We start from the raw sequence: 118,416 nt of genomic DNA, 5'->3' as shown, positions 1-118,416 counted from the left end.
TAGGATTGACTGGTTTGGTCTCCTTGTAGTTCAAGGGACTCTCAAGAGTCTTCTCCAGCACCCCAGTTTGAAAGCTTCAATTCTTTGGCATTCAGCCTTCTTTATGGTCCAGCTCTCATATTCGTACATGACTACTGGAAAAACCAGTTTTGACTATACGAATCGGCAAAGAGACATCTCTGCTCTTTAATACGCTGTTGAGGTTTGACGTCGCTTTTCTTCCAAGGAGCAAGCATCTTTTAATTTTGTGACTGCAGTCACCATCCACACTGATTTTGGAGCCTAAGAATACAAAGTCTGTCACTGTTTCCACTTTTCCCCCATCTATTTGCCATAAAGTGATGGGACCAGATGCCATGATCTTAGTTTTCTGAATGTTGAGTTTTAAGCCAGTTTTTCACTCTCCTCTTTCACTTTCATCAAGAAGTTCTTTACTTCTTCTTCGCTTTCTGCCATAAGAGTGGTCTCATCTGCGTATCTGAGGTTGTTGATATTTCTCCTGGCAATCTTGATTCCAGCTTGCAAGTCATTCAGCCCGGCATTTCACATGATGGACTCTGCTTCTAAGTTAAATAAGCAAGGTGACAATATTCAGCCTTGACAATCTCAGCAGCCTCACCCACAGTCTCCCCAGAATTTAGGCCCTTTCCTTAGAAGAAGACTCTCCCAGGTGACCACCTCTTACAGATCAAGCTCAGAGAGAAGCTCAGAAACTGGTGGGGCCACCCAGCAAGAGAGGGCATTCAGACAGAGTACATGGGGAGGTTCTGGGGGATGGCCCCTCCGGATGCTACCCAGAAGGAGAGAACAACAGTTTAGCCCAAGTTTAGGCTCCCCTACCTAACCCCTGTAGGCCCCACTCCAGAAAGGCCCACTAAGGCTGTCTCTCCAGGCCGCGTCTCTGCATGGCCTGTGCTCACTTCATATATCTGCCTGACCAGGCACCACGGTGCTTGTTCTACCCGCCTTCTGTCACTAGAGGGCGACGCCCAACCAGAAACAGGCTTGCAACAGACCACCAGTGGCAACGGGATTAGTGGCATTCACACAGCTCCAGAGGATCGGATGTGAGGTCCAGAGCCCAGGCCCTTTCTCACACAGAAGGGAAACAGACTCAGCAGAGGACGCTCACCCAACATCCCATAGCCAGTCTCCATGACGGTGGCAATTCTGATCCTCCTGCCAAGACTCACAACATCCCCACCCCACCCCCAACTCCTGGAGCTTCATAGTCTCCATTTCCATTTCCACGTGTATGAAAACCATGCTATTGGTCGTTCTGGCTCAGGAAATCTGCTTTCTTATAACCAAAAAAAAAAAAAAAAGTAATAACACTCAGTTCAGTTCAGTTCAGTCACTCAGTTGTGTCCAACTTTTTGCGACCCCATGAACTGCAGCATGCCAGGCCTCCCTGTCCATCACCAACTCCCGGAGTTCACCCAAATTCATGTCCATCAAGTTGGTGATGCCATCCAGCCATCTCATCCTCTGTCATCCCCTTCTCCTCCCGCCCCCAATCCTTCCCAGCATCAAAGTCTTTTCCAATGAGTCAACTCTTCGCATGAGGTGGCCAAAGTATTGGAGTTTCAGCTTTAGCATCAGTCCTTCCAATGAACACCCAGGATTGATCTCCTTCAGAGTGGACTGGTTGGATCTCCTTGCAGTCCAAGGGACTCTCAAGAGTCTTCTCCAACACCACAGTTCAAAAGCCTCAATTCTTCGGCAATGCTAATAACAAGAATATCTTCTATGTGTTGAGCACCTACTGTGTGCCAGACACTGATAAGTGTTTTAGGGGCAGTATCTCATTTTCTTTACTTTCCTCCCCTCAGTATAGATTATATTAACTCCCATTTTTCTGCCTGCCTCTTATGCACATATATTTTCACATCCTTTATCTCCTGCCACCTTCTTGGCATCCCTGAAAACAGTTTATAGAAGAGGAAATTGAGGCTCAAGTTAAAGTCATTCAGAAGTCATTGATCTCATTTCTTTATCCACCCGGTAAATACGCATAAAGTGCCTGCTGTGTGCCTGGGACTGTGCTGGGTGTTGGTGCTAAGGACCCAGATCTTGTCCCTGGATCTTTCAGCCTGTGGACAAGTCCATACAATGGTATGATAAGGCCCCTCCACAGGGAACAGGATCTAGGAGGAGGGACAGCAAATCTGGGAGCTCCACTTCCAGGACCAGAGAGCCAAGCTGGGAACTGACGAATGAGGAGGTGTGAATGTGATGGACGGGGAGGGTCCCAGCTCAAGGAAACAGGAGGTGCAGAGAGGCCTGGAGAGGAAGCTGCTCGTGGGGGTGCCAGGCCCAGAATTCCTAAGGCTCTTAGGCTGTTAGACCTTGGAACATGGGGACACAGCCCTGGGACCTGCTGGCTCCCCACCCTGCCCCCCGTGACTCCCAGCCTCACCTTTAGCAGTGCTTTTCCATTCAGCCTGCCACCCACAAGGCAGAATGTCATCCAGCCAGACCTGCCACTAAAGAAGCCATCTCCAGAGCGGGCCCCTCAGCCCTGGCCTTTCTAGCCCCAGCTGTAGCATCTTCCCAGCCAAGGCCCTGGCAGTGGTAAGCCAGCCCTGCTCTGTTCTGTCTGGACTCCGATCCTCAGAACTCATGAGCACAGAAAAATGGTTGATGCTTTCCACCTCTCAGGTTGGGAGGTTTTGTAGCAACAGACAATGGAAACAGGGGTTGACTGTGTCACCTCTCTCCTAGGGTGGAGGGACAGACAGCAAGGCCACTAATCCCATCCCCATCACTGAGCCTTTAGGCAAGACCCTCTGGTTTTCTCACTCCAGTATTCATGCCTGGAAAATCCCGTGGACAGAGGAACCTGGTGGGCTACAGTTTATGGGGTCGCAAAGAGTTGGACACAACTGAGTGACTAACACACTCTGGTTTTCTCTGTGCCTCAGTTTCCTCATCTGCAGAAGGGGGAAATGGGTGTCCCTCCCATTGTCACTGTGAGGTTTAAATAGGTTAATATAAGAGCAAGGGTTTATATATACACAGCTAGTGCTCAATAAAAGTTTTTATTATGACATATTTGTTTATTCATTCAACAAACATTTCTTATGCACTGTGAGCCAGGAACTTGTGCCAGGCACTTAATAAAAACTTAAATCTGTGCTCTGCTAGATCTCTCTGGAGGAGATTTTATTATTATTCCTGTTTTTTTCTATAGACAAGGAATCTGAGTCTCAGAAAGTAAGCAGTGGAATGGGAGCTCAAACCGTTGCCCTCCACCAGGCTGCCTTTTCATTCATGCATGGGCATCGGAAGGCTTTGCTCTCTTATGGCAAAAACACCAATCCAGAATAAGAATTCACATGCACTAGGAAAGGCGGTCAAGCTCACTCAAATTAAGTGACAATAAAATCACACAGAGCTACTATTTTCCACCTATCTGATTGGCAAAGAGCCAGAATTTCAAACCATCGGGCTGTGGGTCAGCTTCTGGCGCTCATTCCTACCTTCCCCAGGGAACCAAACTCTACAGAGAGGGAAAGGGCAGCCTCTACAGCTGACAGGTAAGCCCAGCCCCTACCCAGAGCCCAGCCTCTGAGAGATGTGGACAACATCTATCAGAATTACATTGTGCATGTCCCCTGACCTGGCAATTCACTTCTAGTGATTTATCCTCTAATTAGACTTGTTCACATGCAAAGGGACAAGCATACATGGTACTTGGCTATTCCTTGCAGGCTATGTGTGATCACAAAAAACTGGAAACATCCTGAACATCTCTAAGAGATCTGTTTACAATCACATAGCTTGCGATGGAATGAACACCGTGCAGCTGGGAAATCTGAGGAGGCAGGAGGTATGCTGGCCCAGAGCGCTCCCGAGACCCACTGTTACCTGGGAAAGGCCAGTTGCACAGCAACGTGTGGTGTGCATGGGCTGCGGTTAAAGGGCGTGGAAAGGAGATTTGCTTTTCTCTTGTTCCTTTTAACTTTTAAGAGATAGAAATATATTACCAAATCCAAAAAGTAAAAATGAAATACTTCGGAGACATTTTGCAAACTGGTCATTAAATAATATCCTTAATAAAAATTCAAAAGGCTTTGACAGAAATTCTGAAATGAAGCATTTTTCAGACAGTGTCTTAGGGACATGTCCTTGAGTGCAGAGAGTGAGACCCCACCTTTGATCCCCAAGTGTGGGCACCCCAGTTGCCTGCCAAAGAGCAAGAGGCAGCTTCTGAGAAGAGGCCCTGCCAGCCATCCCACAGCGAGCTTCCCTTTCTCTCTGGGGGTTCCATTTCCATTACTTGTGCAAACCTGATGTGAAATTCTGCTAAGGAGTTGTTCGGATGCCAAGATTCAGGGGTAAATTGTGCCTGGGATCACTGGTTTTCTTGATCCACCCCAAAGTGAAAACGAATGAGCACACCAGCCAGTCCCCCAGACTGGGTGTGAATCCTTGGGTGTGTCACCTTGCTCCCTGAGTCTCCCTTTTCACAGCTGTCATTGAGGCCAAAACCATTAACACTCATTCCCAGGGTGTTGGAGGATGAAATATCAGGTGTGTGAAGACGGGCGCACAGCCTCACTTAGTCATGGCTGTTCAGGCCGTTAAGTGGTGTCTGACTCTTTGTGACCCCATGGACCACAGCACGCCAGGTTTCCCTGTCCTTCACTGTCTCCGGAGTTTGCTCAAAGTTATGTCCATTGAGTCGCTGATGCCATCCAAAGATCTCATCTTCTGTCGCCCCCTTCTCCTCCTGCCTTCAATCTTTCCCAGCATCAGGCTCTTTTCCAATGAGTCGGCTCTTCGCCGAAGGATTGGAGTTTCAGCTTTCAACATCAGTCTTTCCAATGAATATTCAAGGTTGATTTCCTTTAGAATTGACTGCTTTGATCTCTTTGCTGTCCAAGGGACTCTCAAGGGTCTTCTCCAGAACCACAGTTCGAAAGTATTAATTCTTGCTCACTCAGCCTACTTTATGGGCCAGCTCTCACATTCCTGCATGAGTACTGGAAAAACCATAGCTTGACGGTACAGACCTTTGTCAGCAAAGTAATGTCTCTGCTTTTTAATATGCTGTCTAGGTTTGTCAAAGCTTTTCTTCCAAGGAACAAGTGACTTTTAATTTCATGGCTGCAGTCACTGTCCACAGTAATCAGCTTTTGATAATGTATTAGTAACTCCACATTTTCTTTCATTAGCTCATCAATATCCCAGACTCCAGATAGTATCTATCCTTCAGCATAAATGCTCCTCCTGGAAGCCTCACTTGATCCATATCTTTCCCAATCGGAAATCCCCTTCCTCCTGTGACTCCATCCTCCTTCCTTCTTTCACACCCTTCGTCTGATTCCCTGGTAGTGGCCTGGGTATGCTTTCGAATTTTGATGCTGGAGAAGACTCTCGAGACTCCCTTGGACTGTAACGAGATCAAACCAGTCACCCCTAAAGGAAATCAACCCTGAATATTCATTGGAAAGACTGATGTTGGAGCTGAACCTCCAATACTTTGGCCACCTGATGCAAAGAACTGACTCATTGGAAAAGACCCTGATGCTGGGAAAGATTGAAGGTGGGAGGAGAAGGAGACGACAGAATGAGATGATTGGATGGTATCAGCGACTCAATGGACATAAATTTGAGCAAACTCCGGGAGATAGAGGACAGGGAAGCTTGGCATGCTGCAGTCCATGGATTCGCAATAAGTCTGGACAAGACTGAGCGACGACGGAACAACAGGCAGTGGCCTGAGTTTTATCACTGTTTTGGCCACTAGAGGGCAGCACTGCCTAGGAAGCTAGAGAAGCAGGACTTGAGCCAGTGGCTGGAAGACTCACAACCCAGAAGCTTGGCTGTGTGCCATGTCCGTGCTGAGTACTCTGCCCACTTTGGCTCATTGAGGAAAACATTGCTATGGCCACCCTTCCATCATACCCATTTTATCTTCATTTTGTTTTTACGGTGTGGACGCCAAGAAAGTTGAGTTAATGGTTCTCAGTTCCCGTAAACCCCTCTCTTGCTTTGAAGTGAAGTGAAGTTGCTCAGTCGTGTCCAACTCTTTGAGACCCCATGGACTGTAGCCTACCAGGCTTCTCCGTCCATGGGATTCTCCAGGCAAGAGTACTGGAGTGGGTTGCCATTTCCTTCTCCAGGAGATCTTTCTGACCCAGGGACTGAACCTGGGTCTCCCACATTGCAGGCAGACGCTTTACCGTCTGAGCCACCAGGGAAGTCTCTCTCGCTTTATTTCCCTCTTAATGTTCCTTGCTCTTCCGCTCTCACCCAGGCACCCACTCTTACGGGTCCAGTCTGTGTGCCTGAATACTTGTGATCCTTGTGAACCATGTGGGAATGTTTTGTGGTGTGTGTGGTCTTTTATTTATAGAAATGGCCTCGTGCTACAGATTTCTATCTTCTTTTATCCCCCCACGCACCTGGGGTTTCTTAACTCCAGTTGTGTTGCTCCCGCATACCTGGGCTCACTTACCATGTCATCAGATGTGGCTTATTGCTGACTGGTCCCTTCCTCACACCTCAGCACAGGCGAGAGACCCATTACCTCTTGTGGTCCCCTCCAGGGCCTGTGGCAGAATCTCTCCAGTTTTTATACGTAGGAGAAGGGTAGCTGGGCTGGCACCACGTCAGTCCAAACACCAGCAGGATGAAACTCCCATCTCCCACATCCTCGCTAATACTTGGTAGTTCCTGGCTTCGTAATTTTGGCCAGTCCACTGTGTGTGTGTGTGTGTTTGTCATTCAGTCCTGGGCGACTCTTTGTAACCCCGTGGATGGCAGCCTGGCTGTGCATGGAGTTCTCCAGGCAAGAATACTGGAGTGGGTAGCCATTTCCTTCTCCAAGGGATCTCCCCGACCCAGGGATTGAACCTTGGATTGAATCTTGCCCACATTGCAGGCAGATTTTTACCATCCGAGCCACCGGTGTAGGTGTTGGCAGAGGGGTTGTGCCTCTTACTGTATAACCCACATTTCTCCAGTTTCTACTGAGGTTTACATGCATCTGTTCACACACTTGTTGGCTACATTCTCTCACATTTTACAGGTGATACAATTGAGGCTCAGGCCCCCAGGAAGTAGAAGAAGGAGCACTCACCTTGGGCCACCTCCCTAACAATGGCAACAATGCATTCATCACCCACTCAGTCAATGAATGTTGCTGATTCCTTGGTGATCTCTGGGGATGTGGTAGAGAGCAATGGCAATATTATCCCAGCATTAAACAAGAGGACTGAAGATCCTATGAAAAGGGGGTTCAGGGAGGGTGGGCCTTACTGTTGGATAAGCCGGGGTGGGTGGAGGGGCACTGGGAGGGATCTAGGGATGGCCAACCTGCCCACTGACCTTGACAAGAACAGAGGAGGAAGCAGGGGGCCAGGAGTCACCAGGAAGAAGGATCTAGAGGTCATCTTGCACTATGTCAGGGCTGGTGCAAGATCATGGTGGCCACAAGGCCCAACCTAATCGACCCCATGCACCCTCTGGCCTTGTCCTCTGTCCTCTTGTCCTTGCCTGTTTCAACCACACGGGCTTTCTTAAACACACCGGTCTCATTCTGGCCCCAGGGTCCTGGCATTTGCTAACCTCTCTGCCTGGAATGCTCTCCCTCTGGATTTCACATGCCTGGCTCCACCTCTTCCTCTGAGTCTCTCAGGTCAAATGCCACCTCTTCAGTGAGGCCTCCCTTTGTAACCTTATCTGAATAGCATGTGCCTCCCCACAAGTCATTCTCTGCTTAGTATCTTTGAAATTTTTCTTCACAGCCTTTATCAAGATATAAAGGATCTTGCGTATCCAATTCTTGACCTTTTACATCTTCCTCCTCCCCTGGGTTCTGACCCTGTTTCAAAAGGCTACTACTAGACGTCCCCCTACTCCCCTTCAAGCCCCCAAATGTCCCTCTTCCTCCTCTTCCCCCATGGAGCAGACCTAACTGTGCTTCGGTCACCTTACACACATTCTCTTGAATCATCTTGCCCACTTGGAGAGGCCGGGTCATGGCACTCTTCCCTAAATGAGGAACTCAACTGCAAGCAAGAGTGAACGGCCCGTGGCTGCAGAAGGTATGAGCTGTGTGACTCCCCCCTCCACCCCATTTTACCCCTCACCTCCTACACACAGCTGTGCTCTCCACCTGGAGCCCTCTCGCCCTCCTCTTCACCTGGTTAACTCCATCATCCTGGAGGTTTCAGCTCTGACTCTGCCTCCTCCTGGAAGTCTTCCCCGATGGCCCCCCAGGCAGGACAAGTACCTCTCCCATTTGCTCTGCACCAACTTCCCCGTGAGGTCCTGACTCTATGTGTCTGTCTCACCCTGAAACTGAGAGACCCAAGAGGGTCAGGCCTGTGTCTGGCTCGGCTCTGAGTCCCCAGAGCCCATTTCCAGTCTGGTACAAGGGTGGGACCCGGGTACTGCTGAAGGGATGAGTGGATGAAAGTAACTGTGGGCAAGAGTGCGGTCTGGGGTGACCTGACAAGCAGCAGGCACTGCCTGTGCCATCCACAGGCCCCAGAAGATCCGCATCCAGTCATGGCCTTAAAGCCCCAGAACACAGGTTCGTCCGTTCACTGAACCACTCCCATTCCCTGCCCCCTGGGCTGTGCTTAGCCACTCAGTCACGTCTGACTTTGCGACCCCATGGACTGTAGCCCACCAGACTCCTCTGTCCATTGGGATTCTCCAGGCAAGAATACTGGAGTGAGTGGGTTGCCCTTCTCCAGGGGATCTTCCCAACCCAGGGATTGAACCCAGACCTCTCGCACTGCAGACGGATTCTTTACTGTCTGAGGCACCAGGGAAGCCCTACTCCCTTTCAGAGCCCTGCCCTCACTCACTCTAGGAGGGCAAACAAACTGCCACAATCTCTAACTCTGTGGGGCATTTGGAAGTAGTTGTTAAGTTTACAAATAAACGTATGGTTTCCTTAAATATTTTCCCATACTAAAATATTCAATATTGAATTTATTACTGTTTTGTTGAAATATAATTTACTCCAGGAAATAAAACTCATCCCTTTGAGTTGTAAATTTCATTGTGTTTTAACAAACAGCTAGTCATGCAGTCAGCATCACAGTCATGATCTGGAACAGGTTCATCACCCTAGAAAGTTCTTTCCTGCCCCTTTAAATTGATCTCCTCCAGCCACCCCTCCTCCCCCACCTGGCCCTGGCAAACACTAATCAAACTGCTCTCTGTCCATTTGGCTTGCCTTTTCCAGAAGGTGGTGGAAGTGATATCACACAGTATGTAGCTTTTTGAGTCTGATTTCTTTCACCCCACATCTTGCCTTTGAGATTCATCTGTATTTTTGCTAGGATCAATAGTCCATTCCTTTGTCTTCCCGAGTAGTATTCCATCTTGCATCCACCCACCACTGTTGCAGAACCACGTTGTTTCCAGTTTGGAGTGATTATGAGAAAATCTGCTATAACTGTGTCCGATTTTTCCGCAATTTTAATTTCTCTTGGGTAGATATCAAGGAGTAGTATTGCTGGGTCATATTGTAACTGTAGGTTTAATTTTATAAGAAACTGCCAGATTGTTTTCCCAAGTTACAGTGGCTCTGTTCCCTCATCAGCACTTGGCATCAGCGTTACTTTTAATTTTAGTCATGCTAATAGGTATGTGGAGAAGGCAATGGCAACCCACTCCAGTACTTTTGCCTGGAGAATCCCAGGGACGGGGGAGCCTGGTGGGCTGCCATCTCTGGGGTCACACAGAGTCGGACACGACTGAAGCGACTTAGCAGCAGCAGCAGCAGCAATAGGTGTGTAGCGGTATCTCACTGGGCTTCCTCGGTTCAGTTCAGTTCAGTTCAGTTGCTCAGTCATGTCTGACTCTTTGCTACCCCATGGACTACAGCATTCCAGGCCTCCCTGTCCATCACCAACTCCCAGAGTTTACTCAAACTCATGTCCATTGAGTTGGTGATGTTATCCAACCATCTCATCTTCTGTTGTCCCCTTATCCTCCCACCTTCAATCTTTCCCAGCATCAGGGTCTTTTCCAGTGAGTCAGTTCTTCACATCAAGTGGCCAGAGTACTAGAGTTTCAGCTTCAGCATCAGTTCTTCCAACGAATATTCAGGACTGATCTCCTTTAGGATGGACTGGTTGGATCTCCTTGCAGTCCAAGGGACTCTCAAGAGTCTTTTCCATTACCATGGTTCAAAAGCATCATTCTTCAGTGCTCAGCTTTCTTTATTGTCCAACTCTCACATCCATACATGACCACTGGAAAAACCATAGCCTTGACTAGACGGACCTTTGTTGGCAAAGTAATGTCTCTGCTTTTGAATATGCTGTCTAGGTTGGTCATAACTTTTCTTCCAAGGAGCAAGCGTCTTTTAATTTCATGGCTGCAATCACCATCTGCAGTGATTTGGGAGCCCCCCCAAAATAAAGTCTGTCACTGTTTCCACTGTTCCCCCATCTATTTGCCGTGAAGTGATGGGACCAGATGCCATGATCTTAGTTTTCTGAATGTTAAGCTTTAAGCCAACTTCTTCCACTCTCCTCTTTCACCTTCATCAAAAGGCTCTTTCGTTCTTTGCTTTCTGCCATAAGGGTGGTGCCGTCTGCATATCTGAGGTTATTGACATTTCTTCCAGCAATCTTGATTCCAACTTGTGCTTCATCCAGCACAGCGTTTCTCATGATGTACTCTGCATATAAGTTAAATAAGCAGGGTGACAATATACAGCCTTGACGTACTCCTTTCTCTATTTGGAACCAGTCTGTTGTTCCATGTCCAGTTCTAACTTGCTTCCTGACCTGCATACAGGTTTCTCAAGAGGCAGGTCAGGTGGTCTGTTATTCCCATCTTTTTAAGAATAGCTGGTAACTCAGCTGGTAAAGAATCCACCTGCAATGCAGGAGACCTGGGTTCAATTCCTGGGTCAGGAAGATCCCTAGGGAAGAGATAGGCTACCCACTCCAGTATTCTTGCCTGTAGAATCCCCATGGACAGAGGAGCCTGGTGGGCTACAGTCCAGAGGGTCACAAAGTGTCAGACATGATTGAGTGACTAAGAACAGCACAGCACAGTATCTTATTGTGGCTTTCATTTGTGTTTCACTGATGATTGATAACATTGAGTGTCTTTTCATGTGCTTATTTGCCATTAATATCTATATTTTGGTGAAATATCTTTCTAAATCTTTTGCCCATTTTTATTGGATTATTTGTTTTCTCATTATTGAATTGTGCAAGCTCTTTTTCTATTGAGTTGGCCAAAAAGTTCTTTTGGGTTTTTCCATATGATGTTGAGGAAAAATCCAAACTCTTTGGCCAGTCCAATATATTCCAGATACCAATTTTTTTTTAATTAGATACAGTTTTTGCAAATATTTTCTCCCAATCTGTGGATTGTATTTTCACTTTATTAACAGTGTCATTACAAAAAAAAGAAGTTTCTAATTTAGATTAGGTCAAACATAATTTTTTTTTTCTTTTCTGACTCATGCTTTTAGTGTCTTGTTGAAAAAAATGTTTGTCTAACCCAAGTTGACAAAGATTTTCTCCTACTTTTTATCTGGATATGTTAGGGGTTTACCTTTGACATTTAGATCTATGACCCATTTCAAGTTAATTCTTGTATATGGTCTGAGGTTAATTCTTATCTATGCTTTGTAGGTTAAAATAATTTTATTTTACATATTGATGAAGAATGCAATGTCACTTCCAGAAAAATATCCTACTCATATCTTCCCACAAATGTATACATTAGATATTCAATGTAGTTGCAACCTAGACTGAAAATGGAAAATATTGGAAACAACTTAAGTGCCCATCACTTGAAGACTGGTTGAGTACATGTTGACACATCCGTGCAATGACAAAACCATGCAGACACAGAGCTGGCACCAGCCACCAGCGCTGTACAGTTGTAGAGGTTGTGCACTGTTGGGATCCATTCTACTTCGTCAATGTCTGTGCCAGATATATTTTGACTATCACCTTGGTCAGGCATCAGAAGGAATGAGATATTCTTCATGGAACATATAGAAAGACGTGTAAAGGGAGTTTTAGACAACAAAAGGATGGTGCAGAATAGTGTGTGAAGTCTGCCATCACTGGGTAAAAAATTCCTGTGCATTTCCTTATACGTGCATAAAGCATCTCTGAGCAGATTCACAAGAAATTGGTGGCAGGGTTGCCTCAGGAAGGAGGGTCTGGGTGTTTGGAGGACGGGGTGGGAAAGAAATTCACTTTTCACTATGTCCCTTTCTTTTTGTACCTTCAAGATCTTGTACTATGGATATGAATTATACATTCAGAAAATAAAAGCCAAACACAAAGTCCCTACTTTTCCAGCGGCACGTGGCCTGGAAGATTTTGCCCTTGGCGCACAGGCCACGCTTGGGAAACACTCTCATGCTGCTCCTCAAGCTTCCCGGCGCACGACGGCCCTGCCAGGCTGGAGTGAAGGAGAATGCTCACTGTGGGACAATGTCTGCTTCTCAGAGGGGGAAACTAGGCTCTAAGCAGGACCAACATTCCCGAGGCCACCTTACTCAAACCAAGGTACGCTCTTGGGTATCTACCGGGACCAGTGGGGCTGAGAGCCAGGGAGGAGGTCTGCAGTCTGGCCCCGCAGGGACCCAGACCAAGTCATGTAAGGTACCGCTCAGAGCTCAGCCCATCTGGAAGCTATCGCCACCCCCATCCTGGGCTGCAGAGGAGGATGGGCAGGGCCCAGACTCTGTGCATCTGTTCCTCATCAAGGCTCGTGCTCTGAACTGGGCTCCAGCCCTAGAAATCCCATTTCCCAGCCGGGCCAGGCCACCCTCACACCAGCCACCCTCCCCACTAGGACCTGCACAAAGGGAACAGCAGGAGGTGGCTTTCCAGTTCCAGACTGCACATCCCTTTACTTCTCAGAGTTTTGGGTTCCTGTCGTTGTAAGGATTAAACAAGCCAGTTCATACACAGAACCCAGCACACCAGCATTCAACACATGGTTGTCGTTCAGTCGCTCAGTGGTGTCCGACTCTTTGCCACCCCGTGGACTGCAGCATACCACACTTCCCTGTCCTTCACCATCTCCCAGAGTTTGCTCAAGCTCATGTCTATTGAGTCGGTGATGCCATCCAGCCATCTCATCCCCTGTCACCCTCTTCTCCTCCTGCCCTCAGTCTTCTCCAGCATCAGGGTCTTTTCCAGTGAGTCGGTTCTTTGTATCAGGTGGCCAAAGTATTGGAGCTTCAGCTTCAGCATCAGTCCTCCCAATGAATATTCCGTGTTGATTTCCTTTAGGGTTGACTGGTTGTATCTCCTTGCAGTCCACAGGACTCTCGAGCTCTCCACACTGTTCCTGTCTCTGATACCCCTCCACATTTCATTCCTGTACTGCAGATGCTCAAAGGTCAACAGCTAACGTGCCCAGCATTGTTGTAAGCACTGAGTATGTACTAACTCCTCACAACAACCATCAGAGCTGGATGGTCCTACTAACTTGGCTTTTCTGATGACCCAGCTGAAGCTCAGAGATGTTGAATAATTTTTCCAAAGGCACTCAGCCAGCAAGGGTCATAGCCAGGATTCAAACTCCAGGCCTCTGGGCTCCAGAATCTCTACTCCAAAGCACTTCCTACACCACTTCTGTGGACCCAAACCTCTTCCCTGCTGACCTCCGATTCCTGTGGGTGCCTGTGACAGTGTCCCCTGAGATGGTGATGAACACTGGTCTTGAGCTGTGATGGCTGACTGAGAGACAAGCATCAACACACAGCAGGGAGAGGATGTTGGAACTCCAGTTACCTTGAAGCCAGCAAGCAAACCAGAGAGGCAGGGAGGCTGGGGCCTGCCAGGATGGAGGGGTGGGAGCCACAGGCACCCACTGGGGGAGGGAGTGAGTCTAGAGCAGCCTCCTGGGGAGCTGGGACTTGATGGTACCCCCGCACGTAAGGAGCATGTCAGCCTCAGGTCCAGGAATCTACCTTCGAGAAACTGGTGCCCACGTGGATGAAGAAGCACAAATGTGGATTGACCCTGACACCCTGTCACAAATGGAAGGTGCTGGGCTGCAGCTCAGGGGTCCACCTGGGACACTGGCCCCACTGACTGAGGCCCAGCCAGACTGTGGCGAACTACATGGGAATCGAAAAGCCTGACGCAGGGGCCCTACACTGCCAGGACACCATGCCCAACCCTCTGTGTGGTGGTCAAAGGGGCTGCGGGGCCGTGGGTGGGTGGAGGGGGCTGGTCTGTGTGCACAAAGGGGATGGTGAGTGGGGCGGAAGGGTGTGCAAGTGGACAGAGGGCTGTGATTTTAACTCTTACACTCTTCCAGAATGTCTTTCACTGAATCATCTCAGAAAGAGAGAGAGCAGCGGGCAGCACTGACCCTAACACATATGGAGCTCAGTTGAGCTGGGCGGAGGTGTTCTGAGCCCCTGGTGGCTGCAGGGCTGAGAGAGGGGTGAAGAAGGCTGGCCCTTGGCAGCCCCTTCTTGCACTGTGGTTCCAAGTACCTGACTGAGAACTGTGTGGATGGAGGTGACAAGACAGTCAAGAGGAGGGGACAGCGGGAGTCTAGGAGCTGAAGACTTAGGGAAGATTTATTGTTGCTTGCAAGGGCTAGGCAAGGTTCTAAGCAAGAAATCTTACATTATCATCCCCATTTTGCAGATGGAGAAACTGAGGCTGGGGGGAGTGATCCATGGGCTGCCCACCTCACCTTCCACTCAGGACTCCTCAGCTCACAGCCCTCTACTCAGAACTCTCTGCTCACAGCCCTCCCACCCAGCCTGAGCACTGGGCCAGGAGTCTGAAGCCCAGCTCGTGACCCACTCTGGCCTCTGCTCCCCCATCTATCAGCCCCTTCCAGTGCTGGGTGAGGGCAGCCAGAAGCCAGTGGCCGCTCAGCCAAGAAGGCTGGGAGCCATTAGGCCCTAGCCTTATTTTTTGGACAGAAGTGCCTTCTGCATTTTAATCGAGCAGGGCATCAAGAGACCAGCCCATTTCTGCTCTCCAGTGTGACTGAGGCAGGACTTGAGGGAGAGAAGGAGCATCCCCTCAAGGAAGGGGAGGGAAGGGTGGGCAGAGAAGCCCAAAGAATGTGGGGCACCTGGTCCACTGGTCCCCTGGGCCGAGACTAGTCCTCCTGGAGGCAGAACTGGGCTTCGCTTCCTCCCTGCTCATCCTTGCTCCCTCCAGGCTCTCAAAAAATTTAGGCCCTAACTGCTCCTTAAGGTGGAAGCAATCTTGGGTCCCAGCAGAAGGGAGCTGAGCAAGGCTGGAGCAGGAAGGAAGGGGCTGGGTCCATTTCCCGAGAAGAGGTCAAGCCCCCTTCCCCACCCCAACTCCACGCAGGGCATCTGTGAGGTAGGTGAGCACTGTTCCTTGACACTGTCTGAGAGGAGGAAGCACAGGCAACAGCTGGGTCAGTCTGAAAGCTGGAAGGGGCCTCAGAAAGGACCTGCATTAATGGTTACAGCAACAATAACAATAGCAATAGAATGGTCAAATGACACTAACTCTTAGCAGTTACTGAGTGCCAGTCACTGTACGCTTAATCCTCACCATAACCCCAGGGGCTTGGCCATCCCCAGTGCACAGAGGAGGAGACTGAGGCACCGGGGGTTAAATAACTCACCCAAGGACAGACAGCCAGGAAAGAGTAGAGCCAGACCAGCCCCCTCTTCAAACAGAAGAGAGAAAGGAGGCCCAGAGATAGGCAGGGACCAGCCCAGGTCACACAGTTAGAGGCAGAGCAGGGGCTGTGAGAGCCGGACTTTCGGGGCTGTCTGAAAGTCAGATGATATAATAGAATGGGTTCAGGATGGTCACAGCCTGGTCCTGAGAGCAGACGAGGCACTGTGCGCGTGGTGTTTGATGCAGTCTTTAAGGCTTGTGCTTTACTTCCAGAGAGACCCCCTATCTGGACAGTTCCCCTGAATTATCCTCCCTCCACCTCCCCAATGCAATGTCTGGAGGATAAATGAGCCGATATCTCCCTCCATGTTCCAGGAAATGATGGAGGGAAACTCAGGCCACGAGCAGGTGTCTATTGTCTCCATGGATCTTGGCGGGCAGCCACCATCTCCCTCCTCTGCTGACAGCCCTCTGCTTGCCCATGGAGGAACCATTCCTGCCCACTATCAGCCTGTGTGGTGAAGGCTGCTGCCAGGGCAGTCAGCTGGCATATCCCATCCCTGTGGGCCTCCACGGTCAGTCCAGCAGTGGGACAGGACCTCGTCAGAGCCAGTGAGATGCCTTCCCAGAGATTTCACAAGGATTGGACAGAGAGGTACAACAGTCAAGAATGTTTTCCGCTATAAGTAACTGGGGAAAATGCAGTGACTTCAACAGCAGAGGCTTATTTTTCTCTCTTAGGAAGAAGTCGGAAGGTAAGAATTCAGCAGATTAGCAATGTCAGGGCTAATACCATGATGATTTTTTTGGTGTTTCCCTCAAGGTTGCAAGATGGTCCATGGTCCAAGCATCACGCTTGTGTTTGTTGACCTGAAGTAAATAGACAGCCAGATATTTCTCCTGCAACAATGGGTTTATTCAGGATCCACAGAGGATTGCGATTTGGGTTTGGTAACCATGGTTGAGCCATGTGCAAGACCCTGCATGGTTAAGAAAGGGGAATGCTTTCAGAGAGAAGAAATGGAAAGTTGGAAGTTAGAGGGCTATAGTAAACAACGAGCCAATGGCTTTTCACTAGGTGAGTCCTCACCAGGAGGGAAGTCTTTCTTCTTCCTGTTGCTCGGCTATCATCGCAGACTGGGAGGCCTCCCTGTTCTGGTCTCTTGCCTCTTATTTAATTGAGGCTTCTGTTTATTAATTTTTTATATGTTCAACGCAAGACAAAGTGAAGAAAGGCAGCTCCAGCCACTGCTGCCTTTGTTATCAAAGTAGCGAGAACTCTCTTCCTGCCCGCTGGCTTTGACTTATGTCTCACTGACCAGCACTATGCCGTGTGCCCCCACAGCTGTAGAAGAGGCTGAATTGGTGGAGATTTGGCCACACAGCTACTATGGTGGAAGGAAACTGATGGGAATGGGCACTTGGTTAAACAAGTCCAAGGACTGTGTTTAGATATTCTTTCCCTCAAAGCTTGGTTCTTTGGGGATGTGAGGAAGGAATGGGAGGTCTGGCATTGCGGACAGGCTGCCATCTTACCATTATGATGTGAGAGGTCATCTGAGAATGGATGAGTCAATTTTGGTGATGCTGTTCAAGATCCTAGATCCAACCATGCCTGAAGACTGCCCCTTGTGGATATACTCATTACATAAGCACAAATTAATAACAATGACATATTATTATATTTCATTTAATTTTTATTTTATTTTTTTGTCTTTTTTTTTAATTGTAATTGTGTGCCAAAATCATGGTTTGTGTAATGGAAGTTTTTATGTATGGCAAAACAATACAGAATTGTAAAGTAAAATAAAAAATAAATTAATTTAAAAAAAAGTACTAAAAACTTCATTTAATTTTTAAATTTTATGAAAAATTTAAAAACAAAAATATATAATCAAAGTCTTTATTTTCTATATAATTGTTTTTATATAAAACAGTATGTGTGTGCATGCTCCGTCGCTTCAGTCATATATGACTCTTTGCCACCCACTCTTTAGCCCGCCAAGCTCCTCTGTTCACTGGATTCTCCAGGCAAGAATACTGGAGTGGGTTACCATGCACTTCTCCAGGGGATCTTCCCAACCCAGGGATGGAACTGGAGTCCCTTAAGTCTCCTGCATTGGCCGGCGGGTTCTTTACTGCTAGCGCCACCTAGTGGGTGAAGTCGCCCAGTCGTGTCTTACTCGGCTACCCCATGGACTGTAGCCTAACAGGCTCCTCCGTCCATGAAGTTTTCCAGGCAAGAGTATTGGAGTGGGTTGCCACTTCCTCTTCCAGAGGATCTTCCCGATCCTTTGCCTGCCTTTTTCAGTTCAGTTCAGTTCGGTCGCTCAGTCGTGTCCAACTCTGCGACTCCATGGACTGCAGCACACCAGGCTTCCCTGTCTGTCACCAACTCCCAGAGCTTACTCAAACTCATGTCCACAGAGTCAGTGATGCCATCCAACCATCTCATCCTCTGTTGTCCCCTTCACTCCCACCTTCAATCTTTTGAATCAGTTCTTTGCATCAGGTGGCCAAAGTACTGGAGTTTCAGCTTCAACATCAGTCCTTCCAATGAATATTCAGGACTGATTTCCTTTAGGATAGACTGGTTGGATTTCCTTGCAGTCCAAGGGACTTTCAAGAGTCTTCTCCAATACCACAGTTCAAAAGTATCAATTCTTTGGCACTCAGTTTTCTTTATAGTCCAACTCTCACATCCATACATGACTACTGGAAAAACCATAGCTTTGATTAGATGGACCTTTGTTGGCAAAGTAATGTCTCTGCTTGTTAATATGCTGTCTAGGTTGGCCATAACTTTTCTTCCAAAGGAGCAAGGGACTTTTAATTTCATGGCTGCAGTCACCATCTGCAGTGATTTTGGAGGCCCCCCAAAATAAAGTCTCTCACTGTTTCCATGGTTTCTCCATCTATTCGCCATGAAGTGATGGGACCAGATGCCATGATCTTAGCTTTCTGAATGTTGAGCTTTAAGCCAACTTTTTCACTCTCCTCTTTCATTTTCATCAAGAGGCTCTTTAGTTCTTCTTCACTTTCTGCCATAAGGGTGGAGTCATCTGCATATCTGAGGTTATCGATATTTCTCCTGCCAATCTTGATTCCAGCTTGTGCTTCATCCAGCCCGGCATTTCTCATGATGTACTCTGCATATAAGTTAAATAAGCAGGGTGACAATATACAGCTTTGACATACTCCTTTCCCAATTTGGAACCAGTCTTTTGTTCCATGTCCAGCTGTAGCTGTTACTTCTTGACATGCATACAGATCTTTTTTTCTGTTCTGCAAGAAAGGCCTCATTGGTAGATGAAATAGTATTCAGAGTTTATGGTCAGGCTACCCAGTTTCCAATGCTGGCTCTGCTTTGAGTCTGATTTTGGCCAAATCATTTCACTGCTACAGATTCCCAATGCTTACCCTGTAAAACAGGCTACTGTGTGAATTAAGCCAAATATGGTATGTGAGAGGTTCTGTCACAGGTGGGCCTCAGCCCATAGTAACTGCCTTCCTCCCTCCTTTCATTCAGTTTGCAAAAACTGAAGATGAATTTTCTAGCTGTGTTTTGCTGTGGCATTTGTCCAACTTTCTCCTTTTCCTTTAGACCAAGTGCCCCTTGAGGCCAAGGACTGTGTCTGATTTATTTTCATATCCACAGCCCAGAGGCTATCGATGATACTCAGAAAATGCCTAGAGAGTGCAATATTTCACTTATCCACTCAACGAATGTTTACTGAGCTCCTACTGTGTGCCAGGTGTACGGTGGGCAGACAGAGGTGAATGCTTTAGACACAGTCTATGCCATTGGGAGCCCACATTATAATGGAGGAGACAGACAACATGCAAATAAATTTAAAACATGATGTCAGATGGTTTGAGTACCATGAAGAAACTCCAGTGGGGAAAGGGATAAAGAGTTTGTTTGACAGGGCGCCCAAGGAAGGCCTGTCTATAAAGCTGAGCTCAAAACCATGGCTTTGTGCCACACTCTCTTCTCTCCGGCAGATGCACTTCTTCCCTACCTGAAGCATCCCAGGGGAGGTCATGCCTGGGACCCGGAGGTCACACCAGTCTATGTTCCTGGTCCAGATCTGAACCCATCCCATACCCTGAAAGGCCTTCCTCAGGTCCCTAGCACCCCGAATACCTTCCTGAATCTGATTCTCCCTGCTCTTGCAGTAGGTGGGGATAGATGGGGAAGTCATTGGACAGAAAGCCGGAGGCAGCCTCCCTGCCTGTCCAGATCCCAGCCCTGCGGGAAAATGAAGTGACAGAGGGACCATTCCATCCCCATTTGAAGCCCAGGTCTTCCTGACACACATATGAGGCAGGCCTTCCTTCCTCACACTTTCTTTCTTGTGTTAGGCTTTAGCCCCTACTCTGCCTTCTGCTGGAAGGCACCCAACCACCCCGACCACCCTCCAAGCCAGCTCAAATTCTCCTTTACCAAAGCAGCATTTCCTAACCCTGACTAGGTTGAGACCCTATTACACTGATTCAGGGTTCCCTGGAGCTGCCTCCTTTCCAGCATTTGTCACAAATGGATTAATTTTCTATTTTTTGCTTGACATCACTTTCTTGCACTAAAATATGAACCAACAAGGATCGCATTTCTTCTCATTTGTTCTTGAATCCACAGGGCCAAGCACAGTTCTGCACGTGTAGCAATTGCTCAATAGATATGTATCAGATGGATGTGTAAATGAATGGAGGCATGGATGGATGAATTCTTAGTAGATGCGGAGAGTACCTTCACTCATCCTTATGTTGAAAGTAAAGTGAAAGTGTTAGTCGCTCAGTCATGTCTGACTCTTTGTGAGCCCAGAGACTGTAACCCACCAGGCTCCACTTCCATGGAATTCTCCAGGCAAGGATACTGAAGTGGGTAGCCATTTACTTCTCCAGGGGATCTTCCCGACCCAAGGATCAAACCGGGGTCTCTTGCATTGCAGGCAGATTCTTTACCATCTGATCCACTAGGAAAGCCCACCCTTATGTTTATTAGAAGTAACAATCATCACCATCACTTACTATGAGCTTTCAGTATTGTTTTCTGCCTCATTTCCTGTCCTTACAAACGATCGCACAATGAGGTGGATGGTGATTTTCACCTGCTGATGAGGTACAATGCCTTCTCCTTGGTGGTCCAACACCTTAATGATCACCAAGAGTCATGCTTCTTCTTCCTGACACTACCTGTTACTGTTTTAATCAGCTTCATTAAGGTATAATTTACATACCATAAAAGTCACGCATTTATGTTTATAGTTCATTATATTTTAAAAATTCGTACATCTGTGTGCCTACCACTCTGATTCAGAACAGAGCACCCCCATAACCCTCAAATGTTCCTTTGTTATGTTCTTCCCCAGTCAATCTCTCCCTTTCAGTCCCCGGCCCAGGCACCCACTGATCTGCTTCCTGTCACTATAGATTAGCTCTGTCTTTGTTAGGGTTCTGTAGGAATAGAATCACTCGGTATGAATTCTTTTGTGGTTGTGGCTTCTTTTACTTAGGATAATGCTTTTGAGATTCATCTTTGTTGTTCTACATAGTTCGTTCCTTTTCGTGGCTGAGTAGTACTCCATGGTGTGCCTGTACCACGATTTGTTTATCCAGTCACAAAATGGGACATTTGGTTGTTTTCATTTGGGGGTAATTTTCCATTGAGGGCAATTTTTAATTATGGATAATGCTATTTATAGGAACATATGTATACATATTTGTGGGCATATGTTTTCATTTCTTTTGGATAAACACCTAATAGGAGAATTGCTAAATTGTATGGTAAGTATATATTTAACTTAAAAACAAATGCCAAATTGTTTCCCAAAGTGGCCGTCCCATTTTGCCTTCCCAGCAGAAATGAACGGGAGCGCCATTTGCTCCACATGTTCAGTCTTTTTGACCAGAGTCATTAGGTGAAATGTGTGGTAGCCTCTCACTGTGGCTTTCTTTAATTTGCATTTCCTTAAGGACTAATGGGGTTCCTCCCTGTGGCTCAGATGGTAAAGAATCTGCCTGCAACGCAGGAGACCTGGATTCGATCCCTGGGTGGGGAAGATCCCCTGGAGAAGGAAATGGCAACCTGATCCAGGATTCTTGCCTGGAGAATTCCATGGACAGAGGAGCCTGGGGGTGGCGGCGGGGGGTGGCGACTAGAATCCATGGGATCACAGAGAGTTGGACACGCCTGAGCGACTAACACTTAATGACTAATGCTTCTGAAGACCTTTTCATGTGAGTATTTACCATTTGTATCTTTTCTTTTATTGAGAGTTTGTTCAAAACTTTGGCCATGTTTGTGAGGGGTTGTTTGTTTTCTTGTTCTTAAGTTCTGAGATTGTTTTCTATACTCAGATATTTCTCACTTATGTATTTTGCAGATATTTTTGCCTAGTCTGTGACTTGATTTCTCATTATTTTCATTGTGTTTTAGAAGAATAAAAACAATTAACTTTGATGGCTTTCAGTTTATCAGTCTTTGAGGTATACCTCTGTTTTTTGTGCCAATACCACAGTTTTATCAATTTATCAAACTTTCTCTTATGAGTCATGCTTTTAGCGTCCTTAGAAATCTTGGCTTAGGTTGCTTTTGTAATTTAATATATCATGGATCTTTCCAGCAACCTCACTTTTAATAGCTCCTTGGTTTTCAGCCCATGAACTTGCTAAGGCTTCCTATTCCCCTTGTGGAAGAAGAGTTCAGGCAGGGGGCCACTAAATCCCAAAAGCTGGACCAGTGGGGCCTCCTTCCCATCTCTACAAATGCCACTTCCTTAGAAAATCCACACACACATCCACCTAGTTACCCTACTCAGCATCGACCCATCTAGCCAGCCAGCTCTTGAGGAGAGGCCATTTTGCTCACAGTGCTTCCTCACTGTCTAGAGAGTAGTGCTGGGCACAGTAGGCACACAGTAAGTAAATAAAAATATAAATAATACAAGTGAATGAATGAATACTGTATATGGAGCGCTCAGCCCTGTGCCTGGTACACAGAAAATCTCACTGAACAGACACTGATGACTACCAGAGGGAACCTTCATTGACTGTTACATGAGCTGGGGTATGTTGGTGGATTCATTTCCAGGGGCTGCCATAACAAAGCACAGCAAACCACGAGGTTTTAAACAACAGAAATGCATTCTCTCACAGCTCTGGAAGCTAGAAATAAAGGTGTCAGCACAGCCATGTTTCCTCAGAGAAATGTGTAGGTCCTTCCCAGCCTCTGGCTTCCAGTGATGGCCACCAATCCTTGGAGTTCCTTGGCTTGCAGCTGCCTTACTCCACAGCTATCCTGCCTTGGTATAGAAACGGAGTAGGACCCTGCGGGGCCTTCCCAGGTACAAAAGCCTCTCGATGTTCTCCGTTTCTTACTTGTAGAGAAAAAGTTTGAGTCTCCTATGCCTCCCCTGAATTCCAAAGAGCAGACTCATACAGTTACTAATTAGGGAAGTGAGGGAACATAGAAACAAAGGAAAAGTAGGCAAGCAAGAAAACTGATAATGTAAACAATGGTTCAATGATAAAGCAAAGTCCTAGTTCCTCCCCAAGGGATCTACATAACAATTACATATTCCCCAAGGGATGTATAATAACAAGTGAAAGATAGTGACTATATGCTGACCACAAGCAGGGAGACCCCAGACTGGTTGGAACCAGAAGATTGATGGTTAAGATTCCTGAAACATCACCCTGTTACTTCACCACCAACCAATCAGAAGAAAATACATGAGCTGCAACCCTCACCCCAAATGCTGCCTTTAAAAACCTTCCCTGAAAGTCAGTAGGGATTTCCAGTCTTTGGAGCATGCACTGCCCATTCTCCTTGCTTTGTGTCCTGCAATAAACACCGTACTTTCCTAGTCAGGAGAAGGCAATGGCATCCCACTCCAGTACTCTTACCTGGAAAATCCCATGGGTGGAGGAGCCTGGTGGGCTGCAGTCCCTGGGATTGCAAAGAGTTTGACACAACTGAGCAACTTCACTTTCACTTTTCACTTTCATGCATTGGAGAAGGAAATGGCAACCCACTCCAGTGTTCTTGCCTGGAGAATCCCAGGGACGGGGGAGCCTGGTAGGCTGCCATCTATGGGGTCGCAAAGAGTCGGACACGACTGAGCGACTTCACTCTACTCCACTATGATCTTATCATAACTAATTACATCCACAATGATCCCTTTTTCCAAATAAGCTCACATTTGGGGGTTAAGACTTCAACATATATTTTGAGGGACTCAGGTCAGACCAAAATAGCATTTGTTATGCTGACATAACAGCACAATGCAACAATGGTTTCTTTCTTCTTTCTCATCCTTCCTGTCCCCAGTGGGAATCGTCAGGTGAGTTCATGGTAACCTCACTGGAACCAAAAATTTTGACCATTTGACGCTACTGCTGTCTCAACACAGGGTTTCAGGTTCTCTGCAGTAAGGAAAGGAAGCAGAGAATCACACGAAGGTTCTTTAAAGTGTCCAGTGGTCAAAGTAAGTCACATGGCCATGCCTAACTTCAAGAGGAGTATCTTGGGGGGAGGAGAGACCTGAAGATGTAGTGGTAGGGATAGGATGTTAACTTAAGTGAACATTAAATACTTAAATTCTCGTGTTTGCTTTTACATTTAAATGGTGATACCCTCCAGAAAACCTGGAAGAATGCAGAAGCTTTGGATAAAGAGGGGAAGCAGGGAGAACCGAGGGGACATGAGAAAATATGCAAGTCTAAGACGACCGGAAGCTGAAAGAGGAACTGCCAGGTACTGATGCCTCTCTGGGTGACACGTGCCATCTTATTTATCCTCATAGTGACTTGAGGGGTAGGTATTATCCCCCATTCTACCGAGGAGGTACTGAGACTCAGCAACTTGCCTATGATACACAGCCTTAATGGGCTGAACAAAAGGAAGAGCTGACTGGAGCCACATCAGCTCTTGTGATAATGTGTGCTAAACTGCTTCAGTCTTGTCTGACTCTCCCAAATGTGGTGGCTTAACAAAACAAATATCTACTATCGTCATCTTTTCTGTGAGTCACCTGGACAATTTTTCTGGTCTGGACTGTGTGGTCTAGAATGTCTTTAGCTAGGCCTGGGTGGTCAGGGATGTCTTCAGTCATCTGGAGTTCAGTTTAATGTCAGCTGGGCTGATAGGATGACCTAACCACATGTCTCTCATCATCCAGTAGGCTAGCTGGGGCTTGCTCACACCACAGTTCCAGGGTCCCAGGTGAGCTAGAGAGACAGCCCCAGGGCACAACCTCTTTCAAACCTCACATTTGAAAGTGTTCAGCTGGCCAAAGCAAGTCACATGGCCAAGGCCAGCTTCAAGGGGTGGAGACATAGTCTCCATCTCTTAAAGGGAGGAGCTGGAAAGACACACTGCAAAGAAACATGCTTACAGGGTGGGGATCTGTGGTCAGTATTGCAGTCTACCCCAAAACAAAACCCAGTATCGAACAATAGGGAAGGGATTAAGAAAACCTTGGCTGTACAAGTGGAGGCTTATGCCACCATCAAACATGTGCTTAGAGAAGTATCTTCTGCTGTGGAAAGTTCTTCGTAATACATCAATTCAGTTCAGTCACTCAGTCGCCTCTGACTCTCTGCGACCCCACGGACTGCAGCACGCCTAGCGCATTAAACACACAGGAAGTGCGGGCTATGAAATTACATATACCATTTCATAGCCGTCAGATTCCAAGGGATGGCAGGAGTGTAGAGAATGGAAACTCGGTGCAGCCACTCTACTTGGAAGCACAGACTGGAAATCTACCCAGACTGGCCACACATGTCCCCCACGTCCCAGAAGGAGCACCCCTCCATCAATACCCTACATAAGCACTTGTTCATGGCACAAGGGCTAGTGTGTAAGAGCCACAGAAGCCTGGTTAGGAACTACTGAAGAACTGCATTCACCCCATGTCCATCCACGGAGGCTGAATAAATAGAAAGTAGTGTGATTACATGCTGCACAGCCGCACAGCCTTGGAAAGACGAGGACCCTAGTCACAGGATCTATATGTGATATTTGTGTAGATCTGGAAAACACAGTGTGCCCACAGGACATTGCTTACAGTTTAATAGCATACCTTTGAGTTTTGAAAACACAAAAATAGTACCACTAAATACGGATATGTACATATGGATCTGTGGGCCTGTAGGAGAGAAAACAAGACTGGGGGAGGAGGATGTTGAGGAGGCCAACTTAACCTGTAATAGTATTTCATGTCTTTAAAAAATCTGGGAAAACTTGCAAAATGTTGACAGGTGCCCATTTGGAGTGATGGGTATAGGGGGTGGTATTATATTACCTTGTGCATTTTTTAAGTTCCTGTGTCAAAAAAGTAAATCCAGTGTAAGTAAAATGAAATTAAAAATGACTTAGAAAATGTTGCGTTGAGGTTTGGGGAGGTTTGTTTAGGGTTTCGTTTGTTTTTTTTTTTCCCCTACAAAACCACCCCAAATTATATGCATCTATTTGTAGAATGGTTGGGGGAAAGATACTCCAAAATGTTCGCTATGGTTTTTGCCCCTGGCTTGGAAGAGCTCAGGCACCATGTATTTTTTCCCTTCTGGCTAGTATGTATCTTCTGATTCTTCTGCGAGGGACAAGCTGTGCTTGTTTAATAAAAACAAACAAAATACAGAGGGGCCTGTTGGTTCTCTGGGTCACAGGCTCCCCTGGGCCTCCCGGGGATGCCAGGTTCCAAAATAGATCTGCCCTCCGACCTGGCAGCCTCACTCTTCACGTCCTGCAGTGAGTGCCAGGCGTGGGCTCAGAGGCAGTGGGGCTCCCCAGGCCTGAGAAAGGACGGATGTGGATGGTGGCCCAGTCTGAGTGGCACAGCCACAAGGTGCCTGTATTCCATCCTGGTCCCCTCTGGGGTGGCAGAGCCCGCATGCTGCCATCGTTCAGAGGGGAAACCAACTCCCAGATGGAGACTCTGGGGAGAGGCAACTGTTGCTAACAGCAGAGGCAGCCGTCTGAAGCTTGTCTGGTGGGCACTGGACTGGGTGCTGATATGGTGGGTGACTTTGGACAAATCCCAGAGTATTTCTGGGCCAATTTCTCTGGCAGTCCCGATGGAAATAATCTCACTTCCTCCTATACCTTTAGCCATCAGAAAGTCTGAAGGACACTTTCATGCAAAGAGATGCTGGATCTTTCCCATAATAGCAGGGGTAGTAATAACAGCTACCAACGATTAAGCACTTCTGCACTAAACACTTAAATCGCATTTTCTCATACTGCCCTTGTGTGGCAGATTATATTTTTCCAAAAAAGGCCACATCTCCCATCCCACATGCTCTTCCAAAACCTGGCCACTCTCCATTAAGAGGTAGTCTGTTGCCCTGCTCCTTGAACTCGGATGGGGCTTCGTGACTGCCTCTAGGAATAGAGTGGAGAAGAGCTGGCCTTGCATGATTCATGAGGCTAGGTCACAAAGGTCATGTTCCTTCTGCCTGATTCTCTGGAAATGATCCCCCTGATACCCAGGCCAGTTGTGAACCACCCCCACCCCTCTTACATAAGAAGGCCATACATAGCCACTAGAGCCGACAGCCCCAGTTGAGGTCTCAGTTATATCAACGGATGAGCTTTCAGATGATTCCAGGCTATAAACCCTCAGCTGCTCCAGCTGATGTTGAATGGAGTCACATCAAGCCATCTCAGCTAAATCTGGCTTAAATTGCATGTTTATAAGTAAAATAGGTGTTGCCATTGCTTTAAACCACCAAGCATTGTGTACTTTATTACATAGCCCTGGTAACCAGAAGCCCCAATGCAACACCTTGCTAATGAGGGACTGTTCTCCCATTATACAGATGAAGAAACCAAGTCTCACCTCCTAAAGCAGAATCAAGATTCAGTGTCATGAGTGGAGAGCTCTTAATCAATAGGTGTGGGTCACAGGAGTGACCTCAATATCCAACTTGGGTCCCTTCTGATCCACTGATTGTATTGTGACTCTAGGTTTGGGTGGCAGAAAGCAGGGGTAGGAAACAGTTGACAGACTGATGTCTTGAGTGGAAAGTATCATGGGGACACTATGACTTCTGCTCCACAAGATCCCTCTTTGCCTCCTGAGGACACTGGCAGACCATCTCCAGTGTGGTCAGCATCTCTGAGCTTCCTGCCAGGACTCACCCCATTGCCACCAGAGGCACTAGGAGATGCCAGGTCAAGTTCTCAGGGAAGTGAAGAGTAGAGAACAAGAGGCTTGGGAAGCTGCAAGCTGCCCACTTGCAACCCTCAATTATCACCCCGGGTGTTGAAATGTAGGGAGCTTGAAAGGGAAAGGGAGGGGGAAGTGCTGGATTGTAGAGATGAGGCCAGGAGTGGGAGGCTCAGACCTGTGACTTAATCCTCTTTGGATCCAAAATCAGCAAGTGACTCTCCAAGAATGATCCCGTTTTCTCTGCCTTTGTTCCCAGGAGCAGGAAGGGCCATGCTTCTATGAAAATCAATTCCAGTGTGTGCTTAGGGCAAGTTGCCTCATGAGATAAATGTGAGGTAGGAACTCACAGAATCCCCAGTTATGCTAAGGCTCCACTGGCTTGGTGGCAGGGGGACCAAGAAACCAGTTGATGAATGACTAGGATGGGGAGGCAGTGGGCAGGTGGTCTGCACCCATCAGTATGCATCTCCCTCCTGGTCTGTTTCCCAGGTCTCCTTGAGAACCACCCTACCCTTCCCTCTATCCCTTTGGATACCATGAGGTTGACCCATGAGAGGCACATAGCCCAGCCTGACCAATCAGAGTATTTCGTCCCTCTGGCTACAGTAGTTGGTTCAGGAATGGCCATGTGACAAGCCAGAACTTTCCCAAGAGCTATCAGGAAAGAGGGACTCCATTTCTGGGGGGGTGGGGGGGGTTGTTAAGTTGATAGATTGGAGCTGCTGTCATAAACTGTGGAGGTAATGGTGGTGGGAACTGTCAGAGGATAAGCTAATGGAGAAAAACAAGAGCCTAGAGTTGGAGGAAAAGTTGGGCGGGGGGCAGGTGGGGAAGAATTCCTAATATCATTTGAGTACCTGGATCCAGCTATGCCTGAAGCTAAATATCCCTACACTTTTCAGCTTCATCAGCCAATAAGTTCTCTTTTGCTCCAAGACATTTGAGCAAAAGCCAAATTCTCCAGATGGATATGAGTATTTTCTCCAAGTTCTGGCTCCATGGCAACAACAGGCCAGCAAAGGGAAAATAAAGTAGGGGTAGAGGGGTTGTTTTAAGTGTTTGGAGGCAAGATACTTGAAATATCCCAAACAAAGTTCCTGCGGCCCTTGCTCTGGAAAGGGTGATTTCCTGAGTCTCCACCTGGGGACTGCAGCTCCAACCTGCATCCCAAAGTGGAGACCACTCAACAAACACTCTTGAGAACCTACTATGAAGCTGACCTTTGAATAGGCAACGCAGAAATGGAAAGTGTGGTTGATACTCTGAAAAGGTTTTCAAACTAGAGGGGGATAAAAGCCTGCAAACAAGGGAGAAAGCTGTGAGAAGCACAGGCAGGGGGCCTCCGGCTTCTAGAGAAAGAGGACCTGTGTGCACCGAAGGAGGGAGGTTGATGGAGAAGGCTTCCCAGAGATGGTGATACCTGAGGTTAAGACCCAGAAGACAGGTAGAAGAAAGTCAGTGAATAAAGGTGAAGAGGATTGACCAAGCAGAGGTTACTACAAACAAAGGTACTGAACCGGAGAGAGCAGAGAGCATGTTGGAAAGTAAAAGCAATTCCTCATTATAAAGTACCAAGTCCTAGGATAAGAGCAATGAGGCTGAAGGCCAGATCCTGTGGGGATTTATAAATCATATAAATAATCTGGAGTTTCAAACTGAAGGGTTTTAAGCAAAGGAGTTGGGAGCTGCATTTGTGTCTTAGAAAAATCACTGACTGCAGCATCAAAGATGGATTAACAAGAAGAGTTTAGTCCCGAGGCTGTTATTCTCCCCTTGGCAAGGGATAAAGATGCTGGGCTAAAAGAGTGACAGTGGGGGAATGATGACAATGTTAGCTGCCATTTATTGAGCACTTAGTATGTGCCAGGCATCAGTTTTTTAATCTTTTTAACAACCCTACCAGGTAATGGCTAACACCAACCCCATTTGACAGAAGATAAAACTGAGGTACAAACAGATGAAGCCTAGACCATACATTTGGGAGATGGGAAAGTTAGAATTCCAACTCAGACAGGCTGGCTCTGGTAAGCCCAGAGAGTGAAGAGGGGCACAGGGGGGAGAACTGTTTAAAGGGTCATGTTGGCAGAACAAGTCTGATTGGATGACAGGTGGGGTGAAGTGGATGGTGGGCCTCAAGTCTCCCTGGCAAGATTGGCTATGTAATTTGAGAGGCCCAGTGCAGAAAGAAAAGGGCCAGACTCTGTGTTCAGAACTTATTAAGAATCTTGAGATGCTAACAGCAGAGCATTAAACCGAGAGTGGAGCCCTGTGTGACTACAGAGGTCACACACCCATGAAGCCGAGCCTGCTTCCAGGTTTCTGGCCCAGGTGCCTGGTGAGGTTGGGCAATTCCCAGAGATGGAAGAATCCAGAAGAAACTCATTTGGGGTGGAGTCAGAGGAGGAGAAAATGGGGAGTTCTGTTTGAGACCTAAGGAGTTTACCTCCAGAAGGCAAATGGCTCTGGGTCTGGTGCTCAGAAGGAAATTCAGGACTGGGAGTCCACAGCACAGAGCACGCGGGTCACCAAAGCCCGTTCCAGGTTCAAAGTTCACTGCTGAGCTTGCTAACCGACCCCAGGTGGCATCTTTCCAGTTTCCTCTCTGGATTCAGCCACTAGCTCCTCCTGCCTGCTGCCACCTAGGTACCTGCTGCTTCTCGTGGGAATGGCTGGCTCCTATTTCCCTAAAGTTCAAGAGGTCACTGTGTAAACCCTCCACCTCCCAGGCAGACCTAGGCCCAAACCATCTCCAACACTGGCCCCGGGGCCCTGCGTTCAAAGATCCTGTGGCCTGACAGTGTGCAAACTTCCCCCCAGAGCTCTTTTCTGCAAGATCTCAGAAGATGTGGTGAAGCCTGTTCATGTCCTCCAGCAAAGGAGGAGGAAGCTTCAGCCCCAAATGCTGATCTGCCCGAGGCCTCCCAGCATCGTGCCAGCTGGGACTTGCCCTGGTGCCACAGCCCCATGGGAGCCCCACAGACTCCTGCCCCTCGTCAGTCCGACACAAAGCGCCTGGTTCAAACATTCATTCACTCATTTGACAGATATTTATTTACTGAGAACATACTGTATATCAAATGCTGGGAACAGAGGGAGATGAGTAATTACACAAGTAATTAACCTCTGAGCACCTTGAGAAGGCTAAAGATAAAGGGGTGGGGCTCCAAGAGGAGCGATTCTGGTTTGGACAGGGCTGAGCTGCCTAAGTGTCAGTTCTCTGACCTGTAGCTTTTCCCAGAGGCGGCTGCTTCAATGCATTTTCCTGTCCTGCAAGCTCATTGTATGACAGTGAAACTCCTCCACTGAGGGATGAGGTCCTGCCCTGAACCTGGGCACACCTGATCATACAGTAGAGCTTCCACTGAGTGACTTCCCAGGCTAGGTCATAAAAGGCAATATAGGGACTTCCCTGGTGGTCCAGTGGTTAAGACTCCAGGCTCCCAATGCAGGGGACAGGTTCAATCTCTGGTCAGCGAACTAGATTCCACATGCTGTGTTGTGGCCAAAAAAAAAAAAAGTGATGTAACTTCCACCTGGCTCTCTATGAACACGTGCCTTTGTAGCCCTGAGGGACTAGGAACGAAGGCCAGCTGCCCAAAGTCACCATGCTGGAGACATCATTGCAGGGAGTGAGGGGGGTGCTCACTCAGGTGCTGACAAGTGAGAGAAGCCTTCAAGATGACCCTGATTCAGCCACCAGTGAAGAACTGACTCATTGGAAAAGACCCTGATGCCAGGAAAGATAGAAGGCAAGAGGAGAAGGGGCGACAGAGGATGAGACGGTTGGATGGCATCATCGACTCAATGGACATGAGCTTGAGCAAGCTCCAGGAGATGGAGGACAGGGAAGGACAGGGAAGCCTGGTGTGCCTCAGTTCATGGGATTGAAAAGAGCTGGACACGGCTGAGTGACAACAATAGCCACCATCTGACTTCAACCTCATCAGAGACTGGAGCAGGCTGCCCAGCTGAGCTGCTCCTGAATTCTGACACGCAGAAACCCCAAGGTAATACATGGTTATTTTTTATTTAAACCACTAAGTGTTGAGGTCCTTTTCTGGCAGCCACGGTAACTGGAATGCTGATGAAAGGTGGAGGAGGTGAGGACATGTGGACAGTAGTTTCTGGACAGAGAAAGCAGCATGTGCAAAGGTCCTGATGTGAGAAGGAGGTGCTGAAATGAAGGTGCGAAGGCTGGCAAGCTTTCCAAAACTTTTCTTTTGATTCTATCTGCATTTCTTCTGTGAGTAGGTAATCCTATTTCCTCTCTGTGCAGAGCGCCATTCCGTGTTCATGCAATTACGGGGCCCATGTCTACTTAATTAAGTGGGGGGCGGGGAGGGAGTTAACATTCATTCGTTCTTTTAACCAATAAGATTAAATGCATTACCTGTGCCAGGAGCTTCCCTTGTCACCTCGATGCACGTGTGCTAAGTCATTTCAGTCGTGTCCAGCTCTTTGCGACCCTATGGACTGTAGCCCGCCAGGCTCCTCTGTCCATGTGATTCTCCAGGTGAGAATACTGGAGTGGGTTGCCATGCCCTCCTCCAGGGGATCTTCATGACCAGGGATCAAACCCGCATCTCTTGGGTCCCCTGCAATGGCAGGTGGGTTCTTTACCACTAGCGCCTCCTGGGGAGCCCATCTTCCAGTGTTAATGCTCCCTCCAGTGTTCAGATGAGGAGGCCAAGGCTGAGAAGTGGTGTCCTCACGCACTGCCTTGACAGGTAATTGGAAGGAAGTGGAATGGGTCCTGGGGCCAGGGTGGCTGGCCAGTTCCTAGTTCCCGGTCAAGTCCCTCCAGAGCTTTTTCATTTGTTTTAGGGTTTTGTTGTTTTGTTTTTTTGAATTGGGGTATAATTGCTTTACAATATTATGTTAGTTGCTTCTGTCCAATGAAGTGAATCAGCTATATGTATACATACATTCCCTCCCTCTTGAATCTCCCCTCTAACCCCCCATCCTACTCCTCTAGGTCAACACAGAGCCCTGAGCTGACCTCCCTGTGCTATACAGCAGCTTCCACTAGCTATCTGCTTTACACAGGGTAGTGTGTATATGTCAGTCGTACTCTCTCAATTGCTACTACCGTCTCCTTCTGCTGCTGTGTCTATAAGTAAGTCCCCTCTTTACATCTGTGTCTCTATTCCTGTCCTGCAAATAGGTTCATCTGTACCATTTTTCTAGATTCTTTGTCTTGTGTGACTTTGGGCAAATCACTTTCTTCTCTGGGTTTCAGTTTTCTCCTCTGTAAAATGGGGAGGATAATACTGCTGGCCTTACTGAGATTATCTCGAGTCTCAGCTGGCACAATCCTAATAGCAGTTGCCTTTACTCTGGGCTCCTCTGTACAGGGCCCTGTGATAAACTCATGAGACTTGAATTAACACACTTCTTCCTTGCAAGGTCGGCGGTGGTGTGACCCCATTTACAGTGGAGACAGTGGAGGCAGAGGTGGGCGAGCAGAGCTCCATGAATGCTGGTGGCTGAGGACCAGCTGCCTTGCCTTTTCCTGCCAAAGGAAATCACACACCTGGTTTCATGTTCTTAGTCCCGGATGAGCCCCTAGTTTGCTGCCGTCCCAAGCTAGTCCAGTTCAAAATTTCATCAGGATTTGGGAAAACAAAGGGAAAAAAAAAACAATACCAAACAGCCGGATAGGCCCCCACTCTGGGAAAACAGCAAAGAAAGGCAGCCCACAGAGGAGGGGCCCAACCAACTCCTGGGCATCTTCTGCCCAGCGACCAAGTCTACTAAGGGCAAATCTTTGCCCTCTTGGGGTTTATATTCCAGTAGGTTGGAGAAGGGGAGATACATAGTAACTATAACACTGACAACCAAAACTCCTACTCTGTGCTCACCTTGTGCCAGCACTGCTTTGACTTATAATTTTCACACCCTGAGAAGTGGATGGTTTTAATGCTATTTCTCAGTTCACCAAGAGGAAACAGAGGCACAGAGAGGTTAAGTGACTTGCCCAAACTCACACAGCTGATGAGTGGTGGAGCCTGGATTTGAATCCGTAAACAGGTAAACAAGTAAATCAAAAATTCCTCTGTCCCCATGCTGAGAACTCATATACATTCCTCATGCACGAGATGAGGTTTCCGCCTCAGGGTATGGAGGTTGAGAGGGGTGAAGCTGCCCGCACGAGGTCTCAGGGTCAGTGTTTGGGGAGTAGGATTTAGAGCCCACAGCGACTTAGCAGCAGCAGCAGCAGCAGCCTCTAACTTGGGGGTTGGTCAAGACACTGCTGTACCTCAGGCTCTTCTCCCCAAAATCTACTTGCCCATTCCAGCCAAAGGCAGCTCCAGCACTATCTGCCTCAAGACAAGAACATGCTCTCTTTACTATCACAGCACCGGAGCCCCTCAAGGGCCCAAGGGAGAAGGGAGGATGGGAGCCTGGCTGGGGCGCCCACTTCCCTGGCCTTGCAAGGATTTTCTCTGTCTCTAGAAACAGATTGAACTGGCTGCCTCCTCCCCAGCCTCACCCTTCTGCCCCCCTCCCCGTTGCTCTGTCTAAGGTCACTCTGCTGTGTTCCAAGGCTAACATGAAATCAGAAGGGGTAGGTGGAGGGGGAGAAGGAGAAGGCGCTGGGGGCTGAAATTTGAGATCTCAGCCTTGCGAGGAGAGGTTGGAGAGAGAGAGAGACACGGAAAGACAGAGACAGAACGGAGAGAATTCAGTTGCCTTTGGTTTTCCGAAGCGGGCAGCTTGCGGGTTTGGGGTATGTGTGTGTGTGTGTGTGAGTGTGTGTGTGTGTTGTTTTCTTTCCTCCCTTCTGGCAGGGGGGCCAGGCCTCCACTGGATCATAAAAAGAACTCAGAGGCAAGGCAGGCAGAGCAAGCCAGTGGAGGGACATAGCAGCAGTGTGTGGACACGCGCGAGGAGGCAAGAAGGGAAAGAGGGAAGAGCAGAGGTGAGGGCGTGTCTGGGGGCGGGAGCGTGAGGCGGTGGGAGGAAGCGGAGCAGCTGTGGTATTTGGAACAATTATAAATAGCCGCCTGGAAAGAGCTTGGCCAAACAGGGCTTTGCAGCTGCGGCGGCTGTGCAGGCAATCCTGGCCACTGTTGGCCAGCGGCGGGTGCAAACAGGGCACGGAGATAGGTGGTGGACAGGCCCAGCCCCAGGGCTCTGACTCGACACCCCTCACCATCACCACATCTCTGGATGCCCTCCCCACCAGCCATGCTGCTGGGTGGCCTCCTTCTCATTGTGGCCTCTACAACTGTGGCCCAGCGGAGGGGGCAGGAGGCCACCGGGCGCCGCCGGGCCCACCGAGTCCAGCATGGCCAATGCAGCTACACCTTCGTGCTGCCAGAGCCTGAGCCCTGCCCACCCGAGCCCGAGGCCTTCGGGGCCTCTAACAGTCTCCAGAGGGACTCCCCGGCGGCCGCACTGAACCTAGGAGACTGGCCGAGCCAGCGGATGCGACAGCTGGAAAAAATGCTGGAGAACAACACGCAGTGGCTACAGAAGGTAAGGGCTGGGTCTGCAGCAGGGTGAGGGCAGCGAACAGCAGGTGGAGCATCTACCCCACAGCCCTGCCCTGGACACAGATGGCCAGGCTAATAGGGCCCTTGTCTCTGAATTGTACATACTGGAATGATGAGGCCCAGAGAGGGGCAGAGATGAGCCTGAGGCCACACAACAAGACTGGGAGAAGACAGAACTGGAAACCTAACTCCCCAACTGCCATTCATTCATCCAGTGTGGACCAGTCCTGTCCTAGGAGCAGTAAATACAACAGTAAGCAGAAGAGTACGTTCCCTTCTGGACCAGTATAGGAAAGAGACAATAAAGGGATGAACAATAAGTACTCTGTCGGAGGTAAAGCAAAGTGAGAAAGAAAAAGGCAAGGAGTGGCCAGAGGTGGCTATTTGAAGTCAGATAATCAGAGAGGATTTCTCAGAGGAGGTGACATTTGAGACCAGAGAACAAGCGAAGTGATGGAGCAACCTGGGAAGGTTTCTAGGGGGAGGCTATTTCCAGCCAAGGGACCAGCAAGTGCAGAGGCTGTGTGGTGGAAATGTAGTTGGGGTACCTGGGGAACAGCAGCATGGCTGGAGCAGAGAAGGAGGGCAATGGAGGGTTGAGGGACAAAATCCAAGAGGTGAGGGGAGGGCAGACCATGTTGGGCCTTGAGGGCCACCGGAAGAACTTTGGCTCTTCCTCTGAGTTTCACAGGAGCCATTGCAGGGTTTTGAGCAGGTGAGACACACCTGAGTTAGTTTTAACAGAATAGGGACTACAAGGGACAGATTTAATGCTGGGAGCCCAAGGAAGAGACCAGGCAAGAAGTGATGGAGGCGTGACCCAATACAGGACAGCAGGAGGGGGTGTGGCCAGTCAGATTCTTCTATATTCTGAAGGGGAAGTTAATGGGCTCTGCTGATGAACTGGATATGGGGTGGCAGAGATGAGGGGGCCGAGGACCTCATTGCCATTTTGGCCCAATGCCGGGGCCACTCTAGGATCCCCTGTCCTCATTCTTTGAGCAGATATTCTGAGCTTCTACTGTGTGCCAGGCTCTAGGCAAGAAACCAAGGTGAACAAAGCAGGCTCAGCCCTGGGTGGGGTGAGGAAAGCATCCTATGATGTCCAAGATGGGGAGCAGTCCCTCTTTATCCCATGGTTCAAATTGTTCAAATTGTTTGCCTGGTCAGCAAACAATGTGTCGCTCCCCCGGTACATGCATATTTATTTAGTATTTGTGCACCTTATTGATATAATATTTACTAGGTATGACACAAATGAAAACTTTAAGAAGATAACATGAAATCACGTAAATTAGAGTTCCGGTGGCTTCCTCCTGTTTTCTAAAGGATGGCCTTCTGCATACCCTGGGTTGACCATCTCCCAGGTAGAGAGTTACACTTCTCTAACCAAGCTGATTTGTGCACATACTCGAATACACACTTAAGCTCCTGTTTCGTTCCTTCCCTGACCATCTATCCCCTCAGCCTCCTATTCACCATCTTCTCATAGTCACTGCCTACTTGCCCCTCTTACCTTGCAACACTTACAGCTGCCACCATGCCACGTTCAGGTCCCCCCTCAAGGGAGCTCTTGGCCTCATACACTGGATCCCAGAGGGCTCCATGCTGCCTTGAAATCTGTGTGTCTTCAGGCAGCTGTTTCCAGTCCTGTAAGGGTCATGCCAAGCCTCGTCTCCTCCTCAGCCTCCATTTTTACTTTGTGCCCATCCTCTCACCAGACCATGGATCTCCTACTTCAGAGAGACGTGGGGCCTACCCCACACTTGCAGATTCACCTATGCACCCACCAGTCCCCAGGGCCTTTCTCTGGCTCAGAGGAAGGGTTCCTCCATGGACCAGAGTCACTCTTTCACACCTGTGGGTCGCATCCCCTGCAATCCCTGAACCTCCTCAAACCAACCATTCCTCTTGTGTCTCTAACAACCCCTCCCTTTAGGCTGTACCTTCCCCTCAGTCTTTAATTGCATTTCCCATGTTAAAGAAAGAAAGAAAGAAAGAGGAAGGGGAGAAGGAAGAGGAGAGAGAACAAGACCCTTCTCCAGCCTATACCTTCTGACTTCTGGCCTGGCTCTCAGAAGTCTACAAGCTCTGCCTCTACTTCCTCCTTCATCCCATCCTTTCCCTAAGTAGCCTCCCACTTCCCATTTCCTAATACAGAGGCCACAGCTCAGTCTTCATCTTACTTGACCTCTTGGCAAATTTAGTATCACTAACCAATATCATCCTTCCAGAAATGGTCTCCATCAGCCAGTCCTCATCTACCACTCTGACTGCTGTCCCTACCTCCATCCTGGACCAGCCACCTCCATCTCCTACTTGGATGGTCTTCACAACTGCTGTCCTAGGCTCCATTTCTACCCAGACCCCAACAGTCCATTCTGTATTCAGCAGACAGAGGGGTCCTGTTAAAACCTAAGCTAGGTTAGTTTCTCCTCAAAACCCTCCTGGGGCTCCCATTCTCTTTAGTTATTCTTACTGAGCGAAAATCCTTGCTAGCTGCAAGACCCCTCACCCAGACATGTATGTGGCTCACTCCTGAAGCACCTCAGGTCTGCTACTTAAACGTCACCTCCTCGGAAAGGCCCTTCCTGTCCACCACATTTAAAATAGCCACCCTCCTTATGGTCTATTTACCCAGCTTTGGTTTTCTCTCTTAGCACCTACTACCACCTTTTCTTAAAAACATTCCTTTCGGTCTGTGAGCTTCAAGAAGATAGGGGCCAAGTCTGTTTGGTTTGCTACTGGGTTCTCAGGGCCTAGAACAGTGCCTGGCACATAGTAGGCACTCAATACTTGTCTGTTGAATGGATGGATGCACAATGACCCTCCCATCTCTCAGGCCACTCCTGCTCCTCCCCTCCTCCTGAAATGTTGCTGTTTCCCAGGGCAGAGTCTCTGTTGTTTCCTTTCACACTTTGTGGCACAACCCCCAGGGCTGCCCTCCCAGCACTCCCGCAGCACCATCTCCCCCCACCCCCATGATGACACCAAACCAACGTCTGAGGGGCTCCCGACCTCCCCTCTGAGGGCTCACAGTTTCTCAAATCCAAAGCTACCTGAAACTGAGATCTTCCCTCCCCACCCCCCACTTATTCTGCTGAAGGTAGTACCACCCAGCCAGCAGGTGGTTTGTGGCCCTGGGGTGTCCTTAAGCCCACCCCACTCCCAGGCAGCACGTCCTATCCATCCTGTCCCCTCAGCTTCCCAGCTCATCCTCCTGTCTTCCTCCCTGCCCTGGCTCTTGTCACCTCTCTCCTGGACCCTGCTCTCACCTTGCACCTGCTTTCTCTACCCCAAGCCTCACCCTCTCATCCATCTTCAACTCCCCTGGGTGCCTAGTGCTTGGATAACATTGGTTGAGCCAGATGATGGATTTAAACCAGTGGGTTTCCGGTTAGGAGGTCACCCAGCTCACCTCTTCATCTGGCAGTGGAGTGTCCTCTCCAGATATCCGTCCACATAGCCTGATAATCCCAGGCAGGGCTCACCATGGAGCACTGTGGGGCTAAAGAGTTCCCATGTGGGAATCAGGTGGATCTGAGTTTACATCCCAGCCCCAGAACTTACTTGCCACGTGGCTGTGGATGAGCAAGGCTCAGTTTTCCCTTCCTCAAAGTGGAGACAACAACAGTATGGTAGAGGGTTGGCTGCAAGGATCAAGGAGACCGCTAACCCACCCCTCTCGGCTGCATGGGTAACTCACCTGGGCAAGGATACAGTAGCTCAACTGGCTATTACTTAATTCAGCATCATCTCTATAGGAGCCCTGCACCGCTGGTCCTGGTCAAGTCAATCCAAGGGTGGCAGGTAACTTGGGGCAGGAGGTGTCTCTTGTCCATGCTGGTGTTCTCTGCAGTTCCCAGTCTTACCCAGTCTCTACTGGGGTCCAAGCAGAGGTTTGTCCTGCCATCTCCTGAGTATGCTTGGGTTGAGTGTTCCCTTCAGGCCCTTTGGTCTTCGGGTTACTGCCAGGTCACCCTGAGCCAGTAGAGCCTGCCCCAAGGTCAGACCCCATCAGCAGTCACTTTTCTCTGGGTACCATCACCTCTTTAGGCAGCAGCACAGCCTGGAAGGTGAGGACCCCAACTCTAGAGCCCAACTTTTTGAATTTGAGACTCATTCTGCCCTTTTCTGACTGTGTAACCTATGGCAAGTTGCTTCACCTCGCTGAATCTCTGTTTCCTCACCAATAAAATACAGTGACAACATTACCTACCTCTAAGAAGGTTTAATGAGATAACGCATATGAAGTCCTTGGCCCAGAGCCTGTCATACAGTAAATTCTCAATCAATGTCGGCTGTTTCCATGAGGAACTCTCCCCGGAAGGAAACACAAATCCTGAAATTCTTGAGTCCTTCCTTCCCCAGATGAGACACGGGGCCCCTGGCTCAGGGGTACGAGGCACCTGGACAGTCATCTCTCTCCCTCCAGTCGGGCATACTTGCTACCTTTTGTAACCATGGCCTTCCTCTGGCTCTTCTCTCATGCATTCTCTTGGTCTGGGCTTATCTCAGAGTCTTTGAAACTTGAGGGCCTCTTTTTGGCTTCTGCTACAATCTCTCAGAAGAGAAAAAAAATGAGTTTTAAAATAGTCTCATCACCATTGCCATCGGAGATGACTGGGGAAGACTGGCCTCCCAGACCGAGCTCTCAGCAAGTTTCATTCAGCTGGGAAGTTGCAGAGGAGAGCCTCCCTCCCTCATGCCCCCAGCCCCTCTCCCTGTTCCCAGTCCAGTGTACAGATGAGCAAACTGAGAGGCCAGAGAGGGGAAGGAACTGGCCAGAATGGCACAGCAGGGAGACCCAAAGTCCACTTCTCCAAAGTCTGGGTTCTTCCTACAACTCTGGAGGGTGTGAAGGAGGCGGGGGAGGCCAGATCTGAGACAACGGGGTGCTCCCTTCCAGAATCCCAAATTCCCTAATACCCACTCTCTTCTTCCAGCTATTCCGCCTGTGCTCAAGGTGCATGGGGGTGCCCCATCCCTGCTCCCTCTCCCCTTCCTCACTCCCCTCCACACACCCCTCCTCTTCCCTTCTTCCCACTGGTCTCCTTTTCCTCTCCCTCCCCCTCCTCCTGGAAGCCTCTGCCCCAGTGACTCATGTCTGGAGCCATCAGTTCGGTGGGCTGCACATCAGCTCTTGGCCCTGCTCCACTCCTTCATCTGGGTGAAGAGCTGCAGCAGGAATGTTGAGGGGAACGGGGGGTGGGGGTGGGGCAGAACCAGCTGGAGAGCAGGCATCCCTTGCTGGGCTGTGCATTCCAGTGGTTAGTGCCTGGCTCCTGAGTCCACCACAGACTCAGGAATACTTGCTGTGTGTCTTAGACAAGAGAGTGAAAGCACCTACTCCTGACATTTGATTTGGGTTTAAGAGAGGCAGAGCCCAGAAACCATCTGCCCAGAGCAGGTGCTTAATAAAGACCCACTCTTGTCCTGTCATCCCCCAGCGCCCCGGGCCTCTCAATCAGGAAGTGCCAATCTTAGCCCTCGTTGCATGAGAAACGTGAGGAAACACAAGTCCCCAGGCTCCTGTCCCACCTTCAGCATCTGAGGGCAGCAGAGCTTCCGCTGGGTCTCCAGGATCCCAGGAGCGGGGCAGACTCTGAGCCCCAAACCAGGGAGCCCGCTACTTTCTCGTCTGTACCAAGAACAGCTAGCCCTCACTGCTTGTCTTCCTGTGCATCTCCGCCTCTCTCCCTCTATCTCTGTGTCTCTCTGTCTCTTGTCCTGTGGCTCTCATGGTGGCTTGACTCACCTTCTCTAAGTCTGCGGGTGTCTGCCGCTTTCATTCTCTCTCCTGTCTGGCTGGCATCTCCCTAGCTTTCTCCCTGCCTCGCACTCAGGCTCGCCCTGGTCCGCCCACTCCTATGCCATCCATCTCTCCTGCCTTTACCTCCCAGGGTGTCTGCATGCTCCATCCACACTGGAGGACTTACCGGCACTATGGCCAGCATCCCACTCCCAGCGAGGCTCAGCTGGGGCCTCCTTCTCTTCCCCTTCTGTGCCCAAAGCCAAGCAGGGAAGGGTCAAGGGCTGGACAGGAGCCCCCCAGCCTCTGCTGTTCTTTCCAGGACCCTGACGTCAAACCTCAGAATAACTCAGCCCCTCGGTCCAGTGGTCGTAAGGCCTTGCCTGGCTGGATGTGGGTCAGAAGAGCATCCAGCGGGAGCACAGCGTGGGGTCCTGGCCCAGCCCAAGATCCTCCCAAACTGGCCAGGACTCCCAACTGCCCTGGCCTCCCCAGACTGCCCGTAAATTCTTGGCATTTTCGGCCTTTGGTTATCCAAACAAGAAATGGATCTCGGTTGCTGAACAAAATGTCTTGGGGTTTGATTTCCTAACCTCGCTGCTGGCTCCTCTAGACAGTTCGGGGCTGGGGAAGCGGGTGGGGAGAACAGCATCTGCTTCTTGGAAGAATGCTTCTTCCTTTTCCAAGAAAGGAGCCTAGAAACAGCTGGCACAGATGCCCTGGGCCTAGGGATGACCACAGAGCAGCGGCAGTGTGGCCCCTCATGCGGGATTCCCCAGAGGAATCAGCCGGCCCTATACTTCTGGCTCTCTCCTCCCGGACCCCAGAGCTCAGTCTGGGCTGGAAGATACACAGATCCTCCCTCCCCTTTGCTCTTTGAAGGGGAAATGTGAGAAAACAGGCCCCAGGTCTGCCCTTAAGCCTGCACCTCTGCCTAAACTCTGGCCTCTGAGTGTTTGCTTAGCCCTGGAGTTGGCTCTGAAATGCCTGGAATGGAGCCTGAATCAGGGGCCATGTCCCAGGGGGCTCGCCGACCAGCTGTGTGCCCTGGGGAAGCCACCTGCCTCAAGCAGTACCTCTGCAAAGTGGAATTTAAAATACTGCCTCCCAGCGAGAGGGTAGGATAAAGAAACAGACCAGGAGCCCCTCCTGTGTGCCAGACACTGTCCTCTGTGCCTTGTGACAATGACTGCATTGAATTCTCACAATGAGTCTATAAAGGAAGATTGCTTGCCCATTCACAGATGAAAAAACTGAGGCACCAAGAGGTGAGGTGACTTGCCCAAGGTCCCATGACCAGGAAAGGTGGGTCACGTTCACACTTAGACTGTCTAATGCCAGAAACCAAACTCTCAGCACTTAGACCAGTTCCTGGCTAATCGACAAGACCCATCCATTGTGTCCTGGTCCCTGGGCCCCCAGCTGGGTCCTAGGGAGCAGAGGCCCTTGGCCGCCAGAGGGGAAACTCACAGGGGCTAGATTTTCTCCTTTGCCCAGGAGGCCCTCAGCCAAGGAGAACTTCTGCCAGAGCAGATTCACATAGCACCTCAGTCTTCAAGGGCAGCCCTTGAGAATTGAGCGGACTCCAAACCTCCATCTAGGCTTCCTCACTGTTACAACCTCCCTCCTTGTACTAGGGTAAATCCGACAGAAACCGAGCGTGAGCCTTGGGGTCCCACTGACTCAATCTGAATCCCATCTCCGCTGCTGCTGTGTGTTCTCACTTTGCCAGTTTGTGCCTCCTTGTCTGTGAAACAGGGACAATAGTAGAAGCCACGTTGCAGGTTGTCATGGAGATTAAATGAATTAATATACATGGAGGGCAGAAGACAGTGTCTGACAGAGCCCAGGAAAGCCAGCTGTTGTAAACACACGGGGGGAACTTCCCCGTCAGTCCAGTGGCTAAGACTTCACCTTTCAGCTAAGATCTCAGGTGCCTTCCTGCCAAAACACCACAACATAAAACAGAAACTATATTGCAACAAATTCAATAAAGACTTTAAAAATGGTCCACATTTTTCTTTAATCTTTAAAAAAAAGAAAAGAAGGAAGAAAGAAAGGAAAACATACTGAGGATGCTCGGCCCAGGAAAGGAATCCATCTTGGAATCAGCACAGGAATGCCAGCTTTTCTGCATCCTGCCTGTGTGATCTTGGGAAAGTCCCTTTTTCTTTTCCCTGGGCCTCGGTTTCCTCTTCTTCAAAGTGGTGGGGCATGAAGCCAAGCACCTCAGGTGAGGACAAAATGAAGTAAAGCATGTAGACACCTGGTGGGGTAGGCAGGCAGGTGAGGAGATGACTGGGGCTTGAGGCTGAAAGTAAAACTACGTCCCTTGGACAGAGAAACAGAGCCTCAGAAGCTTAGGATGGCGGAGACTTGTGGCCCTTCGCTCCTGACTCCAGTCCAGCACTCGGTCTGCTAAATGAGGCTGAAGGAAGGAAGGTGATTCCCAGGCAGCTGAGGGGAACCCCCGCAGGAAAGCTCTGCAAAAGCTGTAAGTGGGCCCCCCAGGCAAAGAGATGAGCTGGAGAGAGGCTGCAGATGAGGGGCTGGGGCCTCTTCCTCCAGAGGCATGCTGACCTGGGGTCCAATCCCAGCTCTACCTCTTGCCAACAGCCCTAGTTGTTTTCCTCAGCTTTTGACTAATTTTCAGTGCAAAAAATGAGAAATATGGAATTGTGTGAAGACACAGAGGGGAAAAAAAAAATTGTCATCACTATCCCCTGGTTATTTCCTTGCTGCTCATTCTTTGCGTTTTAAATGGTTACTTGAAATGTTTCTGATGGATGAAAAGGTAGAGAGAAAGATCAGATGAAATTTCTTGTCCCTAAAACCCAGCTTAAGTAACAAAATTTTACCAATCCCTTTAAGCCCCTGCCTGGCCCCTGCCTCCCTCCCCCACCAGAGATAGCTACTGTGAATTCTATGTTGCTGACCTCTTATTCCAGGTCCCTCCCACATCCTGTATAGTGGTCACACTGTCCATCTCTTTCTACAATTTGCCTTTGTTCGCCCAACCTTGTGTCTGTGAGATTTATAGCTCTGCAAATATGGGAAAAGCCTGAGTCTCAGTTTTTCCCTCTGTGAACTGGGGACGTGGTAGGCACATGCCTGAGTTTGCTGTGAGGCCCAAATAACCAGTGCCTGCTGAGGCCTGGGAGCGCGTCTGGCACCACATCTGCTTGTAGGGAAATCGGAAATTCTGCTATGGCTTCTTCCGTCTTCTGGAGCCACTGCATTGTTGTAGCGACTCCACACACTGGACTGTCTCTGTGCCAGGCACTAGTACACGTGTTTTACAAGCATGACTCATTAAACCTCACGACATCCTGAAGGGTGAGGATTGTTATGATCTCCACTTATTGTGGGGAAACTGAGGCCCAAAGAGTTTATACATCTGAGAGGTGAGGGAGGTGGGCTTGAACCCAGGCAAGCTGGTTCCAGACTTTACACTCTTAATCACTACACAGACGGCCTCTCCCTGCTGCCCATTTTACAGATGGGTACACTCCCCTGGGCGGGGGGAGTGACTTGACTACATTTGCCCTGGTATCATTGTCAAGGACAATTTTGCTTCTGCTCCCTAGTGGTGAGAGGACACGTAGCACGTCAGGAAACTCATGAAAAAGCCATGTGTCCTTACAGCTAGGAAACTCTGGAATTGTGCACACACACATGTGTGCACAGTTCTGAACTTAATTTTCCAGGTGGAGTGTTCATTCCTCCACGTGCTTAATCACCCCCTCCATTGATGGTAGGGCTTCCCTGGTGGCTCAGACAGTAAAGAATCCGTGTTCAGTGCGGGAGACCTGGGATCTCTAACTCTGGGTTGGAAAGATCCCCTGGAGGAGGGCATGGCAACCCACTCCAGTATCCTTGCCCGAAGCATCCCATGGACAGAGGAGCCTGACAGGCTACAGTCCATAGAGTTGCAAAGAGTCAGACACGACTGAGCGACTAAGCATCAGCAGCAGCCATTGATGTTTACCGTGAGCTTACATGCTACTCACTGTGCAGATGAAGAAAATTCAACAGTAAGCAAGGAAGACTTGGTCTTTCGCCTCCAGGAGCAGCGGCAAAGACACTAACCTGGTAATTTCTTAGGTGTACTGATCAATCATGATATTAATACATGCTGTGAAGAAGGGGCTCACCTGTTCTAGGGGTAAATAATAAGGGGCCCAACCTCGGTGGAGGAATGGCTCCAGGAAGAAGAACACAGCTGAGATCTAAAAAGTAGATTAGGAGTTCTTAGGCAAGGAAAAGAAGGGGAAAACATTTCAAGCACAGGGACCAGCAAGTGCAAAGGCCCTGAGATAGAACAGAGCAAAGGGATTTCAAGGAAGTGAAAAATGTTCACAGTGGCTGGAATGCAGAGAGTTAGGAGAATGTGGCCCAGATGAGACCAGCCTCCCCAGATCTTACCCTGCTATTGAGGCTCTGGGGTGCTGGAAACTGATGTGGCCACTTTTCTGTCCCGCCAGTGATGGGCAGTGGCTATGGACATCTGGACCCGCTCCTCTCCTCCCTGCCTGACCTTGGTCCTATCCCTGTCACCCTGTCTTCAGGGTCAGCCTCGCCTACCAGTGACGGGTGAGCAGAAAGAGCTTAGCCGTTGGATTCAGTTCCTTACTTACCAGCTGTGGGTGACGCTTGGCCTCTCTGGGTCTTGGATTAAACTCATTTGTCAAGTGGGGAGCAATCGCTCTTTCCATCCAGCCTGCAGAGGAGGAAGACCAGACAAAGGCAGAGTTACCCACCAGAGTTCCTCAGACAGGAAAGCCTGGTGCTACCTGGGGGAGATACTCCAGCAAGGCTTCCCTGCATCTAGAGGGCACTTGACTCCCTTCCCCCAGGGGGAGCTGGAGTGGTGGAGGAGGGGAAATGCTGTCACTTGGTCACTTCAGGCACGCCAGCTTTGAAGTGTAGCCTAAGAGAACCATTCCCAGAGAGCCTGGACTTGCCCCTGGTGAGCTGTTTGTCCTTGAACAAGTTGCTTAACCTCTCTGTGCCTCATCTGTAAAATAGGTTGATAGGATCAGCTACCACAGAGGGTGGCAACAGGGATTTAACACACATAGTGGCTAGAACAGTGTCCAGCACATAATAAACACTAAGTAGACATTTGCCAAGCAAAATGGACACACCATCCCACTCCAGGTAAGGGCTGATGCCCAAGTGGTGGGGAGGTAAGCAACTGCAGAAAACGTCACCCTGTTGTTTAAACTCCCGGCTCCTACACTTGGGAGAGTAAGAAGGACTCATCTGCTGAGCCTCACTGTTGACAGTCCTCCCAAGATCAAGGTTTGGACACAGACAACCATAAAGGGACAGCTGAGGCCAAGGCCTTGGCTGCCCTGCCCCCGCTAACGAGAAGCACCCACATCCAGGCGGCAGAGGGGCCCACGCCAGCCCCTCTGCAAGGAGGAATCAGCCCCATTTTCTGATGAGGCCACTGAGGCTCAGAGAAGCTCAGTCACTGGTCCAGAAAGCATACAGCAAAGCAGTGATGGAACCAGCGCCTGACTCTCAGTGCCCTGTGCCAGGCCCGCTAGACTCAACGCTGCAGCTGGAAGCTGGGCGGAGCCAGGCTTGTGCCGGGAATCGGGAATTGCAACTTAAGCTAAGAGCTGAAAAGCGCATCCCTCCTCTACAGGCTGTTGGTGCAAGACATTCTCCAGCCCTGGCTCCCTGCCCACTCACTCCGCTGAGCCCTGACCCAGAAGGAAATCAACAGAATCTTTTGCAGGGAGGAAAACAGCCGAGGAAGGCTGGGCCTGGCTGCTTGAAAAAAAACAAGACAAATCCCCTCTGCCTTGAGCCCAGGGGTCAGGGCCTGTGTGGGCCCAAGGGGATGGGAGGGGCTGGAGATGGGCAGAGGAGGGGCCAACCTTGGCCGTCAAGTCCACAGATACAATGTTAGTTCCACTGGGAAAATAAAACTAGTTAGTTCCATTGGGAAACTGTAGTCTGAAGGTGACAGGGTGGGATTCGATCTGCCAGGCAAGAGGGGTGGGCCACCTGTGAGCAAGAGTGTCTGACCTCTGTGACCTCTGCGAAAGCAGGACAGTACTTATCTAGAAAAAGTCACCCTAAGGCATTCAATGCAAAGAAATAGAGGAAAACAACAGAATGGGAAAGACTAGAGATCTCTTCAAGAAAATTAGAGATATCAAGGGAATATTTCATGCAAAGATGGGCTCAATAAAGGAAAGAAATGGTATGGACCTAACAAAAGCAGAAGATATTCAGAAGAGGTGGCAAGAATACACAGAAGAACTGTACAAAAAGGATCTTCACGACCTGGATAATCACGATGGTGTGATCACTCATCTAGAACCAGACATCTTGGAATGTGAAGTCAAGTGGGCCTTAGAAAGCATCACTACAAACAAAGCTAGTGGAGGTGATGGAATTCCAGTTGAGCTATTTCAAATCCTGAAAGATGATGCTGTGAAAGTGCTACACTCAATATGCCAGCAAATTTGGAAAACTCAGCAGTGGCCACAGGACTGGAAAAGGTCAGTTTTCATTCCAATCCCTAAGAAAGGCAATGCCAAAGAATGCTTAAACTACCGCATAATTGCACTCATCTCACACACTAGTAAATTAATGCTCAAAATTCTCCAAGCCAGGCTTCAGCAATATGTGAACCATGAACTCCCTGATGTTCAAGCTGGTTTTAGAAAAGGCAGAGGAACCAGAGATCAAATTGCCAACATCCACTGGATCATGGAAAAAGCAAGCGAGTTCCAGAAAAACATCTATTTCTGCTTTATTGACTATGCCAAAGCCTTTGACTGTGTGGACCACAATAAACTGTGGAAAATTCTTCAAGAAATGGGAATACCAGACCAGCTGACCTGCCTCTTGAGAAATCTGTACGCAGGCCAGGAAGCAAGAGTTAGAACTGGACATGGAACAACAGACTGGTTCCAAATAGGAAAAGGAGTACATCAAGGCTGTATATTGTCACCCTGCTTATTTAACTTCTATGCAGAGTACATCATGAGAAACGCTGGACTGGAAGAAACACAAGCTGGAATCAAGATTGGCGGGAGAAATATCAATAACCTCAGATATGCAGATGACACCACCCTTATGGCAGAAAGTGAAGAGGAACTAAACAGCCTCTTGATGAAAGTGAAAGAGGAGAGTGAAAAAGTTGGCTTAAAGCTCAACATTCAGAAAACGAAGATCATGGCATCCGGTCCCATCACTTCATGGGAAATAGATGGGGAAACAGTGGACACAGTGTCAGACTTTATTTTTTGGGGCTTCAAAATCACTGCAGATGGTGATTGCAACCATGAAATTAAAAGACGCTTACTCCTTGGAAGAAAAGTTATGACCAACCTAGATAACATATTCAAAAGAAGAGACATTACTTTGCCAACTAAGGTCCATCTAGTCAAGGCTATGGTTTTTCCTGTGGTCATGTATGGATGTGAGAGTTGGACTGTGAAGAAGGCTGAGCACCGAAGAATTGATGCTTTTGAACTGTGGTGTTGGAGAAGACTCTTGAGAGTCCCTTGGACTGCAAGGAGATCCAACCAGTCCATTCTGAAGATCAACCCTGGGATTTCTTTGGAAGGAATGATGCTAAAGCTGAAGCTCCAGTACTTTGGCCACCTCATGTGAAGAGTTGACTCATTGGAAAAGACTCTGATGCTGGGAGGGATTGGGGGCAGGAGAAGAAGGGGACGACTGAGGATGAGATGGCTGGATAGCATCACTGACTCGATGGACGTGAGTCTGAGTGAACTCTGGGAGTTGGTGATGGACAGCGAAGCCTGGCGTGCTGTGATTCATGGGGTCGCAAAGAGTCGGACACGACTGAGCGACTGAACTGACTGACTGAAGTGAAGGCATTCAACAAGCTGGGCTTCCCTGGTGTCTTGGTAAAGAATCTGCCCACAATGCAGGAGATCCAGGTTCAGTCCCTGGGTTGGGAAGATCTCCTGGAGAAGGAAATGGCAACCCACGCCAGTATTCTTGCCTTGAGAACCCCATGGACAGAGGCGCCTGGCGGGCTACAGTCCATGGGGTCGCAAAGAGTCGGACACAAACCAAACAACTAACACTTTCACTTTCACACTTTCATTCAGCAAGTTAATTGAACCCACAAACATTTATTATCTCTCACAGTTTCTGGGAGTCAGGAATTGAGAGAAGCTTGATAAGGTAGTTCTGACTTGGGTCTTTTCTCTATGCAGTTATACTCGCGTGTCAGCTGGGGCTGTGGTCCCCTGAAGGCTCGACTGGGACTGGAGGATCAGACTCAAAGGTGGCCCCAGCATAGGGCTGGGAGGGCAGTACTGGCCTGTGGTGGGAGGCCTCTGTTCCTCTCCAGATGGGTTCTCAGGGCTGCTTGAGGGTCCTCAGGACATGGTGGTCAACTTCCTCCAGAGCAAGAGATTCAGGAGGGAGAAAGCGCAAGCCGCAATGTGATGATGCCACGATGTGATGACGTCAGCCTGGCTCACCACCACCACGTCTCCAGTATCCTGTTCACACTGGCCAGTCTGATGACACGGGGGCATGAGAACTGGGAGGGGAGCAGATCACTGGGGCTGCCTTGGAGTCCAGAGGCCACAAGCAGCCCACTGAAGTGGTGACAGCCATGGTCTCGGGAGCCCGAAGGCCTGGTCCCGAGCCAGCCTCTGCCACTCACAAGCTGTGAGACTTGGGCAATGGGCTCGTCTTCTCTGTGCTCCTTTTCCTTGGCCATGAAATGGGGTCAATGAGACAAGGCAAGATCTAAACAGACCAAATAAGGCCCTCGGGGCAATGCCTGACACCACCTCTGAAGCAGGAACAAGCCTCCTCTAGTCACTGCTCTCCCCCCAGTGCTCCGCATGGGTCCAGTGCTTCTGAATGAGTTTGCTCAACAGACAAATGAGCCCCAAGACTGTGTCAGGTTTCTGGAACTTTCTCCTTCAGATGCCCCAAACTGGCTCTCTCCCTCGCTGTGAGCCTCCCTCTGCTCCTCTCCCCTCCCTCCAGCTTCCCCTTTTCTTCCTGCCCTTGAACTAGTTGTCTCTCCAAACTCTCTGACCCCTCTGGCCATGCCTCTCACAGGGATCCAGGGGGCAGCTGGGGCTGAGTCAGTCTCCAGACTTATTTCTAGCACCCAAACTAATAGTCCATGGAGATCTGGTGCCCTTTACATAGAACGGACCTATTTGGTTTTTTTAACAAATAGTTACTGAGCCTCTCTTATTTGTTACTGAGTTGGTATAGCTACTGGCACTCCTTGAGGCACAGAGGGTACAGCCATGAACAGGGCACCCCTGTGCTCCTGCAGCTGACATTCCCATGGGGGGAGACAGGCGAATAGGAAACGACTGCAGTGATTTGAAACACGTGACATGCTGTGACGAAACCACAGTTATGGCAGGCGTAGTAGGGCTAGGGGTGCACTTACCTTTAATGGGGTGGCCATCAGAGGAGGTGACACTTGTGGGCAGACTGAAAGTCAGAAGAGAGCTGACAGGAGAAGCTCTGGAAGCTCGTGAGATTGGGGCATGTGGATGTGTGTTGAAGGATTTGAGTAGGTAACACCCTGGCTCCATGGCCATACCCCAGCATCCCTCTTTCAAACGTAGTGTGAGAACCACAGACACAACCCTCTGCCCAGAGCTGCTAAGCTGCTAAGTCACTTCAGTCGTGTCCAACTCTGTGTGACCCCATAGACGGCAGCCCACCAGGCTCCCCGGTCCCTGGGATTCTCCAGGCAAGAACACTGGAGTGGGTTGCCATTTCCTTCTCCAATGCATGAAAGTGAAAAGTGAAAGCGAAGTCTCTCAGTCGTGTCTGACTCTTAGCGACCCCATGGACTGCAGCCCACCAGGCTCCTCCGTCCATGGGATTTTCCATGCAAGAGTACTGGAGTGGGCTGCCATTGCCTTCTCCCTGCTGCTGCTGCTAAGTCGCCTCAGTCGTGTCCGGCTCTGTGCGACCCCATAGACGGTGGCCCACCAGGCTCCCCTGTCCCTGGGATTCTCCAGGCAAGAACAGTGGAGTGGGTTGCCATTCGTCCAAATCTCAAGTGTCCTTATCCTTTAAAGCGGCTGCCATGGTTTAAGGGATTTATCCCCAAGCAGCCTTGCAGAGGGATTAGTGACAAGCGGGAAGGATGTTCCCAGCAGCCCTGATGTGATGGCAAAAGCCTGGAAATGACCTGCAGACCCAGCAATAGGGAACCAGAGGAGCAAACGGTGGGGCACTTCAAACAGCAAGGCAAGTTCCTCTGGATGAACATAGAGCAATCTCCAAATTACATTAAGAAAAAAGATGCAGGGTATGGAATGGTGCACTGATATTGGTATAGACTAGAAGCAGGTGGATAGGACCCTATTCATTGCTGGTATATGCTTAGAGTTTCTTTCTTGCTCACCGGACCTGACCTCCCGGCCTCTCGAATCAGCAGACCTGGATATGAATCCAGCAACCGCCAACTTGTTGGGTGACCTCAGGGAAGTGACTCTGCGTGTCTGAACCTCCATTTGCTCGGGCCCTTTTCTACGAGGTCCACATCTTCCCTCTTCACTCCAACCCCACACCCCATCTACTGATGGCGAAATGGAAGCACAAAGGTGAAAAGTGGCAAGCCACGAGGCAGCTCAGGCTGGGGTTCCATGGTTTTATAAAAGCACTTCTCTCCTTTCCTGTTGTTCTGTTTGCCAGTGGCTATACCACAGATCTACATGGGGTATTTTATTTCAGAGCTAATTCTTCCAGGAGGGGAGATGTCCAATCTATCCATTCATTCAGCTTAACAAATATTCATGGAACACCTAGAAACTTCCAGACATCCTTCCAAGCACCAGAAGAACTGCTAGCAAAGGCCCTGCACCCAGAGTTAGTGGCCCACTGAGTGTCCACTCGTGCAGACATGTGTGTGGGAGGGGTTTTCAGAGTCTCAGCCTTTCCTGTGCCCTGGGTCCCTCTGGCATCTGATAAAGATCTACAGCCTCTCTCAGAAGAATGTCTTTAAACATATATAATTACATGCTTCAGGATTTCCCTGGTTGTCCAGGTATTAAGAATCCACCTGCCAATGCAGGGGACTTGGGTTTGAGCCCTGGTTCAGGAAGATTCCACATGCCTTGGAGCAGCTAAGCCCTTGTGCCTTAACTACTGAAGCCTGTGCAGCTAGAGCCTGCGTTGCACAAGAGAAGCCACTGCAATGAGAAGCCCACACACCGCAAGTTGAGAGCAGCTCCTACTCACCGCAACTAGAAAAGCCCGCGAGCAGTAATGAAGATAGCGCAGCCAAAAAATAAATAAATAAGTGTATATGCGTAGATTTACAAAGGAAACAAATTGCCTTGAGATACAGATATCAAATATTTTTCAGAGCAGATGTGTGTTGAGAGAGTAGCACACACCATGCGTAAAATAGATAGCTAGTGAGAAGCTGCTACACAGCACAGGGGACTCAGCTCCGAGCTCGTGACGACCTAAAGGGGTGGGATGCAGGGGCGGAAGGGAGAGTAAGGACGGAAGGGATATATACATAGAGCTGATTGACCTTGTTGTACAGCAGAAATTAACACAACATTCTAAAGCAATTATACTCCAATTAACAACTAAAAGAAAAAAGAGCAGATGTGTGATACAGTCGTATAGTACTTCTGTGTTAGTCTGTTGAATAACAAGACCTCTGGTGGATCTAGTACTTGCTGTCATTTTTTTTGGGGGGGGGGCCCTGTGTTGTGTCTTGCGGCACGCAGGATCTTCACTGCAGCGTTTGGGCTACTCTGGTTGTGGTTCCAGAGCACGTGAGCTCAGAGGTTACACTGTGCGGGCTTAGTTGCCCCATGACGTGGGATCTTAGTTCCCTGACCAGGGATTGAATCCACGACCCCTGTCTTAGAAGAGGGATTCTTAACCACTGGACTGCCAGGAAGTCCCCCTTCCATCCTTTTGAAGTTGTAATAAGTATAAACAGTATGTCATAAATGTCCACTGGAGTGAGACACGGGATTATCTGTGATGTCTGCTGGTGACCGTCACGCGCACTTCCACCACTGCAGTAATTTGTGGCCTACATTCATCACTGTAGGAAGAGCTCCTTTCAGTTAGAGATTAGCAAAATGAAAAAACAAACTGAACAAAACTGTTTCCCATCCAAGTCCACAGATTCCCTGAATTCTATTCACAGATCCCTCAGGGATCCAGGAATAGCTGTTAAGAATGCCTGGCTGACATACTGGCTTTTCAGTATTATAGTAATTATATCTGTACAGGCAGACCTTGAAAATATTGAGAGTTTGGTTCCAAACTCCTGAAAATAAAGTGAATATTGCAATAAAGAGAATCATGACTTTTTAGTTTCCCAGTGTATTGCAAAAGTTATTTTTACACTATATTGTAGTCCATTAATACAATAGCATTATGTCTTTTTTTTAAGTACAGGCCTTAATTAAAATATACTTCATTGCTAAAAAATGCTAACCATCATCTGAGCCTTCAGCGAGTCATAATCTTTCACAGTAATTACATCAAAGATGCCTGATCACAATGAAAAAGAAATACTGTGAGAATTACCAACATATGACACAGGGGCATGAAGTTAGTTAATGCTGTTGGCAAAATGGAACCAACAAACTTGCTTGGCACAGAATTGCCACAAACCTTCAATTTGTTAAAAAAAAAAAAAAAGAAAGAAAGAAAAAAGGCAATATCTGCAAAGCATGATAAAATGAAGCATGCCTGTATACAATCTCATCCTGTTTTTTTAAAATAGAAACAATTTAGAGATACAGAATATAAAAAACAAAAGCAAAACACTACCATCACCCCCATTGTAATCGCCTTCCCTGAAGCAAAGCACCAGGGTTACTAGTTTGTGCCTCCTAGACCTTTATCTCAGAGAAGGCAATGGCACCCCACTCTAGTACTCTTGCCTGGAAAATCCCATGGATGGAGGAGCCTGGTGGGCTGCAGTCCATGGGGTCGCTAAGAGTCGGACCCGACTGAGTGACTTCACTTTCACTTTTCACTTTCATGCATTGGAGGAGGCAATGGCACCCCACTCCAGTACTCTTGCCTGGAGAATCCCAGGGATGGGGGAGCCTGGTGGGCTGCCGCCTCTGGGGTCGCACAGAGTCGGACACGACTGAAGCGACTCAGCAGCAGCAGCAGCAGCAACAGCCCTTTATCTGAGTACACATGAAAACACATCATCTGGGATTTCTTATACACAAATGGGTCCACACTGTAGGTAATGTTCTGTATCTTGCTTTTTTCTCTCAAGAGTGTATCTGGGACATCGTTTCACGTCTACTCCTGATGAAGGTTGACCTGGTTCTTTTAAACAGCTGCCTGGTAACCCTTGATACAGACTTAAAGACATACCAGAATTGTTCATGTGTCAATTACATAATCATGCTCTAGGCCTTTTAAATGGATCATGCCTGGAATCTTGCCTACCATCTGGAGATAGGAGCCACGATTATCTGCATTCTAGAGAAGTGGCCCAAAGAGGTAGAGGTCACATAGCCCAAGGTCACAGAGCCATTTAGCTAAAGAGCTGTTATTCAAACCCAGGTTCATCATATATAAGGCACTACTCTTTCTTTCTGCCTTGGCTTTTATCTGTAGTTGACAAAATGCTTTTCCCAAATGTGAACCCTTTCTACGAAAGAGACAGGCAGGACATATCGTTGTTATTGATCTTATTGATTCTCTGACACACCAGACACATTCCCACCTTAAGGCCTTTGCACTGCCTTTCCCTCCTGGAATTCCCTTCCTCCTGACTTTCCCACAGCTGGCTTCTTCACGTTGGCTCAGCTCAGATGGCCCCCTCTGCTGAGCATTTCCCTGCTATTGTGGCTAAACATGCCCCTGACCCCAGTCACTACCCTGTCTTATTTTCTTTGTAGCCCTCATCACTATTGGAATTTAACTGATATAGTCCATGGAAGTGTCCTGGAATCAGAAAGCTTGCCAGTTTTGTTCATTCCTTATTCTTGAGTACCTAAAACAGGATCTAGCATATAATAGGTACTCAAGAAATAATTTTTTGACTACATAAATGAAATTCAGAAGGTGAGGGATTAGTTTGAGGAAACACATTTATAACATACATTTCCCATGGACTGTATCTTGCCAGGTTCCTCTGTCCATGAGATTCTCCAGGCAAGCATACTGGAGTGGGTTGCCCTGCCCTTCTTCAGGGAATCTTTCCAACCTAAGGATTGAACCCAGGTCTCCTGCATTGCAGGCAGATTCTTTACCATCTGATCCACCAGGGAAGCCCATATTTATATATAACACATATTATATAACACATGTTTTATATGGGACATTTTATAGAACCTTGTGTTGGTGGATTTGTTTTATATTAAGATATAGTCCACATACAGTGAAATTCACCCTTTTAATGTACAGCTCTATAAGTTTGACAAATGTATATCGTCATGTAACCGCTGTCACACAATACAAAATATTACCAACACACCCCAGAAGTTCCCGTGTCCCTTTGCTGTGAATCCCCACCCCTGGGCCTCAGCCTCTAGCAACAAGTGATTCCGACTGTTCCAGAAAGTCATATGAATGGAATCCTACAGTCTGTAGCCTTTTAAATCTGGCTTTTTTCAATGCAGTCTGACTGGAGGTGCCTCCTTGCTGTTGAATGCATCAGTAATTTATTCCTTCTTATTGCTGAGTAGAGTTTATTGGATGAGTGGGCCACAATTGCTTCTCCATTTACCAGATGAAGTCTTTTTCACTTAGATAATGCAGGAAAAAAGCAGACTTCAGCAGATCTCCTTGGCCACTGAGACTCGCCTGCCTATGTGCTCAGCTGTATTCTATCCAGAGTTCCTTCCTTCCTCCCCCAGGCTCGGTCTATCAAAACTATTTCCTTTCCTTCAAGGCCCTTTTCAAATGCTTCCTCCCACAAAAGAAGCAGGGTTTACTGTCCCTGTGTCACAGGTTGGTAACGTGAAGCTCAGGGAAAGGCAGCCTTCAACTGCTAGAGGCCCACGCTTGGGCGTAGCAGAGCCAGAACCAAACTCAGGGCCAAGGCGAGAAGGGGGCCGCTCAAGGGCCAAAGATCAACCTCTTTGCAGGCTGGGGGCAGCGGGGGCGGGGAGGGGTGCGGTGGAGATGCAGGCCCCCTCTTTCCCATTTCAGCCCTGAGAGTTTACCAGCAGGAGGATGACAGAGAATGGGCAGGTCCAATCCTGAGTGGGGCTGGGGGCTGGGGCAGATCCCATCTGGGGTTTCCCCCTCCATGAGGACTTTTCCCTTCCCACCCTTTCAGCTGGTGCCTGAGCCCTGGGGCTGGACCCAACCCCCACACACAGGCTGACATTTACTCATCAGAGCTGCAGGCTGGCTGAACTGGGGCCCTTCTTGCCCAGATTAACATCCTAGAGCCCACAAGTGGGCATGGCAAGTTGGGTGATGGGTCCCAGCTGTGGGTGGCCTTTGCCCCCCCAGCCATTTGCAGCCACAGAACAAATAGGGGACTAATAAGAGTGCTTAGGGGGTTCCCATTACTAGAGAGGACCCCAAGCTACCCTGAGGCCCCAGCCCTGCTGTGCAGACCTGAGGAGCCCCCTGGGCAGGGAGTCTTGAAACCCAGGCCATCAGCTGGTGACCTTAGGCAAGTTTTCTGGGTCTTAGTTTGGGGAGTTGGGCTGCTGGTCCTGGGTGGAGCTTATGGATACTTTTTCAGAATATTACTTAAAAAAAATAGTGTGTGGGCTTCTCATTGTGGTAGTTTTTCTTGTTGCAGAGCACGGACTGTAGACACACAGGCTTCAGTACTTGCAGCACGAGGGCTCAGTACTTGTGGCTTGTGGACCCTAGAGCTTGCAGGCTCAGTAGTTGGGGAACACAGGCTTAGTAGCTCCACAGCATGTGGAATCTTTCTGGGCCAGGGATCAAACCCGTGTCCCCTTTATTGGCAGGTGGATTCTTATCCACTCTACCACCGTAGAAGTCCAGAATATTGCTTTCAAATGCATAAAATAAGAACACCTAGTGACATTGTGATTATAATGTGCTGTAGTTGTAACATTACCCAGTGGTGGGTTTGAGAATGGCCATTATTCTGAAGTCATGATCGGTATTTTATGACACTGTAATATCTATGCTGTGATAGGAAATATTTGTGATTTCTGTTGGTAATGTAGTTGTAGGATCAGCTAACAGTGTTATGATTTGGAATCTCTGCTCATAATTGAAAGTGAAAGCCACTCAGTTGTGTCCAACTCTTTGCGACCCCATGGACTATACAGTCTTTGGAATTCTCTAGGCCAGAATACTGGAGTGGGTAGCCTTTCCTTTCTCCAGGGAATCTTCCCAACCCAGGGATCGAACCCAGGTCTCCCACATTGCAGGTGGACTCTCACCATCTGAGCTACCAGGAAAACCCAAGAATACTGAAGTGAGTAGCCTATTCCTTCTCCAGCAGATCTTCTCAACCCAGGAATTGAACTGGGGTCTCCTGCATTGTAGGCGGATTCTTTACCAACTGAGCTATGGGGAAGCCCAGTTGTAGGATTGGCTAACAGTGTTATGATTTGGGACCTTGGCTAGTAATTGAAGGAAATGCCAAATTCTTATTACAGGTTAGTCAACAAAAAAGAAAAATGTAGTTATTCTTTCACCCAAGTTCATGGACCCCCCCGAATTCTCTTCACAGGCCCTGTGGTCCCCAATTAGGCACCGGTGACCTACAGAGAGAATACCCAGGACTAGGGCATGAGAACCCCCCAAGAAGCCTGAAAAAGGAATCAGTTAGGGGGTGATGGGAGGGGAGGGGGAAAGAATAGGGAGAGGAGAAGGAAAACTAGGGGAGGGTATACCTGGGAAGTACTTCCAGAAAAAGGAAGTGGCCACATGGGTGACTGCTGCTGAGACGGAGAGTAAGCTGAGGACACAGAAGTGTCCGCTGACCACTCTCATCAGAGACAGTTACAACGAGGTGTGTGAAAGAGTCTCTCCAGGGCTGGGGACAGGTCAGTGGTGCACAGGATTCAACCATATGGGTTGTATTTTTTTTTCTTGAGTGTAGTAAATACACAGATTTTATTATACTATTACTTATGCTGTGTGAATGTGTGTGTGTGAAGAACACCATAATAATATTATTTTTTAAAGAACTGCCTTATGACCCAGCAATCCCACTGCTGGGCATATACACCAAGGAAACCAGAATTGAAAGAGACACATGTACCCCAATGTTCATTGCAGCACTGTTTATAATAGCCAGGACATGGAAACAACCTAGATGTCCATCAGCAGATGAATGGATAAGAAAGCTGTGGTACATATACACAATGGAGTATTACTCGGCCATTAAAAGGAATAAATTTGAATCAGTTCTAATGAGATGGATGAAACTGGAGCTGATTATACAGAGTGAAGTAAGCCAGAAAGAAAAACACCAATACAGTATACTGACACATATATATGGAATTTAGAAAGATGGTAATGATGACCCTGTATGTGAGACAGCAAAAGAGACACAGATGTATAGAACAGACTTTTGGACTGTGAGAGAGAGGGGGAGGGTGGGATGATTTTGGAGAATGGCATTGAAACATGTATTCTATCATGTAAGAAACGAAGTGCCAGTCTATGTTCGATACAAGATACAGGATGCTTGGGGCTGGTGCACGGGGATGATCCAGAGAGATGATATGGGGTGGGAGGTGGGAGGGGGATTCAGGATTGGGAGCTCGTATACACCGGTGGCGGATTCATGTCAATGTATGGCAAAAGCAATACAGTATTGTAAAGTAAAATAAAGTAAAAATAAAATTTAAAAAAAATTAATGAGATCAAATTAAAAAAAAGACAAGTCTATTAAAAAAATCAAATAGAATCAAATATGTAAATATCATCATGTTTAAATCTTAAAAACATAACATTGAATAATAAAAGCTAATTGTAAAAAGAAAAAAATAAAACCAATTTCTTTAAGCTTTTTCATAAAAAAAATTAAAAAATAAAGGTAAGGATGGAGAGGAAGGGGAAAATGGAGATAATTTGTTCAAGAAGTTATGTTGTTTGGGGGTGAGCAGAGAAATTGGAGACACAGATAGAGGGAATCTGTGGAGTCAAGGATATTTTTTTCCTTTAATTTTTAACTAGGGACCCTTGGACACATTTGCCTGTTGCAGAGGCTGGGGCAGGAGAGGAAAGAAGGGGTCAAAGGGACAAAGGCTTGAGAAGTTCAGACACACTTATCTCCCTGTTCCTCAAGTCCCCTTTGTGACCTCTCCACTTGAGCAAGCATCAGTTGGCTAAGTCTCTCCCCAGAATTTCTGATTCTGTAGGTCTGGATCTGGAAACTTGCATTTCTCACAAGCTCCCTGGTGATGCTTGCCGCAAGGACGCGCTTTAAGAAGGCCCCCTTCAGGATTTGACATTGCACTACAACGAACCATGCCCCCTTAGAAAGCACAGAAGTTGAGGGAGGTAATGGGGAGCAGACAGTTGAGATGGAAGAGAGGTGAAGAGACTAAGGAAGAAGCAGCTGAAGCCTGACCCCCAGCCAAGGTCACCCCATCTCCCTGGGAAGCACCAGTCTTCCCAGGGACCTTGGGAGCTGCCCTGTTGGACCTCCTGGAGGGCTGAGTGACAGGGGGTGGGAAGGAGCCAGAGCTGGGGGATTGAGATGGTGGCGAGAGGCCAGCAAATATGCCCAATGGAGAGCGAGTGGAGGAGGGGCACCGGCTCTCTGTCCTCAGGCACTGAGCCCTGAGAACAGGCCGTTCACCTTTGCAATTTGATCCTGGTCTCATGCCAGCTTCTCCTGCTCTTGGGAAAACGCAGCCCTGTCAAAGAAATGAACATTAGCTTGTCAGATCCCAAGATATCTGAGCTTGGAGGACTGTGGAGACTGGCCAGTTCAACTCCATTTCACAGATGGAGGGGGCCAGAAAATAAAAGTCCGGTTTGACGGATGGACTTGCAAACTCCGGTATAGGGAAAGATGCATCCCCTTTTCCTGCTGTTGGCTCAGTCCTACGAAGCTAGGTCATGGGCATGACAGTGGGGACTATGATGACAATTGCTGCTTCCCCTCTTAGTGACTCACTGAACACTTTTTTTTTTTTTTTTTTGAACACCTGCTGTATGTTAAGCACTGTGCTAGATATGGAGATAAAGTGAAGAGCAAGACCAAGCTCCTGGCTTCATGGCATTAACATGTCAAGGGCAGGTTTTAAAAGGCAATAAACAAATAAATATGTAATACAAAGCTGGGGCATGATAAGGGGTTGGAAGAGAACTGAAATGACATGAGGGAGTGAGCCTTGTAGGTGGTGTGGGGTGGTAGGATCCAGACGAGAGGGAGTAGCATGTTCAAAGGCCCTGAGGTAGGGCCATACTTGCTGTGTTGGAAGGGTGTCACAGAGGCAAGGTGTCTGGAGTGGAGTGAGGGAGACTAGGAGAGGAAACCAGAGTGGTAGCAGGAGACCAGGTCATAAAAGCTCCTGCAGTCAGGGAGGACTTTGGCTTTTCCTCCCTGACTTTTCCAAGGAAGACTTTGGTGAGATAGGAACCCTGGGAGGGTTCTGAACGGAGAAGTGTGATCTGTCTTCAGTTTAACAGGATCCTTCTGGCTGCTGAGTGGAGAAATGGGCTGTGTATGGGACAAGGATAGAGGCAGAGAGGTTGAGGAGAAAGCAACAAATAGAGTAAGCAAGAGGTGATGGCAGCCTGACCTGGCATCAAGGCCTCCCCCAGTTGCTCTATGTCCTTCCAGGGGACATATGGAAGGGACAGGAAGCTTCCCCTAACCCTTACCCATGACCCCAGTGCACCGTCTATCTCCTCACAGCTGGAAAGGTACATCCAGATGAACCTGAGGCTGGAGCTGGCACAGGCCCAGCAGCACATGGTCCAGAACCAGACAGCCACCATGCTGGAGCTGGGCACCAGTCTCCTGACCCAGACCACCGCCCAGACCCGCAAGCTGACCGATGTGGAGGCTCAGGTACTAGAGGGTCAGGGGGTGGTACTGGGGGCACCGTGGCTGGCCAGGCTGGCTCATAACCCTAGTCATCTTGCTTTGACCCTTGTCCCTGGGGAAGGTCAGAGCCTCCTCTGATCTTGCAGCCCCCTGGGATCCCTCCCTGATGACCCCATCACAGAACTGTCTCCCACCAGGTCATGAGCCCAGAGCAGGAAGAGGGAGGACAGTAGACACTGGGTTTGGCTCTTCTGCCTCTGTGATTCCCATGTCCGGTCCGAGCTGGAATTCAGCAGCACACACACACCTGCCCTCAGGGGGCTCACAGCGCTTCAGGAAAATGTGGATAACAAATTAGACCTATTTATTAGACCTCAGGGGGGACAACAACTCTGAAAGAGGAGACCACAGGGAGCAGCAGAGAGGGTGGAAGGAAAGGGACAGGAATCTAAGTGAGAAGGTGAGTAAATGAATGGCTGAAAAGACAACTGACAAAGGGCCATGTGTTTCTTAAACCTTACTATGTGCCAAGCACTGTTGGAGATGCCTGATTCTAGTTTACAGCAGTAAATAAAATAGGCATGCATCCGTACCCCCCTGGAGCTTCCTTCTAATGAGCGCCAAGAAAACAAACAGGATAAATAACATGTGTATGAGACAGTGATAGTGCTAGGGAGAAAATAGCAAGGACGAGATGACTGGTGGAGAGTGTGTGCCAGGAGTGGCGAGAGGGACAAGTTGCAAGTTTAGACAATATAGCCAGGAAGGCACTGCTGGGAAGGTAGGGTTGGGGTCAGGCTTACTAGAACAGCCTTTCCAACAGGGAGAGCAGTATGTACAAAGGCCTGAAGGTGGAACAGAGCTGGCAAGCTCCAGGAACATCAAGGAGGCCAGTACGGCTGGAGTGACCCAGGGAGACTGGTGGGCCAGCGTCAGAGGTGATGGGGGCAGATGGCATTACAGGGTTTTGCCGGCCACCACCATGTGAGGTGGGAGCCACAGGAGGATTTTGAGCAGAGGGTCCACATTTTAAAAGTCTACCCTAGACTACCAAGCAAACAGAGGCCTGTAGAGGACAAGGTCAGGGACAGGGAGCCCTGTGAAGAGGCCAGTACAGGACACAGGGTGAGAGATGGAGGTCAGGGCCAAGTGGGTCATGGAGGGGCAGGAGAGTGGTCATGTAACCATTGGGAAGGTGAAGCAAATATCTAATTGCTGATGGATTAGATACTGGAGGGGAGGTCAAGTGTGGTTCCTCCCACATACATGGCAGGAGGAATGGAACTGCCATGTACAGGGATGGGGAAGAGCAAATCTAAGATAATCACAAGCCTAGTTAGGTGTCATGGTCTGTGCACGGGTTGGGAAAGAATTTCCAGAAACAAGGCAGAATGAAAGAAAGGACCACGATATTAGGGTCTATGAGTGAGAGGGTGTAAATAGGTCAGCAGGTTTCTGGAATGGCAGGGCCTGAGGTCAAGTGTGTGGCTGCTGGCCAGGGCTCCTGAAGGGCTTACAAAGCCCCCTCTCGCCACCTCCCTTGTCGGGGCAGGTCCTGAACCAGACATCCCGAATGGAGATCCAGCTGCTGGAGACCTCACTGTCCACCAACAAGCTGGAGAAGCAGCTGCTGCTGCAGGGCCACGAGCTCCACCGGCTGCAGGGCCACAACAGGTGGGCACTGGCACCCTGACACGGGGCCGGGGCAGGGACCAGGGCTGAGCTCCTGGACTGGGCTGGCACCCAAGTGGGCTGGGGATCCGGGGTGAGCCCCAGAACCAGCCTGAGCTGGGCTCCATCAGTGGGGGAGGGGGCAAAATGAAAAGGTGGACTTGAGCTAGTGCCCAGAATGGGGGCTAGGGCCAGAGGTAAAGGCCTGAAGACTGGAGTGAGGGGGCACTGGGGCTGGAGCTAGAGCTGGGACGTGGCCAGGCTAGGGCAAGGCCTGAAACCCAGGTATGAGATCAGACTAAAGTTGCGAGTGAAGGTGGACACTGGGGCTTGGCTGAGGCTGAGGCTAGGGGCCAGGCAGGCATGGGGCCGGACCACCATGTCCTGAGAGGGGACAGGAGACAGGCGTTTTCCTGGGACTTGGGACACCCTGATTCTGATTCTTCCTCTCTTCTTTCTCTCTCTCTCTCTCTTTCTTTCCTTCTTTTCTATCTTCCTTTATTTATTTTATAGATTTTAACAGCTTTTCTGAACCACCATTTACATACCATACAATTCACCCTGTACATCTTAATTTGATCTACATATCTGTAAATAAATAAATATAATCTCCCCTACCAACTCTTCTCCTTCCCAGAAACAACCACAGTGATATGTTTCTTGTCTGTATTAGCAGAGAGTCTCAGCATTTATAAGCAAATAAACACAAAGGGAACACCCTTTAAATTACAAAGAAAGAGTCCTGGGGTACAGATAAGCCAGAGACATGGACCTCTGAAGCTGATTTCATCTCAGTTTCGAGCTGAGTGGAGAAAAAACTGCCAAGCTCAGGCTGGTGGAGAAAGCAAAACCCACACAGGTAAGCAGTCACAGGCCTATGTACAGAATGAGATGCTATTGTAGCTTATATGCTGAGTCAAGATAAGGACACAAGGATCCTCAAGCTCCCTGTGATCTGGGGACCATTAATCATAGTTTGTGTACCTCCTTATTCTTACTCCCCACCCCAAGGGAAGGGGGAAGCACTGGGACACTACCAATGACTCGAAACTGAATTAAAGTGCCTAGAAACCAGTGAGTCACCAGTGGGCTTCCCTGGTGGCTCAAATGGTAAAGAGTTTGCCCACAATGGGGGAGACCTGGGTTCAATCCCTGGAGAAGGAAATGGCAACCCACTCCAGTATTCTTGCCTGGAAAATCCCATGGACGGAGAAGCCTGACAGGTTACAGTCCATAGCGTTGCAAAGAGTTGGACACAACTGAGCGACCACCACACTCAGAAACCAGTGAAGATGGAGGGTGTCATCAATACGTGCTTGGCCCGTGGAGACAGCTAAAATTCCAGAATCCAGGTGTGCCGAAATCCTCTCTCTTCCTGAGGCATAATCTGGGGTCCAGGAAAATTCCTCCAGCCCTGGCTGGACTCATTTTCTTAGACTGGAGAATGGCTGGCATAGTCTCGTGCATAAGAAAATATCTCCGTTCTGCTTCATCTCTCAGCTACCCACCCACTGGCAGCAGAGGCAAATATGTATGCATAGTCCCCTTTTTCAGTTCAGTTCAGTTCAGTCGCTCAGTCATGTCCGACTCTTTGCGACCCCATGAATTGCAGCACGTCAGGCCTCCCTGTCCATCACCAACTCCCAGAGCTCACTCAAACTCACCTCCATCGAGTCGGTGATGCCATCCAGCCATCTCATCCTCTGTCGTCCCCTTCTCCTCCTGCCCCCAATCCCTCCCAGCACCAAAGTCTTTTCCAATGAGTCAACTCTTCACATGAGGTGGCCAAAGTACTGGAGTTTCAGCTTTAGCATCATTCCTTCCAAAGAACACCCAGGACCGATCTCCTTTAGAATGGAGTGGTTGGATCTCCTTGCAATATCCTTTTTAACCTTTTTTAAACCCAAGTGGAACATATTATTCTTTGGCATGATGGTATTTTCATTTTTGTTTTTTTTTTTCAATTATCCTGGAGATGGTTCCATAACTGTGTGACACACTTGTGCATTCTTTTCTCCAGCTGCATAATGTTCCACTGGACGCCTGTCCCCAGATATATTCCCCAGTGCCCAATTAATGGGTACTGAGGTTGTTCCAGTCTCTTATGATTCCAACCCGTGGTGCTATGATTATTGTTCCCATACCTTATTGAACACACATGTGAACAAATCATGGGACAAAATGCCAGAAGTGCAAAAACTGAGTCAAAAATTTCTTTCTTTTAAAAAAAAACTCATTTCAAAAATGCCTCATGCTTATTATATCCTCAGACAATAGACACTTGTACAAAATGAAAAGGAAAGTTGCCCCCCTCCACCCACCCCTTCCCTTTCATTTCCATCTGCTCAAACCTGCTCCGCAGAGGTACCAGCACTTAGTGGATTTTCTTTCATTCTCTATAAACACAGGTACCACCATGTCCTTCCATATGTCTATCCACGCCTCTTCCTATAAGCTCCCGAGTATCCCTCAACAATTTACATTAATAGCTTTTTCTTTCTCTTTTAATTTCTCACATGCGGGGTTAGACTAGAGGCAGTGATGTGCCACTCCAAGTCCCTGGCCTCTTTTCCCTTCTGCACAACCGAGCTCAGCCTCCTTGCTCTTCAGAACTGCTCCAGATCATTTCCAGGGAAACCAGAACAGAACAGCCTCAGCCACTCCTGGCTGTTGTGCATTTTGGCTGTTTTGTTTTTCCCTATTACAACCAACTCCCCCAAAGGACATTCTTGTCCATGCCCCCTGGAAGTTGTCTCTGGTGTACTGCTAGGTCAAAGGATACACATATTTGGGATTTGATCACGGCTACCTGGTTGCTGGTGTGTCCCTTCCACCCACTCTGTTTCCTCTACTGGACCCTAAGGCATTTTACTCCAGGGCCAGCTCTCTCCTTCCTCCCTTCCTCACTCTGCTATCCGTGGGGATGGACGTCCCTAGGCAGGACGCTACCTCTCCGAGCCTCGGTGCGGTCTGAGCCTCACCCGAGGACCCAGGGAAAAGCCCTTGACTGTGACTGCACGGTGGGGGCGGCGGGTTCACCCCTGTGCGCTCCCTCCCCTCCCTGCAGCGCGCTGGAAACGCGGGTGCAAGCCCTGGAGACACAGCAGCAGGCAGAGCTGGCCAGCCTCCGCGGCGAGAAGGAGCGGCTGCGGCGCCTGCTGGGCCGCCAGAGTGGCGCCCTCGCCGGCCTCGAGCGCACCCTGCGCGCCGCTAGCAGCAACTCCAGCCTCCTGCAGCGCCAGCAGCACCAGCTGCTCCAGTCGGTGCAGCGCCTGGTGCGCGTCATGGCCCAGGGCCCGGGTGAGCGACCGGGGCGCCCCGAGTATGGGAGGAGGGCAGCAGAGGGGAGGGAGACCCTGCTTACCCTCCTGCCCTTTCATGCTTGTTCTGGCAGCCATTGCAGGAAGGACCATCCCCGCCCCCACCCATGAAACAGAAACAACCAAGAGTAGTCATCATGGTGACAACAACCACAGTCCTAAGAGGAACCAATCCAGACCCCTTCTCCCGACTCCATGAGTGACCTTGAGCATGCCCCATCCCTCTCTTGGTCTCCCTTTCCCCATCTGTTCAATTGGGGTGGTGATAAGAAGGACACCACCAGTCCAGACTGACAAGTTGGGGATTCCAGGATCCACCCTCCATCCCCACTTGCTTGGGCTTGCCCCCTCATCCGCAGGCCTCAGTTTCCCTGTCTACAGAATGGAGAGGTTGGATTCAGCCCCACCCCACCCTGCAAGGACTTCTCTCGCCTCCTAACCCAAGAGGGCCAAACAGAAGCAGAGAGGCACCTCTGGATCAGTTTCCTAAGAAAGGACAATGGCTGGGCCTGCTCCCCAGCCCCCACTTCTAATGGGGCCAACTTCAATCACTCAGTTCCAGAGTCAGTCACTCAGTCAACAAGCACTTACTGAGCCAGCCCAGTGCTGGCTGCTGGGGTGCACCAGTGAGCAGCATAGTTCCATGACTGTCTCTGGCCGAAAACAATGGCTAGCCCCTCTCTGGGGGTCTCTGAGGGAAGGAGGAGGAATCGCATATTTGTTGAGTGCCTGGTATGTGTTAGGTGCCCTGTTAGCAGTGTTCCTGAAGTTTCCAGACTTGTTTAGTCGCTCAGCTGTGTCTGACTCTTTGCCACCCCATGGATTGCAGCATACCAGGCTTCCCTGTCCTTCACCATCCCTCGGAGTTTGCTCAAGCGCATATCCGTTGGGTCGCTGATGCCATCCAACCATCTCATCCTCTGTCATCCCTTCTCCTCCTGCCTTCAATCTTTCCTAGCTTCGTGGTCTTTTCCAGACAATGGAAGGTCTAAAAGGCCGTGTGCAGGAGAGGAGACTTTAATCTGAGGGCTGCAGGGAGTCACAGGAGGGTTTTGAACAGGGTGGGACTAACTCATTTTCTAGGGACTAACTTTTAGGAAGCGTGATTGGAACCAGGGAGGGGAGAATGGGTTGGTGAGAGAAAGACAGAGAAAGGGTTCCTACTGCTGCTGGGTCACCATAGTGGGGAGCTGGATAGCCGTTAAGGCACAGGAGTCAAACAATAGAGATGGATTCCAGACCCTGTGGCTGGCAGCAATGTGGAGACAGAGGACAGCACCATAGCGCCATCTAAGCTGGGCACCCACACGAGGTGGAGGTTTGAAAAGGTCTGAGGTAGCCACAGGCAAGAGAGGTGGATACTGTCCATGATTAACAGTGACCCGAACCCATCACTGGCTTGTGCATAGAGCCGTGGCAATGAGGCTGCCTAAATTCGTCCTGTAGCTCAGCCAAAGGCATGGGGCCTGGGGCCAACACCTCACCCCACAGGCTCACTGCCAACCCAGTCTCCAGTTGTGGCCCAATGTCTGCTTCCCTTCCCCAGGGACCAGGGGCCTGGCCAGTGAGACCATGGAGATCCTGTCCAGGGAATGTTTTTGCACAGACTGGGATGGATTGGGGGGCTTTTGTCTCTTCATTTGCGATCTGGGAATAATAGCCTCCTTTCAACAGGGCCTCAGCTCCAAGATCCAGGATCCAGGTTCAAGTATGAAGCCAAAAACAGGAAATCACACACTTGGTAGCTTTCTGGTTTGTCCCTGGTCAGGATACCTATCCATCTGGAATTTTAGCCCTGTCCATGGATACCCACCTTAAACTTAGTGACTCAGACATTAAAGAATCTCCCCGCAATGTGGAAGACCTGAGTTAGATCCCTGGGTTGGGAAGATTCCCCGGAGAAAGGAATGGCTACCCAGTCTAGTATTCTTGCCTGGAGAATTCCATGGACAGAGGAGCCTGGCGGACTACGTCCTTGGGGTCCCAAAGAGTCAGACAAGACTGAGTGACTAACATTATTAGTTATTGGATACCCGCCTACCCGAAGATTGGATTCTGGTGGATTCATAGCCTAAAGCTCTAATGGATTCCTCAAAAGGAGCCAGAGAGGGGATTTGAATAGTTTATTTACCAATAGTCACTTTTTTCTTGCTAAGCCGAAGGCCCCCAGAGCCCTGGTGGAATTTGACCATTATATTATATCCTCTCTTAAGGCCAATGGTCAGCTCCCAGGGAAAGCAGAATGTAGGGGAGGGGCTCACCTAGGAGATGCTGGTAGAGTGGACTGTGGAGGGGACCCTGGGCCACCTACCCCGAGGGAGCTCTAAAGACAGCTCCCTAGTGAGACCCAGAGAGAAGGCAAGCCCTGCTCATCCCTTCCCACCCAATTCAGTTGTGTGTCCTTGTTCCAGTTACCTCACTCTTGGGCCTCAGTTTTCTAATCTATGAAATGGAGAAGTACCTCAGTGGAGTTGGAGCCCCAGTTACCTGTCCTGAAAGACTGTAACAGCCTCATCTCTGGCCTTCCTGCTTTGAGTCTCATCCCTCCCAGTCTCTGTCCTAATCTCTGGCCAGAGCACTCTTCCTTGCCACAGTCTGCGCTCCTCAGCCCCATGTTCAAGACTGAAATCTCAAGACCCGTCTTTCCTTCCTTGATGACACTTTCTAGTTCATCGAACAGCTAGAGCTCCCTCTGACCTCAGGGCTGAGATCAGGGTGTGAGTCATCTCCTCTCTGTGGCCTCAGGCAAATTTCCCTTGTGTGTGTGCACACGCACGTGCATGCGTGCTAAGTCAGTTCAGTCCTGTCCAACTCTTTGTAACCCCATGGACTGTAGCCTGCCAGACTTCTCTGTCCATGGGATTCTCCAGGCAAGAATACTGGAGATCTTCCCACTCAGAGATTGAACTCACGTCTCTTACGTCTCCTGCATTGGCGGGCGGGTTCTTTACCACTAGCACCACCTGGGAGCCCCAAGTTCCCCTCACCACACCCCAACCCCAGCACACAGCAGTCCTGTCCCCACGTCGGAGCCTGTGTCTGTGCCTTGCCTCAGCCTGAGACAGTCTTCCCTATTTATACACCTGGGCAATCCCTGCTCCTCGTCCAGGTCCCAACTAACTGTCAGCTCCTCTAGGAAACCTTCCCAGGGCCGATGCATTCTGTGTCCCCAACATCTCCCAGCCCAGAACCTGGCACAGAGCAGACAGGAGTGGCCACCTGGCCCTTTCCCTCTCACCTTGTTATTTAGTTGATCGGTCACGTCTGACTCTTTGCAACCCCATGGACTGTAGCCCGCCAGGCTTCTGTATGGGATTTTCCAGGCAAGAATACTGGAGTGGGTTACTATTTTTTAAAAAAAAATTTTAATATATATATTTTATTGAAGTATAGTTGACCTACAGTGTTTTAGGTATACAGCAAGATGATTCAGTTATACATATACACATATATAATTTTTCAGATTATTTTCCATTATAGATTATTATAAGATATTGTTTGTGCTATACAGTAAACCTTTGTTGCTTGTTGTTTGTCTATTTTCTTTTAAATTAGAAATATACTGTTCTATTCATACTAAGTCAAGTAGAATCAAAATTTGTCATAAATTTTTAGCTAGGCAAAATTTCATAAGTTTTCTAAAGGGATCTTCCTGACCCAAGGATCGAACCCGCATCTCCTGCATTGGCAGGTGAATTATTTATCACTAAGGCACACCCACCTTCATCAATATACATTCATGCTCATTCGTGTCTGACTCTTCGTGACATCATGGACTAGTCTGTAGGCTCCTCTGCCCATGGGGTTTTCCAGGCAAGAATACTGGAGTGGGTTGCCATCCTCCAGGGAATCTTCCCAACCCAGGGGTCGAAACTGAATCTCCTGTGTCTCTGCATTGGCAGGTGGATTCTTTACTATTGAGCCACCTGGGAAGCGTTTTGCTCTCTGCTAATTGTTTTCACTTTGTCCCATTGCAGCCTCCATGAGGGCAGCTGAACAGGTGTTCCAGGACTGTGCAGAGATCCAGCGCTTTGGGGCCAATGCCAGTGGCATCTACACCATCCATGTGGCCAATGTGACAGAGCCCAGAAAGGTTAGGGGGCTCCTTGGGGACTGAGGCTATCAGAAGGTGCTGAGCCAAAGGACCCCTGTGCACCCCCACCTGCTCCCCACATTCACTTCAGGCCTTGTCAAACATCTGAGATCCCAGAGAAGGTAGGGGTGACCCAATCAGGGGTCAGATCATGCGGTTAAAGCAGATATTTTCTAGCTTGTTCCATGTGGGATATTAGGGACTGGGGCTGATGGAGACCCTGAACTTTGAGGACCAGTTATCAAATGTGTGGAGGGAGGGCAGTCAAGACAAAATGTGGATGTCAGGAGGGAGGGTTTGGGGGCCAAACCCAAAAGTGGAAGAGTTTGAGATATCCTTTTTAAGATGCATTCAGTCTGAGTATTAAGTGAAAAAAGACACCACTTTTAAAGTAAATATTTTATATGAAATTAAGTAAATTCAGCTATGGTGGGATTTGGGAAGTGTGAATAGCTAAAATTTGGGAACACTGATAGAGAGGGAAGAGCTGGCCTGGGAGGTAAGAGACCTGGGCTCAAACTTCAGCTTTACTTTGACTCATTCACCTTGAGCAAGTACTTTCCCCTTTCTGGACCTCAGTTTCCCTTCCTGCAACCTCTGCTACCCTCACAACACATACCACTCTCTTCTCTCCTGAACAGACCTTTAACATCTCAGAACCTATTCCAGCTACTCCCCTCCTCCACTGGAAATGCTATTTCCACTCATCTCTATCTGGCAGGCATAGCAACATCCAAAACCTTGTTCCAATGCCACTCCCCTGGGAAGCCTTCCAGGGCTGCCCCTGAGTCTTTCTTGGGAACTCATCTTGTAGCTGCCCAGATGTTCATATTCAGTAGTCTTCCAGCTGTATCAGACCTGCTAGCCATATCAATCTGCTAGCTTCCTAGATCAAACCAGCCCTGGGGGTTGATTTATGTCTCATTTGTCTCTGATTTGTCTATTAATAGTATGGGACTAGACACCAAGTATTTCCTCATCAAACATTGAAATCTTCTGAACTGGCTGAAAAATTGATATGTAAACAAAAGTTAAACTGAAAGATGTGGTTGCAATGGATGGTAAGCTCTTCAAAAGAATGAACTCTTTGTCTCATCCATATTGGCATTCTCCATGCCTTGAATGGAGCCTGCTACCTACTAAGTACTCAGAAAACATTTGTTCACCAAATGTAATAACTTTTTTTTTTTTTTTTTTGGTATTTTGTCCCAACCGTGTGGCATGCAGAATGGTTCCCCAACCAGGGATTTAACCCAGGCCTCCATAATAAAAGCACTGAATCCTAACCACTAGGCCACCAGGGAGCCCCTGTAATAACATTTCCTGAGTCTATGCCATATATCAAGCACTTTACACCTCTTGGCATTTCATTCTTAAAGGAACCCTGCAATAACAGTGAATGAAAAGTCTCCGTTTACTGAGTTCTGTTCTTTAGATGGATGACTCAATTAATTCTCACAACAATTCCAGTGTGCAGATGAGAACCTAAGGCACAAAAAGATGAAGGTATTAGCATCCTCATTTGACAAATGAAGAAAGGAAGGGTTTGGGCCTGGATCTGTGTGATTGTGATGCCCTTGACCACCAGGCTCACTGGTTGCTTTGTGATGCTCTGTCAGTCAGATGACCCTCAGGCTGGCCCAGACCTGGCTTCTGGCTGCCTCCAGGGGCTTCCAATTCCCCACCTTCTCAATTCTCTCCAGGTGTTCTGTGACATGGAGGCCAGCGGAGGTGGGTGGACCCTCATTCAGCGCCGTGAGAATGGCAGTGTGAATTTCCAACGGAACTGGAAGGATTACAAACAGGTAACATTGCTGCCCTGGGGAGGATCTTGTCAGTCCTGAAACCTGGGGCAGGATGTGGGGTGTGGGCAGGCATCTGGTTTGCCCTCAACCCTTCTCAGAAAAAAAAAAAAAATCAGCCTGCCTAAACCAACTCCCTTCAAACAGGTTTGGCCAGCGCACATTCACTGTCAAGGACTCCAACACCCAAAATTGAACCTTCTTTTTGCAAGTCCTGACGTATATCCTAAAAACGAAAGTTTAGCTTTCATTTTACTTTAATTTTTGCAAAAGATACACGTTGCTGGAAAAATTTTAAATACCAAAAAATGGAACAGAAAAAAGTAACCCCTGCTGCCCACCCCTGGATGCACTGCTTAAATGAATGTCTTTGTCTTAACACACATACATGACTACATCTGCAGGAGAGATTTTTTAATGCAGAATTGCTGGCTCAAAGACCCCATGCATTTTACAAGATGAGGGATAATGCTGATTGTCTTCCAATTTTTTAATTAAATTCTGAGTAAAGGATTTTTGGCAAGCTGACTTAAAAGCTCTTAAAGTTTTTAAGAGCAAAAGAAATACAAAAAAAGATACTCAAACGGAAATATAACAATACTATTTTTTGTGTGTCTGCTTGCTGTCCATTTGATAAATATTTGAAAATAAATACCAAATTAAGCTATGACTGTTCTTAAACCAATTGGGTTTTAAAGACTCATTCAAATGGCAAAAAGAAAGAGGGTGCTCAAAAGCAGAAATACACAAAAGAGTCCTGACTATAAACCATTAGGCTGATCGGGTGGTACTAAAATGGGGAGTGGGGCTTAGGTGTGCCCTGTCCTTAGTGCTGAATTACTGTCCTAGCTAAGGGTATTGGATACTTGTCACTCTGGGACACTTTCCACCTCAATGCTCTTCGTTTTACATTTCTGTTACTGAAATTTTGCAGTGGCTGCCATGTCACTGAATAAAGTTTGCTCTACCATGTATGAAGCTGATTTAAGTTTTTAGTTAGTTTTTAATTGAGATTTAATATACATGCATATCTGTGCACAAATCCTAAGTGTAAGTAAGATTCAGTGACTTTTCAGTGAATATGTATTCACCCATGTCACCACCATTCAAAGATATGCAACATTCCCAGCACCCCAGAAAACCTCCTTGTGTCTCCTCCAAGTCAAGACACCACCAAAGTAGTGGTTATTCTGACTTCTACCACCACAAACTTTTTTTGATCTGTTCTTGAACTTCATAGAAATGTGATTTCAATTGCTTTTAACAGGTTTTTACATTTACAAAAGTCTTAGTCATTTTACTCGAGAAGTTGGGGAGCTCCACCCTTAGGCCTGCCCACACTATTCTTTATGAACTTGGTCATTTAGCAAAGTGGCTTTGGGTGAATGTCCCCAGAGCCCGGGCCCAGCCCAGATCCTTAACCAGAGGCATAGCCTCTGTCCTCCACGTGCAACTCACCCCCATTCTCCCCTTCCCAGGGCTTTGGCAACCCAGCTGGAGAGCACTGGTTAGGCAATGAAGTGGTGCACCAGCTCACCAGCAGGGCAACCTACTCTCTGCGAGTGGAGCTGCAAGATTGGGAAGGCAACGAGGCCTACGCCCAGTATGAGCACTTCCAGCTGGGCAGCGAGGGGCAGCTGTACAGGTGGGCTTGGGGCCCAGGCTGGTGGGTGGGCGGGGGACCCTGGGCTAGTGGCTACAGAGTCTGCACCAGGGGTCAGTCCCTGGGCGTCTCCTGTTCCTGCCATCTGTCCCCCATCTGGGCGCGCGTCATGGGCTCTGGAGGCGGCTGGTTAGCACTCAGCACAGCCCAGCCACTGGGTGGGGTGGAAAGAAAGCCACTGATGCTGCCATGCTGGGAGCGGGAAGGGGCCTTCCAAGGTCAGTCACCCCGAGTCAATAATTTTGCAGAGGCCTGGAATCAGGGAGGTGATGTTCCCAGCCTGTCCTATGCTGTGAGGGGAAGTGGAAAGTTCTCCGGGCTGGGAATGAGAGACCTAGGCTCATTCTCGCTCTCTCCAGCTCGCTATGTGAACTCAGGCGAGTCAAGTCAGCTTCTCCGTACCTCTGTACCGCAAGATGTCTTAAATATGAGCAACTTATAAAATCATCAAGGTCTCCCACCATCCCCCTCAGCCTGGGTTCTTGGTCCCATTCAGAAAAAGAAATGAGCATTTCTTGAGCACCTGCTATGTTCCAGGCACATAGCTCCATTTAATCCTCCCCATAACATTTTGAGGGCTTCCCTAGTGGCTCAGATGGTAAAGAATCTGCCTGTAATGCAGGAGACCTGGGTTCGATCCCTGGGGTCAGGAAGGTCCCTGGAGGAGGGCATGGCAACCCATTCTAGTATTCTTGCCTAGAGACTCCCCGTGGGCAGAGGAGCCTGGCAGGCTCCAGTCCATGGGGTCACAAAGAGCCGGACACGACTGAGTGACTAAGCACACACACACACACATAACCTTCTGAGGTAAGTGTTGCTATACCTGCTTTAGTGATGTAGGAACTGCCCAGAGTTACAAGGTAGGGCAGGCATGGTTTTGAACTCATTTTTGCTGCCAAAACTCGTTGTGTTTCTCCTCCATCATGTTATGTCTCTGAGAAACTTGAGGATATTAGGATAAGCCATCTTGGAATCAGGACAGAATTGAATTCATAGATTCATGCTCCAGAGCCACAAGGGACCGCACATGTCATCTGGTTTTTCACATGATGCTAGAACCTCCTCCACAGCCATCCAACCATGCTGGAGTGCTTCCATTAATGGGAAGCCACTTCCTTCCAAAGAATCGCTGGGGACTCTCTGACTCCTTGCACTGTATGCCTAGTTCCCCCTCTGACGGCCTCTTGGTGATGTGCCCCCAACTCCTCTCTCGGTGGAATGTTCCTGGTTCCTCCAGTTGGCTGCTTCTGACATCCCTCTTTATGGGACTCAACCCAATCTGATAATGCTCTTTCGTAAAGTGTAAGGTCTAGAGCTAAATGAAACATCCCCAAGTCTGGGCTAGGCTGGCTGAGCTGAATGCCCCCTGACTCCTTGAGCTGACCAGTGAGTAGCCACCACACCTGGCTGACCTCTCTTTAAGCCACTGACCACCAAAGCCAAGGCTTAAATCCTGGCTTTATCCTCCCTGAGGGACCCTGAGCAAGTCGCTCCCTCCACTGTCTTATCTGTGAAATGGATGCCCAAAGTGTACCCACCTCAAAGTGCTGTGAAGCTTGAATGAGATACTACACATAGAGCATTAACACTGGCACTTAGTAAATATCCAACAAATAATATTATACTATTATATTACAATTCCTGTTCCCAAGCCATCCCTTCACACACTTGGCTGGCCTGCTCTGTGCAAGTTCACTGCTGTCCCCATCCCCAGTGCCTGGGATGTAGTAAGTGCATAACAGGAAGCGGGGGGTGCCTCCCTTTCCTACACATGTAACAGTTAAACTTCATTTCATCTCCATGACCCAGTTCTGGGGCAGCAGCTTCTGTGGCCCCAAGTCCATGATCTGCCATTTTTCTTAGGGAAGAAATATCAGGAAAGTATTATATCTCATTGTGCTAAAGAACATGGCCCTAGAGCCAGACTGCCCATTGTTGGATTCATGACCTTAAACAAGTTACTTACCTCTCTGTGCCTCAGTAAAACACACTATCTATGTCATAATTGAGACAACCTGTGGGAAAATGCCTAGCATATGGTAAGTGTTAAGTAAATGTTAGAGATATATAAACAATATATCCAAAGACAGAAATTCAATATCTCTACATCTATGTATATCTCAGTTATTTATGTCCATTTATACAAACATATGCATTTATGTTAAATTTGGAACCACTTGCTGTGCTCTCCTATGTGAATTTGATGTGCTGCCTCTGACTTTCTATCTGAGACCTGGAGAAGCTCCCTGCCCATTACTCTCAGGTCTCAAAGGGCCCACAGCTATTTGACCCTTAGCGACCCCAAAATAATAATAACAACATATTGAACATTTGCCCTGTGCTAAGTGTGAGCTGGCCTTGGTCATTTGGAGAAGAATCAGACCTGCGCTCTACCCCTCAAAACTGTTCACAGTCCAGTATGTCATGTGTATCTTGGGGTGAGTGTGTCTTCCCACACCCCCAGGAGTGCAGGAGTTGCCTAAGGGGACAGCACAGGAGCACAGAGACACTTGTGCTAGCAAGGAGGGCTCCCTGGAGGAGGTGATGCCTATGAAGAGTAGGCATTCTCCAGACAAAGAGAGGATAGAGAGGACACCCCAGGCAGCAGGGATATTCTGCGGGGGGTGGGGGGCAGACAGAAGAGTTGCCATCTAGCTGGCCACAGAAATCCTAAACTTAAGCAATGCTCTTTCAAAGGCTGCTGGGATCCTAAAGATTAGGCCCTGCTCATTCAGGAACAGCTTGGAAGATCCTGGAAAACACAGAGGGGCTTGGAAACTGCCAGAAAAGGGCTAGGGGAAAGTGGCAGAAACAGACGCTGGTCCCTGGGCCCCCACTGTCCAAAGTCAGCTGCCTGATAAAATGAGGAGGATCCTCTCAGGGAAGCCCAGAGGTGAGGAAGCCTGCAGTCAGCAGCTGGGGCATGGGCAGGAGGGGCACCCTTATATGTCAGATACAATGATGGGGACCCTCTGGAGCCCAGCTGGGGTGCATGCAGAAGCCTGCAGAGAAGTAGCCATGGAGCAGGGCGAGGGAGGCACAGACAAGGCACAGCGCGCACTGGCAGCAGGCACAGGCCTCCCCGAGGTGCCCACCCACCCAGACAGGCACAAATGCAAGATACACGCAGAGGCACATAGGGACACGCACAGACACACATGTTTGTACAGAGGGGCTCACCACACCCCTGGGGGACATACGTGGACCTTCAGAGCACAGAGACTCATAAAGTGCCATAGCTACCCAAACAAGCACAGGCACACAACCAGCCACGTGTGCAAACATGCCTCAGAGAAGCCCTTGCAGATACACACGTGCACAATCCCAGCCACAAAGACAGACTGCAGAGCACGCACCAGACCCACCACAGATACTGCTGCACAAACTCAAAACACACACGCGCACACACGCACACGCAGGCACAGAGACGCGTATCCAAATGCTCACGACCTCAGACACAGACTCACGCCCCTTCTGTATCTCACTTGGGGACGTCCAAGGACTCGTGTGTTTGTTTGGGTTCCCCAGGGCTCGGCCATGAATACATTCAAAGTGTATCTGAAAAATGGGTCAAGTGGGGTTTCCTGGCCCATGACTTGAGGGTCCCCTAGAGATCGAAGATCCCCTTTCTGGCTCCCAGAAGAGCAGGGAAGGGAGGCTGAGGACTTGGGCCCAATAAGGGGCTGATGCTGCTGAATGACCTCATGAGATCATTTGGCTTTGTCCAATGCTGACTTCATGCGGCCCCAGACTAAACATGACCCCCAACCTCAGCCTGAGCCCCAAGCCTGGCCTTGAAGTGACATGTCTGAGCCCTTAAGGGGAGCTGTCAACAGCCACAAGAAGCTGGGACCATATGAGCAAGTGGGCTGGCCAGCCTATTCCCACCCCAGGGAGGCCCTGGCTAGGTGAGCCTCTTGGAAGGGGGTTTGCAACACCAGTCATGCAAGCCCAGGGTGATATATTTAAGGGCATAGTTGAGGCTTCATGGCTGTCTGCCCGGAGCTGGCCCTGCCCTCTCTGCAGGCAGAGTCCATGGATGGGAGGTACCGGGACTGAGCTAGGCCACATGCCAAGGCACCACCTTCCCTCTGGATCCCTCTGGGGGCATCTCACAGGCCCTGCCCTGGGGAACCAGAGCTCCCCTGAACCGCCCTGGCTGCACCTAGTGTCCACTTGCCTCCACCCGGAAGACCTCGATTGCTCCCAAAGTGGCTCCCACTGCAGCTGTCAGTGGAGCCCCTCCCCCGCTACGAGCCCCAGCACTGTCTTCAGCCAGGCTCAGTGGAAGCCTGTGCCAGCCGCGCGCCCCGGGCTGGGAACACATGAACAGGACAGGACGGAAAGCAACAAGCCCTGAGCGTGCTGGGCACTTAGCGCGTGCCAGCACTGCTCCACTCGCCACATGCTGGGCTCACCCCTCACAATGGCGGTTAATATGCTATCATTACCGGTTTAGAAAATGAAGAAACTGAAGCTGAGAGATGAAGCAGTCTGCCCAAGGGCATGCAGCTGGCGAGCAGCAGAGCTGGGATTTGAAGCCAGGCATTTTGTCCCCAAAGATCGTGGTTGTAATCACCACAGAGGCCTCAAGGTGTCTGCCAGGGTCTTGTAGCCTGATAAATAGAAACCCTCCCCAGCTGGCTGCCAGGGTAGAAGTCACAGGTGTTGGGGTGCCGTGTGGGCTGGTGTGGTCAAGGAAGTCTTCCTGGAAGTAGGGGCGGGGAGATGAGTGTGAGGAGGTGTGACAGGGCTAGGGTTGCAGGATGGTCAGCTGGCGAGGGAAGGCACACAGCTCTCAAGTCAGGCCACTTGGGGCAGGCTTCTTTGGCTCTAAGGAGCTCTGTTTCCTCTTCTGTAAAACAGGAGTTTTAGGGTATGGTGAGGATTAGAGAAGAATGAGTCAGCTCATGTAAAGTGCTTTAAACAATGCCTGGCACACAGTCCATGTTCAAAAAGTGCTAGCCATGGTCCTCATTAATATTACTGTTATTATCATGATCACTCTCACAACTGTCCAAGACTCAGGTCCAGCTGAGAGGGGCCTGGCACACGTGGGGACTCTGTCCCTGGAGGCAGCAGGCAGGGAGGGCAGTCCAGGAGGGAACGTGGCCCAGCATCCCAGGATGGGGCTCCCTTCCCAGGACAACCAGAGGGGAGCCCCTTCCTCAACCAGCCCCATCCTGACTCTGTGCCTCTCTCCTATCACCACCTCCAGGCTTTCTCTGAGTGGGTACAGTGGCTCAGCAGGGCGCCAGAGCAGCCTGGTCCTCCAGGGCACCAACTTCAGCACACGTGACGCAGACAATGACAACTGCCTCTGCAAGTGCGCCCAGATGCTGTCTGGAGGTGGGTGCAAGATGGGGTGAACCCATACCTCTGCACAGGCTCACGTGGCTGAACACCCTCATTGCCTCCCCACTTGGGTCTTTGTGCAGCCAGGTGCCATCAGGAAGTGGGTACAGGTCAGGGTCTCACTCACTTGCGAGCTGGCCTGGCTGTACCTCATCCAAACTCCCCTGCTTCCACTGAGTCTTTAAGGTCCCTTCCAGGGTCTCACTGCCCCCTAAAGCTGGCACCTCCAGTTCTCCCCTGAGACCTCAGAGCAGCACTGATGGTGAGGACCGGGGTGCACCCTAGGGGGGTAAAATGCCTAATCTGCTCCAACACCAGATCTGAGACTCCCCCTCACCCCTCCTCTAGGTCAAGCAGGATCAGGAGCAGGGAGACGTGGGTGGGGGTCAGAGGGGCAGCCGCCCACCAGCTCTGACTCAGGCAGTGTTTTCTGCAGAGAGCAAAGTCAGAGAGTGGGAGATGGGATGTGAGAGATGGAATGAGAGGGACAGAGATCGGAGGGGACCTCCAGAGACACAGGGACAGGGACAGATGGAAATGAGAGAGACACCAGGATGAACAGACAGAGAGGTGGGCACAGAGCTGCATGGGGACAGGGGCAGGTACAGAGGGAAAGGTAGAGAGAGAGAAACACAGATCACGTTTCATCCACGAAAGACGAATGGAAACTGGGTGAGAGGCAGAGAGACCCAGAAAGGCAGGGTCACAGGGAGCAAAGAGAGACAGAGACATCAGAGAGACACACCCAAGCTCCCAGCCTCTGGAGGCCCCAGGCTGAGGAGAGGGTCTGGGTATCTCCCACCCATTCCCACCCAACCCCATCCTCAGCAAGCTGGCTTCTCTCAGGGGCCAACAGCCCTGATTCTCCTTTGGGGTAGGGGGCTGCCCTCACCCTATTGACTGCATCCCCACCTCCCTAAAGCTTCTTCCTCTCGCCTCCACCAGGGTGGTGGTTTGATGCCTGTGGCCTCTCAAACCTCAACGGCATCTACTACCCGGCCCATCACCACGTGCGCAAGCTCAACGGCATCCGCTGGCACTACTTCCGGGGCCCCAGCTACTCGCTGCGCACCACTCGCATGATGATGCGTCCCTCGGGCATCTAAGGGACAGCCATGCCTGGAGGCTGGTCCCACAGGAGGACATGGCCATGGTATCCCCTGGACAAGCTGGACTCGAACACAGGACACAATGCCAGGACCTTGTCCCGGACAGCCTGGGGGTCCCCTGAGCCAGCCCTCCTTGCCCCAGGAGTCCAGAAGAGTCGCCTCCGGCCCTTTTCCCCTCAAGTTGTGAAATGGTGGACATTTAGGGGTTCCTTCCTCTTCGGTGTCCCTTTTTCTTCTCCCCTCCTGCCTCCTTGCAGGGCCCTCTTGCCCACCTGAGGGTTGCAGTATCCTGAACGAGTGGAGAGCAGATTTAACTGGGCTCTGCAAAGGAATATGCAGCTAGTGGTGGAATTTCAGGCAAGTGGGAAGGTATTTACAGGAGGAAACCGCCCAGGTGGAGGCCCAGATGCTGTCCCCAGGTTGTTGGAAAGGCCATCTCTTGTTCCAAGCTTTCTCACGTCCTTGAACATCCTTGAACTTTCTGTTCAAGACTAAAGGAGCTGTGTCCCCCTATAATGGGAATTGCCATTTGCACCCACACTGTCCATCACTCCTAGGCCCCAGCATCTAAAGCTCAGACATCGTTTCTCAAGGGCCCCAGGAAATCTAAGAGGTACTCCTTTACCCCTAGAATGTTCTAGAATATGTTCCAGAGAGAATAAAGGTACCTGTGGTCTAATGAGGGAGGGAAACAGCGGGTTAAATCAATGTAGACAGGCATTTTAGCTGCAGGCCTTGTCAGAGCCATCAGTGTGGTCATGTGCTTTGTGACTGCCCATGAAAGGGCTAGAGTAGGCCACTTTCCCCAAATTTACTTATTTGAAAATGGGGCCTGATTCTCAGAGCATCTCCTGGGGCTGTGGATGCTCTTGGAGAAAATTGGTTCTCCTGAGTCATGATTTAAACCCCAGGCCCCATCCCCACCCCCAGCTGTTTTCACCATTTTCAGCAATGAGGGCCACCATGACATTTTCAGACAGCCTCTAAAAACAACTGGAAGGAGGCTTTGGGTTGAAACAGACATGCTGTTACTGAAGAAGTGTCTAGAACTAAGTCTTTGGTCTTAGAACTAAGCACTCCAACACTTTTCCGATCCTAGGAAGCCAATTTTCTGGCTGGGGCTGCCCTTCTTGTGTCCCCAACTTATGCCAGCTCTCGTTTGGGGACTCTTGGGGACTGCCCACTCTGTCTTGAGAAGGACACCAATCACTGGGTCCACATCCTTCCTGCCTCCAAACCAGAACTCCTAGTCTCCCCCTCTCTCATCCAAGAACGATGCTGCAGTTACCCATGGAGACGGCTTTGCTGAGTCTGGGCAACCAGGGGCTCCTCATGAGCTTCTTTCAGGGGACAGGAGCAGAGAGGGGCCACGGCCACTCTGCCACCCTCCCATTACTGTGTCACCGGCGTCAATCCTGATGAGGCCACGGAAGCCCTGTTGTCCTCAGCCGACACCTGGGCCCATTCAGGACCGACCTGCCCTCCCGCCCGGACACCCCTCTGTCTTCAGAAGGTTTTCTCCTGCATGAGGCTGTGCGATGGAAACAGGGCAACCTTCGTCCTGCCTGGCTCTGCCCCACCTCCTGAGTCCCACCTCTGCCAATCCCCTGAGTCAGTCCAGCACAGATTAGTGCTGATCTCCTGGGAAACCAAAGGGTGTGGTTGTTAATGGTGACATTTCAGGCAGGAGGGAAAAGTACCTAGGGGCAGGTTGCTGCCCAGAAGGCTGACACCACCTTATCCAGCATTTGCCAGGCGAGCCTTTACTTAGCATCTACTGTATGCAGCGTGGTGCCATGGGCAGGACTTTGGAGTCAGATAGACCTGCGGCTCTGAACTTGAAACCAGTGGTCCGGCCTCTCAAGGTCTCGATCGTCTGGTCTGTGAGATGGAGATGGTCTGTGCTGGGGCAGGAGGAAATGAGACCGTGTCTTTCAGCCTCTTAGCAGAGCCCAGCAGGAAGCAGGTGCCTAATAATGTTAGTTCCCAAAGAAGTGAATGGGGTGGAGGAATCGGCCCTAGTAGTAAATGCTACCCCTTCTCCTGGACCTAGGGAAGGTAAGTGATTTATTTTTGTAGCTACAGCATTTTTTTTTTTTCACTGCAAGTGTATAGGCACTGCTGGGAGCCCCAGGAACAGAGCTCCTCTGGGTGGGGTGAAGGCTCCAATCCCTACCTGCATCCCAGTTGTCTAAAAACACCAAGAACCCAATTGGGGTAACCCTCACATATCTGTTTTTTTTTAATGTTCATCCTTCCTTTTTAACTTTCCTTCTTTCTCTGTGCCAGGACTCTCAAGTGCAAGGGACAGAAAACTTATCCTGAGGAGTGGATTGACTCACATACAGGGAGTCTAGAGATAGATTCGGGTGTGGTTAGATCTGGGTGCTCAAACGATGTCGCTCCTCACCTCTCAGGCCTGCCATCCATCATGCTGACCTCATTCTCCATCAGGTTCTCTCCTGACAGTGGCTCCAGCAACTGCAGGCTCGTGTTCTGCCTGCTTAACATCCCTCAGCCAGAAAGCTCCCCTGTCCCAGTGATTCCAACAAGAGCAGGATTCTTTCCAGCCAGGACTCATCCTGTGTCCATCCTTGCAATTACCACTGTGATTCGGGTTGACCGGACCTGGGTCACACGATCATGCCTGGAACCAGGGACTGAGGTCAGTCCCCTCCAAGGCATTGGATTGGCCTTGGAGAAAATGAGGAGCCGCTTCAGGAAGCAGGGATGCTGAGCAGTTGAGAACAGAGGTTCACTTTTTCTCATTCCCTCTTGCAGATTCCCGGCTCTCATCTCTTTCCCTGCCCCTTCTCCTAGCCTCCATGCCCCCAAGGCCTGTCCCTCGGGCTCCAGCTAATCCCTGGTTTGCCCCAGACTATCAAGGACACTGCTGCGTCCTGCCCAGAGGGGTCAGACCCTAGTTCACAGTCCCAGCTCTGCCCCTGGAGCAGCACTCCTGGCCCTCTCTGAGCCTTTATGGTTCCCATCTGTGCTATAAGGACAGAGCACCTGCGGATGCCTAAAAGACAGCAACACTGACTCACCATGCCTGCAGACATGAACAGCTAAAGGATTCTGGGTGCACAGGGTCCTGGGGCCTAGCTGGCATGGCATTGGCCTTGGCTGGGTCTCCTGAAGCCACTGCTTGCAGAAACTGCAAGGAAACCTACATCTGCAGGTGCCTACATAGAAGCCTTGTCACCTCTCTCTGCACCAGACCAGCATTCTCCCCATCTTAGCAATGAAGAAATTAGAGCTCAGAGAGGGGAAAGAGTTTCATCCAAGTAGCTCAGCCAACACCACCTCCAGTGCACTTGCATCTTTCAGTTGCCTCCCTCGTCCAGAGCTCTCTGGAGGCATCTTGGCATCAACCACAAAAAGGCTGGAGTGGTATCCTCTCCACCTATATCAAGGGCTGAACGAACCTTCTGGAAAGTTTTCCAAGACTATTCTGTCTTTCCCACTGGCATCTGGTAAATCCTGGTGGAGCCAGGCAGGGAGAATACATTGTTCCTGAGATCTCTGCATGTTTCCAGCAAAGGCAGTTTCCACACTGGGGAAGAGAGTTCACTGTGCACAGCCCAGAGACAGCAACCATGGGTGGGGTACGAGGTGGCCCTTTGCAGGGGGCAGGGGAGCAGCCAGCATCAGGATGGTTTGTCTCAGTAGAAAAGGGTATTTGTCCCCTTTTTCTGGACTGACTCCCCTCCACAGTGTCCATGTGGGCCTTCACCTCTCTCATGAAAGAAGCTTTGGAAAGCTAACAGTGTTGCCTTGGCAACAGCAGCAGCAGCATCTTTTGATGGAGCAGCCCTTCAGAGAATGGAGTCTGATTCAGGCCACAACCAGCATAAATGTGTTACTTCTCGTGTTAGATTAATGTGTAACGTATCCTATGAGCTGCCATTGGATGTGTCCAGAGGGCAGGGAAGTCCAATGGCCTTTAGCATCCCGCACTTTCCTACCCTCCCCTGTAAGACCTCTCTGAGCCTCACTTTCTTCATCTGTATAATGGGGAGATTGCGATCTAGTCACAGGGAAGTCGTGCAGGTTCAGGGCAGTGGTGAATGTCCAGACTTGGCACGTTCACTTGGGTATTTATTCATTCATGCACATATCCATTCATTCATATAGCAAGGAGGTACTGAGGACCTCCCTGAGCCAGAGCCTGGCTCAGTGAGGGGGAGAGAGCAGCAAACAAGACAGACAGACAGACAGCCACTGTCCAGCATCATGGTGCTTAAGAGACTAAAGGGAAAGACTCACCAAAATCAAAATTCTTTTAATTTAAGTTAACTGATTAGTTAATTTATAAGTGAAGAAAATAAATAGGAGTTACAGGTAAAAGATTTCAGATGGTCCAACTGGGCAAGATGATCAGGGAAAGACTCTGAAGAAAGTCACTTAAATGAAGGACAAAAGTGAGAAACAGGCTGTCAGGTGAGGAGCTGTGGGAAGAGCTCTCCCACTTAAAGGAACAGCGCATGCCAAGGCCCTGGGGTGGTCATGAGGAACTGTAAAGAAGTTAGTGCGGAGGAGTGATGCCACTGAGCCAGTATTGCCACTCCCCAGTGAGTTGGGGAGAGGGTGGGAGAAGGTGCCCCCAGCACCTTTATCAGAGATCGACTCCTTGCCCAGTGCCCACCAAAAACTGGATTCAGCATCACTCTGAATGGACCTGTGGAGCTGAGGCAAATCCCTGCCCCTCTCTGGACCTCAGTTTCCTGATCTGTAAAATGCAGGAGAGGGATCACCTCTATCTGAAAGTCTTTCAGATCCTGGGTCAAGGGCCCTGGAGGGCCCTGTGTCCACTGCCCTGAGCCACCAAGGGAATCAGAAGGAGGCAGAGAAAATAAAATGCTTGCCCTTGGGCTAAATGGGAGTTAGGGGGTCAGCCAAGGGGACTTGTGTGGGAATGAGGGACTTTAACCACGTGCCTCCTCCTTAGCTCTATACGTGTCATTTCTGAATCTTAGCAGGTTCTATTGTTGCCCCCAATTTACAAATGTGGAAATTGAGGCTCAGAGAAGTAAAGTTCCTTGCCTGAGGTCACACAGTGAGTTCTGATTCGGGCTTAGTGGCTGTAGCAGAAAGACTCTAAAACTCAGTGAGTTAAATACTTCACTTTTGTGCGAGTCTGGAGTTGAGTAGTCTGTGTCTAGCGGGTGGCTCTGCCATCCTCGACCACAGCTGCCTTCTCTGGGACCAGGGCAGCTGTACTCAAAGGTGACACTTCCCAGCTGGCAGGAAGGGAGGCAGGACATCCGGCACCACTTCCCCTCCAGCACCTGCCCTCTCACCCCAGCCTCAGGTTTTGCCTGGAAGATCCCAGCAGCCTCCTCATAGGGCCCCATCTCTAGGTGTGCTCCCTCCTGGCCTACAGTCATGTCACTTCCCCTGTCTCGAACCTTCAGTGGCTCCCAAGTACCCTGAGCTCAGCCTATAAGCAGGACTTTATCACTCAGCTCAACCCTTCCCCAGCTCCACCCCTGCTCCAGGGGTTCTTAACACTGGAGTTCAGAGGCTTCGGTAGGAAGCATTCCTGCTGAAGAAAGAGTCCCTGATGGCCACCAGGTATCCTGGAAAAATTGTCCATTTCCACTTGATCTTTATGTCCCTATTGCATGGAAGGCAGGGCCCAACATGTAGCGGCTGCTCTCTCTAAGTAACACGGTTCATTGGTTCAACCCTCTGATATCTGCAGAGAGCTGGGTCCCCATCCTACTTCTGCCGCTTTCAAGTATCATGCTGGAGCCTCCGAAATCCCCATGAAGTCTTAGTAAATTGCGGACCCCTATAACTGGGCCTGTACATAGTAAGCTCTCTGTGATGCTGTCTCCAACCATGGAGAATTTTCCTTAGAATATCTGGGGAAGCCCTGTAATGACCATGGAAGATAGGTACTATTATCATCTTCCCCTTTTACAGATGGGGGAACTGAGGCCCAGAGAAGCCAAGACATTTGGCCAAAGTCACACAGTGAGGAGACAGTTTTGGACCCAAATGACCTGCTCCAGAGCGTGTTCACCCTGTGACCAAGGTTAAAGGAAAATAAATATATACATAAGCAATTGCTGAGTTCAAGCTGGCCAGTGCTTGAAACACACAGGAAGACAAAGGCCCACTGTCTCCGCTGGATCCCCCTGGGGCAGGGATGTGAGCTTCCTTCCTGCTTCTGACTTCCTGACTCCCCTGCCCTGGCTTCAGAACACAGGACCACAGCCCTGCCACCCCCAGCTCTTCTGCGAGTAGGACTTAGCTTTTTTCCTTGTCAATTTCCTTGGCCTTCTCCCCATCCCCTCACCCCTTCCCCGACCTCCCCCTGCCCACCACGTCCTGGGCAGGGGGCAGGCAGAGACAGGTCACACTTGCCAATTCTAATCTGGAGAGCAGGGGAGGGCCATGGGAGGCTGGGAAGCCCCCTGGCTGGCTGAGGCCTTCCTCTCTTTCTGGGAGAGGTGTCAGGACCACATCACCCAGGCCTGGCTAGTCACAGGTCACAGGGGACTGGACCCCTTCCCTCGCTGGGCTTCACTCTCCTCATCCATAGAATGAGAGTGAACAGCCCAGCCCTGCTAGATTCACAGAGTTGTGAGACTCAAGTAAGATGGTTCCTTCCCTCAACAAATCGTTACTGGAATACCAGCTGTGTGCCAACAACTAGGCAATGCCGACACGGCCATGAACAAGACAGACACACCTGCTCTAAAGTGCCCACAGTCTAGGGTGGGCGGGAGGAGACAGAAACACAATAGCCAAACAGCAAAAGCAGCACAGTGACCGTGACAGGTGAGCTGCACGGTGCTCACGGGGCAAGCGTGGCAACTTAGGGAAGGCATCCTTGAGGACAAGGAGAAGTTAGGTGAAAGAGGAGAAACAGGGTTCCAGGCAGAGGGAACAGCACATGCAAAGGCCCAGGGGCTGGTTCAGGGGAAAGCTTCAGAATATTCAGGAGGGAAGGAAGAGGCTGGAACTCTGACAGAGGCAGAGGTAGGTAGAGCCGTGGGTGCCAGACAGAGAAGACAGGAAGATGCGGTCTAAATCAAAGGAAGCCAGGGCTGTCAGGGAGCCCAGAGCCTCCAGCCTCTCCCATCCTTCAGTGTGAGCAAGGAACCTTGACCAAGTTACTTCCCCACTCAGAGCTTGGGTTTTCACTCCCCGTGAAAGAGGGATCACAGTACCTATTTCACCAAGACTTTTGAAGATGAGAGAAAATCTATCTACTATACATAAAAAGGCTTCCCAGGTGGCGCTATTGGTAAAGAACTTGCCTGCCAATCCAGGAGACACAAGAGACATGGGTTCAATCCCTGGGTCGGGAAGATCCCCTGGAGGTGGGCATGGCAACCCACTCCAGTATTCTTGCCTGGAGAATCCGATGGACAGAGGAGCCTGGAGGGCTACAGTCCATGGGGTGGCAAAGAGTCAGACACGCCTTAGCACACACGTACATAAAAGTCCTGTCCCGGTGCAAATGACTTCTCTACAGAGGATGACCACTTTTATTCTCAGTGCAGCTCATGGCATTTCTGGGTTTCCCCCGTTTCTTGAACATCTGTCATTGTTAACACTTGGTGGCAGACAAGTGGGAATGAACCCCAAATGTTTTAGGGAGATGTTTGCATGTAGAAGAGCCAGTCCACACATTTGTTCTTTTTCCTGTCGTTTGAGAAAGGACCCCAGGGTTCCACTGGAACCTAGTTTGAGAACAATAACCCAACAGACTGGCAGAACCGTAAAGGAGGATCTAACAAAGCTGACATGGATGTAACAGGTTTTGATGACTATAATGAAAGCCCAAGAGCATAAAATGTATTAGCCCCTAACTGGAAACACCAAAAGGAAATCGGATACCATGGAAGGGAGCTGGGAAGGGGGACTAGGGCAGCTTTTAGGGGGCCAGGAACGTTTGTTTCTTGACCTGAGTGAGGATTACGCACATATGTTTAGTTTCACCGAGAATTTGTCAAGATGTACCTCTGTTTGTGCATTTTTCTCTATGTATGTTTCTCTGTAGTTATGTTGGAGAGGGAAATTATACATGTACAAATATATTGTAAGCACAAAGAAAGTTGTTTAGAGAGGAATTTGGCAATAGCTAACAAAATTGTGTATGCATTTTACCCTTTGACACAGTAATCCTCATTTCTAGGAATCTAAATATACACAAACTATGCACAGTTATTCACTGCAGCTTCATTTGTATTAACAAAAGATTGGAATCAACCCAAATGAATAAACAAGGATACATTTCCTTCTGCATATCAAATGACCCCAATCTGGTGAAACACAACCACCATGGGTTTTATTTTGCTCAGGGATTCTGTAGGGCAGGAACTCAGGCAGGGTATTGCAGGAATGACTTGTCTTTGTTCCATGAGGGGTGGGTGTCTGCTGGAAGACTCAGATGGACAGAGGTGTCTGGAAGTTAAGCTGGGGCCAGGGGAAGGTTAGGAGAGGTGGGAATGCAATCATCCGGAGGCTTTATTTCTGTCACCTGGGCTGAGACACCCCAAAGGCTAGGCTTGGGCAGGACTACTGACTGGAGAACCTACACATGCTCTTTCCATACTGCTTGGGGTTCCTCCCAGCATGGCAACTGGGTTCTGAGAGGAAGAGTCCTGACAGCAAGCATTCCAAACAGGGCCAACAACGTGATTTACAGTGTGCTAAGTCACTTCAGTCGTGTTTGACTCTTTGCAACCCCATGGACTGCAGCCCACCAGGATCATCTGTCCATGGGATTCTCCGGGCAAGAATACTGGAGTGGATTACCATGCCCCACCTCCAGACGACTTGCAGGGCTCAATGCAAAGTGAAAATGGGGAAAAACATGGTTTCAAAAACTAGGAAAAACATGCGAGTAGGGGTACCAAAATATAAAACTTTTTCTTCTAGTCGCTCTCAACTTGTCATGATGTTTTTTATTTGCTACTAAATGTTGTTCCAAGTAAAGGAAAATTAAAATTTTATATTACTAGAATAAATTTTACCATTCATCTTTACATTGTGCAGTGACAGTAAAGAATCTGCCAGCAAGACAGGAGACCCAGGTTCGATCCCTGGGTCAGGAAGATCCCCTGGAGAAGGGAATGGCCACCCACTCCAGTGTTTTTGCCTGGAGAATCCCATGGACAGAAGAGCCGAGCAGGCTACAGTCCATGGGGTCATAAAAAATCGTACACAGCTGTGCAGCTCACTTTCACTTTTCAATTAACAGAAAACTCAACAGATTTTTAAAAGAAAGTGGCTTGCATAGCAGTTAGCTTTTGCTGCATAATAAACTACCCCACAAGCTAGTGGCTTAAACTGACCACTGCTGTGCTCACGACCCAGTGGGTGGGCAGTGTGGCCCAGGCTCAGGGGGAACAGCTTGCCTCTGGGTCCATCATTCATCTGCAGTCAGCTGTGAATGAAGGCTTCCAGCATCTGGCTGTTACCTGGCTGTTGGCAAGGGTGGGCAGGTGACTGGCCCACACCGCTTCTCCTCTGCAGGCTGGCACCACTTTCTCACTTGGTAGTCTTAGGGTCCTGAGTACAACAGCCCCAATGCACAAGCCCCTTTCAGGCCTTGGTCTCTTCCCATTGGCCAAAGCAAGTCACACAGCCCAGCCCAGATTCCAGGGATCCAGAAAGAGGGCCAGGTCTTTCTTGATGCCAGAAGCTATAATAAAGTCACATTGTGACGGCATGAGAATGGAGGAATGGGAGGAATTTGAAACCATTGTTGTGAAAAATCTATCTCAGTTTGTTTTACTCAGGTGAAGAAGTATATATAGGGAGCCAGCAGAGCAGGATCCCAAAGACCAAAGATGGAACAATTTAAGCAAAAAAATAAATAAATAAAATTGTACTGGATTATACCCCAAAGAATAAAATAAATATCCATGAGCCCATACAGATATAAATAAATAAATAGAAGAGATAACACTCCTAAGAATTCCAAATATTTATGTAGATACTCCACCCTTAAGGAGGGAAAGTAACTCCCACTTCTAGAGTGTGGATTGTTCATAGTGACATTAATCCAAAGAACAGAGCATGGAAAGAGAGGGAAAAGGGTAACTTTGCAGAGGGAGCCTGACAGTGATCAAAGTTCACCCCCACACCAATAAGTAATATTGACAGTGTCTACCTTGACAGAAGTGAAGAGGCTGCCACTTCACCTCTGCGACCTCCCTCCCCAAACACATCACCTGGTCCAACTATAAGAAAATCATCAGACAAATCCCAATCGAGGGACATTTTACAAAATACCTGACCAGAGCTCTTCAAAATTGTCAAGGTCATAAAAAGAAAAAGAAAATTCTGAGAAACTGTCACAGCCAAGAGGAAGCCTCAGGAGACATGATGATAAACGTAATCTTGGTGTCCTGGGTGGGAACCCAGCATATAAAAGGGACATTTGGGGAAAACTGAGGAAATCTGAATGGAGTGAACTTTTTAGTTAATAATAAGGTAACAATATTGGTTCATTAATGGTGACAAACGTACCATACTAATATAAGATGTTAATAATAAGGGAGGGTGTGGAGTATATAGGAGCTCTCGGTATTATCTTTGTAATAGGCCTGTAAATCTAAAAGAATTTGTTCTAAAAAGAAGTCTGAAAAGATCAACCTGAGCCGGAGCCGGTGCAGCCTCCACAGTGTTTATCAACGTCTCAGGTTCCTTCCAGCTTCGTGCTGCTCATATTGTTCGTGTTCATCCTTACCACATATGGTTTCATCCTCCAGGTCCTTCTGACCCAAGATGGCTGCTGGGGCTCCTGCCTTAATGCCTGATTTCCATGTAGGAAGATGAAAAAGGACACATTGGTTTCCTTCTCAGCTGCATCCGAGTCTTCTAAGGATATTTCGCATAAACCTCACCTCATTGGCTTCCACTCATTGGCTACAGGTAGCTGTAAGAGAGACTAGGTAGCATTTTGGCTGGGTACATTGGCACCAGAAATAAAATCAGGGTTTGGCCAACAAAGAAAAAGAAGAGAAGGGAATGGCATAGGAAACCAGCAGTCTATCAGGCACTATTATAGCTCCATTTTAGAGATGAGAACACGGAGGCTCAGAGAGGTTGAGTGACTCGCCCATAGTCTGAGGATAAGACAAGGAGGAAGATGGATTTGAACTCAGAAATCATGTCTCTTTAGCCCTAACCACTAAGTTATGCTGCCACAGCATCAATGTAACAACATTAATTTCAGTGATATGGACGATGCTGCTTTGCTAAACCTGAATTATCACTAGCAATGTGCGTGTGGGACACTCGTCATGCTGCCATTTCTTTTGGGTGCGTCACACACTTCCACCCACCCCTGTGCGCTGCTGACTCTTCTCCCACCACTTGGCTCTATTTTTCCCATGGCGAGCCTCCTTCCCACTCTCTACCTTTGCATCACATGGCCTTTCGCTTAGCAGGAATTCATTATACATTTCAAGGCTATATCTGCCCTTTTCTCACCCCTCCAAGCAGGTGACAGTGGTAAAGTGTTGTGGTCAAGATCACAGACTCTGAAGTCAGCCTAGGTTCAAATCTTGGCTGCACCCCATCACTCGCTGTTGACTGTGCTGCAATTTACTTAACCTCTCTTTGCCTCAACATCCTCTGTGAAATGGGGGTGATAATAGTACCTATCGTGAGGGTTAAATGAATACTACGTGAAAAATAAAAAGCACAGTGCCTGGCCCATGGTTAGTTCTCAATAAATGTTATTCTTTCTTTAAAGATATTTTTCATGAGGACCATTTTTAAAGCCTTTATTAAATTTGTTACACTATTGCTTCTGTTGTTTATGTTCTGATTTTTTGGCCAGGAGGCATGTGGGATCTTAGCTGCATGACCTCGGATTAAGCCAGCACTCCCTTCCCAGTGGACTGTCAGGGAAGTCCCAAATGTTATTCTTTGATGCCAGTGTGACCCCAGATCCAAATACAATCCCAAGTAGGCCTTATCTGTGGTTATGCAGATGGTTCAGAATATATTTGAGTTACTTTTTAAAGATTACCATCAGAATAAAAGCAAGCAACTTAACAAGTCTTATGGGGAGCTCATTAACCACTACCCTCAATGCATTCTCAAATACCAGCCTGGGAAACATTCACTTAGAACAAAAAGCCCAGACTTTTCAGATCTGGTTCAAACTGCAGTGAACTTGGGGTGTGACCATCTTGGGGCTCTCTGGGGTTCATTTGCTCAATCTTTGAGGCAACATTGATAATACTGCCAGGACAAATGTGACAACTGGTTGGGAAAGGAATTTGTGATCTTCGAAGTGCTAGGGGCCTGAGGGTCATCTAGGGAAAACCGGTCCCACCACTAATTAGAGACACACTCCCTGCTCCAGGGACTGTCTCATCTCCAGAGCTGGGATTTTTAGCAGACACGAGAGCCCTCCAGGGTCTGTCCTAAGCTTGCTGTGTGGCTTTAAGTAAAGCCCTCCTCCTTCTGGGTTTCATTTTCCCCATTAGCTCACTGAGGTCCCCACTCGTCCCATCCCACTGGACCACACAGAAAGACTGAGTGATTTGCCTAAGGTCACACAGCCAGTAAGTTTGTAGAGAACCAGAATTTGAGTCCAGTGCTCTTTCTGCCCAGAAGCATCCCCCAGTTGCCTGCATGATGGGAGGGTCACCGCTCCATCCCACAGTTGGTCCTCAGTTCCTCACAATGTTCTGTGCCCCCAGTCACCATGTCAGCCAAGGTGAAGCGGGTGACAAACACCAGAAAGTGACTAAGCAAGAGTCTGGCAGTGGATTTATGGGAGGGCCCCTCCATTCAAATTTCAAATTCCTGGCAGAGACTCTGGCCTGGCCAGCCTGCAGTCAGGTATCTGGAAATACCTGCGGGTTAGCTGTGGTCAGAGGATGGACACCATAGAGATGCTCACCCATGTTTGTGTCTGTGATACACATCCCCGCCTCCAGGTGTTGGCACAAGCGACTGGCATCCCTCTAGAGAAAAGCAGGAGGCGGTTCTCAGAACTGGGAACAGAAATAAATGCATATTTTTGTTTCCCAAAGCCTGCCTGTAGGGTTATCATTTATAAGCACTGTGATCCTGGCTCTAGATGCATGCAGGACCTAATGGCTAGGGGAAAGTTTGGATTTCCCAGAAATGCTTGTAGGCCCAACCCACAAACATTATCTCCAAGGAAACCGAACTTACCCACCCTGGGAGGCTCTGCCCTATTGCCCTCCTCTGCTGGCACTACCTAATTCATATGTTCGGAACTATGATAATGATGACAGTAATAACACTAGCTGACATTTATTGAGACATTAGACTAGGTATCTGACCTGCATTTCTCATATAATGACAGGTACTGCTTTTTTTTTTAACTGGCGTATAGTTGATTTGCAATGTTGTGTCAATGCTGTACAGCAAAGTGACCCAGTTATACACATACATCCATTCTTTTTTATACTCTTTCCCATTATGGTTTATCACAGGATACTGAATATAGTTCCCTGTGCTATACAGCAGGACCTAGTTGCTTATCCTGTCTAAATGTAATCGTTTGCATCTACCAACCCCAAACTCCCAGGCTATCCCTCTCCCTACCTGCCTCCCCCTTGGCAACCACAAGCCTGTTCTCTATGTCTGTGAGTCTGATTCTGTTTTGTAGATATGTTCATTTGTGTCGTATTTTAGACTTCACATATAAGTGATATCATAGGATATTTGTTCTTTCTTTTTCTGACTTACTTCACTTGGTATGATGATCTGTAAGTTACATGTTGCTGCAAATGCCATTATTTCGTTCTTTTTATGACTGAGTAGTATTCCATCATAAATATGTACCACATCTTCTTTATCCATTCATATGTCGATGTATGTTTCCATGTCCCGGCTATTGTGAACCGTGCTGCTATGAACATAGGGGGTGCACGTATCTTTTTAAATTATAGTTTTCTTCCAGGTGTATTCTTGGATCATATGGTATTTCTATTTTTAGTTTTGTTAAGGAATTGCCACACTCTTTTCCATAGTGGCTGTACCAACTTAAATTCCTACCAACAATGTAGGAGGGCTCACTTTTTGCCACACCTTCTCCAGCATTTGTTATTTGTAGACTTTTTAATGATGGCCATTCTAAATGGTGTGATGTGGTACCTCACTGTCATTTTGATTTGTATTTCTATAATAATTAATGATGTTGAATATCTTTTCATGTACCTACTTGCCACCTGTATGATTTCTTTGAAGAAATGTTTATTAAGGTCTTCTGCTCATTTTTCTTGGGTTGTTTGTTTTTTTGTTGTTGAGTTATATGAGCTGTTTGTATATTTTAGAAATTAGGCCCTTGTCTGACACATCATTTACAAATATTTTCCCCATTCTGCAGGTGGCCTTTTCATATTTCTTAATAGCTTCTTTTGCTGTGTAAATGTTTGTAAGTTTGATTAGGTCCTATTTGTTTATTGCCTTGGGAGACTGACCTAAGAAAACATTGGTAGGATCTAATGTCAGAGAAAGTTTTGCCTATATGATAGGCATTATTAATAGCCCATTTTACAAGTTAAGAAATATAGGCTCAGAGAGACTAAATTACTTATCCAAGGTCGCACAGCTGATAACAAGCAGAGCCATAATCTGAACCCTAAAACGGTCAACTGTTAGAGCTAAAAGGACCCTCAAAGCATATCTAAAGCATGAGATCAATTAGCAGATGGGGAAACTGAGGCCCACATGAAGGAAAAGGTTGGGGGTGTGCATTCGTGCATTTACAGAACTCCCACCAACAGCTTCATGTGCCTGAGCTCACTGGCTACCTGGAGAACAGCAATCCTCCTCCCATTTCACAGACTGGACCCTGCAGCTCAGCAAAGAGGTGTCCCTTGGCCAGAGTCCTACAGCCAGTGAGCAATAGAGCTGGGATTCTAGGCACAGTCCCTCCCTGCTGGGCTCTCAGATTCAGGTGTGGCTCCTCTGCCCATGGGCCCTTCTCTGTTGTGGGGACGAGGATGCTACCTCCCTCCTGGTCACTGGGCCTGGCCTAGTGGGGAAACTGCCCAAGCTTGCTGGCCTGGGAGCCGAGGGTATTCAGTGGATACCCAGAAGCTGGCTATCTAGGGGACCAGTGTCCAGACGAAGGAGGGGTCGGCAGAGGAGCTGGTACTTCCTAGGAGATGAGGGGCTGGGCCTGGCAGGGCATCCAGCTTCTGCCTCATGCTGCCTACCTGTTGGGACCAGGGTTCGAGGCCTGTCTTCTCTCTGGACCCTAGTCTATCCAGCTGTAGATGAGGAGGTTGGAGTCAATAGTTGCCAAGGAACTCTAGTTCTGATGCTGTAGGATTCCAGGATGTCTGTATTAGTCACCTATTGCTGAGTAAAACGTTATCACAAACTTAGTGACTGAAAACCACCATCTGACAGTTACTATGGATCAGGCTCTGGGTGTGGCACAGCTGGGTTGTCTGTTCAGGGTCTCACCAGGCTGAATTAAGCTCTTAGCTGGGCTGTGTTCCTTTGGGGAGGTTCAGGGTCTTCTTCCAAGTTCACTCAGGTGATTCGCAGAATCCAGTTCTTTGGGGTTGCCGGCCTGAGGTACATGTTACCTTGCTGGCTGTTGGCTAGGAGTCACTCTCAGCTCCTAGAGGCCACCTCAGGTCCTGGCTATCCTTCATATCTCTTTCCCTCGCCTCCCACGCCCAGTGCTTCCCCTCTGGCTCCACCTTCAGGGTAGACCCAGACTCTGACACTCCTCACTCTCCACCACCTCAACCCCAGTCAGCTAGCTCCTGCATCTACCACCAGGACCACTGTAGCAGCCGCCTAGCTGGCCTCCCTGCTCCCTGCCCAACAGCCCATTCTCCATTTAGCAATCCAGGAGGCGGCTGTTAAAATACAAGCTCAATCCTGCCCCAGCTCTTGTTCAGAACCCTCCTGCGGCTTCTCGGAGTAAAAGCCAATGCCTTCACCATGACCTCAGGGCCAGACAGCATCCAGCCCTGTCACACACTGACCTCACCTCCTAGGCAGGCCTTTCCTGCTCACTCACTCTAATCTTGTCACATTGGCCTCCGTGCTGTTCTGCTGACACCCGATCTCCCAATTCCCTCTGCCTAGAACACTCTTCCCCACAGACACTCCCCTTGCCTCTGTCTGGCCTCTGCTGAAACATCACCTGGTAGGTGAAGCCTGCTCTCACCACCCTATTTAGGAGCACAGTCCTTCCTTCTAATAAAATTACACATATACTTCCTACTAGGCCCAGCAACTCCACTCCCAGGTATTTACCCAAGAGAAATGAAAACATATATGCGCACAGAGGTGTACATGAATGGCCATAGCGGGTTTATCTGTAATAGCCAAAAAGTGGAAACCACCACCCAGATGACCATCAACAGGTTGCATAAATAACAATACGGTGAGCCATACCATGGGATGCAATTGAAAGGAACCAACACGCAACAGCATGCATGAATCACGAATGTATTATGCCAAGTGAAAGAAGCCAGATTTCACTTGTAGGAACTCCAGAAAAGACAAATTCAGTCCACAGTGGAAGGAGACTGATCAGCAGCTCTCTAGATGGGTAGTGGGGTGGGAACAAGAAATTGACTACAAAGGTACGCGTGGGAACTTTACAGGATGAATAGAAAGGTCCATACCTTGTCTGGAGTGGTGGGTACGCAGATGTATACAACTTAACTCACTGAACCGTACACCTGAAATGGGTTGATTTTATTGTATATCAATTCTATATCCCTAAAGAAGGAAATGGCAATGCACTCCAGTATTCTCACCTGAGAATTCCATGGACAAATGAGCCTGGCGGGCTACTGTCCATGGGGTCTCAAAGAGTCAGACCCGACTAAACAACTAACACAATTCTACATCAGTAAAAATGGAAAAACCCGAGAGCCCCCCTCCCTTCCCCTGCTTCTTCTTCCTCCACAGAACTTTCACTCCCTGGTAGGTATTACCTGTCCCCACACTAGAGGGCATGAGGTTTTTATTTGGTTTGTTCCCTAGTAGCTCAGTGGTAAAGAATCCACCTGCCAATGCAGGAGATGCACGTGTGATCCCTGGATGGGGAAGATCCCCTGGTGGAGGAGACAGCAACCCACGCCAGTATTCTTGCCTGGAAAATCCCATGGACAGAGAAGCTTGGCGGGCTGCAGTCCATAGTGTCACATAGAGTTGGATGTGGCTGAGCACACATCATGCTGCTGTTTCTTTAGTGCCTAGGAGAGGATTTGGCACATGATGTTGTTGTTTAGCCACTAAGTCATGCCCAACTCTTGGCCAACCCCAAACCCACCAGGCTCCTCTGTCCATGGGATTCTCCGTGCAAGAATACTGGAGTGGGTTGCCATTTCCTTCTCCAACTTGCCACATAGTAAGTGCTTAATGAATATTGGATGGATGGATGAATTCAGTCCCTAAAGGCTCAGAGCTGGTTAATGGAGATGGTTGTTTTGGTGTCAACACACCCACCTAGACATTGCAAGACAAACCCTAGACCAGCCCGGCCTGTGGAACTGTGGGAAGTGTTACCATTCCACTGGGGGCTGCATCATCACTCAGGCACTTGGATGATGCCATTAACAAGGATGTGTCATGCCCACCACCAGGCAGTCCACCCCAGCACCTGATGCCCATTGGCTGGGGTTTCCTGTGGGTGCTGTGTCTGTGGAAACCAAAATATTACTGTAGAGGGTGGAACCACAAAACCAAGCTGGGCAGAGCCAGAATTTGGCCCCTGGATGCCTGCCCCAGGGGAGGTTGGGAGCCGACTGGGCCTGCAAACCTGATGTCTCTCTTTCTTTCAGGTTTCTTGCCATCTACTATGTGTTACTTTATTTTAAATTTATTTTTATTTTTTTCTGCATAGATAATATATTCACAAGGTTCAACATTCAAACGGTACAAAGCAGAGGAAGTGAGTTCCCTCCTCACCGCTGGCTCCAGCCAGCCAGTATCCACAGGCCACCAGTGCGTCAGGTTCCCCACGGAGCCCTCCAGGGAGACTGAAGGCCGGTACAAGAGGGTTTGGGCACAGGGTGCATGGCCTCACACCTTGCTCTGCTCACAGAACCAGGTGCCCTGCCGGTCCACGCCAGTGCCTGCAGGCCATTTTTCCAGTGCTGTGTGTGCTGCTGGTACAAGGCTAGACTGAGCTGATTTAACAACTTCTCATTAATGGACATTTTCAACTGTTTGCTATTAGAAACTATGGCGTGATAAATACCTATAGCTTTTGTATGGGGTATTTTTACATTTAAGTAATACTTTTATGTTTAAGATATTTTTACAGTAAGCCCATCTGATGCAAAAAGACCCTGATGCTGAGAAGGATTGAAGGCAGGAGGAGAAAGGGACAGCAAAGGATGAAATAGTTGGATCCATCAGCAACTCAATGGACATGAATTTGAGCAAGACGGCAAAGGACAGGAAAGCCTGGGGTGCTGCAGTCCATGGGGTCGTAAGGAGTGGGACACTACTAAGCAACTGAACAACAACAACATTAAGCTCACATTTAAATCGTAAGAGAATAACATACTAAACATTTTTGAGGTCTCATTTTTCATGAGAACCCAGAAGCTTTGGGCCCGCAGAACTCCCGTTCTCAGGGAGGAGGCAAGGCTGGGCCAGACCTGTGTCTCACCAGTAACTGCACTAGGTCCTGGCTATGTAACCTCTAATGAGACAGCTGTCCTCTCTGAAGCTTTATGTTCCCCCTGGTAATGCAGCTACCCTGCAGAGTGAAATTAGACACAGACCAAGGAAGAGTTTTGCAAGCTGCAAAGGCTGCAGGCATGTAGGGGATTAAGGGATTTACCTTGCCAATGGACACTGATAAAGGAGAGGGGAGTAGGGAGGGAAGTGGGGGGCATCCAACCAGCCCAGTTTGCCTTTAAGAACCTCCCAGGGCTGCCTGGCCCAGCTGTCAGGAGGCCTATTCCAGCCCAACGCCAGGCTGGCAGGCTCCAGACAGAGCCCCCCGGCTCCAGCTGAATGCCATAGTGAGCGTAGGGGGCCAACCCTGGGGGTGGGCTAGGCTATTTTCATCCCCAGGAAGGCCAGGAAGAGGGCCCCAGCTCCCTTTTTCCCCGACAAGCCCTAACCCTCCATAGCCTGGAGTCTTCCTTTCCAAACCCAGAACCAACCTAGAGGCCACAAATACCTCACAGCACAGCTAGGGAAACCAGGAACCAAAAGGTGAATGGTTTATCTAGCTCACCCAGCTGGGGGCTTAAAGCCAGATCTCCTAATATTCAGGAGTCAGTTCTTTCCAGCATGCCATTTACTCACTTGTTTTCATTCATTCCTTCATCCAACAAATGGCTATGAGATACCGCCTGCTCCCCAGGGGATGGGGACTGAGCCTAGACAAAGCAAACCCCCCTGCCTTATGGAACTGCATTCTAGTGAGAGACACACACAAGAAACATAATGTGGCCTTTGTTTACTGTAAGTAGTGATAGGAGGTGGAGGGTAGGAGTATTTTTCTAGTAAGAAAAATAAACCAGGATAGAGAACTAATGGTTTTTGGAAGCTGATGTTTAGCAGGGAAAGGGCAGTGATTGGGTGGGTCAGGGAAGGCCTCTCTGAGAAGGTGACATGTGGGTACAGACCTGAATGAAGAGAGGGAGTGAGTCATGTGAATATCTGGGGTAGGATAGATACTGGCAGCGGAAATAGCGTACAAAGGCCCTGAGGTAGAAATGTGTCTAGTATGTTTCTGGAATATCAAGGAAGCAGCAGGCTGTGTCAGGGTAGGTAAAGGGGAGGAGGAGGAGGAACAGGGATTCTGGTCATGAGGGCTTGTAGAATACTGTTAGAACTTTGGTGGTTTTGTTGTTATTATTGTTTTTCTTTTTCAGGATGCCTGGCGAGATAGACCCTCACATTGTTCAAAGGCTCTGATAGCCTCACACAGTCAGGTCCTTATGTTTCAGGTTCAGCCTCACCTACCCTCTTTGTTCCAATAGTGTACTCCTCCCACCACAGGACTTTTGCACAGGCTGGTCCTTCATTCTGGAATCCTTTTCCACTCCTAGGCCCACCTCTCCTGGTTAACTTCTATTTATCCTTCACATCTCAGCTCAAATATCTCAGGTTTCCCAGACCTCCTTGGTCAGGTCAAGAACCTCTCCTTCCTTTAGGATGTAATCTTAGTGATCATAAAATTATTGAGATGATCAAATAGTATCCAGACTAAGTCTCCCAAGGGAGGTGTTTGGTTCATTTTGTTTGCTACAATCTCTCCAGGGTGTGCCTAGGACTTGGTATGCAGTAGATCCAAATAAATATATATTGTATGAACACATGAATGGAACAAGCACTTACAAAGACCATAAGCATGTCATTCAGTTTTATTCAGTTTACAGAGCTCAGAGAGGTGAGGCAACTTGGCTAAGATCAGACAACAGGTGGTAGCACCAAAAAGTCCAAGTTTTTCTGATTTCAAAGCTAGGAAATTTCCCCAATACTTTATCAACCATACACACGTGTATTACTCATATGTTAGTCGCTCAGTCATATCCGGCTCTTTGCGACCCCATGGACTGTAGCCTCCTGGGCTCCTCTGTCCATGGAATTCTCCAGGAAAGCATACTGGAGTGGGTTGCCCTTCCTTTCTCCAGGGGGTCTTCCCAACCCAATGATCGAACCCAGGTCTCTTGCATTACAGACAGGTTCTTTACTGTCTGAGCCACCAGGAAAGCCCATCCAGCACACATAGGCTGTGATAAACTGAAAACTGACTGCAAAAATTCCTCCATGCCTGTACTCATACCCTTTGCAGTATGACTAAGAGATGGAGTCTATTTCTCTACCACTTAAATCTGACTTGACCACATCAATTTGGTCAATGGAGCTTTAGTAAACATGACCCAATAAGAGGCTTTAAAGAACACTTGTGCAATGGAGCTGAACACAAAACCTTAAGATCACCATGTGAATGAGCCCACGCTAGCCTCATGGAGGTGAACCGAAGCACCCTAGTAAACAGCTTGCCAGCTGCCAGAGATGTGAGCAAGGCCCTCCAAGACCACCCAGCCCCAGCTGACTGCAGCTATGTGAGTGAGCCTAAGTAAGATCAGAACTGCCCAGCTGAGCCCAAACCAGATTTCCAGTTCACAGAATCATGAACTAATAATTTGTTGCTTAGGGTCTAGGGTGGTCTGTTACTCAGCAAGGGCTTCCTGATACATACACCTAGTGAACACACTGTCAGTGTCTATACACATAAGTACATGCACATAAATGCACACGGATGAGCTTTCATAGCAAGTTTGTTGGCACCTACATAAACACTCACATGCCCCTACAGTTCTCACACACACACACACACACCCATCATCTAACCCCACACACACTCTCCTGGCTGCCAATGTAATGTAATGCACAGTGTAAATGCCAGTCTGGGAACAGATGGGTCGACACTGCCCAAGCTCTATGTTGCTGGCACTGCCAAGTACAGTTCCAAGGTGAATAGAAGTAGACTTTGGTTAAATGAATAAAGCTAAGGGCACAGGACAAGCCAGAGGTTGGCAGCAGGGATCAGACATGCTCGGTGGATAAATGGAGAGGCCTTTTATTCCTCTTAGAGACTCATGTGAGCAGGGACAGAGAGTGGATGCTCACAAGTGCTTATCTTACAAATTGTATTTGTGCTTAAAATTGCATTTAAAAAAAAATGGATCCATTATTGTTTTTAAAGGTCTGTGAGGATTGTTATAAAGCCCTTGAAGGGTTTCAGGAAGAAAATTGGAACCAATAAATTATCCTCTATGTGTAACTATGGGGAAATTGAAGATGTCTGAGAATCAAATTATGAGTAAAGAGGAAACTAAGCAAATGGAAAACAAAGCAGGTCATAACTCCAGGAAGAACAGAGTTGCACAAAAAAAGGAAATCTAACTGTAATATGCAACTTGGCAAGAAAATATTTATATGGTCACAATATAAACAATATTAATTAATCATTTAATAAAAAATTGTGATAAATGTTGATTTTGAAAGAGAAGTGGGTAAGAAAAGTTGTCTTCCTTGATAATAATAACTACAAAAAGAAACAGTTTTGACCACTTACTGGGTGATGTGCCTTATTCTAGGCACTTTACATGCTGAATCCTCATAAGAGTCTAATATCTTCAATATTCTTATTACTCATTTTACAAATGAGGAAACTAAGGCAAAAGGTACTTAAGTCTTAAGGTAGTTAAGTCTAAGTTAAGAGGACTTGCCAGGTCATCTGACCAGTAAAGGAAAGGGCTAGAATTCAAACACAGTCAGGCTGCAGAAGCCACACTCTAGGGACATCAGACCTGAAAGTCAACATTTGCCTAAAATTAATCAAGAAAATGGCAGGAAAAGAATGTTATTTAGAAATATGGAGGAAAATGTCAGAAGAAATAGTTTAAAAAGTTGAATGTGTTTACTTTGGAGAGCAGGGTTAGGAGTGGGAAGGGCAAGGGAATGTTTTTAGTAATATTTAATTTATATAGAATCATATACCTCCATGAGCAGGGGACAAGAACTGACTGGGAAGGAATGTGAGGGAATTGTTCATGGTTCTGTGTTCTGATCGAGGTTTGGGGTACAGTATGTACTTGTCTAAATTTGGCAAATGGTACTTTTAAGATCTATGCATTTCACTGTATATAAATTTTATCCCCCACCCTCAAGAATAACCATAAACAAATATTTAATATGAAACTCTGTTTAGTGTCTTTGAGGGGAAGGGTACTGATGCTTGCAGTTTACTTTGAAAAGTTTCCAAAAAATCCAATTGTCTTACTGGATGGAGAGAGGCCTCATAGAGCAAATATAGCAAAATATTAACAACCGTCCATCTAGTAGGTGATATATGTATTCACTGAATAATTCTATCAACTTTTATGTTTGAACATTTTAATAAAATTTGGGGGGAAATATATAAATGTATCATCTGAAAAATAATATTAAATTTTTAAAAAACCTGGATGGGGCTTCTGTCTTGGGCCAGGATGGATCTGCAGACTTCCCTGGACATCGGATGTCAGACAAGATGGGGGGTCTCCTCCCCCTGGCCCCCTTCAGCAACTCTTTAGCAAAGGCAGAACCATTTCATCAGGGCAGGGACAATACCCTCTCACTATATCCCTTCCTCTGTCAAAATAAACTGAGGCCCTGCAGGTGGGGATGGGCACTTTCCCAGGGGGCCCATCACACCTTCATGACAGAAGTGAGCAGCCAGGTTGCCAGTCTCCCAAGCCCAAGTGTATATAATTAGCTGGTGAGAAACAGATCAGGGAGCAAATCTCATCTTTGCCTAATTAGGGGCTAGGCAGCTGGGGCCAGTCTGGCCTGGGGAAGCTGCTATGGAGGCCCAGCAGCCCCAGGGGACAAGGCAGCAGCTGCAGGCCCTCACAGGGGCTGAAACACAGTGGCTGCCAATCACTGCCCCTCACACTCCAACTGGAGGCGAAACAATAGAGGGCCTGTTTCTGTGGATCCCCAAGGCTTGGTAGGCCGGGGGTAAGGGGAATGGCAGAAGCTGCTAGCCTCTCCCTCCACAGAATCCTGGCCGAGGGGAACCCCTGTCAGAAAAGTCAAGGCTCAAACTGTCTCACCTTCCTCATTTCCAAGAATCCCTCCCTGCTCTCTTGCATCAGACCTTCCCAATGCCCTTCTTGGCTCCCCCCATCACAGCTTCTAGGAAGAGCTCTGGTCTTAGGGCAGAAGTCCCTGAGTGCATCTGTTCCAAATTATATGACTAGTTTCTACTTAGCGGCTCCTTCCCTCCCCTGAGACCTGGCAGGGCCCATGGCTATCTTGCCAACTGCTGGGCCTCCAGTAGGTGTTCAATAGTGACTAGGAGGAAAGGCTGCCAGGATTTGGAAGAGAGGTGAGGCATGTGTCAGGAGAATCAAGGAGCCAGAGAGCCGGTGACTGGGATGCCTAGGAGGCTAGGGTGTGACCCCAGGCTGGAGTGCAGACCCACTCTGTGAAGCCCAAAAGCCACTACCCCTCCCTGCTCTAAGACAAGAGGTGATCTTCTTAGGTGACCCTCAAAAAGTCACCTTGAGGATTCAGTGACAGGTTTAGTATGAATGGTCTGAGTCCAGCTCTTAAACTTCCTCCAGGAACAAGGGGTCTCCCAGATCATCACCAGCAGTCCTGTGACCCAAACCTTGATTTCTTCACATGTAAAATGCAACCAAGGCTCCCTCCTTGTGTTTCTAGAGAACTGACAGCTCACGGCAAGGGGCAACACTTAGCACAGAATTCAGGCTGAGTTGCCTTGGAGGTAAAGGTTCTGACACCTCAAAAGACACCACCTCTGCAGAGCTGACACAGATTATCAGCCCAACCCCATCACTCCTTTAACACAGGGATGGGGTGGGAGGGCCAGCTCCTGCATTGCCAAACCTGCTGGGAGCCTACAGCAGGTCATCGCCGGCCTGTGCCTCAGTCTCCCGATCTGTATCATGAGGGGTGAACTCCATCCTCATGAATTTGAATACCATCCTCTTCTACAACCTGATTTCCCCTATTTCCCCAAATGGTTCAAGCCCAGTCAAGTCCCCTGGGGACTGGTGGTGGACTGTCAGACAGCTGGTCTGACCTGGATGTTTGTCAACAGCCCAACGGAAATCTCCTCTTTATGCTTAAAATAAAACCTACATCAAACCTGTCACCAAGGGCCCCCATTAGAGCTTCCTGTTTCTGAGTGCTGCAGCCCAGGCAGCCTGCAGGAGAGGAAGCACCTCCCAGCCCTGCCCCCTCCCTCGGGAAAGCAGGGATGCAGAGCCCATCCAGCTTCTCACCATTTATGAGCCTGGCCCTAGTTGCTTCATCAGCCAAGGGTGGGGTCTCCTAGCAGGTAACTAACCTGGAGGGAGATGGGAAGGAGCCGAGATCTCAAAGCCCAGTGCCAGCCACCTCCTTCCCCTTCCTCAAGCCCAAATAAGACCATGCTGTCAATTTATCCACCAAGGCCCAAAGAGGGAGACTGGCCTGACCAGGGTCACTCAGAGTTAGGGGCAAGGCCACTCATTTTTTTCTATCTATCTCAAGTCCTGCTTCCTCTGAGAATTCCACTTCCAATCTATGGACTGTGTGACCTCAAGTTCAGGGCTTGCCCTCTCTGAGCTTCCGGTCCCCTTGGGAACTGGGCTGGGATGGAAAAGGGCACATAACTTATGGTTGGGGAAGGTCCATATACCCGTCAGCCTTTCCTTGCAGGTCCCCTTCCCAGTGTTCTTCCTAGTTCTATCCCAAATTCTATGAAGAAGGCCCATCAGCAAGCTTCCCAGAGGGGTTTTGAGGATGCTCTGTGAGGCAAGTCTCAGGCCAGGCCAGCCACTGAACTCATGCTCCCCCAGATCCTAGGGTGGACAATCACTGACTTTTGAAGGCCCCATCCCAAGACTTCCCACCCTTTCCCCTTGTAAACACAGAAGAATCTGATGACCCAGCCTTTGAAAAACAAGCATTTGTGTTTATTAACCAAAAGAAGGGAAGTCAGAGCAGTGCAGCCTCCTACAAATCCCTTCTGTAGTCTACCCACCTAGGCCCAGGCTGCCAGGGCCACTCTTCCCTGCCCCACCCCAGGGTGAGTTCCCAGGTAACCAAGGCCCACGGGCTAAAGAAGAGGAAGTCAGCAAAGGCCAGAGGCCAAGGAAGAAAGAAACAGAGCTGCTGGGTAGACAGTTCTGGTGAGATCCCTTGGCCCTCCACTCTCAGTGGGGAGGGTCAAGTGCCCCAAATCCAAACCCACAAGCAGGGGACATTCATGTCAAAACCCTACATGTGAGGGCCAGGCAGTGGTCCAAGGTCAAGAGCCAACTCTCTCCAGGTCAGTCCTTGCCAGATGGGTGCTCTGAGCCTTTGCCTCTACAGCAAGTTCACACAAGGCAGCAGCCCTGGGTCTGCTCCAAGCCAGGGAATGGATGCAGGAGAGGTCAAGAGGCCAACAGCCTAAGATCCCGACTCCAGTGGATACCTAGCCTTCAGCTGCTGGAGACTCCCTCGCCTGCCGCAACCCATACAGCCATTTGATTACGCGGGCGTTGCGCTCTATCACTGACACGCCATAGGGGACACGCTCCCGAGCCCGATCCTCGATGGTGACAGAGCTGCGGCGGGAGCAGTCCCCCTCGGAGCTGGCTGGCCCAGCACTGGGCCCCGCCAGCGACACGATGTCTGAGCTGGCCCGCGCTAGGTGGGCCACACCCAATCCCTGTGCCTCCTCCGGGTCCAGGCCACAGAAGTTAAAGAATCGCTCCAGGTCAGCTGCTGCCCGTGAGAAGCGCTCACTCAGGTCCGACTTGGAGCGTTGCAAACCTGGGGGCCGGACTGGGCTAGAGGCAGCGGCAGGGCCTGGCGATGGGCAGGGCTGGACAGGTGACGCCGGCAGGGGCAGGACATCCACTCGCCGGACTGCAGCAATACTCGGTGGTGGGCGTGGAGGCGTGGCCGGGGGAGGCTGCCTGGCCCCCTCAGCCCATCCAGGGGTACGGCTGGCCTCGGCAGGGGACACAGGACTATCACACAAGTTGATGAGGCTGCTAAGGATGTCCAAGTCCAGCTGGGGCCGGCGGCCGGGACCAGGCAGGGCTCGGCGGCTAGGTGTGAGCACGGTGCGGCGAGTTCCAGGGCTGAAGAGGGGCTGTTTGCACAGCAGGGGCTGCACAGGCTCCTGACGAGTGTTGGCCACATGCAGGCTCTTGACGTACTTGGCCTTGTCGGCCTCCAGGCGCTCGACAGCACTAGGTTTCCGGGCTCCACCGTCCGCTGGCCGCCGGAGCAGGTAGCCAGGAACCTTGGTCCGTAGGCGGATAGGTAGGGCAGGGGTGTCCCGGGCTCCCGGAGTCAGTGTGTCCACAGGCATGGCTGTTACATTCCCCGAGGGCTTCTGTCTGAGGAGACTGGAGAAATGAGAAGACAGAGATCCAAGCAGAAAGCTAGCAGCTGGACTCCACAACGGCTGCAGGGGTGGAAAAAAACGACAGAGCCTACTCAGACAAAGGCTCAGCGAAGACCAAGAGACCAAAGACGCCTTCCCTATTAAAAGGTAAAAGCCACGCCTCTGATTCACAGGGAGCCAATCAGCAGGCAGAAAGCTGGGCCTGTGGCCCCACCCACTCCCCCTCCTTCGAGGAGGGCCGAGCCCAGCTGAAGCAGAAGGAAAAAAGGTACCAAAGACAGACGCGGGCTGCCTGGGCATAAAGGATGGGGATGGTATATTTTAAAGGAAGCAAAGTAGGCTCCAGGCTGAGTGCTGGACATCAGTCAGCTCAACCTCAGTGGGTCCTCTTCTCAACTCCATTTTGCACTTGGGGAAACTGAAGCCCAGGGAGGCAAGCTTGAGGAAGCTAATTCAACAAGTTGGTGGCTGTCCCTTGCCTCCCTTGTCCCGCTGCCGCGCAGGGGTCTTGGGGTTGAGTGGCCAAGAGAAAGGGCTCCAATCCCACACCCCACCTGGAATGCCCACAGGAAGCCTGGAACCACCTTCACCCCACACTCACCTAGGCAGGAAGCTGCCCTGTGCCATCCACCCGCCTGGACATGCCAGGCCCCAGGCACAGCAGCAGAGCTTGTGGAGGAGGAGCGCAGAAAGTCCCTACCCCACCCCTGCCCCAGTGGAGTCCAGACACCCATTAGCTTCCAGTATGAAATTCCAATGCCAGGCCCACGGTGATCCATGGATGCCTGTCAGGTGGAAACATCAGCCCTGAGCTATGCGGGCCCAGGAGAAGCCAGAAATGCCCAAGATCACAGCCCTGCTCAGGAGTATCCAGCCAACTCTGCATCTGCCAACAGCAGTAGTATGGACACCCATAGGCAGGAGGGCCTACCTCTGGAGGCACTGGTCTCCACATGATCATCTAAGCATCAGGGCCAGTGCCCTGGCCATCAGGCCACCCCTGTCCCTTTTTCCAAGGAAGAAGGGCTAGAGTCCCAAAGTGCTCCCCGAAGTCCCCTGGAGATGGGCTGGAAGAAAACCCATAGACCAAGTCCTGAACCTTTTCAAGTATAATATGGGCGAAAGGGACTCCATCAAGATGATCTTCAAGAGGACTTTCAGGCCATCTAAACCAGTATTGTCTAATTCAATAGCCACTAGCCACATATGGCTACTCAGCCTTAACTTTAAATTTACAGTAAATATAATTCAGTTCCTGAATCACACTGGCCACATTTTAAGTGCTCGACAGTCATATGTGGCCAGTGGTCACTCTACTAGACAGCATGGATTGGAGCATTTCCACCTGCAGCAAAAAGCTATACTGGACAGCCCCACCTCGACATCCAGAATGCCATGAAGGAAGAGTCTGGACTGGGGAGGGGAGAGAGGAATCTGTCTTCTAGACATCTGACATCATCCTCTCCTGTAATCTTGAAACAAGTCTGTGATACAGGTCTCTGTCATCCCATTTTCACAGACGGAGAAACTGAGACTCAAAGAAGTTGCCAACCTAGGTTCCAGAGCCAGTAAATAAGACACAAAGTCATATGAAGCCTAATTCACTCGTCTAAAAAAAAGAGTAGTTTTACTCATTATTATTCATATTCTCCTAAAACAGCTGGGCGGGGGGGGGGGGGGGGCGGCGAGGGAGGGTCTGTTTTGTTCCCCTGTCTCAGTTTCAAGATATTGCTCTTTACGCATAACTAACAGTCAATGGATTTTTACTAAGATAAAATACCTGTGAGGGCCAAACATAAGTAGGGAGACCAGGGACAAACTAGAGAGGGGGCACACCCACCCTACTGTAGGCATATGGTCCAAAATTGTAGGTATAGAATGTTCTAGGAAGCTGAGAATCCAGAGTGCATGGAAACTCTAGATTGTTAGTCTATTTGATAATAATAATATTAAAAACTGCACGGACAGGGCAAACAAAATGCCTGCAAACATATCTGAGCCCCTCCCTTCCCACCCCAGTTTGAGACCTCTGCAACCAAGGCAAGTTGACAACAGAAACTTGGGGGCTTTTGGCCCAAAGCCAGAGCCGCTCCAGAGGTAGAAGGGATGAAGTAGGTGGGAGAAGAAGACTGCCCCACTCAGGACCAACCCCCAAGGAGACCTCAGGAGGGAAGGGTCACAAGAAAGGTAGCCATGCCAAGCCCTGTCAAGGTAGGTAGGCTCTGCCCCACCCCCTGGCTACCACCTCCCAAACCAGTCCAACCCGTTGGTGGCATGAGTTCCCTCCCGGGCATCATCAGGGAAACAGAGGGAGGAAGGAGGTCAGATGGGCAGGGCTAGGGCATAAGTTCTGCGACCCCCACCCCCACCCGGCTCCGGCTTCCAACGTCTCCAGCAGACCAGGCGCCCCAGGGGCTCTTCTGGCCAGACCAGGGCAAATTCTAGGAGCCAAGCTTGGCTATGGGGCTACTGGCCAGCTTGCCCAGAACTCGCCCACTCCGACCGCTGTGCGCCTTTCGCAAACAGCTGCACCTCTTCCAGACTTGGGGTTTCCTTATCTGTGAAATGCTGTTAAAAATAGACCTTCCTCATCCTCCAGGTCACCGTGAAGATGGAGAGACAAAAAACAAGTCGAGCACTTTCGTTCACTGCATGACCTGGGCTCCCTGTTTCTATTATGAATTGGACCCAACTCCTGAGACCGCTCCTCTCGCAGGGGTCTCTAAGTCTTCTCCAGAAGGGTCTGGGTCTAAGCCGCGGACAAAGGAGGCTAATCCGTGAACAAGACTCATTCCACAGGCGGGTGAAGCCCAAAGTGCTGCTGCTTCCGAGTTGAAGCCAGGGTCCCGGTCCCCAGGTGGGGCTCGTGCTTTCTCTGAGGCCTCCTCTCATCACCCAACGCCCCACCCACGGATTTCAAACACCCACAAAAGACCCCAAATACGCCGGCCCCAGGCCCTTCTCCTTGGCATCCTCGGGCATGTAGCCTCACCATGCTCCCTCCCCAGCGGCTTCCCGGGCATTAGCCTCAGGAGGCCGCGGTGGGGGGCCGCGGGGGTCGGAGGGGAGAGGGTCGTAGAGGAGCCCGGATCCCCGGTCTAGCTTCTGCCCTTGTCCTTCCTAGCCGAGAGCAATCTTGGGGACTCCTAGCGGCGGCGGAGGCCCAGAGCCCAAGAGTACGCTGTGTGACTCTAGTCTGCTAGCCGCCCCTCTCCGAGCTCAGGTAGTCCCGGCTCTTAAATGAGAGAGCAGACGGCACGATTCCTACAGCCTCGTCCAGGCCTGAAGGTGAGTTTCGGCCCGGTCCCCGCCTACCCGAGGAGGAGGGAGAGGTGCCCGGGCAGCCCCGACCCAGGCGCCCAGGCCCCGGTCCGCACATACCTGGCTGCGTCCCGGCCGCCGCTCTGCGCTCTCCAGCCCGGCCCACCTGGGCTCAGGTAACACAACGTTTGCGCAACTTCCGGCGGCCGGCCCCCGGCAAGTGAACCCGCCGGCCCAGGAATTACTCGAAAAGGGAGAAGGAAAACCAGGCAGCGGACCGGAACTGAGCCCAGGCTTGCTGTCCGTCAGCTCGGGGCCGGGACCTGGTCTCAGGCGCCCTGACTACCCCAGGAAGCCCTTCCGAAGAGCGGGGCCCGCCCATCCCCAGCTGCCTTGGCCCACACGTGGAGCCCAGTAGGGCAAGGGCACCCATCTTGCGGATGGAAAAACTGAGTTCTCCTTGTCACTGCCACAATGACCGCCAGTTAATATATTAACTTTTCCTGGTATTAATTAACCCATTTTAATCTTCCCAACAATCCCTATGAAGGGAGCTCTATTATTATCCCCATTTGACTAATGGAAAACTGAGGCTGGGACAGGCTGAGTCAGTTGCCAAAGTCACCCTGCAGAGTCCAAATTGGGCTCTTTCTCCTCAGACCAAACCTTAATTAACACCACCCCCCTTTCTGGCTGTGTGTCCCTGAATAGGTTACTGAACCTCTCTGGTCTTCCATTCTGTCTAAAGGAGAGTCCCAGCTTCCAGGCAAGGTCAGTGTGAGTTCTTAGAGCTTGAGAGTGCCTACTGAAGCTTTGAGCAAGCTGTAAACATTAGTAATTGACAGCAATAATAATAACTAGAATTTCAGATTGCCAGACACGGTCCTTGTTTTAATCTCTATACTACCCTGAGAGGGAGAAGCTATTTGATCCCCATTTTACAGATGAAGAGTCAATAGTAGCCCTGCCAGAAGGAACCCCTGGGAGGGAGGTGACCATCTCTTCTGCCACCAAGCTCTATTACATCACTTTGGGTGGCACATTCAATGAAGCCAGTTTTCACTGGGATCCTGCGGTCCAAAGAAGGAAGTGAGCACTGGCCTCAGACATGAGCCCCAAGGAAGTGAAAGGACCCAGTTCCACGTCTGTGCCTGGTGGGGGCTGCACCAGCATTGAGGTGGAGGTCACAAGGGGACAGGAACTGATTCAAGGAACAACTCTCTTCCACCTGGGAGTGAATCAGCTCTGAGACCTCTTCCAGTCCCTGGGTCCTGATTTTAGGAGGATAAGCGAGGTGACAAGACCATCATTGTCCACAGCAGACTGCTGGGTCCCTTCCTAACCGTCTAAGGCAACAGTGGGGAAGGAAGCTGTGCTCAGTTAGGCTCTAACAGTAGTAAAAGCAAGGCAATGATGTCAAGTTTTATAAAACAGGTAGAACTTCTCCAAGTGCTTGCTTTGTACCTGGCATTTGTTCTAAGCTCTTTCTAGGAATTAACTAATTTATTAATCCTCACATGTACACTGTAAGGTAGGTACTACTATTATGACTATTTTACATTTGAGAAAACCAAGGCATGGAGAGTGAGGCCACATGTCTGAGGTCACATGGCTAATAAATGGCAGAGCCAGAACCTGAACCAAGGCCTGGATCTGGGGGGCAGGGGTGTGGAGGAGACAGTCCCCAGTCTCCTGCTAGTCTCTGGCCACTCACCAGGGGACTCCTGGGGAATCTCTAGCCTCCCTCTCTGGGCCCCAGAGAGAGAAGCCAACTTGGCTATGGTTCTGGACCTGTTTGCTCAGCTATGAGGGCAGAAATGGCAATGTTTTCCCAACAGAAATCAGATGTCATCACAGCTCTGCTTAAGTCACCCCAGCCCCAGCCCCTGAGACTCCATATCACCTGAGAACAAAATCCAAACTCTCCACTTGGCCCTCCTCTCAGTCCTCCTCCTCTGCCACCTCTTCTCCAGCCTTCCCTGCTCCAGCCTCTGAGTCTTCCCTGCTGTTCCTGAGCACACCAAGGTTTCTCCTGCCTCAGGGCCTTTCCACCATCTTTTCTCTGCCTGGAACCTTCCATTTTCACTTCCTCAGAGAGGTTTTCCTGACCACCCTGGGGCTCCTGCCAACTCTCTTACCCAGTTAGTTCCCTTCCAAGCATTCATCGCACCCTGTCATTTTAGATATTCACTACCACCTGAAAGTCCCTTGAACAGCATGGAGATCAAACCAATCAATCTTAAGGGAAATCAACCGTGAATACTCATTGGAGGGACTGACGCTGAAGTTGAAGCTCCAGTATTTTGGTCATCTGATGCAAACAGCCAACTCACTGGAAAAGTCCCTGGTGCTGGGAAAGACTGAAGGCAGAAGAAGAAGAAGGTGTCAGAGGATGAGATGGCTGGATGGCATCACCAATGCAATGGACATGAACTTGGGCAAACTTTGGGAGATGATGAAGGACAGAGAGGCCTGGCGTGCTGCAGTCCATGGGGTCACAAAGAGTTGGACACGACTGGGTGACTGAACATCAACAACAACCACCTGTTTCCTATCTCTCCCATGGGCTAAGAACTCCATCCTCCAGGGACAAAGCATAAAAGGGGACAACACAGACCAAGTGGCCAGGCCACCTGAAAGACCAAGGCCCCTCAGCACCAAGCCTCCTCCCACCCCTCTACTCTGCCCAGGCCTTCCTCCACCAGTCCCACCCCTGCTCCAGCCTCCAGGAGCCCCTACTCAAGCTGGGCTCCAGACATTTCTAACTGAATCCTATTTTGCCTCCTAAGATGCCACATCCAAGTCTCTGCACACACTGCATCCTTTGCTGGCAGTGCCCTTTTCCACTCCCTCTCCCTGGCCACCCCTGTAGCCTTGATTCTAGGACTAGCCTGACTGAGTTCAAATCTCAACTCCACCAGTGATCAGCTATAAAACTTGGGTAAGATACTTCTCCATGCCTTGGTTTCCCCAACTGTAAAGCAGGATCCCTAATAGTGCCTCCCTCCCAGCATGAGGCCCGTGCTTGACAAATGCCACCAAAATGTGAGCTATGATAACTCTTCAACCAGATAGATGCTCCAGTGCCCAGCTCCTCTGTGAGGCCTTCGTCAGCCCAGACAGAATGTTGACCACTTCTCTCAGAGGTTACAAATCTAAGAATGCGGTCACTTGAATAGATATTTCTCCAGAGAAGGTACACAAGTGGCCAGTAAGCACAAGAAAAGATGCTCAGCATCGCTTATGATTAGGGAAATGCAAACCAAAACCAGAATGAGATACCATACCACACCCATAAGATAGCCTTATCAGTCAAACAATATCAGAAAATAATAAATGTGGATGGAGAATGAGGTGAAATTAGAAACTTGGTGCTCTCTTGGGATATAAAATGGTACAGCCACTATGGAAAGAGTATGGCAGTTAAGCAAAAATTTTTAACAGACTTACTATGGAATCCAGCAAACCTACTTCAGGTATATGACCAAAAGAACTAAAGGCAGGGACTTGAACAGATACTTGTACATCAGTGTTTATAGCAGCATTATTCACAATAGCCAAAAGGTGGAAACAACCCAGGTGTCCCCTGACAGATAAATACTCAAAATGTGGGGTACGGTATATACACATAGTGGAACGTCATTTAGCCTTAAAAAGGAAGGAAATTCTGACACATGTTATACAACACGGATGAATCTTGAAGTCATCATGCTAAGTGAAATAAGGCAGTCACAAAAGAACAAATACTGCCTGATTCCACTTATATGAGGTTCCTCAAGTAGTCGGATTCATAGAGGCAGAAAGAACGGTGACTGCCAGGGGCAGGAGAGCGAAGAGAGCAAGGAGTTACTATTCACTGGGTATGGAGTTTGCATTAGCAATGGTTGCACAACACTGTAATGAACATAATGTGACTAGACTGTACACTTAAAAATGATTAAAATGGTAAACTGCATTTTATTAACACATACATTAAAAAAAAAAAAAAAAGAAGGTTTAGAGTCTGAAGCCAGACTCCTGGGATTCCAATTCCAGCTCTAGGTGCAAGATATTAAACATCTCTTGTGCTCAGTTTCCCTTCATAAAGAGGAAATAACAGCAGTAACTACCTTATGTCATAGAATTGACAGAATTGAAGGAGTTCACACTTGTAAATTACTTAGAACACAGTACGGGATCAAGAGGTGTCATGATTTCTATTCTTTGCTGAGGGGGCAGGAGGTGTGGTTTCTGATGTTTATCATTTTTATGACATTGTGCACTTCCACCTCACCCCTCCCTTCCACCTAATTCTCCTTTTCTTTAGCAGAAGTCCAGCCCAGACTTGGGTGGAGACAGAGAGGCCCTCTCCTGCCCCAGAGGGAGCCAGGAAGGCTCCAGGCAGCAGAGACTGCCAGGCAGCAGGACAGCTGCCAGGGCCAGAGACACCCAGCTGGGCATCCTCCAGGCCCACGCCAGGCCCCACACTATTTCTGGAGTTTTCCCAGACCTTCGTGCCCTGGCCTGCCTGCAGTCAGCCTTGCCCAGGGCAACCTTGCACAAACCTCAGGAAGGGAAAGGTAAACAGGCCACAGAAGCGGTGTGGGTGCAGTTGCCTAAGGCAGCAATCTCCCATTTGGCCCACCAACTGCACACCTCCACCAACTCAGTCCTCTGGGCCTCAGGTCTGCACCTGAGCTTGCCAAATGAGGACAAAGGGACTCGCAGTGCAGACTAAGAGAGATACTGCGCGCAAAGCCTTAGGGTAGGGCCTGGCACACAGGATGCGGAAGGTGGAGTTGGGACAGACCCACAACCAAGCCCACTTCCTGTCCCGGACTGCCCTCTGCCTGGGCCGAAGCTCACCATCATGGCTTCTTTTCTCGGCACAGAGATGTCAAGAACCTTGTCCAAAGTCACAAGAAAGTTAATGACAGATCATAGACAGGGCAGTGGTCTCATGATTAGATAAATAATCTATAATACACATATATTTTTTTCAACCAGGTGATACATGTGCATGGCTTAAAATTCATAAGCTATAAAGGAAATTAAAAAAAGAAAAACACCTCCCTCCACTCCTTTCCCCAGTCACCCAGTTCCCCTCCCTGCAAGAATCATTATGATCAGATGGTTATATGTCCTTTCAGGGAGATTTCAGGCACATACAAGCAACAATGGACATATTTTATTTCTATTTTTTTACACATAGCAACATGTTCTGTGCATTGTTTTCATCTTACTCTTTCACTGAATAATATATGTTCTTAATATGTGTTATTAGCATGTTATTAATTATAATATTAATAAACTTAATAATATATGTTGTACTACATAAAGAGCCCATCAGTCCGTACCGATGGCCACTGAGCATGTGTCTAGTCTCTATTAAAAACCACACTGTGGGACTTCCCCAGTGGGCCAGTGGTTAAGAATCTGCCTGCCAGTGCAGGGGACATGGCTTCTACCCCTGGTAGAAGATCCCACATGCCATGGAGCAACTAGGCCACAACAAACGAAGCCTCCAAGTTCTAGAGCCCATGATCCACAGCAAGAAAAGCCACCACGATGAGAAGCTTGCAACTAGAGAAAGCCCAGGCAGCAACGAAGACCCAGCTCAGCCAAAAATAAACAAATAAATAAAAGAGTTCTCAGGCAGAGCCTTAAAAAACCCAAAAACCCCACACTGTGGGCTCACTGCACCTATATTATTCTGCCCAGAAGTGGGACAGCTAGGTCAGGGGGATGCATGTGTAATTGTGACAGAGATGAGGGACTGTGATCCAGGGAGTTGATCTCCCACCAGCAGAACACACAACAAATGACCAATAAATGTTAGCATTAGTCATTTTGATTCCTAGGGCTTTGGGCACCCCTCAGTTTCACACTGGAGGCGATTACCTCATTTACCTCACCCTAGCCCCTCCCTGCATCACATTCCAGTCCGGGAAGATAATAAACTCGCTAATAAGTGAAATTATAGGACATTGGATGGGGTAAATGCTACTGAGAAAAACAAAATAGACAAGGCAGAGCATATGAAGTGAGTAAATATTTGTTGAAAGAATGAAGACTTGTTTTCTTTCTGAATTTCCAGAGTTCTGCTCCCTTTAAAGCCAGGAGACTGGTTTGGAGGAGAGAGGATAAATAGTTCCCCTTGAAGAGATTCTAGACTCCCAGATGCTACAATTCTGAGTGTCTAGGATTCTAAGATGGAAGCCAGACAGATTGGGAACCAGCCCCAGAGTTGCCAAGTCTGACCATGTGGTTTTGGGCAAAGGGGCTTAACTTCTTAGAACCTCAGTTTGCCCACCTACAAAAGGAAACCAATAGCAACCAGCAGGTGGGGAGGGGGTTCCCCAGGAGGTAAGGCCTGGTGTAGGTCAGATGCTCTACCAGGAGGGGTCCTGGGCCCAGGACCAAGTCCAGTGTCTCTGGTGACTAGCGTCTTTGGCTGAGGGCTGTGCCTACCCTTTTGCCCAACCCGGAGCAGATTCCCAAGAGTCCTACAGCAATTCCAGGGCCAAAGCATCTGCTGCCCACCTGGCACCTAGCTCAGAAATGTCAGTCCTGCCTGAGCCACCTGTATCTTCTCTCTGAGAGGGAGAGCTCTGTAATTCAGAGCCCTGCAAGCTGAAGGATCTCAAGTGAGCCCTAAGTCCACCCCTGGCTTTCTGGAGAAATGAAGACAGGTGGTGGGGAGAAGACCCCAGGCCGATGCTGGGGAGAGGCAGCCTGGAGCTGATGCAGCCAGGGCTCTCATGTTCCTGTTGATAAGAGGCTAAGAAAGCGACCACCAGTTACCTGTCAGGGTCTCTCAAGGCAAATCTAGATCTATTACACTAGAGACTGCGAGATGGAGCAGAAAGATATGAATCAGATTCTCTGCCAGACTCCGTCTTTCTGAGCCTCAGCGTTCGCATCTGTGAAATGGGGTACCCTCGTAGGACTCGGAGAGAACACGCACCGCAGGGGTGAATACAGCCTCCCTTACACCCGGGTTCGCGCCCCGGACCACCCGTGCCCTCACAAGAAGCCTCACCTAGGCGAGTCCCGCTCCTCCAGTGTGGGTCTTGAGGAGGCTGACAGCTCGGACCCAGTCAGGCGGGGAATGGCCGCACCCAACACGGCTCGGGAGGCCCAAGCCCCACGTGAGGACCCGCGGGGGCCTCTTCGGAGCTGTGCTCCGCACCCGAGATAAGCCGGAGAACCTGACTGTCCCAAGATCCCAGACAGAGCGAAGGTCTGGGGGCACAGAGGGGAAGCGAAAATCCCGGGGCGCTGGGGGAAGGGGAAATGAGCGCGTCGCTTCACCCCCCTCCCCGACACCAGAATGGTTTGCCCCGGACATCCTGATTGGTTTCTCGCTTCCGTTCGAACTCCGCGCCGCCCGCATTGCCAGGCAACGGCTTAGCTTCGTCCGGGCCTGGGAGCGCCAGGTCTTCGCAGTCCCTCCCCGCCCCTCACCTTCCCGGTGGTATCAGGTTCTTTGAGCAGCCTCTTTAGCTCAAGCGGCTAATTCTTTCTCTTGTTCACCCGGGACTTAGCTGATGGACGGAGGAGCCTGGTGGGTCCATGGGGTCGCTAAGAGTCGGACACGACTGAGCGACTTCACTTTCACTTTTCACTTTCATGCATTGGAGAAGGAAATGGCAACCCACTCCAGTGTTCTTGCCTTGAGAATCCCAGGGACGGGGGAGCCTGATAGGCTGCCGTCTCTGGGGTGGCACAGAGTCGGACACGACTGAAGCGACTTTGCAGCAGCAGCAGCAGTCCTGACTTCAGCTGACAGGCTATGTGAACCAGTGCAAGCCAGTTTCCCTCTCTGTTCCTCTAACTGCTCAATGCTGAGCAAGTTAGTGTGAAGATGGGCATGCCCAACAGTCCCGAAATTTACTAAGGATATAACCAAAGATGTGAGTGAAGATTAATATGCCCTGCGTTCTTTATCATGGCGAAATAATGAAAATAACTTAAGTGCTCAGTGAAAGGAAATTGGTTATATAAATCCATCCTGTGGAAGAAATGAATTTATTGAGGTTTTTATATATACCTGAAGCTTTGCATGATAAAACTCTCATCACTGCTCATGAAATAACCCTCTGATAAGTACCTTTAAATATCCTCACTTTTTGATGAGGAATATTATACAGTCATTAAAAATGATGTGATTAAAATATATTTAGCACTAAGATTGAATTTTTCAAAAGTATGTTTCAAAGCACTATGTACAACATAAATATGCATTAAATACGTAATGGTAATATCACATGTACTATATTTATGTAATGGACATCCCAGGTGGCCCTAGTGGTAAAAAATCTGC

The 118,416-nt window shown here is 49.2% G+C and overlaps 2 protein-coding genes across 7 annotated transcripts; one reads left to right on the top strand and one right to left on the bottom strand.

The window, feature by feature from the left end:
- The first annotated feature begins 34,364 nt into the window (after nt 1–34,364).
- ANGPT4 (angiopoietin 4) lies at nt 34,365–82,247 on the top strand. Its single transcript, XM_040247640.1, has 9 exons — nt 34,365–35,251; nt 60,837–60,992; nt 62,521–62,642; nt 65,707–65,939; nt 69,937–70,052; nt 71,756–71,857; nt 73,333–73,499; nt 78,736–78,866; nt 79,818–82,247. The coding sequence occupies exons 1-9, from the start codon at nt 34,943–34,945 to the stop codon at nt 79,976–79,978; spliced, it is 1,497 nt and encodes a 498-aa protein (XP_040103574.1). The 5' UTR covers nt 34,365–34,942; the 3' UTR covers nt 79,979–82,247.
- On the bottom strand, nt 43,025–117,376 carry FAM110A (family with sequence similarity 110 member A). 6 transcript variants are annotated; one of them, XR_005722310.1, is made up of 3 exons: nt 117,133–117,351; nt 45,658–45,740; nt 43,025–43,286 (listed from the first exon to the last, which is right to left on the bottom strand). XR_005722310.1 is itself a non-coding variant. In XM_040247644.1 (2 exons), exon 2 carries the CDS (start codon nt 106,812–106,814, stop codon nt 105,927–105,929), a length of 888 nt encoding a protein of 295 aa, XP_040103578.1. In that variant the 5' UTR covers nt 106,815–106,851; nt 117,133–117,376; the 3' UTR covers nt 105,402–105,926. The 6 variants fall into 6 exon arrangements, 4 of the variants coding, with proteins under 4 accessions (XP_040103578.1, XP_040103576.1, XP_040103577.1 ...); XR_005722312.1 differs by lacking the exon at nt 117,133–117,351 and adding an exon at nt 46,405–46,680; XM_040247644.1 differs by lacking the exons at nt 43,025–43,286; nt 45,658–45,740 and adding an exon at nt 105,402–106,851 and having other exon boundaries at nt 117,133–117,376.
- Between the last annotated feature and the right edge of the window lie 1,040 nt (nt 117,377–118,416).

The sequence above is a fragment of the Oryx dammah genome, unplaced genomic scaffold (genome assembly GCF_014754425.2).
Source record: "Oryx dammah isolate SB20612 unplaced genomic scaffold, SCBI_Odam_1.1 HiC_scaffold_10, whole genome shotgun sequence".
In the NCBI taxonomy this organism is placed as follows: Eukaryota; Metazoa; Chordata; class Mammalia; order Artiodactyla; family Bovidae; genus Oryx; species Oryx dammah.
The sequence above is the reverse complement of the archived record's forward strand: the minus strand, read 5'-3'. Positions and strand labels throughout refer to the sequence as shown.

Excerpts from the sequence above, each read along its gene's own strand:
- ANGPT4 (XM_040247640.1), top strand. The coding sequence starts at position 34,943 with ATGCCCTCCCCACCAGCCATGCTGCTGGGTGGCCTCCTTCTCATTGTG. Across the intron at positions 35,252-60,836 it reads ACACGCAGTGGCTACAGAAG|CTGGAAAGGTACATCCAGAT; the intron begins GTAAGGGCTGGG and ends ATCTCCTCACAG. Across the intron at positions 60,993-62,520 it reads TGACCGATGTGGAGGCTCAG|GTCCTGAACCAGACATCCCG; the intron begins GTACTAGAGGGT and ends TTGTCGGGGCAG.
- FAM110A (XM_040247644.1), bottom strand. The coding sequence starts at position 106,814 with ATGCCTGTGGACACACTGACTCCGGGAGCCCGGGACACCCCTGCCCTA.